General features: G+C 37.8%; 11 protein-coding genes, 1 non-coding gene and 1 pseudogene across 17 annotated transcripts; 7 read left to right on the top strand and 6 right to left on the bottom strand.

Annotated features, from left to right (window-relative positions):
- Nucleotides 1-4,918: 4,918 nt before the first annotated feature.
- Nucleotides 4,919-12,620, top strand: LOC121744406 (probable WRKY transcription factor 21). Its single transcript, XM_042137928.1, has 3 exons — nt 4,919-6,075; nt 6,147-6,272; nt 12,246-12,620. The coding sequence occupies exons 1-3, from the start codon at nt 5,366-5,368 to the stop codon at nt 12,388-12,390; spliced, it is 981 nt and encodes a 326-aa protein (XP_041993862.1). The 5' UTR covers nt 4,919-5,365; the 3' UTR covers nt 12,391-12,620.
- Nucleotides 12,621-20,700: 8,080 nt separating this feature from the next.
- LOC121744278 (myosin-11-like) lies at nt 20,701-28,044 on the top strand. 6 transcript variants are annotated; one of them, XM_042137761.1, is made up of 21 exons: nt 20,701-20,965; nt 21,334-21,462; nt 21,810-21,953; nt 22,061-22,206; nt 22,297-22,468; nt 23,146-23,204; nt 23,302-23,461; nt 23,539-23,688; nt 23,848-23,984; nt 24,072-24,218; nt 24,320-24,421; nt 24,497-24,554; nt 24,638-24,739; nt 24,903-25,118; nt 25,303-25,513; nt 25,591-25,710; nt 26,115-26,213; nt 26,361-26,609; nt 26,725-26,865; nt 27,311-27,411; nt 27,836-28,044. In XM_042137761.1, the coding sequence occupies exons 1-14, from the start codon at nt 20,963-20,965 to the stop codon at nt 24,987-24,989; spliced, it is 1,596 nt and encodes a 531-aa protein (XP_041993695.1). In that variant the 5' UTR covers nt 20,701-20,962; the 3' UTR covers nt 24,990-25,118; nt 25,303-25,513; nt 25,591-25,710; nt 26,115-26,213; nt 26,361-26,609; nt 26,725-26,865; nt 27,311-27,411; nt 27,836-28,044. The 6 variants fall into 6 exon arrangements, with proteins under 6 accessions (XP_041993695.1, XP_041993693.1, XP_041993694.1 ...); XM_042137759.1 differs by having other exon boundaries at nt 27,311-27,561; XM_042137760.1 differs by having other exon boundaries at nt 27,301-27,411.
- Nucleotides 28,045-37,585: 9,541 nt separating this feature from the next.
- On the top strand, nt 37,586-39,651 carry LOC121744280 (probable inorganic phosphate transporter 1-7). The gene is made up of 2 exons (XM_042137764.1): nt 37,586-37,621; nt 37,894-39,651. Exon 2 carries the CDS (start codon nt 37,898-37,900, stop codon nt 39,458-39,460), a length of 1,563 nt encoding a protein of 520 aa, XP_041993698.1. The 5' UTR covers nt 37,586-37,621; nt 37,894-37,897; the 3' UTR covers nt 39,461-39,651.
- A 138-nt stretch (nt 39,652-39,789) lies between these two features.
- On the bottom strand, nt 39,790-40,128 carry LOC121745961 (actin-depolymerizing factor-like). The gene has a single exon (XM_042139909.1). It carries the CDS (start codon nt 40,126-40,128, stop codon nt 39,790-39,792), a length of 339 nt encoding a protein of 112 aa, XP_041995843.1.
- Nucleotides 40,129-40,481: 353 nt separating this feature from the next.
- Nucleotides 40,482-43,344, top strand: LOC121744387 (pre-mRNA-splicing factor SLU7-like). Its single transcript, XM_042137907.1, has 3 exons — nt 40,482-40,852; nt 42,829-43,131; nt 43,252-43,344. Exons 2-3 carry the CDS (start codon nt 42,832-42,834, stop codon nt 43,282-43,284), a joined length of 333 nt encoding a protein of 110 aa, XP_041993841.1. The 5' UTR covers nt 40,482-40,852; nt 42,829-42,831; the 3' UTR covers nt 43,285-43,344.
- A 2,789-nt stretch (nt 43,345-46,133) lies between these two features.
- Nucleotides 46,134-50,026, top strand: LOC121745519. The gene is made up of 5 exons (XM_042139465.1): nt 46,134-46,291; nt 47,807-47,970; nt 48,519-48,702; nt 49,491-49,597; nt 49,682-50,026. Exons 1-5 carry the CDS (start codon nt 46,220-46,222, stop codon nt 49,761-49,763), a joined length of 609 nt encoding a protein of 202 aa, XP_041995399.1. The 5' UTR covers nt 46,134-46,219; the 3' UTR covers nt 49,764-50,026.
- A 2,522-nt stretch (nt 50,027-52,548) lies between these two features.
- Nucleotides 52,549-56,017, bottom strand: LOC121743695 (protein CUP-SHAPED COTYLEDON 3-like). Its single transcript, XM_042137025.1, has 3 exons — nt 55,696-56,017; nt 53,855-54,120; nt 52,549-53,119 (listed from the first exon to the last, which is right to left on the bottom strand). The coding sequence occupies exons 1-3, from the start codon at nt 55,937-55,939 to the stop codon at nt 52,703-52,705; spliced, it is 927 nt and encodes a 308-aa protein (XP_041992959.1). The 5' UTR covers nt 55,940-56,017; the 3' UTR covers nt 52,549-52,702.
- Nucleotides 56,018-79,142: 23,125 nt separating this feature from the next.
- Nucleotides 79,143-80,890, bottom strand: LOC121743309 (60S ribosomal protein L14-2-like). The gene is made up of 4 exons (XM_042136577.1): nt 80,747-80,890; nt 80,578-80,679; nt 79,595-79,837; nt 79,143-79,463 (listed from the first exon to the last, which is right to left on the bottom strand). The coding sequence occupies exons 1-4, from the start codon at nt 80,834-80,836 to the stop codon at nt 79,407-79,409; spliced, it is 492 nt and encodes a 163-aa protein (XP_041992511.1). The 5' UTR covers nt 80,837-80,890; the 3' UTR covers nt 79,143-79,406.
- Nucleotides 80,891-91,448: 10,558 nt separating this feature from the next.
- On the top strand, nt 91,449-92,672 carry LOC121745960 (CRIB domain-containing protein RIC5-like). The gene is made up of 3 exons (XM_042139908.1): nt 91,449-91,603; nt 91,682-91,819; nt 92,458-92,672. Exons 1-3 carry the CDS (start codon nt 91,546-91,548, stop codon nt 92,670-92,672), a joined length of 411 nt encoding a protein of 136 aa, XP_041995842.1. The 5' UTR covers nt 91,449-91,545.
- Nucleotides 92,673-99,993: 7,321 nt separating this feature from the next.
- Nucleotides 99,994-103,335, bottom strand: LOC121743498 (protein NRT1/ PTR FAMILY 5.2-like). The gene is made up of 4 exons (XM_042136806.1): nt 103,178-103,335; nt 102,229-102,446; nt 101,584-102,155; nt 99,994-100,961 (listed from the first exon to the last, which is right to left on the bottom strand). Exons 1-4 carry the CDS (start codon nt 103,296-103,298, stop codon nt 100,121-100,123), a joined length of 1,752 nt encoding a protein of 583 aa, XP_041992740.1. The 5' UTR covers nt 103,299-103,335; the 3' UTR covers nt 99,994-100,120.
- Nucleotides 103,336-107,309: 3,974 nt separating this feature from the next.
- On the bottom strand, nt 107,310-110,859 carry LOC121745620 (annotated as a pseudogene).
- A 51-nt stretch (nt 110,860-110,910) lies between these two features.
- On the bottom strand, nt 110,911-115,602 carry LOC121745621 (heterogeneous nuclear ribonucleoprotein 1-like). The gene is made up of 2 exons (XM_042139601.1): nt 115,315-115,602; nt 110,911-112,055 (listed from the first exon to the last, which is right to left on the bottom strand). The coding sequence occupies exons 1-2, from the start codon at nt 115,540-115,542 to the stop codon at nt 111,090-111,092; spliced, it is 1,194 nt and encodes a 397-aa protein (XP_041995535.1). The 5' UTR covers nt 115,543-115,602; the 3' UTR covers nt 110,911-111,089.
- A 7,239-nt stretch (nt 115,603-122,841) lies between these two features.
- On the top strand, nt 122,842-122,980 carry LOC121746249. Its single transcript, XR_006038953.1, has one exon. It is a non-coding gene; the product is annotated as a small nucleolar RNA Z247 (small nucleolar RNA).
- Nucleotides 122,981-136,739: the final 13,759 nt, after the last annotated feature.

The raw sequence follows: 136,739 nt of genomic DNA, 5'->3' as shown, positions 1-136,739 counted from the left end.
ACGGCTACATCGCACTCTCAGCCGGCGACGTCTCAAACGCAGTCTCAATCGGCGGCGGCGTGTACCACTCCAGCTACTCAACCAAGAAGTTCTTATTTTTTTTTGTTTTTCGGGCTTCATTTGAAACCGTGCACTCTTATAGATCGACCAAATCCATCCCCTACACGACTACAACAGAAGCATCGTTTGGATTTCTTCCAAACCCTAGATAAAATAAGAGGAAATTACCTCCCTTACCACAATCAGCCGAAAAAGGTAACGACTTCTTGCCCTTCCGTTCCTTAATCTGCATAAATCGCCTAATTCTGGATCGATTAAAAAAAATTATTCAAGAAGTTTTTTATACTCGTATTGACAATGCTTTTCCCCTAATTTCAGAAGCAATATAGAGTCTCTAAGTAGAGAAGGACACAAACCCTAGTTCGAAACCATAACAAAAATGTAAAAAAAGAAAACGGATTCAGGCCGACCCATTTAGGATATCATTTAAAAAATTATAGGGTTTCAGACACTCTACTCTTAAAAAAGAAGTATGCAAAAAAAGAAGTAACTGCAACTTGTGGCTATAAATTCGAAAACTGTAGGATTTCAAATAAAATTTATAGGCTTCATCTATTCTCTGTAAACATACAAATCATATATGTGAAAAATACTACTAATAGTATAGTATTAGATACTTTGCATATTGCTCGCTAGAGATATAAACCAAAAACTCGCTAGAGGTATAAACCAAAAACTTCAAGAAATAATGAGATAAGTGAAATAGATAGTGAATACAATTCATATAGTAATTTGTATATATAATTATATAAATTATAACAGTGTTTTTATGGATGGCATGAAATAAAGTGGAAAGCAGGATTCATTTGATCAAGGCTTACCGGCTGCGAATGTACTTTTGCAATGATGATTTTTTTCGTAGTCCATTTGTTTGTCTTCTTATAGTTGGAAACATGGTCTATTGATCATTCCATTTCCAATGTTAAACTTCCTTGGAACCCTTGTTATGCAGGTTTGTCCTATACTTAAGATTATTCTGTTGGTTATGAAGCCCACAATCTCTAAAGTTGTAGCCTACAATGTTAAAACTCCTGGCTTGAGTTTTTGCAGTGATGGCCTTTAATATTTCCTGATGGAATGCAGATTGGTGAAAAAATACCTCTAATATGGTGTTATTTGTTTTCATTTGAGCAGTTAGTGTGCAAATAGTGTCTGGTTGGAAGTGGTATTTATAGAGAACCGAAACTTTCTTTGTAAGTCAATTTGGAAATTGGTTTTCTAAAATTTTAAAATAAATCTGAACTATTTCAGATATTGGCCTTTACGTCTAGTAAGTGGTCTTTGGTTTTTTTGTCATGATTTTGTTTTGTTGCACTTTTTATTCTTTATTCATTATCCTTCTTTTTCTTATTATTTTTTTTATTCTTTATCCATCTCCAATTCTTTATTCACTTTGTAGATTTATAGAATTTTCTTAAATACAATGTCATGTATGCCATCTCTTTTTTGATATGACAATATTTTAAAATTTTAAAATATTTCATGTTTGCAAGCACTGCAAAAGAAAATATATATTTTTTGGAAATATTTCAATCTCAGTCTTACCAAGATTCAATAATATACTGCACTTGTCTCAAGATTTATTTTTTCTTCTTTTTCTTAATTTTTTTTATTCTTTATTCATCTCTTTAACCATCTCTTCAAAAATCTAAGTGCTTTATAAGTTGTTGGGAGGAGGATCAAATAAAAAATATTAGGATATAATGGATAAGTGAAATAGGTAGAGAGTAAAATCTGTAAAAACCATTTAGTATTGTATATATTCCTATATTAGTTAGTATTATAACATAACTACCAACTGATAAAAAAAAAGTGGCAGTGGCATTCAGTGTTGAAGCAGAATGTAAACCACAGATTATTTCACACTTTCAGATTATTTAAAGATCTAATACAGGATTTAGCAATGAGCTTATGCTCATATTTCGTGTGATTGCTGTGCTTAAATTCATACTTATACTTGCTCCCCACATAGGTCTTACATTTGCTAAAGAAATTAAACTTAGATAAAATCAGTTAGAACATTATGGGAGATATAGTATTTAAGGTGCAATTACTTAGTCTAGAACTTGTACTGTAAAGATGACTTAGAGCAGGTGAGGAAATTGGTATGCATAACATAAGCCTTGAGGTATACCTCAAGTAATATCTGAAAATGGTAAAAAGATTAGCATTTTAATAAAACTCCACACCGTGCTGGTCTAAAACTGATTAATAGTCTCTAATGTATTAACCTGTAATATGATTTTTTAATGCTTTATATCATTACATAAATCTATAGGAGTATCCTTTGACCTTATCTAAGCAAATGATTATGTCATATTATGCAAAGTCATAACCTTTCAAAATAGGAAGAAAGATGCGAGCGCAGGAAGAGTAAACTGATCTTGATAAGCATGATCAGAGCTCGTTTGCAGCTATGACATTGAGAAGGTTAGAACATGTGTATGTATTAATTAAAAGAGTATGTTGTTCAGTAGGTAAAAGAGTATTATGCTGCCCTATACATAAAAAAAGAAAAGATATTCCTATGTTTGAAACATACTGTTGTCTCCTTACAATTTCGACAGCATACTTTGCTTTCTCAAACTAAACGTACCTTACTATCATGAAATACAACTTCTAAACTGTAATCATTCTTGTCACCAGAATATCCATAAAAAATCCGGACACATCTGACCTTGGTGATAGAGTTAGAGAAACTGGGATGAAGATTGTCGAGGAAGGTTATGAAAGGTGTCATTCTTGATTTACTACTTCCTGTTTTAAACAAACAAATATAGGAGGATCGGTAACTCATGAAAAGAGCTGGCAAACTACTAAAATAACTTCTATTTAGGAAAATGCAGATCAAGAATGGAGGCACAACAACTGGCAACACGATTAAGGAATCAAAGAATGCAAACAAAATGTTAGATGAGGTAAAAATAATTGTTCTTTAATCAGCTAAGAAGTGCTTGCATAATAAATGACTATTCACAACAACAAAAAATGTAAAAATAACTTGAACATAGCCAAGAACAGAAACAAAGAACTAAAAAGAGGTGATTTTGTAAGAGAAACTGGTGCTAACTGAATTTTCACTGTTGATATTACTGATTTGTGGAATACGAATGAGTGTTGAGTGAGATTTGTGGAGTTGCTAAGATATTTATAGGAAAAAATACTAAGCATGTTGTTTAATAAACCAATGCAGTTTCCCAATAAGACACAATGATGAGTGAGTATTTCCACATATCAAAACAAAAAAAAAATCTTAAATATTATTTTCTGTAATTAATAATATTGGACTGCATGCTTTTAAAAAACGTTTTAAAATATTTCTCACTCATTTTATACATAATATATGTACATGATCGAAATTAGAATATGACTTTAGTAAGGTTAGGCTCATTTAATTTCATAAGGTTATAAACATACAACTCATGACAATTTTATTATTTGTATTTCTAACCTATTCTTCTAATATATATACATGTGGCATGTCAGTGAAATAAATGCCAGCCTAAAACCCTTTAGAACACAACAGCCGCCACTCTCTGCAGCAAAAAGGAGAGAGAAAACAGTCAGATAAAAAAGCCAAGATACACAATTATTACAATCTTCCACATGTGACATGGTATGCGTGGAAGCTGAAGCAACTATATTTCATCCATGCCTGCATTCCAGGTTTAAAACTTAAAGTTCTTTCATTAATATTACAAACCAAATAACTTCTGATTCTATCATCCATGCCTGCATTCCAGGTTTAAAACTTAAAGTTCTTATAATTAATCATACTTTAGTAATAGTCTTAGAGGCAGATTTAAAATAGATTTCATGGCCTTTCAATTGATTAGGGTTTAGGGTTATTAAGCAATAAACATAAGACTTAGATGCATTATTAGTCTTTCATTTCACTATGCTGAAAAATAGGTTATAAAGTCCAATATTTAGATGCATCAAAACATTAGTATTTGGTTTCCAAAAACAAAAATGAACTTGTGACTTTAATCATTCATATTGTATCCAATAATTGCAATTTTAGAAATTAATTAGAAGTTTTAAAAAATATTAAAGAAAGTAAATTCATGCCTATTGTTTGTTCTGCTTTTAATTTATAGAACAATTTAAGCATATTTTAATACCGATTTATATAAAAATAGTTCACTAATTATATTGCTAACTTGTTTAAATATATTTTTCTATTTATGTATCAGGTTGCATAGGAAAGGGAAGATTAAGCACCAATTTTAAGAGAGCCATTTATTGCAGAACAATTTTTGAAGTAGGTATGCAGACAAAATAAATATCATACAACAAATGAGCTCTGCCACATAGGATAATCAAAGTTTACAAGCACTATCTAGTTAAATAAAAGTTGTGAGTAAATTCTGAATTTAATATAAATTGTGCAAAGACAAAATGAATTTTCATTTCAGGTTGGGTTGTTTGGAAGAGAAAAAGACCAGAGGAGAAAAAAGCACAAATCTCGATTTGTAATTGTTGGTTTATATAAATATTGTATTATTAGTGTCATTGTGATGTATAATATGCCATAGTTTAGAAAATAGGTAAAAAAATAGGCCAAGAAAGTGAAAATAGGTCTACAACACAAAAAATGATTTTTTTTACTTTCCAACTGACCCCACATGTTCACGCGCCCCTACTAAAAATGTAACTACAAAATCTGCAACAACGGGTCTAGAACATAAATTTTAAAAAAATTAACTAAAAAGATTTTACTATAAAGTCTGCAAAAAGTATTAAAAAAAAGAAAATGAATGTCAGTTATCCGAAAAAAAAAAGGCTAGATGATAGTCCAAAAACTGGCACTATATATTGATAGATTTCAAAGATTGCGCCTTTTTGAAAATTTGTTTTCTGGGTCGCGTCAGTTCTCTGCCAACGCGAAGCAAAAAAAGTCTTCTCTTTAACATCTTTCAATCCCATAAACGTAACACAGCGGAAAATTCAAAGAATCTAGTTTAATCCACACCATTTTTATTAACTCAAGGTCCGTTTCTTCCAGATTTTTTCTTTTTCTTGCTTTTTAATCTTAGCCGTTGTTTGCAGCTTGATTATCTGCTGACGTTTGATTGATTTCATCTGGGCTTTTTGGTTGATTTTCACTCTGCGAAATGAACCCCTTTTTCCCATCTCGGATTAAATCCTTTGGTTACCGCATTTGGGTTTTCAGTTTCTATCTCTGTTGAAATTGAATAATCGTGTTTGGAATTATTGTAATTATCATCTCATGTCTTGGTGGAAGCTGCCCCTTCTAATTTTGGGGATTAGGGTTTTGGATAATTTCTCTTAATTTGTGGTGATGGAGGAGGAGGTTGAAAGGGAAAATATTGTAGCTGTAGATAGCTGCCATATAGTGATTAGCATCTTAAACCAAGCTCAAGATCAAATTTTTAGTGTAAATTTAGTGCAACAAACAGGGGAGGCTGTCCAGTGTTTCAAGAAAGTAGTTTCTCTCCTCAACTCAAGCTGTGGGCATGCTAGAGTGAGAAAGAGCAAGAAATCCCAACCTCCAAACATATTTCTTGAAACCCCTATTTTCCAAAACAATGGTTATCAGCAGCAACCAAAGCCCCTTCATCTGCTCCAGCAAGAATCTGTATCCAATGCCAATAATTCTATCACATTGGGAAGCCCTTGTTTGGAATTGAGCTCCCATGGAAAGAATCTCAGCCTCTCGCAGCAAGAACTTTCGCCCAATTACCAATTCTTGCAGCAGCAGAAGTTGAAGCAGCAAGCTGAGCTTATGTATAGGTGTAGCAATAGTGGCGTCAGCCTTAACTTCGATAGCTCCTCGTGCACCCCTACAATGTCCTCGACTAGGTCATTCATCTCCTCGTTGAGTAATGATGGGAGCGTTGCTAATGTGGATGGGAGCGCCTTCCGTTTGATTGGTGCAGCGCGGTCTGCTGATCAGGCATCGTTTCATCACAAGAGAAGGTGTTCCGGGAGGGGAGAGGATGGAAGTGTCAAATGTGGAGGAAGTGGTAGATGCCATTGCTCTAAGAAGAGGTGCTTGATTTAGGTTTTGGGTGAGTTGAATTTGCTATCTAGCCTAATTTGTGTGATGGTTTTTTACGCAGGAAGCATAGAGTGAAAAGGTCTATCAAAGTGCCTGCTATCAGTAACAAGATAACCGATATTCCGCCTGATGAGCACTCATGGAAGAAGTATGGCCAGAAACCGATCAAAGGCTCCCCTCACCCTCAGTATGGCAGGCTGATAGAAATCCGTGGGTTCCATCCTAAAACCAATTGGTGATAGGAGGAGGGGCCCATGAGACTTATATACTAGTTTCAGTTTTATCTTGACACCGATGTGGGACAGTTATATGTTATATTTTTAGTTTCAATTGCCAACACCCTCCCTCAAACCCTTCAAGATGAACCTTGGAGGGGTTGGACTTTTTTCTTATCGATTGGACAATCGGTCCAATTTTTTTCGATCGGTTGGGACCACTTGGCCCAAATTTTCAGCCCAGTTATACTGCTGGGTCAGTCATTTTTTTCGGTTTCAGCCCAGATATATTGCTGGGTCAGTTAAATATGACCCACAGTCGGCGACCCGCTCTGATACCATGATAAACTTTGGTATTGAGGGAATAATTCTCATTATTGATTGATTATTGACAAGGATTTACACGCCTCAAATAGGCTGCCAATATCTCCACAAAAGGTAAGTAATTAACTCTATACCTAATTTCTATACAAGGTATTAGAAAGATATCAATCACCACTAATTCTTCCAATCACTTGATTGTGTAGTATTTCCCCTTGATTAAGTTGTATCTTTCCTTCCAACACTCCCCCTCAAGTTAAGTGACGGGATTACCGATGCTTAACTTGTCCAATACTCCGTGGAAAGATTGAGAGTTCACTGCCTTGGTCAAGATATCAGCCAGCTGATCTTCTGATCTGACGAATGGTAGTTCCACGATCTTTGCATCAATTGTATCCTTTATGAAGTGTCTATCCACCTCCACATGCTTGGTTCGATCGTGTTGGACCGGATTCTCGGAGATGCTGATGGCTGCCTAGTTATCACACAATAATCGGCAGGGTTGGGCCGATTTGAGTTCCAACTCGGTCATGAGTCTCCTAAGCCATAGTACTTCGGTTAGTCCACTCTTTATTCCTCGGAACTCTGCTTCCGCACTTGACAGAGCCACCACCTTCTGCTTCTTGCTTCTCCATGTCACTAGATTGCCTCCTACAAAGGTGAAATACCCGGCTGTTGACTTTCGATCATTTGGATTTCCTGCCCAATCTGCATCTGTATATCCATGTATCTCCAAGTGGTTGTGTTTTTTGAACAACAATTCGTGTCCTGGTGTGCCCTTTAAGTACCGTACTATTCGTAGAACGGCCTCCCAATGTTCCTCCTGAGGTGTATGCATGAACTGGCTTACTACTCCAACGGCATAAGCCAAGTCCGGCCTAGTATGAGATAGGTAAATAAGCTTCCCCACTAGTCTTTGGTATTTCCCACGATCCGCCTGTTTTGCCCCTTCTCGAATCTGTAATCCATGATTCTGAACCATTGGAGTGTCTGCTGGCTTGCAGTCTATCATTCCTGTTTCTGCAAGGATGTCGAGTACATACTTTCTTTGATTGATGAAGATGCCCTGCTTTGACCGTTTCACCTCGATGCCCAAGAAGTATTTCAAGGCACCTAAATCTTTCATCTCGAATTCTTTGAACAAATTCTTCTTCAACTGACTTATCTCCTCTTCATCATCCCCTGTAATGATCATGTCATCCACATAAATAATAAGACAAGTAATCTTCCCTTTTTTCTTCTTGAGGAACAATGTATGGTCCGAGTTGCTTTGCTGATATTCATACTTCTTCATTACTTCAGTAAATCTGCCGAACCAAGCTCTCGGGGATTGCTTCAAGCCATATAAAGTCTTCTTTAGTTTGCAAACATTCCCATCTAAAAAATCTCCTTCGAAGCCTGGAGGAGGTTCCATGTAGACTGGTTTTGTCAACTCGCCGTGTAGAAAGGCATTCGTCACATCAAATTGATGAAGGGGCCAGTCTCTGTTAGCTGCGATCGAAAACAGGACCCTCACTGTATTGATTTTGGCCACTGGTGAGAAGGTTTCAGCATAATCCACACCGTAAGTCTGGGTGTATCCCTTTGCTACAAGTCTTGCTTTGTATCGATCAATTGACCCGTCTGGTCGTCTTTTGATAGTGAACACCCATCTACATCCCACAGTTGCTGCCCCTTTGGGTAGTTTGCTCACTTCCCAAGTTTTATTTTTCTGCAGTGCATCCATTTCTACTAGCATCGCATCCCTCCATTGTTTTTTCTGCCACGCCTCTTCTGCTGTATAAGGGATTTCTTCTTCCTCATAAGGGCAGCTTCGAAGGCTCTCGCCATCTTTGTCATGTTTGCCTGTGCGAAATTTGCGACAGCATACTGACTTCGTCTTCCTATCTTCTCCGGAGAATATCTTTTTGGTGGAATTCCCTGAGTGCTCCGAGGAGGAAGTATGTACCTTCCAGTGCTCTCGTCTAGAGCAGTCTCTGTATCAATATGGTTAGGGAGAATGGACTCTTGAGGGGAATCGGAGGTTACCTCGGATACCGGTTGAGGAGGATCATCGGGTGGTGGTTGAGAGGACTCTGTGGTCGAGACATGCTCGGTGGCCGTGCTAACCTTTTCTGTTGAGTCCTCGTTGGAAAGATTTGACCGAGGCACAAACCAACTTAGGTAGTCAAAAGTGTTTTCCGACTCACTCTCCCCCTGACTACTAAAGTTGGTATGGTAAAAGAATTTTGTTTCCAAGAAATTGCAGTTCATTGTGGTTATGACTTTTCGTGTGTTTGGGTCATAGCATCGATACCCTCGTTGATTAATCCCATAACCCACAAAGACACATTTGGTGGCACAAGGTGATAATTTTGTTCTCTCGTGTTTGGGAACATGGACATACACTGTACATCCGAAGACTCTAGGCTGAAGGTTCAAGTGTTCAGGAATTTTGGTGAGTTTAGTCAAGGTGTCAAGGGGTGTTTTCTTGTTCAAGATTTTCGTGGGGAGTCGGTTAATAAGGAAGATCGAGGTGGCCACGGCTTCTGGCCAAAAAGACTTGGGAACTTTGGACTCAATCATCAAGGCTCGGGTGATTTCGAGGATGGTTCGGTTTTTTCTTTCGGCTACTCCATTCTGTTCGGGGGTATAAGGGCAGGAGGTTTGGTGAATGAGGCCTTTTTCGGTAAAGAAGTCAGTCATTTTTTGATTAACGAATTCTCTGCCGTTGTCGGATCGAAGGGTTTTTATAGTGGTCTGGAACTGGGTTTGAACTAGTGTAAAGAAAAGGGCGAATTTTTCAGGTACTTCAGATTTGTGTTTTAAGAAATATATCCATGTCATCCTAGTGCAATCATCTACAAATATGACAAAGTATCGAAAACCATTCCCCCCAACAACAGGTGCAGGACCCCAAACATCAGCATGAACAAGGGAAAAAATAGAATTCATACGAGTATTTGTAGGTTTAAACGATTGTCTGTGGCTTTTGGCCAAAACAAAAGTCTCACAAGCAAAATCTTTCGGAATAGAAAATTTAGGAAAAAGTAAACTAAAATAACCAGGGGAGGGGTGTCCCAGCCATTGGTGCCAGAGCCAAATCTCTCTTTTCGTGGACCCGTGAGCCAGCATCACACTTCCTTGTTGAGCTATCTCGTCCACGTAGTAGAGTCCTTGGCTCTCAGTGCCACGCCCAAGTATCCTCCTCGTCCGAATATCATGCAAGATACAAAAGTCAGGATGCATCAGCAGGGTACAGTTTAATTCCTTCGTCACATGACTTATAGACATCAATCTTTGGGACAAGGTAGGAACATAAAGGCAATTAGAAAGTTTCAATGTCGGGGATATCTCAATAGTGCCCGCCCCAGCTACAGTGATCAATTCCCCACTAGCAGTCTGTATATATGTCTTAGTAACATTACTAAAACTAATAAAATCATCCTTATTTGGGGTCATGGTATCAATGGCCCCACAATAAAAAAATCCACCCCTTTTTCTCTCCCTTAAATCCATTTTTCACAATATATGCAGCGGAAATTCGGTTTAGGGGGTCAAATCGATTTTTAAGGTCAATGGGGCAGATCTGGGTATTCTTATAGATATTGGGGGGCTTTTCACAATAATCCATAAATCGTGGGTCATCATTCAAGTTATCATAACTAGAGGGGTTTTTATGCAAAACATGGGGTCTTTTATATAATTTTCGGAACTTAAGGGGGGGTATTTGTGAAGTGCCAAAACAGATAGGGTTAGGGTTGTGAACCCCCAACCCTTTACCTCCATTACTAGCGCCGCCCCTCCCGTCGTTCCAATCCCTCCTCCCGGCGAAATTGTCGGCGCCGACGCCGCCGCCGCCTCCGCCTCCGCCTCCGCTGGAGGCTTCCGGTCCTCCCTCTTTCTGCTTCCCTTTCCCGTTCGGTGCTTCCCATTTGTCGGGATTCGGTTTTCCCGTCTCAGCTCCGACGGTTAAGCCGACCGCCATCTTGGCCCTCGCCGTCTGCCTCTCCTCCCACCAATCGGGGTATCCCATCAGTTGGAAGCACGTTTCTCGCGTGTGCTTCTGCATTCCGCAATGGGAGCACCATAACTTCGATTTGTCCGCCGATTTGCTTCCCGGGCGGTGTGCGGTGGCCGTCGGTCGTGAGTTCCCACCCCGGTGGGGTTGTTTCTGTCCTTGCGCCGCGAGTCCGTGACCGATTCCTCCAGATGTGAGGTTGCCTCCTCCGTGGTTGTTTTCGTCTGTGGTGTTGAGGAAACTTGGTGGCCCGATTTTGCGTCGGGCTGCCTCCTTCACCCAGCTGTATGCAGTTTCAATTGGGGGTGGTGTCGCTTCTTTGAGGATATCGCGACGGACTCCTTCATATTCGTCATTCAATCCGGCAAGAAAACGAAGTACTCGTTTGGTGTTTGAGAATTCTCGGAATTGGCTCACTCCTTTGTCACAGCAGCTAATCGGCTGTTTCTGGCAACGATCAATATTGATCCACATACCGTTGATCTTCCGGTAATATGTTTCCAGATCCATGTCTCCTTGTCTGATCGTGTTTGCCTTGTCTTCTAGGTCGTACACGAGGTAGAGATCCGCCTCGCTTTCGTAAGTGACGGCTAGGCTCTCCCAGAGTGCCTGGGCTGTTTGGTGATGAGCAAAATCTGCGATGATGTTGGTTTCGATGTTGTCCACGATCCAGGAGAAGACAATAAGATCGGTCTCCTCCCAATCTTCGTACTCCTTGCTATCTGGCGTCGGCGGGGCTGGTTTTCCTGTTATGTGGGAGTAGCCTCCCCTACTCCCGATTGCGACTTTCATCAGTCGCGACCACAACGGGTAATTCCCTCCGTTGAGTTTGAATGCAACAGTTACATTCTTGCTTGAACGTATCTTGCTGCTTGATGATTCTGTGGTGGGTTTATTTTCGTCGGCCATTTTGGGATTGATTGGGATTTGGTTTTCTCACTTGTTTCTCTGTTTTTTTTTTGTCGAGATTGGTATGGGGCGATGATGAATTTGTTCTGAGCCCTAATTCAGAACCTGCTCTGAAGCCATGATAGAAATCCATGGGTTCCATCCTAAAACCAATTGGTGATAGGAGGAGGGGCCCATGAGACTTATATACTAGTTTCAGTTTTATCTTGACACCGATGTGGGACAGTTATATGTTATATTTTTAGTTTCAATTGCCAACTTCATAGACTCTTCATGTCATTGGTTTGATTGTTTGGCCTATTTTATAGAACGTGGCATAGTATTCTACTATTCTTCGATAGCAATTCAAACTGCTCGTATTGAGATGCTGTTACTTAGTTTGTAGTCATAATGTGGTTTAGAAATTGCGGATAGAGTTTATGTTTTGATTTCTTGATGTTTTCGTATACTAGTTGATCCAAATGATTTACCACTTGTTGTTTCCCTCTATCAACACTTCCATAATTTCACAATTTAGGCGTTATGAGTGGTTTTGTTTTTGTGGCCTCGTTGATGTAATGTGGCATTGGCATCTTCGTCTATATTCAAATGGAAACTGAATCCATCTCTTGTTTGTTATCTGCAAAGAGTTGCTATTGCATTTTTCTTTGATTCAACTTAGTTTGAGCAATCTTGAGTGAAATTTTTGGGTTACGATGAATGGTTGGATCTGCAGGGGATACTACAAATGCAGTACCGTGAGAGGGTACCCGGCTAGGAAACATGTGGAGCGATGCTTACAAGATCCTGCGATGCTTATAGTCACTTATGAAGGCGAACACAACCACCCGAGACTGCCTTCACAGTCGGCCAACGCATGATTTGCTTGGATATTATTGGTCAAAATTCATCTTCTTAATTAGGCTAGATTGGTTCTGTACATAAGCTGGTTGAGCTGAGGCGGGCCGAGGTGGGAGTCGTCGTTTTGAATGTCTGTTTTCTTCATGGTGTCTATCTAGGCTAGGTCTAGACATTGGTAAGACATGAACTCAATCAAGATTTGGTTGTGAGAAAAACTAATTCCAATCAATCTGAACCGACTATTTTCTTTTTTAATAAGTTTGTCTATTTCTTTGGTAGTAATTTTTTAAAGCTTTATGCTTTTCCTGTTTTCCTTAGAAATTTAGCCCATGTTTCCCTAGATGAGTTATCTACCCTATGGATTTAGTATTGATTGAATCATATTGGGGAGAGTTTGATTTTTTGAAGTAGTTTATAAAATTAGTTAAGTGATCGACAACTTGAGGTGGGGGGGAGGCATTACTACATGCGCTGGTTGGGCTGTGATGAGCACTTGCCACCCCGTGAGTAGGCGTCCGTTCAGACGCTGACAAATGTTTTTTTAAAAGAAATAGAAAAAAAAATCAAAATTGAATAGTTTTTTTCTATTTCTCCAAATATTCTCGTTTTAACACTACTATTTTTTCCTCATTTTATTTTTATTTTTTTTATCATCCAATTGATTCCAAAATCATCTATAAATGCTTCATTTATCACATATTTCCCCTGTCAGCCATTTATAGTCTCATTTTGATTCAGCGTGAATTTTAAGAAATTGTTGAACTTTGTAAATAAAAATAGAAAAATTTAATGATTTAGTTCAATGGTAGGGTTCACTTACTTGAAAGTGGAAAAGGTAAATGAGACTTTAATAGCGAGCATTCCGAAATGTCAAAATGAGACATTCTTTCGCAGACGGAGAGAGTAATTTTTTCACACAAAAAAACTCTCTCACTCATTTTCCTCTCTACAAATTTTTTATCCTTATTCTCAAAGTATGGCTGACTCAAGGAGGAAATGACTCGATTGCTTACACAAGCACTGTAAGAAAGAGAGCGGGAAAAGGCCGTAAATACACCTCCCGCATAAAGAACCTACCGCTACACCCATCGTGAGCGGAGAAAACCTGCTAAAGGCTCATTCGATATTATTTTTTTCTGAGCAACCACGGTGAGGAGATGAATATTTCCCACATTGTTTCCGCATGTGCCGGCATTACAAATACATTAACGGTTCTTAACAAGTACTTCCAAGAACGAGTTGACTGCACCGGTTGGCAAAGTCTTACGACACAACAAAAGTGTCCGCATCCGACAACTTGCCATTGCTATTGAGAAATCAAAGTATCATTCAACACTTGGAGATTGGAGCAAGAGAACAAATAGGAGACTAGAGCCATCAAGATTCAAGATTGTGTTAGAGTTTGTATACTAGAAATCACCTTTCGAGTGATTAAATACTGTAAAACTCTATATGATATTTTCCAAAGGAATGGAACAGATTATTTTTATCATAATATTGTTATGTTTTACATTTAATGGATGTTTATTGCATATTTAAATGTATAAGCAACATAACAAAGTCTAAGTCTTTGTTTTAGTAGACCGGTTATGGGCGTCGTCCACTTTAAGGTAACACGGTCAGTTCCGAACAAAGAAAAATAAGAATTTTACAACCTAGATAGGCCTAGACTACCTATCATGAAAGGTTGCAATGTTAGTCCGCATATTTCTAAGCCTTACTGAAATCTTGGTGTGGTATAGCACTGAATTGGATCTAACAGCAAGACGAGTCTTTATGCTATCTACTGAAAGACGAGGTCTTGATAATTAATTTCTTAATCAATGTACGTTAGCATTGAGCATACGGTATTGATTATGCACTAATTAATTTTTTGGGTTTTTCGCAACCCAAAAATCCTGGTATATTGGGTAGTGGTGATTAATATCTAGCGGTGCCATGATTGCTATTATATTGAATCGTGCGCGAGGTGAGTCTCATTTGATAACATCCACAAGAGGAGCTTGAAACAAGGTTTCATTATTTGGAACCTAGCTAGTTGGAGTTTGATTACTCTATGAATAATGAATAAACGTTTCTTGCTAAGTCCACTCTTGGAGTTAATAATATGTTAATTAATTAAGTCCATAGCAGACAATAATTAATTAATGGATGTTTCTATCTTAAGCACGAGAAATAGATGACAAACAAATGGAAACTCGGAATACTTGTAATTTTGGATTTGAATGGGCAGTGCAGTATCACTTCTGTAGTGGCTGCTCGTAATATTCCAATATAAGCTTATATTAAATTGTGGGTTCAATTTAATTAGTAAGAAGCTAATTGAGGGAGACCATATCCAAATTCTTCCATAGATTCCTGACTGGGCCCAATATGTGCCTTATTATAAATAGGAGAATAAAGGAGACATAAAATACACATTATTTTCTCCAAAATTTTCGTCCAGCTCCTATCCATCATAGGGGACGATTTTTGCTCTCTCCGTGAGCATTTTCTGTCTTCTTTATTTGAGTCCTAAGTATTCTGGTGAGATCAGCCCACACTGATATCAGATTACAGTCCGGGAACCAGTAAGAAGATCTGTGGTTTAGTATTCAAGATCTTCACGTGGAGAAGACGCTAGCCATCTTCGATTCTTCAGTGAATCAACGAGGTAAATTGACTAATTCCGCAGCAAGCATGTTTTAGGGATTATTTGTGCTTAAGCATGTTTAAATTCAAGTTATGAGCATGATACATATGAAAATTACGCGAATAGATTTTGTCTAAATAATCTGCTAAGTAGATCAGAATTATGTGATTCGTAAGAACGCACGCTTCCGCTGCCAACCCCAACAGATTTTACCTTTGGATTTTATTATATAAAGTTTTTATGCTTTCTTTCTTTATTATGGATTTGACTACTTCATTCATAAGTAACTAATTTGTTGAATTATGGGGATTGGAAAGTAACTCTTCATATTTATTTGATTCCTATTTTTGATATCCAAGACTTATATTTACTTCGTTCAATTATATCCTATAATGCGCCTTCAAGTGGTGTGAGACATCTTGTCGATTTATTGGCATCTGGGGGAATCAAAACAAGATCCACATGTCTAATTGTGCTTTTAGGAGTTACTCCATTCGTCCCACAAGAATATGCACTCTTTCATTTTTAGTCCGTCTCACAAGAATATACACTTTCCAATTTTGAAAACTCTTTTATCTCTAATGAGGTGGGATCCATTCCCCACTAACAATATTTTAATTACTTTTTCTCTCTACCTCTCTCTTACTTTACCAATTTTGCATTAAAACTCGTGCCGAACCCAAAGTGTATATTCTTTGGGGACGGATGAAGTATTAGCTAAGATTGACAACCTTAATGCTAGTAATCCACGTTGTTCAATCAACTGAAGTAATTAGGTGACTCGCCCTAGTAACCTTGAAGTCGTTGTTTGGATATGTGTTTTGAATAAATTGAAGTAGTAAAATTTTATCCCTGAAATTCCTTTGTTTCATCTATTTCTCAAATCAAATTATTCTATTTTGCACATTTTTCACAAAACACGTAAAAATATCAAAATATCAAAAATATCAAAAATATTAAAGTTTGGGAATTAATCAGAAGATCCGTGATTGAGCTCTTAACATTATCACGTGGAGAAGGCGCAAGCAATCTTCAAGTCAGTGAAGAATCAATTTTGTAATTCTAAACCTTAGAATTTATGATTTACAATTTATTCTTTATACATGAATTATTTGCCCACTAGCATGCAATTAATTGTTTAACATATGATTTGAATAATCCCATAATCGGTCAATTAGATCATATATCTATTTTTATTTGTTTATACAAGTCTTCCGTTGTGCATGATTCACCATAACCCCAACAAACAATCTATTGTTAACAACTGATAGTGTTAACAACTGATAGTGTGAATCCAAAGTTATTCTTACATTGGATAGTTGTTACATTGAAGTGTGGTAGAATACAAAATCATGTTGAGATAAAAACTTCATACTTGAGAAAACCAAGTACATGATTTCAATGACTGTTTAATTCTTAATCTATATAAATAACAATGAGCATAAGGTGTTGGTCATACACTCCTTTTGTCTTGTAAAATATGTGCGGGTTTTTCATAACTCAATAATCGTGTCATTTTGGGTAGAAATGATCAACATACGAGAAGAGCTGGCATTGTTATTTGATAGAATCATGTTTCCGTACTCCAGATATTATTTCCAAGAAATATTCTGAGCAAGTTTTTAATTTACAGAGTTAAAATTTATTCTACTTACTACTCCCTCTGTCCCAAAGAAGATGGTACACTTGGAAGATGACACGAGATTTTAGGAGACATTGTTATGTGTGTTAAGTGGTGAGAGAAAATATAATTTTATAATTGATGTGAGAGGAAAATTTTCCAAAAGAGGAAATGTGACATCTTTTGTGGGACAAACTAAAAAAGAAAAGTGTTACATCTATTATGGGACAAATGGAGTATAATAAATAAGGCTTCACTCCTTACAAAAGAGAGTACTTAATTATGTTACTCAACAAGTCAATGAACATATAACATCTTAAGGGCCTGTTCACTCTCATGGTTTTTTTAATGGCCGTGAGATAAATATGTGGCTGAATTAGGTGGTGGGCCCCACCTGCACAGAATTTAGTTTGCATGTTCAGTGAACATGAAATGGTGACTAGTTTAAAAACAGTTGCCTCTTCAAACATGTAATCTGACCAAATAGCCCCCACCATCTCTTCAAAATTCCCTGCTCAACACTTCCGAAAAACTTAGCAGCGGGAAACGAAATCTCAAATTTGAGTCCACTCCCACCCAATTATTTTGGGCAAAAAGGCTGGATGTAATAAAAAATGAACCACAGTCTTTACTTCTACAAAACCTCATTGAGCGGCGAAAGGTACGACCGAATCTCCCTGAGGTGCGAGCAAAAGGTGCGAGCGGGAACCTCCCCGTGCGGAGAGGCGTTCTTGAATCTGAGTTTGTATTACGGTATGCTATGTTTTGCTGCTTCCTTAGTGTGGGTTTAATCTTTCCTCGGACAGCGATTACCTACATGGGCATGTTGTATGGGTTTCAGATTACATAATTTGTAAGGCCCGGGTCTTTTCACTACCCCTTTCTGTGCGGTTCAGGCATATGTGAACTACTGTAATGTTCTGAAAAGATGTGTATGATTTGGTTAAGCAATGGAGTGATGTATGTAACAGAGGTAATTTTCGCGCCCGGTCATGGCGGCCACTCCTCCGACGTCGATCGCAGAGAGGCGTGCGAGAGAGAGAGTGAGTTAGGGATGGATTGAGGGGGTGACGATGATAATTTGGGGGAATTCAAATTTGGGGGAAATCAAGTTTGGTGGGGTAAAGTAGTCAAATGCTGAAATAATCTGAAGGAGTCAGAAATTAATAACACCTTCTGTGGAAGATTTACATCCAGTCAAATGCTGGTGAACAGTGACGGGCCATGTTGTTAATAGAGGGCTGACATGTTTAAAAACATGTCCACTGAACAGTACGAAATATTTGGATTTAGGCCGTTAACACACTATATCTGCCAGACTGAACGGGTCCTAAAAATGGGATATTCAGGCCTTAGCTTTGCCTCTAAAGTGGGCTGCCAATATGCGATTTAATGGTCGGGCATTAGAAGTTTTTTCCCTACTTTCTTAGTCGATATCAACTGCAATATTTGTTGGAATTATCGCGATTCACATTGCGAATGAAATCCTAGCACTCAAGTTAATTGGTCCATCACAAATGAAATCCTAGCACTGTAAGCAAACAAACATATTATTTTAGACTAAAATTAAAATTATCATATGTTTAGAATCAAAATTGTCACACTTAGTTTTTTTTTTTTTTTTTTTTTTTTTTTTTTAAATTAACTTCATATATTTATATCATATATATGAAGGAGGAAATTACAAATCAACTCCTATAACAAGGAGGAAAGACAAATTACGCCACCCAGGGTTCGAACTCGAGACCTCCAGGATGGACGCAGTATCCAGCACCCTTTACCGCTAGGCCAAGGGGCTTGGATAAAATTGTCACACTTAGTTTAATGTGGGATGATTAATTTTATTAATTTATATATATATTTATTGGATATCATATCAAAATCAATGTTTAGAGGTTATGAGTTATATTTTTAAAATTTTAATTTTTTTATATTTTCATCATTTTATTACTTTTTTTTTCTCTTATTAACGAAATTGGAGATCATAAGACCATCCACAACGCGTCTCGCGCCGGGCTCGCGTCTCGTCTCGGAGAGACGAGACCCCCGCGAGACGCATTGCAGCGCCCGTCTCGTCTCTAGCTCGCGACCGGCTCGTCGCGTAGCTCGTCTCGGAGAGACACGAGACGAGCTGTCTCGCCACGCGCCCGAGACACGTGGCACGTCCCCATGCGTGCGTGACGCCCACTCGCTGGCCCGCGAGTGGGCGTCGTCACTGATGACGCAATAATTCATTTTTTTTAAAAAAAAATCGATTTTTAATAAAAAATTTTTTTTTTTTTTCAAACGGTAATATTACCGTTAAATATTTATTTTCATTTTTTAAATTTTTAATTTTTTTACTCTATAAATAATTCTATTCCATACTCATTTCAAACACAAACACACATCTATTCCTCTCAAATCCTCTCTATCACTCCAATTTCCATCTTCAATCAACTCAAACAAATGGATCCTTTTGAGCAAATGCGTCAATTAATGGAACAATCACTCGAAGAAGATCGACGACGAGAGGCGGAGGAAGCCGCACCACCCCCACGACGCTCCCGGAAGTACATCAATCGGAACCGGGAGGAAGCCGCCGCACGGTTAGTACGCGACTACTTCTGCGATAACCCGATTTGGGGAGATACCTATTTCCGTCGCCGTTTCCGCATGCGGAAACCGCTATTTCTCCACATAGCGAATACTTTGGCGGCCAGGGAGGAGTTCTTCCGAGAAGGGTTCGACGCGGTCGGTCGTCCCAGCCACACGACGCTGCAGAAATGTACTGCAGCCATCCGGCAGCTTGCGACTGGACAAACGGCCGACATATTCGACGAATACCTGCACATCGGAGACAGTACTGGGCGCTTGTGCTTGCTCAACTTCTGCAGAGGCGTCCGGGCAGCCTTCAGTGACGAATTTCTCCGGAGGCCAACCACGGAGGATTGTCAGTTCCTCCTCAACCTGCACGAACAAGTGCACGGATTCCCCGGGATGCTTGGCAGTGTCGATTGCATGCACTGGCAATGGAAGAATTGCCCGGTGGCTTGGAGGGGTTCCTACACGAGCGGCCACAAAGGCACCCACCCAACCGTTGTACTCGAGGCCGTTGCCGACTACCGACTTTGGATCTGGCACGCGTACTTCGGGGTCCCTGGCTCGAACAACGACGTAAACGTGCTCCAACAGTCCGACCTCTTTACCGAAGTTTTGGATGGTAAAGCGCCGGCCATCAACTTCGTCGCCAACAACCGACGGTATAAAATGGGGTACTATCTCGCCGACGGCATCTACCCGAAGTGGCCGACCTTCGTGAAGACGTGCGGCAGGCCAGCGAACCCAAAGCAGGCTCTTTTTGCGCAGAAGCAGGAGGCTGCGCGCAAGGATGTGGAGAGGGCGTTCGGGGTTCTCCAAGCGCGCTTCAACATCATCAAAGCCCCGGCTCGTTCGTGGTTCATGGAGAGCATGGTCGACATCATGTATACGTGCATAATCTTGCACAACATGATTGTCCGAGACGAAGGACCCGATGCCGGAAATTGGTTCGACCCCGAATCCCCCGGAAGCTCAACTGCAAGTAGTCCGCCGCGAAGTGGAGCGCATCCATCTATACAAGAACGGTTGGCTATTTGGGCAAGGACACGCGACTCTAGCGCCCACACCCAACTCCAAGAGGATCTAATTGAGCACATTTGGGAAAACTTTGGCGGAGAATATTAAATTATGTCATTTTTATTTTTTTAGAATTTTAATTATGTCTTCGCTTTTTTAATGTTAAGTTGTAATATTGTTTTAATTTTAATAAAGTGTGTTTGTTTAAATTGAATTGGGTTTTAAAAAAAATTATAAATTAAATTGAATGAATAGTAATTAAGAGACGGTATAGAGACGGTTAAGAGACGGAGCGTTGCAGCCTCCGTCTCTTAGTTAAGAGATGGAGGAAAAAAGGACAGTGGGGCCCTCAAATAGTGCTCAAATAGTAGTTAAGAGACGGTTTAAGAGACGGTATAGAGACAGCGTTGTGGATGGCCTAAATAGTTGAAATGAATAAATGAGACACTCCGCCAAAAAACCTCCCCATCCACAGAAGGATTCAACGGCTCCGAAATCATAGGGTTTTCAGTGTCGCTCTTCTCCATCAACCCTTTCTCACTAGTCACTCCCACACTCACCCTATCACCGATCAAAACCAAAAACAAAGAAAAACATTAAAAATTGATTTTAAAAATCTGACATCGCCGCGGATTTTGCATATCTGTTCTGGCCGCGGATTTGTGGAAATCGTTTTCAAACTGTGATCACGAATTTGCGTCATTGAATGAAATGATAATCAGGGTTTGGTGCCTAAAATAAGATGGTATGATGGTGGTTTAAATTTGTGGAAGCATTTTGCATATGCTTTAAGCAAATAATTGCGAAGATTATGATTATCTTTTGCAACTCTAGCTGAATGACGTTGTTGTTATCTTGAATCTTCTTTATGTATCCGGTAATATCCATACTTAGAAAGTGATGTGTTTGATTTCATCTAAGGATATTTGGAATATTAATAAATATTTGGAAGCATGACGCTGATGTTAATACTTGTTTAATCACTTTAACTTAATTTTTGTGTAAAATTTTAGGAATCACTATTAACTGAAACTTCGTGGTTGAACTTCATAGACGACTTCTTGTAACCAACTTATGCTCTTACATCCAGCTGAAAATCAATAATTGTTGTAGGGCACCCCACCCAAAGTGTATGAAGGTTCTCACATTTGGGTTGAGGATCCGGAGGTTGTTTGGATTGATGGGAAAGTGCTAAAGATTCTCGGGGACGAAGTTGAAGTCGAAACATCTGATGGAAGGACGGTAAACTAGCATTTTTTTTGTATGGAGTTTGTGTTGTTCTAGTATGTTTTCAAGAACTATAGTATAGATCCACGTCACTTGAACAGCTCATTGCTCGTCTTCTTTGGATCAGAAAGTACAATTTGCCAACAAAGAATTGTTTGCTCTGAAACAGAGAAGATGAGTTTCCATAATTTAGTGTAATAGACATACTTTTCTTCTGATACACACTGCCAAGGTTAATCAGACTGCAGTCTAGTATGATTTCCTTCTTCTTCTTGTTGTTATTTTTGAAAATTGATCTTCAACTGTCAAAATGTTGCCTGTTTTAGACAGTTGAGATCTGTTTAACTCTTTCCACTGTTAAGGTTACAGCTAGTATATCCAAAACATACCCGAAAGATGAAGAGGACCATGCTGAGGGATTCAACGACATGACCAAACTGTCTTATATGCACGAAGCTGGAGTTCTGCATAACTTGGAAATAAGATACCAAATCAATAAGATTTATGTATGATGATATCTCCTTTCACTTCTAACCTTTATGTTCAATCTATGTCCATTCTGATAAGAGTAACATTGAGCCATGAGCATCTCCTTTTCACAATGTTTTTACAGACTTATAGTGGGGGGATTCTTATTGCTGTTAACCCGTTTCAAAGACTTCCCGACTTATACGACATAAAGATGATGGAACGATACAAAGGAGCACCATTTGGTGAATTGAGTCCACATGTATTTGCAATTGGAGAGGCTGCCTTCAGGTAATATATAGTTGCCACACTCTTGTTCGTGGTGGTTTTTTCAATGAAAAATAAATTACAGTTATGACTGAGTCTTGTAAGATAAATTAGAGATATGATGAATGAGGGGACAAGTAATTCAATACTGGTAAGCGGAGAAAGTGGTGCTGGTAAGACTGAAACTAGTAAGACTAAAACTACTAAGATGCTTATGCAATATCTTGCTTATTTGGGTGGCCATAAAGAAGGTGAAGGAAGATCAGTTGAACAGCAAGTTCTTGAGGTAGGTTTTGTCATCTAATTTTCTATTTAATCACTGATAATCTTATCTTTCATAGTTTATTTTCTTTCAAAATATTTTCTTGTAGAATATGTTATAACGAATAATGCTTTCGAAATAGTGAGTAGCAAAGTTTGACTAGTTGAACTGGTAACATTTGTACAGTCAAAGGTGTTTCTGGAAATGAAGTGTATACTGTTTGACAGGTAAGGTTTACAACTTGAAAATGTGGTTAGGAAATACTTTCTCCTTTGCCTAATAAGTGTCCTATTTTGAAAAAGTATTGTCCCCGAATAAGCCTCTTATTTGAAAACTATATGCAGAAATGATGGCACCAAATTTACCTTTGTTCAGTTTTTTAATACTATGACTTTGCAGAACTCTTCATATTCCCCATAATAATTAGAGGACAAATAGTAAAATTACCCTCTTTCTTGGAATATGAATTTTGATGGTCGGGAATACTAATTCGGGAATGTAGGGAGTAGTGAGTTCTCTTTTGTAATATTTCTGGGAAGTACTCCTGAGAGTTATAAATCAAATACACTTTTGTCTTGTATTGTGATACGGTAGAGGAAATGTTGGACTAGAGTCTAATAATATCATATTGACACACATTGAAATAGAATATCTACTTCTGCATTTACATATATGTGAAGCTTATTAATGGTTCTTTTCAGTCAAATCCAGTCCTTGAAGCATTTGGAAACGCCAAGACTGTCAGAAATAACAATTCTAGGTGAGACCATGCTCGGATCCTGCATCAAAAGTTTTGAATTTGAATCTGAATAATAGCAGTCTGCATTCAAAATTCTGATTAGGGTCTGATGATGCAGCCGATTTGGTAAATTTGTTGAACTTCAGTTTGACCATCATGCAAGAATATCAGGGGCAGCCATCAGAACATATCTGCTTGAGAGATCTCGTGTATGTCAAATATCACATCCTGAGCGCAATTACCACTGTTTTTACCTTTTGTGTGCAGCGCCAGAGGAGGTAAGCCGTTTCTACACCATCTTCCTGTTTATGCTTCTTCAAAATCCAGTAATCGTATATCTTATTATTTTTGTCAGGACATTAAGAAGTATAAGCTGGGACATCCGCAGACATTTCACTACCTAAACCAATCTACTTGCTTTGCGCTAGATGATGTGGATGATGCTCATGACTATTTGGCAACAAGGAAAGCCATGAATGTTGTTGGAATTGGTCAAGAAGAGCAGGTACGATCTTCAAATGATACAAGTCTTGGATAAGAATCTACAACGCACTAGAACGCCCTTGTTGACGATCCTTTACTCCGACAGCATCTAGCATATTAGGATCTCCTTTGTCCCGTATGCTCTTTTTCTGTCAGTAATTTATATTTTCTTATTCTACAGGATTCAATCTTCAGAATTGTCGCATCAATTCTCCATCTTGGTAATGTTAGATTTGCCAAGGGGGAAGAGATTGATTCATCGGTTCTCAAGGATGAGAAATCAAAGTTCCATCTTCAGACTGCAGCAGAGCTTTTAATGTATGAATAGGGCATTTATACGTGCAAGACTCCCTTTTTTCGCATTAGTGTAATAATTTCAGCGAGTGTAATATTTTTCAATATTAGGTGCGATTCTAAAGCTCTGGAAGAAGCGTTACTGAAGCGTGTGATGGTCACTCCAGAAGAAGTTATTAATAGATGTCTTGATCCTGATGGTGTAATAGTTAGTAGGGATGGATTAGCTAAGACTAAATATTCTCGCTTGTTTAACTGGTATGATATTTGTGCGCCATGTGCTACATTTTTTATTTTCTAAAAATTAATCAACTATTTGTTTTCTGGTTTACCTAATTTGACGTGGTCTGCATATTTAGGTTGGTGGAAAAAATAAATTTATCCATAGGGCAAGATTCGTCTTCGAGAAGTCTAATTGGAATCCTTGACATATATGGTTTTGAAAGTTTTAAAACTAATAGGTAAGCTTTGATTGAATGGAGAAACTCTATATATGGGCATAGGCACCCGAACTAACTAAAAGTTCATGGATGCAGTTTTGAACAGTTTTGCATTAATTTTACCAATGAAAAGTTGCAGCAGCATTTTAATCAGGTATTCAGTTTGACTTGCTTTTTATACAGCTTATAAATGTGCTCAGCACAATAACTTTTTTATTTTCTTTATTCTTTCTTCAGCATGTTTTTGAGATGGAGCAGGAGGAATATATCAAAGAAGAGATTGCCTGGAGCTACATAGACTTTGTCGATAACCAAGACGTTCTAGATCTTATCGAGAAGGTTTCTATAATACTAAACCATCTGTCTCTAGGTCACATTGTTTTGTTATCCCATTGTATGTGCAACTGCCCATGTAATCTTTTCTTGTCCTATTCCTAATATCTCATATCTAGAATCTGTAGCAAAAGCAAATTTTCTTATAACTGCTTTTGATTCGATGCAGAAACCTGGAGGAATTGCTCTTCTTGATGAGGCCTGGTATGGTAACACATGTCAGTCTTCCTCAGAGCTGGTCAGTTGGCTACTTTAGATGCTCACCGAGCATTAAAACTAGGTGATGCTGCAAAGGTGATACAAAGAAAGACTAAAACTCATAGGGCCCGAAAAAATTATTCATCCACGGTCAAGGCAGCGGTTATATTGCAATCTATATGTAGAGGTCTGTTTTAACTTGTCTGATCATCTAATGTATTCATAGAGGAACCTGTTTTTTATATTCAGACTCTGTGGCTAACTATCTTGCCTCGTGTATACTCATTGCAGTCCTAGTTTTTCAGCAAGTTGATGTTAAGCTTATAACCATTATGCAAGCTCACTTGTCACTTCTTTCTTCACTGTATCAGGAATGCTTGCTTACAACTTTTACCAAGTTATAAGAAAGGATGCGGCTGCTCTTAAAATCCAAACGGATTGGAGATGGCATAAATTCAATCAGAACTACAACAGACTCAAGAGAGCAACTACTTCACTGCAAGCAATAATAAGAGCAATGGCTGCACGGAAACAGTATGATTTCACAAAACAAAACAAAATAAAACAGCAATAGTTATACAGGTGATTTAAGTTGCATGTTTTCTCTGCAAAAGTCTGACTATTTATGTTCTTCCTTGAATAATAGACCCTTTTTTCAGTCTCGGTGGTGCGGCCATAGAGCTATTTCATATGCTAGGCGAGCCATAAGGGCAATGGTTTTTCTCCAGAGTGGATGGAGGAGAGTGGCAGCTACGCGAGAGCTTCGACAACTGAAAGTGGTAGGCATAAGAATCCTTATGTAGCTAGAGCTATATTTGCTATGATCATTTTAATTGTAAGCCTTGCAATCTCAATGCTCATGCGAGTTGTACTGAACAATAGAAATCTCATCGAATTATTTTAGTTTGGGATTCTGTCATTGTGATCTCATTTAGAAACTCTCAAACTTACTCCCATGGAATGCATGTGTCGTGCATTTATGTTATGTCTCGTGTTAATTGATTCTATTTCTTGTATGTATCTGTCAATTGACTGTTTATAGTTATAGTGCAATGAAAATAAATTTTATCTTCTACTATCTTTTTCGCACAAGAAAGAGACATGATTATAATACAAAATAATTATTCTTATCTGATGTTGCAGCTTTCTTCTCACTTGTGATGGTTCTGTCTACTATTTGTAGGCTTCAAGAGAAACAAGCACACTTCAGGAAGCAAAGAGTAAGCTAGAAAAGCTAGTGAACGAACTGAGATCAGAACTAGAGATGGAAAGACATCTACGAGTAAATAACTTTCTTCTTTCTGTTAAATGAAAAGTTTAGTCTGTATCTGTATGTGAGTGTGCAAACGGAGGCACAGTTGTACCCTGATAAATATTTCACTTCTCAGCTTTATACATCTTTGACTAAGATTGAGGATTCTTGTGCCAGGTTTCCTTGGAGAAAAAGCTGGAACAGTTATTGGATGTTATGCAAAGCCAGGGTGATAAAACAAATAGTCTACTTGAAAATGAAGCTGCAAGAGCTTGCAAGCTTGAGGATGAAGCTGCTCATATCGCAAGTGATGCTGCTCGCATCGCAATCGATGAATCCTTCTCGACCATGAAGGAGAGAGGGGTTACAGTGGAAGAAGATTTAGGAATGACCGAAGACTCAAATTCTGATGTCAAAAGATTAAAGGTAACAGTAATGAGTAATTAGATTTTGTTATGGTCCAATTGGTTGGAACTCAAATTCCAATCGATAATGCTTTCTTTCCTTGTTGATTCAGCACTCTTTATCGTGTAATATACAGGAATTGTTACAATCTGAAAAAAAAACGAGCTGATGTCATGGAGAGACAGTATGCTGAAGCTTTGGAATCAATTGAAGGAAAGCAGCTGAAGTTAGAAGAAACTGAAAGAAGAATTCACCAAATTCAGGAATCACTGAATAGGTACATAGCTCTTAAAATCCCTTGTCATTTATCAATTTTCTCCCAGAAGACCATATGCCTCTTGATTCTCTCCTGATTAATGGTAATTATGCCAATTATGCCAGATATACTCTGAAAACAGGATATTATTTCTCTTGAATTTTATGTTGATTTAAGACTAGATGACCTGTATTTTCTAGTTTATATGATTGGAAAGATATTCCTGCCACCACCATATAATGCTACTGAAATTCCATTTTAGAGAATGCCTACTTGACATAAGGATGTCAAAATTGTTATTTCACTATGCAGTGGATCAAATATAGTTTTACTTTTTATTATAATTCAATATTCTTTAGAATTCATATCAAAATATGGTTGATGGATTTAAATTATGCTCTATTCTGATTTAAAAGTTAACTCAGCATCATTTAACTAATATTGGATATGATTTAGTGTGCCTCAGGATGATGTACAGCATCTCTGGCCAGTTCTCAGAGCTACAAATGTTATTGTGTGCATCTACATCAAGTTCAGCTTTGGCTATTGTTTCTAAGAATGAAAAAGGTGATAGTTCTTCCACCTCTTCAGAATCGACATCTTCTGAATCTGATTTCACATTCCCAGCCCCTGCTTCAACCCCAGTAGACTTTTATTCTGCCAGTTCTAGTGCTCTTAAGCTCATTGTTGAGGATCTTTCAGAAGCTGAGGTTTCAGGTCAGTCTAGTCCCTGAGAGGCCACAAACACTGGAGTTAGGACTTGACCTGGCAAATTTTATCTCTTGCCATACGACCGTATAGAAATTAAAATGTGTTTCACAATGCTTGATATCAATATTGGAGTCATTTTTTCTTTTATTCTTGTTCTATTCTCATTAGCCTTCTATGTAACACATTTGATCCAAATCTTTATTCCCTTCTTTGTTTGAATAAAATTGCAGTAAGAAATTACATTATACTTTTCTTCTCTCTTGATGGTTGGATTTTGCAGGATCTGCCAGGAGGAGGCATTCGATGACTTTTTCTGATGGAAGTTGTTCTGTCAGTGTGTTGTGTCTATCTCTTCCCTAGTTAATAATTAGTTGGGCTAGATTTTAACAATTTGATATGTCACAGCAGATACCGCAATTAACATGGAACACCACCCACTTGTTGTACTGACACATCCCACATGTATATAAAGAAAATGTTTAACATCAACGTTTATTAGTTTCTTCTACGTAACCAATTGACACAGGACATGATAATGCAGGTTATAATAATATACTGGCATACAGTATTCAAATCTAATTCAGCTTTATCAGCCATTTCATTTAGCATGATTATAACCTAACGGGATATAAATTTATTGAGTCAGTAAGAATTGCGGCAACACTAAGAAGCTTGACCTATCTAGTTTTGTCTTCTGCAGTGGGGTGAGAATAGTCTTCCTAGCCAGTGTTTCGTAGTATTATATCTTAATGTTTATTTTAACAGAGGAAAGGCTGGTTCTTGACAGATTCGGTTACTGGTAAGATCCCTTGAAAAGACCACAATCTAAAGCTATTACGATCCTTCTGCATTGTCATTCATTTATTCATGTCATAAAGTAGAGAGTAGTCAATACCTTTATACACATGGAAAAAGTTATCTTGTATTTTGTCAGCTAATCAAATCTATCTCTTCAATTTCTTAATGTCTGCTAGGCCAACTTTTTATATGTTTTAGTGGTTTGCTTCTATACTTAAGGTTACTGATCTTTTCTTTCCTCCACTTTCAAGGCGACTCCACCTCTGTCATCAGTACCAGTAGATGGACTGCACTAGAAGCAGCTTCTGAGTGTACCAAGTCAAATTCCCATCATACATGTTTTAAACCTCTGTAAGATTCAAATTTCCAATCTGGTAGTTTTGCCATATCTCTCTTGTCTCTGCTTAGGTTCCTTTCCTTTGAAGTTCCAGTCTGTTTTACATTTAATTTTGAAGACACGATAATCTTAGTGATCAATTTTAGAGTAGCGGTAGATCTTGGCATACAATAGTGTTTACTACTATCCATCAGCTCCATATGGATTTATTATGTCCAGACTGGTAATCTGCTTGAAGAACCAATGCAAGGTCCCCGATAAGTATTTTAGCAGAAAAAAGGAAACCGTTCAAGGGTCATGTTAGGTTGACAACCGTATTAAATTGATAACTGACAACTATGTCAACAACCTACGTTATAGATGTCAACACGAAGAGATTTGTACGTTATAGTTGACAACGTATGTTTTTGTACATGCCAACAAAAGACATAACTACATTTAGTTGACATACAAATGTCTTCGAGTTGACATCCATAACGTAGGTTGTTAACAGCTGTCTTCAATTTAAGATAGTTATCAACTGATCATATAGTAGAATAATATATGGCACTTGTTGGACTTTTAATGACATTATGAATCTGCATCTTTTCTTTTCTCCCTTAGAACATTGCTGCAGGTACCACGTTGTAATACATGTAAAGGTCGTTATGCCCAATCCCTGCTTCTTCTTGTACGGTTTCCACAACGTAAAATTCCCCATCTATTTAGTTATATCTTAGAAATGCTAAAAGTTAAATATCTTGTGATCTAATCCATGCTTTAGTTGGCACTGACTTATTTCTTTTCCTGCAAAGTTGTGGTTGAATTCCTTATTGTTAGAAGTAAGCTTATTCTTCACTCATGCATTTGAACTACCCTTCATTTGCATTAGACAATGTAACTGCAGAATTTTTTTTTCTATTTTTCCTAATTGCATAATTTGTTTCAAGTTCAAGACTTATAATGGATTCTTATGTTAAACAATAAATATCTTGAATACATTTAAGTCGAAAAAAGGCATTATCATTGGTTAGTACTCTTCTGATGTTGGATTGTTTTGGCTTTATTTGACTTTGCATCAGTGTTCATTTCTTTTACTCAAGGAGTTATGACTGAATTTCATGAACTTTAGTTGAACAAACTTTCCTTTTCTCACCCAACTTGTTCCATTGATGTAATGTGTGTCCATTAGAGTGGTGCAATTCATCTTCGACACGAAAGGACAAATGCAACAAAGTTGAATACTTGGTAGCAGATGGCAGATGTAGCATCTGTGTAATTTCTTCATGAGGTCTACTTTACTAAGGAAGTAGTATTATGGGCTCAGGTTTGCTGTCATGACTCTGCAATTTTTTTAACTTCCGGAGTAGCTGCTTACAGCAGAGCCCTGCAGGTGGTTTACACAGGACTTGATCTGCAAGAATGGACTCGAAAAATCTTGCCCGTCTACTTGAAAACGACAGGTGGACCAAAAATGCCTGATTCTGGGTCCGCTGGGTTTTAACCTCAAGTTGGCTCGCCTAGGCAATTCGGTAGCTCTATTCAATATACACTAAGATTGGCGCCTAATATCACGAAACTTTTTAAATTTTGTTTTTTCCCACTAACTTTGAACATGACCTACAATATCATCAACTTGTATAGTTGTTGAATTTTTCCCGTCAGCGACAAAATTTGGCTACATTTCATTCTTTGTTACATTACATAAGATATGGTTACGACTGAAAAATGATAGTGGTGTGATTACACAGTCTCTCTGGAAGCCAAATATGGTTATCCATCTCATATTCTCATTTTAATGTAGTCAGAATTTGATGTTCGTGGGAAAAATACAACAACTATTTAAGTTCGTGATATTATAACAAGTTTAAAGTTCCTGGGAAAAAACAAAATTTGAAAAGTTTTGTGGTATTACGCTTCAATATCCCTATTTTTATTAGCCGAATTTTGAGCAAAGATCATTTATAGCTGAAAATTATTTTAAATAATTTATTTTATGCACAATCATCAACAAATATTTTAAATGGTTCGAATTTTGCTCTCTAGTCTGATATACGGTTCAATGTTATTTTCAAGCGTTGAATATGTGATTACGATAAACTTATTGTCGAGGAAGATTTTCAACACCATGATCTATAATGACGTTATTTCAATACTAAATAATGTGGGGTGTCTTGCTATAAAGAGAACAATTTCGTACAAAATCAAAAGTTAGTTAATTAGTTACAAACGACGTAGTATTGGGTCAGGGTCAATAAGTTGGCTGACCCTAGTGACATATACTCTTCCGTTCCACAAAGTTTGTCCCATTTTGACCCAGCGCGGGTTTTAAGAAATTGTTTGACTTTGTATTAAATGAAAGTATGTAGTGGAATAAGGGTCTCACATTGAGGAGATTGTAAGGTGTATTTAGAGCATCCACAATGGCGGCGAGCGGACCGGCTAGTCGATCTCCGGCGCTCGCCGAACCATTGTAACCGGCGAGCGCCATTTCGGCGAAAAAATTGGCGAGCTCTGGCCGATGCGCTCGCCGGTCCGCTCGCCGCCATTGCAGGCTCCGGACCGGCGAGCGAATTTTTTTTTAATTTTTTAATTTTCTAAACACTATATATACGCGCTTTGCACGTCATTTTCATTCGCACCACTTATTTTAACGAGTACTCTCTCTATCTTAATTTCTGTACAAGATCAACAACAGGAAATGAGCAACGTTGGTGGTAGTAGTGGTGGTAGTGGTGAGGATGCTGAGGAGTACGAACGTCGAATGAACGAAGCGTTAGAGGCCTGTACGAACCGTGAGATTGATCGGCTGATGCAGAGGGCCTTGCAGCCGGCGGTACCTCGACCACGACTAGTTGTCCACTGCCGAACAGTGATTGATCGTGATCACGTAGCTGCACATCAGCGCCTATACGAAGACTACTTCGCACAGGAGCCGCGGTTCAACGCCAACCTTTTCAGGCGCCGTTTTAGGATGAGCAGAGCCCTGTTTATGCTTATTGTTAACGCCTTGGAGCATCGATATCTGTATTTCCGCTTCAGCCACGATGCGGCAGACATGTGGGACGAGTACCTCCACATCGGTGAGACGACTGCCCTTGAATGTATGAAGTATTTCTGTCAGGGCGTGATTGAAATTTTCCGTGATCAGTACCTTCGAAGCCCCACCCCCAAAGACTGCTAGGATCTGATGCAGATGCACGGGGAGAAGCATGGGTTCTCGGGTATGTTAGGCAGCATAGATTGTAAGCAATGGGAGTGTAAGAACTGTCCCGCTGCCTGAAAGGGGTTCTACACGACCGGCTACAAGGGAAAGAATCCCACGATGATCCTCGAGGCCGTATCTGACTACCGGCTGTGGATTTGGCATGCGTATTTTGGGATAGCCGGGTCGAACAACGACCTCAACGTCCTCAACTCATCGCCCCTTTTCAACGAGCAGTGCCAGGGCGTCGGTCCGGAAATTAGTTTTGTCGCCAACCAGCATGATATGGGCTACTACTTGGCGGATGGGATATACCCTAGGTGGCCCGTCTTTGTGAATACGATCAGATGCGCATCAGATGAGAGAAATGCCTACTTTGCGGAACGGCAGAAGTCGGCGCGCAAGGACGTGGAGCGCGCATTTGGTGTGCTCCAGTCTCGATGGGTGGCAATTAGGGGTCCAACGCGTTTGTGGCATATCGACTGCATTGCTGATATAATGTACGTCTGTATTATCATGCACAACATGATTGTCGAAGATGAAGGTGTACAACTGACTAGTTGGGCCAACGACGATAATGAAACCGGTCCAAGCCACGGCATGACCGCCCCCAACGTACGAAGGGAGGTCCCGCACTATGAAGCCGACCTCCTCCAAGCACATGCCGACATGCGCCAAACGGATGCTCATATTCGACTTCAAAAGGATTTAATTGAAGAGTTGTGGGTGCGGAAGAATGCACGGCGTTAGTTTTTTTTTAATTATGTAATTTTTTTAAATGTACTTTTTTTTTAATTTAAATAAAATTATTGGATTTTCCTGTATCTGTGTCGTAAATTTAATTCCGTATTTTGTGTGATTGTCAATTATTTGTTTTATATAATTTTGAGTGATGTGGCTAGGCTATTGCTATGCTATTTGCTTGTCCTGATGATGTGGAAGGAGGATTTTTAGTGCTGATGATGTGGCAGGAGAAGTTTGTGGCTGGACAAAAACCATTGTGGATGCTCTTAATGTCTATTTCTGTTAAGATTCCAAGTGGGATAAACTTTGTGGGACGAATGAAAATAGTAAAATGGACAAACTTTGTGGGACGAATGAGCACACCACTAGAAATTTTCTAACTAGTAGGTATCATAAAATGAACTTTAAGGTAAAGTTCAACCTATTTAAAATATTATCTATAGTTAAAGCTATAAAATAAATTGAACGGAGCTATATAAATATTATCGATAATTAGTACTCCCTCCGTCCTGAATAATTTGTCATCATTTGACATGGCATGAGTTTTAAGAAATGTAATAAAAAGTGGGTTGAAAAAGTTAGTGTAATTTAAGTCCTACTTTTATATATTAATTTTATAATAAAATCCGAGTTAGTGGATTGTAGGGTCTACTACAAAAAATAGTAAGAATGAAAGTTGATAAATTTTTGAGGACGAACATGAAAATAAGTGATATATTTTCATGGAACGGAGGGGTATTATAAAATGAACTTTGATGTGAAAGGTTTGTGCCTCATTGTCGTTTAAATCCATTCAAACATGTTTCATTATAGTTAAGAGTGATGCCATTATGTGATACGAAACTTGTATCCATAGATTTGATATTTTCAAGACGTGCCTTTGAAAAAGAAAATAAACAAAAAATATGGATAAAAGAAGGATAGTGTTTGAGTTAGGAATCCCACTTGGGACTTTTTAACGTCCTTTAACAAAAATGATGGAAACCTAATGACAATTTTCACCAGAGCATCTATCTAAATTGGCTATATTTATCTAGCAACATTCAATAAAGCTATCAAATATCACGAAACATTCCAAAATTTTTTTTCTCACGAAATTTAAACTTTAAACCTGACATATAATATTAGACTAAAGTCTCAATTTAGTCCTTAACATATTGCGTTTTTTTTATTTTGGTCCAAAACATTATCTTTTGAATTATTCGGTCCCTCACATTTGAAATCGGATCACATTTGGTCCATTTTGGACGGTTCCGTCAAATTTTTGACGGTTTTAATTACTGGGTCACAAATCCGTCACTAATACGCGCGAACAACCTCATCGAACAACCTTCTCCCATCTCACCACATTCAAGCAAGAACATCCCTTCATTTCATCTCATCGAACAACCTTCTCCCATCTCCCATCTCATCACATCTCGCACACGCATCCATCACAGAACTCGATAGAACAGCATTTGTCAAGAATCCAAGTACAAAAACTTGGCAATGCAGCTGCTTTAACAACCACAAAGCCTTCAACTTCACACAAACTGTCAACACCCCAGCAAAGCTATACTCATTATACCCACAATCCGACCTTCTCAGCTCCAAATAACACCTGACAGCCTCATCTAACCTCTCGCTCTGCACATACGCCATTATCATTGTGTTCCAACTGACGAAATCTCTCTCCGAAATTTTATCAAACACCTTCCGGGCAGCCTTCGCCATCCCCAGCTTCGCGTAACCAGAGAGCATATTATTCCAAGAATACAAATTCCTCACGCGCATTTTGTCGAACACCTCCCGCGCCCTAGAATGATCGCCGCATTTCACATACATTTCTATCAAATGATTGGCAAGGAAAGTGTCGGGATGCTTCGATCTTGTCAGCTTGCAATGGAGGTGCACCAATTTCCCCGCCTTGAGCGACTTCTCATCGGCGATTCGGCGGAGGAGAGAGGCGATGGTTTTGTAGTTGAGCAAAACGCCTCCTTTAGATAAATAGGGCAAGGCGTCAACTGCTTCACAGAGCTGGCCGCGCGATGCGAGATTGAGTAAATTATGTACAACACAGGGATAGTTTCGCAATTTAGTGACGGATTTGTGATGGACCAGTTTCTCCCAGTTAGTGACGGATTAGTGATCCGGTAATTAAAACCGTCAAAAATTTGACGAAACCGTCCAAAATGGACCAAATGTGCTCCGATTTCAAATGTAAGGGACCGAATAATTCAAAAGATAATGTTTTGGACAAAAAAAAGCAATATGTTAAGGACTAAATTGAGACTTTAGTCATAATATTACAATGTAATGAATAACCATATCTTCCTTTTAAGGACTTTGTAATCACATAACTATCATTTTTCAAGCGGTAACCATATCTAATGCGATGTGATGGTAAGTAAGTTGCAGCCAGATTTTGTCTGTCGGTGCAAAAAATTCAATAACTACTTAAGTCCATGATATTATAAGTCAAGTTTAAAGTTTGTGAGAAAAATAAATATTTGAAAAGGTTCGTGATATTATGCAACAATATCCCTAAAATAATTTATCACAATATCTACTAAGACCATCCACAAGGCGTCTCACCGGGCTCGCGTCTCGTCTCGGAGAGACGAGACCCCCGCGAGACGCATTGCAGCGCCCATCTCGTCTCTATCTCGCGCCCGTCTCGTCACGTAGCTCGTCTCGGCGAGACACGAGACGAGATGGCTCGTCACGCGCCAGGGACACGTGGCACGTCCCCATGCGTGCGTGACGCCCACTCGCTGGCCCGCGAGTGGGCGTCGTCACTGATGACGCAATAATTCGTTTTTTAAAAAAAATCGATTTTTAATTAAATTTTTTTTTCAAACGGTAATATTACCGTTAAATTTTTATTTTCATTTTTTAAATTTTTTAATTTTTTTACTCTATAAATAATTCTATTTCATACTCATTTCAAACACAAACACACATCTATTCCTCTCAAATCCTCTCTTTCACTCCAATTTCCATCTTCAATCAACTCAAACAAATGGATCCTTTTGAGCAAATGAGTCAATTAATGGAACAATCACTCGAAGAAGATCGACGACGAGAGGCGGAGGAAGCCGCACCACCCCCACGACGCTCCCGGAAGTACATCAATCGGAACCGTGAGGAAGCCGCCGCACGGTTAGTACGCGACTACTTCTGCGATAACCCGATTTGGGGGGATACCTATTTCCGTCGCCGTTTCCGCATGCGGAAACCGCTATTTCTCCACATAGCGAATACTTTGGCGGCTAGGGAGGAGTTCTTCCGAGAAGGGTTCGACGCGGTCGGTCGTCCCAGCCACACGACGCTGCAGAAATGTACTGCAGCCATCCGACAGCTTGCGACTGGACAAACGGCTGACATATTCGACGAATACCTGCACATCGGAGACAGCACTGGGCGCTTGTGCTTGCTCAACTTCTGCAGAGGCGTCCGGGCAGCCTTCAGTGACGAATTTCTCCGGAGGCCAACCACGGAGGATTGTCAGTTCCTCCTCAACCTGCACGAACAAGTGCACGGATTCCTCGGGATGCTTGGCAGTGTCGATTGCATGCACTGGCAATGGAAGAATTGCCCGGTGGCTTGGAGGGGTTCCTACACGAGCGGCCACAAAGGCACCCACCCAACCGTTGTACTCGAGGTCGTTGCCGACTACCGACTTTGGATCTGGCACGCGTACTTCGGGGTCCCTGGCTCGAACAACGACGTAAACGTGCTCCAACAGTCCGACCTCTTTACCGAAGTTTTGGATGGTAAAGCGCCGGCCATCAACTTCGTCGCCAACAACCGGCGGTATAAAATGGGGTACTATCTCGCCGACGGCATCTACCCGAAGTGGCCGACCTTCGTGAAGACGTGCGGCAGGCCAGCGAACCCAAAGCAGGCTCTTTTTGCGCAGAAGCAGGAGGCTGCGCGCAAGGATGTGGAGAGGGCGTTCGGGGTTCTCCAAGCGCGCTTCAACATCATCAAAGCCCCGGCTTGTTCGTGGTTCATGGAGAGCATGGTCGACATCATGTATACGTGCATAATCTTGCACAACATGATTGTCCGAGACGAAGGACCCGATGCCGGAAATTGGTTCGACCCCGAATCCCCCGGAAGCTCAACCGCAAGTAGTCCGCCGCGAAGTGGAGCGCATCCATCTATACAAGAACGGTTGGCTATTCGGGCAAGGACACGCGACTCTAGCGCCCACACCCAACTCCAAGAGGATCTAATTGAGCACATTTGGGAAAATTTTTTCGGAGAAGATTAAATTATGTCATTTTTATTTTTTTAGAATTTTAATTATGTCTTTGTTTTTTTAATGTTAAGTTGTAATGTTGTTTTAATTTTAATAAAGTGTGTTTGTTTAAATTGAATTGGGTTTTAAAAAAAATTTATAAATTAAATTGAATGAATAGTAATTAAGAGACGGTATAGAGACGGTTAAGAGACGGAGCGTTGCAGGTTCCGTCTCTTAGTTAAGAGATGGAGGAAAAAAGGACAGTGGGGCCCTCAAATAGTGCTCAAATAGTAGTTAAGAGACGGTTTAAGAGACGGTATAGAGACAGCGTTGTGGATGACCTAAGTTGTAAGGAGTATATAGAAAACATGAGCCATAATAATTTCAAAATTATAAATAAGGAGTATGTGATTTTAGTATCGATGAATCAGTCAATACGTTATGCGCCTCTTGGATTTAATTCGTCAAGTATTATAGTATAAAAATTGAAATAAGAGTGGTATATAATACTAGTATCATAGTATAAAAAAAACATAAAATTTGCAACCGAAATGTGGGTGACATCCAACAAATGCTGAAAATAAGGGATTAAACATTAAACTTTATGGCTGGTTTAAACAGAGAAGCCGAAAAAAGAGAGACGAATATACCAAGTAGATTCCATCTGGCATCCTCATATATATAAATACATATTTGCATACTTGATTTGTTCTACACATAACTCGTTCCTTCTCTAACTGTACCAACTATCTCTCTCTCTCTCTCTCTTAAACAGGTGACTGATTATTTATTTATTTATTTATTTATTTCATGATTTATGCATGTGATCAATCTAATTATTTCCATACATGAATCGTTTCGATTTGTTTTTCTCTCTTATTATACATCTCTGATTTCATGGTGAATGTTTCACATTAGATCTGATTTCAAATTGGTATTGATCTGATTTACATGCATTGAGCCGATTTGATTGATAATTTCATCACAATTTAGTGAGAATTTTGAGCATGAATTTTTGAGTATGAATTTTGTGTGTTGAAATCATAGGAAAATGGCGGGAGACAGCAATCTGAAGGTGTTGAACGCGCTAGATGTGGCGAAGACGCAGTGGTATCATTTCACGGCGATCATAATTGCGGGGATGGGTTTCTTCACTGATGCCTACGATCTCTTTTGCATCTCACTCGTCACCAAAATGCTCGGCCGCATCTACTACCACGTGGACGGCTCGCCGAAGCCCGGGTCGCTCCCTCCCAACGTGTCCGCCGCTGTCAACGGCGTGGCCCTCTGCGGCACCTTATTGGGCCAGCTCTTCTTCGGCTGGCTCGGGGACAAGATGGGCCGGAAGAAGGTCTACGGCCTCACCCTCATGATCATGTGCATATGCTCCATCGCCTCCGGCCTCTCCTTCGGCCGCGACGCCAAGGCCGTCATGGCCACCCTCTGCTTCTTCCGGTTTTGGCTCGGCTTCGGCATTGGCGGGGACTACCCCCTCTCGGCCACCATCATGTCCGAGTACTCCAACAAGAAGACCCGCGGCGCGTTCATCGCCGCGGTCTTCGCTATGCAGGGCTTCGGCATCCTGGCCGGGGGCATCTTCGCCATGACCCTCTCGGGGCTCTTCAACGCCTACTACAAGTCCCCGTCCTACGAGGCCGACCCGTTCGCGTCCACCATCCCCCAGGCCGACTACCTCTGGCGCATCGTCCTGATGTTCGGCGCCCTACCGGCCCTCCTCACCTTCTACTGGCGCCTCAAGATGCCCGAGACCGCCCGCTACACGGCCCTTGTGGCCAAGGACGCCAAGCGTGCCGCGGCCGACATGGCCAAGGTCCTCCACGAGGACATCGAGGCGGAGCAGCAGAAGACCGAGGCCATGGTCTCCCGCCAAGGGGGCTACGACCTCTTCTCCAAGGAGTTCCTCCGCCGCCACGGCCTCCATCTCCTCGGCACAACTAGCACGTGGTTCCTCCTCGACATCGCCTTCTACAGCCAGAACCTCTTCCAGAAGGACGTCTTCAGTGCCATCGGCTGGATACCGCCCGCCAAGACCATGAACGCCCTCCAAGAGGTCTTCACCATCGCCCGGGCTCAAACGCTCATCGCCCTCTGCTCCACCGTCCCGGGATACTGGTTCACTGTGGCCCTCATCGACGTCATTGGCCGCTTCACAATCCAGCTCTCCGGTTTCTTCTTCATGACCGTGTTCATGTTCGCCCTAGCCATCCCGTACCAGCATTGGACTCAGCCAGAGCACAGAATCGGGTTCGTGGTGATGTACTCGCTCACATTTTTCTTCGCCAACTTTGGGCCTAATGCCACCACATTCGTTGTCCCGGCCGAGATCTTCCCGGCCAGGTTCAGGTCCACCTGCCACGGGGTCTCGGCCGCGGCCGGGAAGTTTGGCGCCATTATAGGGGCGTTCGGGTTTCAGTTGCTAGCGCAGAGCCAAGACCCGGCAAAGGTCGATGCTGGTTACCATCCAGGGATCGGGGTGAAAAATTGTTTGATTGTTTTGGGAGTTGTGAATCTTTTAGGATTGTTGTTCACTTTCTTGGTGCCTGAGACCAAGGGCAAATCTTTGGAGGATGTGAGTGGCGAAAATGAAGATTGAGTATGTGGTACTTTAAATTCATTTGAGACCATTTTTGTTTAACTAAGTTTTTCATTTCATTTTTTTTTGATTTGGTGTTCATTTGAGTGATGATGTCTCTCCTAGTAATAACGGACGGAGATGAAAGACTAGACTTGTAGTAGATGTATACTCGTGACTATGCCGGTTCAGTATTATTACTTATATATCCTTCTGCATTTCTGATTCTGATTTGAATACTACAATGGTCTTTATAGAAATTGAAGTTTACATCACAAGAGTAACATCTTGGAACGAATTCTAGACACTGCAGGAGACCTGAACACATTTCATATGTGGCCTTATTATCATCATGTTTGATACTGATACTGATTCTGAATAAGATATAGTACAACTATATCTCTCACAATGAACAATATTTTGCTCTTTCGACACTTGTCTGTAGTGACAAAATCGAAATCATACACCGCATATCGACAGTCCTTCTGAGGCAAGGACTCTGCAAAATCTTGGTAGTCTTGAGCAGGGCCGCCGGTCTTGTCAACGACAACCTCCTTTTTCTTCTCCTCGATCTTGAAAATCACGTAACGATAGCCCTTCTTCCTCTTGAGCTCCATGAATGTGTTCTTGCTCTCATCAGCAACTCCCACACCACAAGATGCATTTTGCTGACCAAGTATATCATTCATTCTATCATTATAGTATTGCTTAAATTCCCTGAAAATTTATCACTTATTTCCATTTTTTTGAGCAAACAAATGGACTTTGCGAAGGTTGAGAAGCGCGTGCGTACTAGTGGTGGTGAGGTATGTATGTGTATTCTTTCTGCACACCACCAGTTTTACGCATTAACTCTACTGAAACATTTTTGCTCTCACATTATTTGATCAACTGATTTCAAGCACTTAGAATGTGAAATTTAAAATTATACCTAATTATTGTCCTCTTGTTATCAGGAATTTACGTATTAGAGAGGATACTGCAAAATATCTTCTCAATCTTGATGTTAACTCTGCCCACTATGACCCCAAGACCCGTTCTATGCTGTGAGTGTACTTACTGTGCTAATTGTCGTGGTTGCTATTTCTCTTGCATGATCTTGCTTATACGATTGGCAACCTATGAAAATTATAGGGAGACAATCAAAATAGAGTGAGTGGTCAAGCTTTGGAGTTCAAACAGCTGAATGTTCATGCTTGGGAAGCATTTGACATGACGTTCATATGCAAGCTGAGTTGCTTTATAAAAATTTCAAGATCAACAAGGAGAAGCTGAAGTCTGATACTAAAGACAAAATCATGGAGGAGTATGGTAATGCTGCTGATGATGAAGTAATTCCATGAGAACTCTTACTTGGGCAGAGTGAACGAGAGGTTGAATATGATCGTGCTGGTAGGATCATAAAAAGGCCAGGTACGGACCAACTCTGCCCTGTCTCCTTGACAAGATGTCGTTTCCATCTTAATTTCTACCTGAGATGCTTCCGAGTCATTGCTGTAGTTTTCTCTAACATTCAGAAATTGAAATCTCTCATTTCATATGTTACTTTAACTTGGAATGCTTTTTTTACCCAAATGTTGTGTTAGTCTTATGGTGGTGCATAAGTGAAATGCATCTTAAAAAGGCTGCAGTGTCATGATATTCTAGGTAGGGATGTCAATCGGGCCAACCCGTTCGGGTTCGGGCCAACCCGTTCGGGTTGTCGGGCCATTCGGGTACGGGCTATTCGGGTTATGATTTTTTCGGGTTATAAAAGTTCGACCCTAACCCTAACCCTTCGGGTTTCGGGCTAACCCACCGGGTTATTCGGGCCAATGCGTATTTTTAATTCTTTTAATATTTTCAAAAAATAATACGTATTTTAAATTTTCTTTAATTATATACATATTTTTAATTAATCATTCAATAATGAAATACATATTTTTAATTTTCTTTAATATTTTTAAAAAAGATTAAGTTATTTAAATTTAAATAACTTATTCATTACATAATTATTTACAAAATATCTATCAATAGTATGTTTATGTTTATGTATTTAAAACATAAATCAATACTTTGTTTCAAAATTCAAACATAAATCAATTCGTAGAAAATTAAATAAAATTTTCATAACGTGAGAGGTGCATCGTAGATGTAACAAAAATATTTTGAATTGTTAAAGAGTGAATTATCAAGATGCTACCTAATTGGAGTAACTCTAAGAATCATCAAAGTACGCATAATTCAATGACGAAGCGACGTCAAAACACTTTGCACTATTATATTGGAAATATACTAAAAGAAAGCTTTTATATACGCGTATTTATGAATCCATGAACCACATGGTGATTTTTTTTGTGATCTTATATAGTCGGTTGACGTATTTGGATTTTGCATAGTTTTAGAGGGTTGTCTTGGATGATTTTGATTATATTTCTATATTTTGGTATGTTTACATGTTTGTTGAGAAATGATAGAAAATTGATTAGAAAATGTACACAAAATATGTGGATGTGCAGCAGCCTTGTTTGAGTCAATGTTTCTCGCGATTTTGAAGTCTGATAAACCTCTAATACATATCATTCTCTTCGTCTTCGAAAGAGCTTCGCGTGGATATATTGTACGCCTCAATCGGAGCTTTGTAGAGAAAGTTATGACCGTTACAAAAACTGCTCGATGTGCAGAAACCTTCAACCCGACGGGCCGACCCGTAACCCGAACGGGTCAGCCCGCCTAACCCGACAACCCGAACGGGTCAGCCCGAATGGCCCGATTTTAAATTCGGGCTGCGAAATTACAACCCTAACCCTGTATTTTTATCGGGTTATTCGGGCCGGCCCACGGGTTCGGGTTACATTGACATCCCTAATTCTAGGAATTGTTGGTGCGTTTTATTTTTGGAGGAGTGACAATCTAATGTTTATTTTTTCCATCATATTTTCTGCATTCTGCATTTTTGTCATCATGTTATGTTGGCTAAGTTGATATGATGCTTTAATGCGGGATGCTTTTCCCCCCTAAATATCTGTTAGACTAACGGTGGCGCTTAACAGCACAAGTGAAATGCATCTATCACACCTGACATGCCCAAAATGCTGCAGCTCATGATATTCTTGGAATTGTTTGTGCATTCTAGTTTTGGAGTAATAACAATCAAATGCAAGCTCTGTCTGGTCATCATGTTATGTTGGGCGAGTTCCACTTGGATTTTTGTTTTTTAAGGACTTCCAACTTATTGTGAATGTTTTTTGAGATTTCTAGTAACCACCAAGCAGTTGGTAATGAGGGAGAAGTTCAAAGGGTAAATTGAGAGAGAAATGTGAATTGTGTAGTATGAAACTTCAGTGTCCAACCCCCCTATGCCTTAGAAAATTTTGTTTGCACTCCTGTTGATTCAATGATGTATGCAGGAGATGGCTAAGTACGAAGAAGATGTATACATAAACAACGACACTAGTGTTTGGGGTTCATGGTGGAAAGATCATGAATGGGGTTACAAATGTTGCGACCAGACTGTAAGGAACAGCTATTGTACTGGTGCTGCTGAAGCTTCAGCAGAGCTTATGAAAGCTAATATAGCCCGGAAGGAGGCTAACTCTGACATCAATTACTGCATAAGGTTATTTGAAACTTGTCATGATCTCGTATGGGGATCGGAAGTACCTGACGATCTGGTTGTGGACCAAAAACGACTTACCGAAGCACTTCAAAAGGTGAAATTCTTCAATTCAATATAATGTATTTTAACCTTTTAGTTCTTGAATCATTTTGAGTTATACTTCTTTCAACTACAATAATATTTCTTTTGGTTCTGACCATTCTTCGGCTTTCAGGATGAAGAGTTGTCTGAATTAATTGAAGTTTAAAGAAACACGAATCCAAACTTGGCTGAAAGAATAGTTTAAGAGGTGCTAAAGGTGTGTTTAGTTGTTCGTTGTTGTATGTGAATCGTGTTTCATGTAAATCAAATACGTAATATAGTCTAGTGCTGCTGTTGTTAATCTGGAATAACTTGACGCAATTATGACGAACTCCCTGTTGCAAGATTGGATGCGAATGTTAGAATTGCTCTATCTATACATATCTGATATATCAGTTCCTGATCCACTCCTGCAACCAAGATTTATTTGCATTTGGTGGATGGTTTCTTCGATCTCTGTTTCTGCTTATTCTTTACCTTTGCTCTAATGAGTTTTAAGGGGCAGTTTGCTTATTAGGCACATTTGTGGGGCAGCAGCCTCTTCAAATTTAGACACGACGGAAAAGAAGAAACGATTTAATAGTGCTAGCTATGAGCACAAGAGAATTTTTTTTTCTAAAAATAATGTGCAAGTATATCCTACCCTAATTAATTTGATGCCTTTTGAGGGCGACACAATAATAAATCTGTACGAGTTTGGGGACAACAATATCAAATTAATATGCAGTTGACAAACCTAAAAAGTTTTAACAAATGTTTCAATTTGGTGGGAACATAATAAGAGATTGTTAAAACTTTTAAATCTTATCCCACATCGACTTGGTGATGATCCTAACTGATCAATATAAGTATGGGTAACCCTCCCCTAATCCCATTTAAAGGAATTTTCAGGGGTGAGTGACCTATTTCTAATATGGTATCAGAGCAGCCCAAGTCGATGATTGGTTTTATCTCTTCATCTCTTCTTTTGCCTACCCATGTGATGGAAGTCCGATGTCTCATTCCGGCCCATACGTGAGGGGACGTGTTAAAACTCTTAAATCTACCGACATGATTTACTGAATACCATGGTAATAGGCATGGTAATCTGTCTGCGGAGGATTTTACTAATGAATTTGATCATCTACAGATGCGTTGTGATGTCGAGAAAGAAGAGGAACAAACGATCGCTCGTTATTTTGGAGCGCTTCTTTCTGAAATCTATGACATTGTGCGATTACAACGGTATTTCAGTTATGGAGATGCATGCAGCCTTGCTCTTAAAGTTGAGAAAAGAAGGGAAAGAAAGTTGTGAGTTGTTGGTCCAACAGTGAATCGTCAAATTTCATGGAAGTAGTAGTGGCACAGGATAATTCAAACCAACAACACCAGTCGTAGCAAAACCTAGCCAGCCTGTTAGGTCAGGTATGAGAGGGCGAGGACCGGTGATGTGTTTTAATTTCAGGCATTCGATCATATATATGCTGATTGTCCGTAATAAGCAGATGGTGACATTCGTTGGGGATGAGGATGCACTTGTATTTGATGAATATGAGGATGATGGCTGTGGGTGAGTTGAGAGCGCTGAGTTGGTTTATGTAGATAGCGGGACTGTATACTGTATTGATTATATCAGCTGCAGAGGATGAATAATGGTTGCCGATCGACACATGATATTCCATAAAAGTACACTACAAAAGGGAAGGTTTGCGATTTGATGATTGATGAGGGTAGTTGGTGAGAAATTGTACAAGCATGGTGGATAAATTGGGTTTTAAAACAGTGAATCATCCCCAACTTTACAAGCTTTCATGGCTTATTAAGGGACGTGAGTTTAATGCCTCGTTCAATTTTATCTAAGGAAAGTGGCATTAAGATGAAGTACGATGTGATGTCATTCCTAGTTCAGTCATTCTTATAGTATGTCTTTTTGCGTCACCTCGACGAGAACACACATGGTTGTCGTGTAATGCCGACTCAGTCAAGTGCTTCTCCTATCCAACCGCCACGCCTATTCGGTAGGGTCCTTAAGTCCCTTCCTCAGAGTTGGTGTCTCTTGACGCGGAACAACCAGATTCACATCATACACTTTTTTTTTCCATTTTGCAGACCAATAAATTCAAAACTAAATGCATGTGTTTGTATAGTTTGTAAGGTAATAGGGTTATACTACTTCCGTCCAAAAAAAAATAGACATAGTTATGTATGACACAAGTTTAATGTGCAATTAGTGAAGTAAGAGATGAAAGAAAAAAGTAAGAGAAAATAGTGTTAGTTGATTATAGGGTCCATATTATTAGTAGGACATACATGTTTATAACTTTCCATATGTAGAAATTGATCCAATTTTGATGGACAACCCAAAATAGTAAAACAAGCGAATTAAAAAAATATATCCGTCTGAAAAAAAAGAAAATAAAAACCTTAGTATAAATATATTAAAATAATATATGATCCTATGGGTAGTTTTTTTTAATAAAATAGCTATATAAACGTGAAAAAAAAATCACACATTTTGGTCTTGTATGTTTTCACTTTATTTATTAAATACACTAAAGTACTGAGCTGAGTGGCAAAAATACACTAAATTAATTGATTCGTAGTATTTATTTTAAAATCATCGAGCTAAATGTGTTTTTTTCCTTATAATAAAAAATCAATTATTTAAATTTTTTATAGTACTTTGTTTTGTGTTCATTTATCTATTTTATTTGCTTTTATAATTTATTTTATCTACTTATTATACTTTATCTATCTGTTTCCTAAAGATAAAATTTTTTATTATATTAAAAATAGATTTCACAATCCACTAACACTAATTCTATTACTTTTTCTCTCCATCTCTCTACCTTTACTAATTTTACATTAGAATTAAAATTTCTATTTTTAGAAAAGAGTATTAGTACCGTTTTAAAAAAATTGTGTAAAAAAAATTATACCTTAGATTAATTTGGAAATGAGGAAATAGTATTGTTTGAACTTGAAGCATCTAAATTCCACGTAAATACGAATTAAACCACAAATTGCAAAAAATAGAAAAAAAAAATGGAAATTTATTTGGGAGGGTTTAAGGGCTGAAATCTGAGTTCTCTGCACAGAATTGCAATTGGGAATTTGTTGCAATGGCGTCCCTCTCGAATTGGTTTCGCTACGCCTCTAGCAAAGTCGGCTACTCTATCTCTCTCTACCAGAAGGTAACACATTCTCTCTTGATTCATGTGTTTGCGATCACACCTTCATCTTTTCTGTTTCACTTATAAGCTATAAACTCAATCAAAGAAACGAACTTGCCTCTCGCTTTAACACCTAATACACGGAATCGATCAATTTTCCAGCCGCACTGCCAAAAAATGAATTATGGATTTGTTACATGTGTGTTTTGCTTTTTTTTTGTTTATTTTTATTATTATAGGATGTTGGAGTAGTTCTGATTAAAACAAGGAAGATAGACAAACACTAGTAAAATGAATTTCATAAAGGCTTGAAATAACAGGGAATTCTTGCCCAGATTCGCTCCTTATTTTACTCGAATTCTTAGATCATCTCCAATGGTACACTAAAACCTAAAATGGAGTAGACAATTAGCTCCAATGGTAGTCCGAAACCAATTCCATTTTTGGTTTTTGAGTAAAAATACCTATTTTTAGGTTTGCACTAAAACAAAAACCGAAACTTTTTTCGAATTTTATGAGTAAAAAATACATAATATAGAGAATATTATTTTAAGTTTGAATTCAGAGTAAATGGTTGGAGGAAAATCATTATTTGATGTAACCTTTACACTAAAATGAGTTTTAGTTTAGTGTAAATGGTTGTAGATGCTCTTAGCAAGAGTGAAATTTAGGAACCCTTTTCTTGTATTTGGTTTTTTGCTCTTCATTTTCAGTGTGCCCCAAGCTGTGCTCATAATGTTATTCTCGTAATATGGGTTTGTTACTATTTGAATTTGGAGTTTGGTAGGTAGATAGTTTGATGAAGAGAATGTTGAATGCCATAAATGTTACTCCCCCCTGTCCCTGAAATTTTGTCACATTTTCCCATTTTCGTCCGTCCCACAAAATTTGTCACATTTCACTTTTTACCATTTTTGGCAATGTACCCCACATTCCACTAACTTATTACTACTCAAATTTTATTATAAAACTAATACTTTAAAAGTAGGACCCAGTCCTACCAACTTTTTCAACTCACTTTCCATTACATTTCTTAAAACCCGTGCCCGGTCAAACTGTGTCAAAATTTGGGGGACGGATGGAGTATATAAATATCTTATGTTTATTTTTATGCGTTCTGAAGAAAGAGATGTGTATATTGTATGTATATTACCTCTTTCGGTGGACATCCGTCAAATAAATCAAAATCTAAACAGTCAAGAGGTTCCTGTTATCCACCCATTATAGGTTAAGAATAATGAAGACATTGTTGAATAACTTGTAGTAATCCATCTCTATCCACCGGCGTATGTAAGGCCTTAGTTTTTTATGGTCATGCCTGTTATGCGTATATTGTTGAATCAGTGAGTTTGTTAGTTTGTACTCTCAATTGTTTTATCCGGAGATATATAACTAAGTTATAGCAAGACTATTCGACTTGTTCAATTTTTGGATGATAATTAAGATTTAAGCTTATGCTATGATGGTTTTTCTGTTACTTTCTATTGTGCGGCTGGAAGGAACTATGCTTCACCTTGGGAATCTTGTGCAATGCAGACCCATGGACGTGTGGATGCTAAAAGCTTTGATACCATAATGAAAACTATTCTTGTAGGGAAGCTGACTTTTTTGCATCAGAATAAATCAGAAGATGTGTCTCCAACAATCGGGACTGAAGCTGGAACTTTTCTTGTTCGGAGAATTCCGCATGCAGATCTAACGTATGCCTTTGGTTTCCAATAGTTATTTGGTTGCCTCTATTTCTTTCTATTCCTCTAACTGGGTTTTTGGGAACATCTTTGTTCATCTCTTTCAAGTAGTTCAAACAAAGTGGTATTTACTAAGTTTAGCTCTGTGTTGATTACTTCTTTATTAACCCCTTTTTGGTAGGCTAGTAGGAAATTTCTGCCGCTGAATAAAGGGTGCTAGCTATTAAATATAATCCCTCCGTCCCGGCTAAGATGACACATTTTAATCGGCACGGGATTTTAGGATTTGTTGGTTCATGTGTTTAGTTGGAGAGGGAAAAGGTGGGTGTAGATATTAAATGGAGAGAGAAAGAGAGATGAATATTTTAATTGGAGAGTGAAGAAGTGGTTGGGTGTATTAATTGGAGAGAGTTTCCGAAAATAGAAATATGTCATCTTATTTGGGACAAACTAAAAATGAAAGTGTGTCATCTTAGCTGGGTACGGAGGGAGTACATAATATCTGTTTTTTATCATATCTCTGTATATTTGAGGATAAATGTTTGTATCTTTTGTGGTAGAAATGTTTTTGTTGGAGACTTGGTAGTGTTGAAGGACCCCATGAACTTAGACAAGTATCTGGTTCGAAGGTTAGCTGCCGTTGAGGGATACGAAATGGCTTCAACTGATGAAAAAGATGAACCTTTCGTTCTTGAGGATAACGAGTGCTGGGTTCTAGCTGACAATGAAGACCTAAAACCCAAGGTATATGCTGCATATGTTCGCATATTTATCTTAAGTCTAAACATTTATAGCTTCCGGAAGAGATACCACACCTTCCAATCGCAACTTTGAAGTCCTTGTTCCGTTCCTCTGTTGCGATACCTGCTTTTGTTTCCTTAATAGTCGTTATGCTGGTGGGACGTAAAGCCAAAATAATTTTGATTTTGAACTACTCTGAGTAATGACTGTTTTTGCCTTCATTAGGAAAAAACATGCGACATCGCAGTGTAAAGTTGTCCAAACACTTAATTTAAATGTAGATTTTAATTTATACACTGGGAATTTCTGGAGTGAGTCAATTGAGCATGATAAAAATGTTGCATCCTTCAAAATGGATTGAACTTCATTGTACATTCACTTCATAGCTTTCTTCATCTTTATGCTTTAATATTCACATCTTTTGATCAGTCAAGTTTCACACGATTTCTTAAATTGTTGTAAATATGTGAATGTTTGGAGGACCAAATTATTCTAGAGATGTATACTACTCCCTCCGTCCAGGACACTTTCATTTTCTGCACTCGTTTTGAAAAAATGATAATAAATAGTTAAAGTGTAGAGAAAGAAAAGTAAGAGAGAGAATAATGTAGAAAAGTCTCTTGTCTACATTATTCTCTCTCGTACTTTACTTTCTCTCCACTTTAACTATTTATTATTATTTTTTCAAAACGAGTGTAGAAAATGAAAGTGCCCTATTTTTCATGTACGGAGGGAGTAATAGGCAGAGATTGGTGCTTACATTCATTTCTTTCCATTTGTGTGTGTGGCAGGACTCCTACGATAGTCGATCATTTGGTCCGGTTACTCTGAGTGACATTATCGGTAGAGCTATATATTGCCTAAAGAATGATGTAGATCACGGGCCTGTGAATAATAGGTTAGCCTTTTTTTCCGTATCACAATTTATATCTACAGTGATGTTTGGTTAGAAATTGTGGTTAACGGTAATGCTTCTTTTCAGTGATCTCAGTGCAAGTGAGGATTCTCCTGTACTGGCGGTGGAACTTGACGTTGACGAGCTGAAGAAGAACAACAGACGGTAGATTTGCGGAAGTATCATCCACCAAGTTTTCTCAAATTTCCGGCGTGAAATAAGTGTGATAAATTAACTCAAACATTAATCTTATCTTTTATGGATGCTAATCCGCCGAGGTCTTCCCTGGGAAAGGTATCTTCATCTTTTCAGCTTCGCTTCTGTCTTAAAATTGCAACGAGCATAGTATTCAGCATTGAGTTCACATGCGATGGTGGGTTAATATATATGCTCCCTCCGTTCCAATAAATATGAAATATTTGATTTTTGGCATGGGATTTTATGTGGTAATGTTTTGTGAGTTAATAAAGATAGAATAAAGTAAGAAAGGTGAATAAGTAGAGATGATATTGTTACCGTTTTAAGAAACGTAGTATTTGTAATGGGATATTCCAAAATTGTTAACGCTGTCATTTTTAATGGGACAATGGGAGTACGAAGTATTAACAAATAAAACTGTTCTACTTGCCAATTTGGTGAATAAGTACAGTTTTCATTCCTATTTTTTGCATTTTTTAGCAACTAGTAACCCATATCTATCAAAAGTTTTGTTCATAACCGATTTCTTATGATTTAACTAGGCTCGCCAAGTAATATTTTGCAAGTGTACAAAGCTATCTTAGTAAAAGCAAGATAGAGTATCGTATCCACGTGGACAAAAAAACACTTTTACTTCGAATTGTTATCGTTTATTGTCTAGACTACGAAATTGAGTTTATTTTATGAGTCCTAATATAACTAACTAAACAATAAGGTTAACAAAACAAAAGATAAATTGTGTTTTGATAAAATATGGAGAGTAGCAGATCTCAGATCCAACTACAAAGTCTCAATTTTAATTCAATTAACTAAACCTTTTAGCTATGTCGTGTCTCCTTGATTATTAGAAAAGTTGCAATCCTAGGATAAGCCATCTCTCAACTCTCAAGTGCACTTGGTTTAAAGGAAACCGGTGGAAAAGGGTCACTTTCAAGTCTTACCATAATGTTTAGTATGAAAGTTTTTGCTGCCGGACCCGGTATAGATGAATGACCCAACCCATTCTCGTGGTTTTTGTAGCGAGTGGAAAATTAAAATTATCAATCCCCGATGACTAAATAACGGTTTGAATAGCACAATGTGATTTTGAATACTATCTAGATGATGAAATGATGTTTTTGGTTTTACCTAGTCCAGTAATGAAAGAAAATATAATCAAAATAACAAACAACAATTGTTCCACAAGGTAGAAAATCATAGGATTTCAGATTCGATTACAATAGGAGATATGAACTCATATGCATAAGTTTAACTAAATTCACCTCTAATCTTATTAGGAAATCACTTGATTAGACTAGGCCCTCTTTTGAGTGCACTCAAATATGTGGATTAGCTTCAATTACTAGATTCTCCTCCTAGTACATCTAATCTAACTCCCGAGCCCCTCAGAATCATCCCTTCTCTCGAATGTGAATTGTCACGGGTTGTTGTTAAATTATTCTCACTTAGATATATATCTCTCGGTTACAACGAATAATCAAAGAAACCTAATGTTAGCTAGGCAATTGGATTCAAATAGCACAATTGAACCAACAAAATAAGATATAAAGGTAGGCAAACATCAAAACATTAAATTAATTTATCAACCCGTTGTAGTCATAACCAAAATCCTACAAGATGTTTAGCTACACATCATCCCATCAACAAACAAGGACAAATCCATGGAAATTGAGGAAAACATGGTCAAAACTAAACAAAAGTACTCCGAAGGATGAATTGGATGGTGGGGAGTCTTCCTCTTCAAGAATGTAGACGATTGGGACTCCTTAGAGCATCTCCAAGTGAAAGGGTAAATGAAGAAGTAAAGAGAAATACTTATCATATTTACGTCTTCTTCGTAACACTTTATGCTCCAATTGAAAAAATATTTGTAGAGGTATTATACCTTCTTTCATTTTGAGAAGGTATCTTTAAATCTTCTTGGTACAAAAGATCAAAAGTTAGTAATTTTTGTTTGCCTTTTTGATTTACCTTCTTTCTTTGGAGTCCATTATTTTTTAAGAATGTATAATTACATTTTTTGAGAAGGTAAATGAGAATTCTCAACTTGGTATTGATACTTGGAGTGAAAAAATCAGCAAATTAGACATCACGAGCAATCGCCCAGTCGGACGATCTGAGATAGGAGAATTGCCCGACTCGGGCGTTCTCTTTGACTCGCAAACACCTCTCGAATGCACGGTCGGGTGTTCTTCAATGCGTGAAATGCCAGGCTCGGGCATTCTCTCTGTTTTTGAACTGCAGAACGCCCGACTCGGGCGTGTTTTCCATGGTCTAGCCCGCGAGTCGGGCGTTCTCTTTGTCTCGCCTCTTTAAGCCCCGTTTAAGCCCACTCCCACGTGTTTTAACTCCAAAACTTCGACAAACTCGTTAAATCACCTAAATAGTGCATAAGTGGATGAAAACCTATAAATTAAGCCATAAATCACTCAATAACCCATGTTAAACAACTACTAAAACATCCTAAACCATGAGACCTTCTCACTTTTTTTTCCTTTTCCTACATCGGTTTCTACTCTACCGCAGCAGGAGGCGGAGCGTCACTCTTCTCCAGGACAACGTTTAGAGATTATGTTTTTGTGTTAACAACGTTTAGTGCCCATTTATGATTATTTACTAAAATAATTTTGTTTGATAAATCATAATGCATGTGATTGCATAGTTTTATTAATAGAAAAAAAAATAATTTCCATTCTACAGAACTAATATTGCTTTGTTTATAACAAATTACAAATTTTGAACTATGCAACTTAATCAAATCGAATCCTTTTTTTTTTCTTCTAAAAATACACATATATATCCAAACATTACTACTCACAAATTCACACATGGCCTTGTACATCTACTTCAATTAACTACATGAATCAAGTATATATCCAAATAAATGCTACACACATACATACACATGATTCAAATAAAAACCGAGCTGCTAACGTTATCAAATCTAACCTCCTCAACATAAGAGGATACACCATCCCGTCCATCCGAGTAGTCGATGCTCATATCGAACAAGAATCCAAAGTCGTCCTCACACTTGGTCTCGATCAATTTGCAATTAGGATTGGAGGCCGATGGATTAGACACAACTTCCTTGTCAAGCTCCTCGGGGTATAGATGCAAATATCCCGAGCGGACGGGATACGTGTTCGGGTTCAGGTTCGGGTTTTGGCCTTGATAGATGGAGTTAATCATGTTTTGATGACTATTATTGAGCAAGGCATGATCACTTGTTGGTGATGCAGCCAAATTAGGAGAAGTGTCACCATCACCCAAATTTTGTGGGCTGCTACTCGATTTATAAATTATTCTGCATAAGACCCAGTCTTCCTGTGATTTATGGTCACAAAATATTAATTAGTTATCAAACTCGATATAATATTATGTGCTAAATTAAGTTAACCGCATTTTTCTTAAACCATAAAACTAGACATTATAAACTATATTGAAGTACAATTCCATGCTAGTAGTTTATAAAAGGTCACATTCACGATCTAGTAGAAATAAAATATTTTATCATACTCCCTCCGTCCCAAAAAAGTGTAAACATTTGGTTCGGCATGAGCTTTAATGCATAATTAGTAAAGTAAAGATAAAAAGAAAAAAAGTAAATAAAGCATTGTTAGTGAATAATACTTCCACCTCATCATTAGAAGAAATGAGTTTCCAAAATTAGAATGTTTGTACTTTTTGAGGACGGACTAAAAAGGAAATTGTTCATACTTTTCAGAAACGGAGAGAATAATAAGTAGTTATTAGTAGTACTAAAGACCAAACCATATCATACTCTAATTATAAAGTAATCAAAAGAAATAAAATTCTAAAAGTAATTATAAACCCTCATTTATATTTGTAAAATCAAACAAAAAGAACTTGATCAGATTATATATATAAATAATCAGAAAAACAACAAATAATTCACGAGTGGGATTCATGATTCTAGTTAGTATAAAAGTAAAGGGTTCGCTATCATAGTTTTCAAAATAAAAATAAAATTAAGAGAAATGAAAATTGAACTAAATATATATATATTTAAAAAAAATTGAACTAAATAGTTGTACCAACCTTAGGAGGCATATGAGGGTTCTCAAGGCGAAATTCATGCATGATCCATCCAGTTTTGACCCCATTGGGAGCCCTATGCTTGTAAAAAACCAGTGTTTTTCTCATCCCCACGATGGCCCGGGTGGTCGGGTCGAGCACAGCACGATCCTTGCCGGTGGCCTTCCAATAGCCAGAGATGGTGGCCCGGTTGGTCCTGTAACCGGTGGCGTATTTACGATCGCGGAAGCTAAAGAAGTACCACTCCTCTGAGTTCAGCTTAGCCATATCTGAAAATTATCGAATTGTTAATTGAGCTCAACATATACTTGCACTAACAATTAAAATTATTGTTGCGTCCAAAACGACGACCTAGAGTATTAGTCCAAATTAACCTAAGAACATATGAACATTATTTGGCCTCATGTATCATAATATTATTTCTTTATGTGATTAAAGTTGGCCAAGATTCATCATAAAAGATTCTCAACGGCCAAAGTATTTAATTTCCGCACTTAATCAAATACTCCTAAATATGGAATTTAAGTTGATAAATTTAACACAATACCAAAGAGTCATAATTGGTTATTAATCCATTGCTTTATTATATAATACATCATCCCGTCCCTGAAATTTTGTCATATTTTTCCATTTCCGCCAATCCCATAAAATTTATCACATTTCACTTTTTTACCATTTTTTGTGATGGACCCCACATCACTAATTTATTCTCACTCACATTTTAATAGTATAAAATTAATACTTTAAAAGTAGGACCTATATTTTATTAACTTTTTTAACCTTTGCATTAATTTTTTAAAAGCTGTGCCTGGTCAAACTGTGACAAAAGTCGGGGGACGGATGGAGCACGTTTGTGTCAAACGAAGTTCGAATCCTTACGCTTGATGCCTTATCCTACAAGTCATAATTTATATGTACGCTTACATACACAACTATAAACGACATTAATTTGATTTTGCATAGTTTAAAATATAATGCACTAGTTTTTTTTCCTTTGATGGCGACCGCCGACAGGGAATATTTAATTTCTTCTAAGAAATGATGAAATTAACTTGCGATAATTACTACGATTCATGGAACAAAGCACATCCTCGCTTAAATTTTTTCCTTTAAAAAGAGAATCCTTTTACAATTGATTAATTTAAGGAAAATAGTTTTGGAAAAAAAGAAATTAAGTGACTTTGAAAATGCTGGTAAATGAAAAAAATATAACTATTGCAATTCTATTTATGTAAAGAGTTCTAAATCCATTAAAGTCTTATGGATCACTTTTTTTCTTTTATACTCCCTCCATCACTCAAATTTTGTCACAGTTTGATTGGGCACGAGTTTTAAGAAATATAATAGAAAGTGAGTTGAAAAAGTTAGTTGGATGTGGGTCCTACTTTTAAAGTATTAATTTTATAATAAAATGTGAGTGATAATAAGATAGTAGAATGTGAGGTCTACTACAAAAAATAGTAAAAAGTGAAATGCGACAAATTTTATGAGATAGAATGGAAAAATGTGACAAAATTTCAGAGATGGAGGGAGTAATTAATTAGTTTTAAGATAGAATTTTATGCGTTTCTATTATAATATCAGACTGAATTATTGAGTGTAGGTCAAATTTAATAGATCCAAACAAAATATATAAACTTTAAATTGGAATTAATTCGATATAAAAAAAAGGTTCAATCCCTCTAATATCCATCTTAATCATTTGAGAAAGGATGGATTTATTTGTTTAAAACAGAAAAGAAATATGACTAAGAAAACATCAATTTCTCCCTAAAATTGACACACAAAAAAGAGAACAAATCCACAATAGAAAAAGAAAAGAAAGGAAAGATGGGGTGAATTACCAGGTAGCTGCCATGGCTCACAAGTATGAAGATCAATTTCAACTAAAGTGCCTCTACCAAGTTTTTCATTAGCAATCTTCTTAAGAAGATAATGGCAAACCAGCTCTTCATCACTCGGATTAAACCTAAATCCCGGAGGTAATGACTGCCCAATGTCTCTAAGACCCATTAATTCTAGAGAGAGAGAGAGAGAAATTATATATGTATGCGTTTTTGTTTGTGTGTTGTACAAATATTTATGCATAAAATAAATGCAAATATAGGTTGATTCTTTGTTAAGGGAAAAGGAGGTTTTTGTGGGAGCGGTGAGACAAGGAGGCTGGCAAACTCATTCATTTATTTATGTTTGTATATTTGGTGAAAATGAGAATTTAAACATGTGATAAGTTTGAAATCATATTCAATTATTAGAGGTGTTGATGCTTGTTGGAGTATTAGCTAGTGTTACCTGTATTTCGTGGGCACCTCCAACAAAACCCAAACTCACAAGAAAGTAATGAATATACTGCCAAGTGGCATATCCAGAACTCGAAAATGACGGGAGCATAATTTAATATTTAAATATTAAATATTTAATTTAATAATATTTTTAATAATAAAATAAATAATACTATTATGTTAATATTTAAATAACACTAGATTCGTTAATAAAATATAAACATGCATTAGCTTGCAAATATGTACTATCCCCTCCGTCCCCAAAGAATATGCACTTTGAGATCGGCACGAGTTTTAATGTAAAATTGGTGAAGTAAGAGAGAGGTAGAGAGAAAAAGTAAATAAAGTAGTGTTAGTGGAGAATGAGTCCCACCTCATTAGAGAGAAAAAACTTTTCAAAATTAGAAAATACATATTCTTGTGGGACGGACTAAAAATGAAATAGTGAATATTCTTGAGGGATGGAGGGAGTATTATTCATTTTAAAATATAAAATCATTGTAAATATTATATATATTCAAGATTTTCATAAATATTAGATTAAAGTCCAAATTTATCCTTTACATTTGCTCTAAAAACTTTTTGTCCCTTTCATTAAGTTTGTTACCTTTTTGTCCCAAATAATATATTTTGGTCCATATTTAACATTTTCCGTTAAATTTAACACTCAAATGTGATTTGATCAAATTAGTGATTAAATTATAAATATAATAAACCGATTAATCTCACTAATTCAATATTAAAATTTATAAAATATTTTAATACATAAAATAAAAAATATTAAAATTTAAAAAATATTTTTTACCTATAAATAAAAATAAATTTGAATTAAAATTTATAAAATATTAAAAATCTTAATAATATTAAAATTTATAAAATATTTTTTACCTATAATAAACATTAAATTAAATTAAAATTTATATAATATTAAAAAATTTAATAATATTAAACTTTATAAAATATTTTTTACCTATAATAAAAATTAAATTAAATTAAAATTTATAAAATATTCAAAAATACAGTATAATTTTTGTTATAGGTAAAATATTTTATAAATTTAATTTAATTTAATTTTGATGAAATATTTTATAAATTGTAAGTTAATTGTTATTATGGGTAAATTTTTTTTATAAATTTTGATAATAAATTAATCAGGTTAATTGACTAATTAGATTTATAATTAAGTTACTAACTTGGTCAAACTATGTTTGACCGTTAAATTTAACAGAAAATGTTAAATTTGGACCAAAACATATTGTTTGGGACCAAAAAGTAACAAACTTAATGTAAATGATCAAAAAGTTTTTTAGAGCAAATGTAAAGGACTAAATTTGGACTTTAGTCTAAATATTATACTACAAAAGTGATATAAGTAAAGCACTAAATATATAGATTTAAAAATTATTTAAAATGTTTATTTTGTTACATAAAGAATAATTAAGATGCATGGATAACAAACTTAATGTAAAGGATCAAAAAGTTTTTTAGAGCAAATGTATATGACTAAATTTGGACTTTAGTTTAAATATTATATATACAAAGTGATATAAGTAAAGCACTAAATATATAGATTTAAAAAATATTTAAAATGCTTATTTTGTTACATAAAGAATAATTAAGATGCATGGATCACAAATTTAGAATGCTTAACATAGGACATAATATAAAGGTGCTCACGGTTCGGAAGCGCCGGTTATGGTTTTGAAAATTGCAGAACTGGAACCGAACCACTAGGGTGTTTCGCGGTTCCGGTTCAAAAACCGCCGACTTCGGTTTCAAACTGGCGGTTTTTTTACGGTTCTGAACCGCCGGTTTTTGACGGTTTTTTGCGGTTCTGGCTCGGTTTCACGATTTTCCGGCGGTTATTCATAATTTCGGTTCAGAAATTTTTGAACCTGAACCAAACCACGGTTCTAAAATTGACGGTTTCGATTTGGAACCGTAAACCTTGGGTATCTCTAATAATAATCTGAATATTGATTTTACGCGACCACCGAATATAATTGAAATCTATTATTATTAGTATTGATACTGTAAATCTAATATGGACTTTTGTGTTGTATTGAAACAGCGGCTGCGGGCGGAGTTGGCGCAATAAACCGAGCTTCGAAATTCGCAATTTTCAAGCAATTCGAGATGTGTATATCTCCACATTATATATTGTAAAATACTAGGAGTAATAAAAAGGTATTTTTTTCTTCGTAAAAAAGGGATCAAAGGAAAAACTTTGATATAGCAATTGCTTTGTAAATCTAATTGGATGAACGACGGTTTAGTTTAGTTATTGATATTGCGAGAGCAATTTTTCCATTCTAAGAAAATAAGATTTCGTAATAGAATATTACTCTTTCTTCCCCATCTCTTCCTAATAAAAATATGTACACTTTCTATTTTCGTTGGTCCCACAAAAACAAAAATATATGCATTCCATTTTTTAGAAAGTTATATCAATTTAATAATATAGTTCCCATTATGCACTAATACTATTTTAACTACCATTCTACTCTCTCTCTTAGTTTACCATACCGTTCTCATTCTCTCTCTTACTTACCAATTTTGTCTTAATTCCTGTGTCATACATATTGTTCATATTTTTTAATGGGATAGAGGGAGTATTATTAGAATAGTATTTCATTAGGGTTATAATTAATTGCTAACTAATTAGTAATTCTAAACTAAGATCAATTCCTAGTCATTAGATTAGGAAATCTAATAGTTGAAATAATGTCAATTAATTATATTTTAAATTTAAAAATTTATTAAAGAAACTAAAATCTTATTATTACTACATCTGTCCGGCAATAAAAGTCTCATTTCTAATGTGCACGAGTTTTAAGAAATTGTTTGTGTATAATAAATGGTGTGTGATATTGAAATTTGGGATACACCTTAATCATGTTCAATTTTTTTACTTCATTATTGTAAAAGAGGCCGCGAACATTTTTTTTATGTTGATTAACACGATTTTAATGCCATTAATAACAATGACGTTGGTGTTCAATTGTGTTCAATTTTAATGCCATTAATGCTTGAAATTAAAGAGATTGCTCAAAATATAAAAAATGCCTTCCATTACTACTAATTTAGTAGCATTAGTTCAAAATACATGGGGAAATCAAAATTTGAAATTTCTCTCTACAAATTTTTTAAAGGAAATTAGAACTTAAAAAAATTAGAGTTCCAACTCCCTATAAATACATCATCTAATTGCATTTAGTAGACCTTCTACAAACCCCGAAACTCAAAATCTCCAAAAAAAAAAACTCCCATATTAGTTTTAGTTTTAAATCCCTCAAAAAAATTTAATCATAGGGATGGAAAATGGGCAGAGGAAAACCCTATACTTGAGCAGCAACCTTAAGAACAATGTGGTGCAGTTCCCACTCAAACACAACAATGATGGAGTGCTTGCAAGAGGGGTTGTAATGTGGACAACAGATACATTTAGCATAAGTAGGAAGATAGTGTACATACATGCTACGAAAGACATCCAAAGAACATATGTAGAGGGGAGAACATGCTATCATGAAAGGAAAGATCAGAGGCTGTCATCATGTTGGCAAATTAACACTAGATGAAGAAAATGTCAGAAACTTATATACTCTTGAAAGATCTTCAATTAGAAAAATGACAGCAAAATTGAATGTGGGCAAGAGTACATTTGGCGAGTGGGTGAAGCAAAAACAACTACAGCCGCATACAAATGCAATCAAACCTGCACTTACTGTAGTGAATAAGCTAGCAAGGGTAAGATGGAGTCTTAGTCAATTTCAGCCACAAATAACCCAAGGTAAAGTTCAATATCAAAGCATGCATAATATAACGTATAAAGATGAGAAGTGGTTCTATATGACCAAGGCATCAAACAGATACTACCTCTTGCCGGATGAGGATGAGCCATATAGATCATGCTAATCCAAGAGATATATCACCAAAAGTAGGCCACAATTTGGTATTGAGGGGCAGACAACTTTATGACGGTAAGGTGGAAATATTTCCCTTCGTTGAAGTATTGCCAGAACAATGATAGTCAAAGAGCAAACCTAGAGGAACCATGGAAACCAAGACAATCAATTTAGTCTACAAGCCAGTGATGAGGACCGCCTTATCCACAAGGTATGCAACTTTTTTTTTACTATCAAACTTAAAAAACTCGATGAAGATAATCATTTAGCTATGCGTTCTTATTTATGCCAGATTATACTTGCGATTAAGGCCAAATGGCCTGTTTGGGCAAGTAAAGAGATTAACATTCAGCAAAACAATACCACACCACATATAACTGCCATGGATCTAGAATTTCAGGCTATTGCCAATTCATATGCATTTAAAATCCATCTGATTTGTCAACCACCTAATTCCTCTGATACAAACATATTAGACCTAGGTTTTTTAGAGCAATTCAGTCAATGCAGCCAATTTTATGGATGGCGTATGGTGGCTTACGACGGTAAGCCGAAAAATCGCCAGAGGGATATGACGTATCGGTATGGCAGAAGATAAATTAATTAATAAAATATTAATAATATATGTACACATAAATTCAAAAATTTAGAAAACAATAAACAATTGTAAATATCAACTATTAAAATAATAAATAAAGGATAAAGTCATAAGCAATTATATATTATATATGATGACTATAATAATAAGTCTTAGTTCAACATTTAAAATATAAAGTCATCATCATAATACTTATAAAATCTAAATTAAAATCATTCTCAATTATCATCATCCACAACAAAATCATCCTCCCCAACATAGTCATCCTCATCCTTATCAATATCATCTTTCTCCGGACCAACGAAATAGATCCTTCTTCTACATCCACGACTTCTTTATCTTCTGATTCTTCATTCACAAGCTCTCTTTCTTCAACCATTGTCACCAATGATAAGGATCTTGATTGTCTAGATCCATTAAAATACCCAAGATTATGCCACAAGTCTAGATCTACCAACAAAACACAAATTGAAACAAAGATAGGGTTGATCTAGCCACAAAAACTAGATCCAAAATAGAGAATCATGGAAGATAAGAAATGAAAGCATGTGTATAAGATGAGGGAAAAGAGGTACAACCAAAGGACCTTGACCAAAAGGATGGAGACAACCCTAGGCAACTTTCATCAACTCTAATCACCACTTGACTCTACTACTCAATGGGTAGACTTCCATTGATGCATAGCTATACTTGAATCTATCTAGGAAAGAAACAAGCAACCTTCAATGAAGGAATTGGATACAATCCTCAAAGAGGAAAAACTCACAAAGGAGATATCATAATTCATTAATCAACCAACTAGAAAAAAGAGAAAATGTCCTATTTATAGTTTATGCCAAAATTTAGGGGTGAACATTTGGGTTTCGGTTTGGTTTTTTTGCCAAAACTGAACCAAAATCGAAAAATAGAATTTAGATTAAAATCCAAACCGAACCGAACCCGAAAAACTGAAACCGAAAAAACTGAAAACCGAACTTAAAAATCCGAACAAAACCAAATAAATCGAAAAACCCGAAAAAATAGAAAAAAACATATAATATTAATATATATATTTTTATTTTATTTTATATATACTAATGTAATATATATATATATAATATATAAAATTAATAATATATATAATATATACTACTCCCTCCGTCCACGAAAAATAGGACACTTTCATTTTCTGCACTCGTTTTGAAAAAATGATAATAAATAGTTAAAGTGGAGAGAAAGTAAAGTACAAGAGAGAATAATGTAGATAATTCTCTTGTCTATATTATTCTCTCTCTAACTTCTCTTTCTCTCCACTTTAACTATTTATTATCATTTTCAAAACGAGTGCAGAAAATGGAAGTGCCCTATTTTTCTTGGACGGATGGAGTATTATATAGTAGAATACATTAAAAGAATATATATATAATATATTATATTAAATTAAAAGAATATATATATATATATATAATTCGGTTATTCATTTTTTCAGCTTTTTTCTTCGCCTGAACCGAAAAACTGATTTTTTTTTTATTTTCAAAACTGAACCGAACCGAAAAACCAAAAAAACTGAACTGAATTTCAAATTTCGGTTTGGTTCGGTTCGGATATCCGGTTTTTAGTTTTTTCGCTCACCCTTACCAAAATTCCAAGAAAAGGTCCACAAAATCTAACCTCTGCGTGAGCCACTCGCCCTGGTGGACGTCGCTGCCTCTACAGTGCCTTCGGGTCACCACCCGCCAGGGTGGACTCCGCTGACTCAATTGTGCCTTCGGGAGGCCACCCGGCTGGGTGGCTTTTTTCCGCCGAAAGCCACCCGCTCGGGTGGTACTTTTCTGCAACGCGTGGCTTCTGTAAAATGGTCATATCTACCTCATCCAGACTCTGATTGGGGTGTGCAAGATACCCATGTGCATTTATTTCAAAGACGAAGACAATGGTGGAAGTTTCAGAGCTTTCGGATATAATCTCAATAGGACGATTATCGGTTGAATCTAGCTGTAGTTGAAATCCTTGACGCGTCCTCAAATCCGAGCCTTATCTATTCCTCATATCCTCTGGAGGTCCTCTAGCTTTACTGGATCCTTGGAAAGTCTTCTCTCTCATCCTTGGAACCCAATAAATCCATGAAGACTCTTGATGTCTAGCACCCATGTCACCAATCTGCCTTTCCCTTTTCAAGATATGTATGTGGTTCTTGAGGCTTTTCTAGAACTTGATGATGTAGAAGTTTATTTTCTTTTCTTAGACGTAGTATATGTGATATTCTCTCCATCAAAAACCATATCATTACCTTCACCTTTAGCACCGTCGAACTCTCCAACCAACCACTCATTACAGTATTCAAGGTAATATAGTGAAAGAGGATCGAGTTCATTTCTTTGTTCGTACCTTTCATACAATTTTTGGTTATATTTCACATAAACCAAATCACGTAACTTTTCATGCTCGAGCTTGTTTTTTAATGAATTTTCCATATAAAAATAATAATAGATTTATAATTATAATATTATATTATAAGTTTAAAATTGAAAACCAAAATATAATAAAAGATTTGTCAATTACCTGCTAAAAAACACTCCAATTATGCTCACACCCTGAAGTACTACAAGTCAAGCTTAAAATTTCATTGCAAATTTTTGCAACAGCGGAGCTGAGGCAATGGGAAAACTCCACTAGTTAGCTACAAAGCCAAATAAAGTACCTAGGAGGCAATTCATAAATTTGTTCTTTTGCAATTTCGTCATCAAATAAGCCTGATGCAACTTTGTAAATTTGCAACTGCTTCATTGTCTCTTTTTGATCTTCTTTCTTTGGCACCACTCTTTAGATGCAGTCAAACAACCCTGAAGTTAACTCAACATCAAATCTCATTTCCGGATAATCATAAAAGATAGCTGCATGCAATGGCCTATGGAGTTGGCAATTCCACCTTCTATCAATAATCTCGAAAACTTTGGGGTATCATTGCTCAAGCCAATCAAAAGACTTCGCGATTGTTTCTTTTGCCTTCTCCATTGCCTCATAAGTATGACCCATTACCGGTTTCCTTTCACCATCCACCAATCTAAGAACCCTACTAGGGGAGCCTTAACTTTGAGAATGTGAACCACATTCTTCCAGGAAGGAGAATATTGTGATGTCTGATAAGTCGTATTCTAGGCCTTGGTTACTAGTCAGTATGATGGTACAAGTCTTAACATGCATATTCTGCAAGAAAAGTTGCGTAAATGTGCAGGAAATGGTACAAGTCAGCAAGGAATGAATCGGAGATTTCAAGTGATAAAGGACGCCAGAAGGGTGCGATACTGACCAGGATGCATGCCCAAAGGCTCGAGATGGAAATGAGAGGACTGCTAGTAGACGACCAACTATTTGACGGGGGCAAAAGCGATAAATTACAGAGAAGAACAACTTCAATCCTAGGGCAAGCCTCTCTATAAATAGAAGGTCATATGAAGAATGAAAAAAGAGACTACTCATATTTAGAAGGCACACTTAGAAACCGCTCTCGGAAGTCTTAGTTCCGGAGCGGAGGCTAGCTCCACACCTTTCGTTCCTCGCCGACCAGTCAGAATCACTTGGAGATCTCGGAGTTCCACCGTGATCGTTCACCGTCAGCTCCACCAGCCGTAGTAGTCGCCAGAATGTTGTTTCATCGCCTGGAGTGGCAAAACAATCTTTACATGCTTTCTTAGTTTAACTTCGTATTTTGTTTTATCTCGTTGGATCCACCGTTGGAACTTAAATCTCTTGATGTTTTTGAAGTATTTTATTGAGATCCAAACGTTATCATATGGAAGTTGGTTTTTTTTTCATCTTTTCGTTGCCATCGTGTTTTATTCTTCCTGGATTAGTTAGATCCAGTGTTTGCATGAGTTTTCGAAGTGTTGAAGTATGAATTCGTTGAGTAGGGTAGATCTGAGTTTGCTAGTTAGGATTCTAAGTGTTTAATCGTTCGATCTGAACTTTAATGCATGAATTCCGAGTTTATGTGACTGTCGCTACCTTGCATGCTAGTCAGTATGCGTAATCTGGGATTATTGGTTGTTAATCTTCGAGTTTTAGCTTTTTAATTGTGGATCTTGGTTTGTGAAGTTGTTAATCTGAGTTGTTATCAATGGAATCTGTGTTTATCTGATTTTTGTGCATACTTGTTGGAGAAGACAACATCCGCATCCAATTTGTGGACCACTTTTACTTTTCAGCTGCTTTTACCTTTTGGCCTTCACCTTTTGTCAGACTTTTGGCGAATCCGGCGGTTCATCAGCCAGTTCGGTCGGAGATCTGTTTTTGTCTCTGTCTACCTATTTTTAGTAAACTTCTACTTTTCACATGCACCGGAGTCGTACCAACCTACCTTTCACGTGCCCAACCTGATCCCGATATGAGAACTTCTTACCAGTCAGTAGAGTACAGGTCCAACCTTTAGCTTATGTCTAGATAGAACCTCAACCCATGCATGGTATCTAACCAAACCCTTTCCAGATTATCACCACAATCACAAGAAGCAAACATCCATCTCTGTGGGATTCGACCCCTCCTCTCACTATACTAACCAGTACATGTGGGTTGAGGAAATTGTTGATACCAGGTTTTTAGGTCATCGTGCCAACGACACAACTAGATTGGGAATCACCCTCCTGACTAGTAGAGTACACGAGCCTGCACAAACCTGCTCTTTCATTGTCCTAGTTGCTTCCTTCCCCTTAGGTTCTTTTGAAAGCTTGTTTTGGATCCACTCATTAGAAATAAACATTTTCTAGTGTTATATTTATCATTGTGCAACCTTTATAATGATAAAAAGGATGTAAGAAACTGAATGATGGCCGGCCTCACCAAGTCCTTTGTGAAAGTTCTCAATAAGTGTAAGGTAAAACTGTGGCTATAAATATAGCCAACAAGACTAATAGCCCTAAAATAGTTCTTTGAATGACCCGAGTCTTACCAATGTCCTCAAGCATGAATTTTACGCAGTAAGCTGCACATGGAGTCCAATAAATATGTTTTCTCTTTTCCATCAACATCTTTCCAGCGACTACATAGTTACTCCCATTGTCTGTTACTACTTGGAGAACATGTTCTTTGCCGACCTCCCCCGCAACAGAATCAAGAAACTGAAACAATTTTCTCCTGTTATGACAAAGCTAGATCCATCAATAGATTTAATAAAGACCGATCCACTAGGAGAATTAGCCAATAAGTTAAAATAGTCTTTTGTCTCCTATCAGTCCATCTATCTGACATGATTGTGAAACCATAAAGCTTCTATTCGTTCTTCTTTTTCTTCACCAATGAATTTGTATATATGATCTCTTTTCTAAGAGAGGCACTCGAATGTCATGGTAGCTAGAAGCAGGCAAATACTTGCCAAAGTCACCAACTGCATGGAGCATATCTTGAAAGCTTGGCAATTGAATCAAGTTGAATGACAAGCCCGCTTAGTACCAAAAACGAGCAATGTATTGATAAACTCGGGATACAACTTCTTTGTCAGCAGCTTCCTTCACATTCAGCTGCCTCGACCTCTCTTTGCTTCACTTTTTGCATCGTTGTATCGGTATATATAGTATATAAATCCATAGGCCCTTTCAGAGGACGATCTACTTTCTTTTGTGTTTGACCTACATTAGGTCCCATATCATCTTCACCATCATCATCATTGAACCCTAAGCCACCAATATCAACATGTTTAGCAGAATGACTTGACATAGGAATTTGAGAGGATCCCGCAGCTCTTTTGTTGGTAAAATATTTCCAAATTTCTTCACGAACACTTTTCGGACACTTAGGGCATGCAACAACCTTTCCCTTCTTTCGCATCAAGTGTTCTTTGCCCCTAGTGATGCGAAAAATGCATTGTACTTTATTAGTGGATCATTTGTTCACTTGACTTGAATGCAATACTTCCACCCTAGATCAGTTCTAGTAGCAGTAGCATTACTACAATCTGCACCACTAGCCGCCATTGATGTGGTTTCTTCTCCATAAGACATTGGGCAAACTGTATTAACTGTACTTCAAAAGAGAGAAGCATGCTTTTTAAAGTGCATCATAATATTCTGCAATTTGTTTGAATTTTGAAATAATTATGCTTGAAATCGGAAATTAGCTTAATAACATTGACTACAACATGAGAAACTCTCAATAGAGTATTCCTCAGCTTACAGGCTTGCTTCACAGAAATCCTACAATGCAGAGGTGGAAATGGGTATAAAGTTCCACACATCAACAATGATAGGCCGGAAAGAACTATGGGACTCCCCAATGTGCTGGAAGTGGAGGGGAATGTTGTGAGAGAAGTGCTGAAATACTTACAATTGCCAAAGAACAATGATGGCTCAATGTACGATATTGGCCCTCTGTCAAATGTATTTAGCTTCTAGGTTTGGCTCTGATGTTTTTGGAGTTTTGGCCAGGCCCTAGTGTTTAAAGAATAGGGTGGTCTAATCATTTTGGTTTTTGTTCAGACCCTAGTGTTTATGGAATGGGGTGGTTTGATGTTTTTGGTTTTTGGTGTATAGAAATAGTGCAGGGATGATGTAATGAACATATTCAAATTAATAATATAAGGCCCTCAGAAAAATTTCATTATTGGGCAAGGACACAAGCCTCCAAACCTAAAAGGGGTGGCTAATACACACATGACAAGCACCACACACAATTTCCAACACCACATCAGCCGGCCAATAACACAAACCATGACCAGATTTCACAACACATCATCATGAAGGCCCTTAGAAAAATTTCAGCATTGGGCAGTGACACAAGCCTCCAAATCTGAAGGCCCTTAGAAAAATTTCAGCATAGGAAAAGCACAACAAACAAAGCCGATCAGCACATCAGCCAACCAACAACACAAACCAGCAACAAAATCAACAATACAATATCATGAAGGTCCTCAGACAAAAATTTCAGCATAGGACAAGACAAATTCCATAATCACATTCCATTTAATCGGCCAAAGAACTAAATTTTCATCATAGGGCAGTATATAAAGCCTCCTAATCCAAATTGGGGGTGGCTAAATCACAACACATGCACCACAACACATTAGCAGGACCAAATAAGCCAACCAACAACAAATTCCACCAATATAATTGGCCAAAGAACGCCAATTTCATCAAGGGCAGTAGACTAAACCTTCTAACCCTAATTGGCGGTGGCTAAATCACAGGACATCCTTTTTTTTATTAGAGGCCACGGCCACATCTTTTCGTTCCAACCCCTTGGAAACCTCTAAATACCCAAAGCCCAAGAACCTCCAAACCCTAGATAGAGGGTGGCTCTTAGAAAACTCACAGGATTAAAAAAGATCTGCCATGCCAAGCAAGAGCATCACTGGAAGGACTTGGAAAGAGGTCGAAAACACGAATAGAATGCGGATCAAGTTATATGGAATGATAACCGTACCGATTGGATCAATTAGCAAATGTCGTTTCCACTTAATCAATGCAATCTAGCTCTCGCCCTTTCCGCCTTGCCAAAGTAATTTATAACTCCCAATTTTGCACAACTTTAACAGTAAAGCGGCAAGTTCGGGGTCGATCCTACAGAGAAGTTGGTGTGTCGAGTGTGTGAGTAGTGAACAGGGGGGGTTGGCTGCTGCCACGCTTTAACTTGGGAGTTTTTAACTACTGGTTTTAATCTAGACAGAATTAAACTAGCTAGCTTGATCAATGGAAATTTAACTACTGGATCAAGTGAATTACAGGTAATAACAAAAAAGTAAATGCGCGGATTAAATGCGAAAATAACTTTGATTAAACTAAAAGCTGAGTACAACGTGAAATTTAAACTAAGCTAACACTTTGGAATCTAAGAAAGCGGTAAAAACTGAGAAAAATCTCAGCGGGAAACTTAAGATAACGCTAACAGAAATGAGTATTCTGCAGCGCTCCCTTTCGGTCGCCCTTTAAACTAAGCTAGAGAACTGAACTAAACTAAGCTAGAGAGCTGAACTAAACTAAGCTAGAGAGCTGAACTACGCTAAATAACTAAGCTAAGCTAAACTAGACCGAAAGTAAAGTCTCGGATGCCTTCTTGTGGTGGCACACCCTCTATTTATAAGCTCGATTAGACCGCCAACTGGATAACGATCTTGACAAGGAATATTCGCTTATTCTGAGAGTGAGCGACTCATTGATTGCTACGTGCTGTTCTTCTAGAATGACGACGCTTTTTGGTAACAGATTCGTGACTCAGCTCCGTCCTTGCGTCTCATATTCCAGCACGTGTCCCCTTCTAGAACGTCGTCCTTGATAATAGAATGGTGCGCTATATCCAGCTCATTTCCTCACGTGTTCTTCTTCTAGAAGCCAGCGGTCCCCACCTAACTGATTGATCGCTCCCCCTTGATCAACTCCCCCGATTCTTGGCCTTTTATCGCCTTTTGTACTTGCTTGATCAGTTCGGCCTTGCTGCCTTGGTTAAGTGGTATTTCTGCACATTTAACACTTATTTTGCGCGATAAACTGATCAAGTAGCATGTATTTCACCCTTAAACCGATGCATGAAATGAGCCTTATCAATCACGTTGATTTTCTTGAACTCCTTCTCCTCCTTGACAGGACGCTTCCAACGTTTGACCATCAAAGTTTCAGGGAACACAGTAGACGAAGGACCTTCATAACCCGGCATGCCAGGGACAATGAGCTCAGAATCGAGCTGGGAATTTGGCGTGTCAGTGACAATAAGCTCATAATCGAACTAAGAATGTGGCGTGTCAGGAACAATGGTGATTTCTAGGGTTTCAGGGAACATAGAGGGCTAGGAATTCGTCCACGATGGGCCTTCAACCATCGAAGTTTCAGGAACCACGGTGGACATCGAATCACATGTCTCCCATAAGTATGTGGGGATTGGAGATAGAAGGGTCGCAATAGGAGTCAGGATTGACCCATCCGAGGTGTCGAATGTCCACTCTGGCATCGGATTCGAATGAGGAACAAGTGGTAGTCGATTAGGGTTTCTGCTAGATTCTCGACCATATGTTTCTGAGGAGCTGTGATCCGTGTAAGAAAGAGTGAGGAGGAGGAGGAGGCGGTTTAGACGTCTTTTCCCGAGAGGTAGAGAGAGAGTGAGAGAGTGGGAATGAAAAAAATAAAAAATGAAGCGTTGCATTGTGTGAGAAGAAATGTGGGTAGAGGATTTTTTTTATGGCAGAAGTGAAAATAAGTGAGACGGGGGGGGGGGGGTAATTCGATTGTCCAAATATAGTAAGTAGACCGGGACACCTATTCCCAGACGAATGAAAACAGAAAAACGGGACTCCCATTGCTGAACGGAGGGAATATCAATTCTTATATATGGTAGTTAAAACCAACACTTTCTCTCTCCTCATATTCATCTTAAAACTTTAAATTTATGTAACTCTCTCAATTAATTTTTTTTAAAATATATTAAATTAAAGGTAATTTTATAATGATTCTAACGAGATCTCAATTGCATATGTTTCGACGATGATCGAATAATGAAATTTTATAATTTTTATTTTAATATTCGTACAAACAGATTATGTATCAATAAATGCATAAAAAAGTTTCAATATAATGCATGGACAATATCAATAAAACTGTGTTGAAATTTTCTTATACATGTGTTCAAATATCTATATCATTGCGTTGATATGTTTTATATACTATGTTGATATCAGGAAAAACCATAAAAGTTTTCATATTACGACATATTGACGATTTTACTTTTTATTGATGTTTTATATACCCTCTCTGTCCCATTGAAAATGAAAATTTTTAATTTTTGAATTGTCTCATTAAAAATGAAATGTTCCTAAAATGGAAATAACTCTATATCTATTTTTTCATCTCTGTTACTTTACTCTTCGTTAACTCAAAAAATAACACTACATAAAAACCCGTGCCAATTCCCAAATGTTTCACTTTAAGTGGGATGGAGGGAGTAATATTTATTAAAGTTCATAAGATTTGATATCATTTACTCATTTTAACATTTAATGGTCTAAAATTAATTTACGTTTTAAATTAAAATACTATAAGCATTGTATTATAAGGGCACGGCACGTTTAAATACGACTTCCCTCTTAGAGAGTACCAACAACTATTAGATCAATATACTGATTCTCCCTATGTCCAATTAAAAATGAAACATTTCCTAAAATAGAAATAATTCTATTTCTACTTTTTCATTTATCTTAATTTACTCTCTCTTCATTAACTAACATAACAATACTACATAAAATCTCGTGCTGATTTCCAAATATTTCATTTTAAGTGGGACGGAGGGGGTATTTCATACAAAGAGGTATTTTCGGAATCAAAATTTCATACAAAGAGGTATTTTCGGAATCAAAATTTTATTCTCTCCTAAATCAAGTATGTGGACAATAGATCAGAATACTGATTCATACTGAACTCTATATATTGATACACACCAAATCTCGTAAATAAACATAGCATGTAAACATGAGGATCAGTCCTTACTGATTTGCATACTGAATTTCGTAAAATCAACACAACAATTAAATCAGCATACATTCAAAACTGAATTGGCACATATTCAAATCTCAGTATGTTAGGTTGAAAAATGAATCATGTACTGAATTTAGGATATACCACAACCATCTTACATTAACATACTATAACACCATTTGCTATAATAAAGTAATTATAATTTTTTTCACATAAAATGCATTGACACCATTAGATAAATTAAACAAATATATAGTATTATTCTTAGTTGGGAAAATGGTTATTACTAGTTGAATACTCCCCCATCTTTAGTAACTTTAGTCATATTTTATTTTAAGTTATCCCAAATTATTTAATTTTTTTTATCTTTATAGCTAAAAACAAAACATCGGATATCACTTACTTTATTCTCTTCCTTATTTTACCTTCTCTTCTCCCTTCTACTTTGGTCTTAAATTATAACTCCATTTAACTAACTAAACACAAAGAAAAACTATTATTACAACTCAGGTACAATTATTCTACAATATATACTTAAACCAAAATTATGAAGTACAATGTCAAAATTTGTGTATTGACGTGGTCGACAAAGTTCATGCATAAATTGAATGAAACTTGTTATACAACAACCAACCAAATGTCAGGATTGTCGGCGTCGGCAACATTAGTTTGATATTGTCCGCTTTGGGTCTAGCTCGCACAGATTTATTTTTTGGATCACTCCCAAAAGGCTTAAACTAATTGGGTTGGACATGAATTATATACACCTTCCAACTTCCCTCAAACTCCCGATGTGGGATTGGTTTGTCCTCAACAAACCTCCCCCTCAAACCGAGACCACATCGAGACACATTACGGGTCCGACTCAGACTTGTCAGGATCGTCGACCCCACTCGAACATGTGTCTCTCAGACCAGACCAGAGACAGAGTTTCTTTCCCAGTCATAAAAGACTCAACGAAATTCTCGTACGACTCAGACAAAGAAACTAGCAGAATTAAAGCATCATCCTCATCTTCTACTTTAACATCAACATTACGCAAATCCAGCAAAATTTTGTTCAAATTTTCCAGATGATCCCGAAGGGGCATACCTTCCTGCATGCGTAATCGGAACAGACGTTGCTTCAGAAGCAACTTATTGGTTAGAGAGTTCGTCATGTATAAACTTTCCAACTTCGTCCAGAGGGCAGCCGCAGTTTCCTGATTAACGACTTCGATGATAACATCCCAGACAGGCACAACATGATTGTCGAGTGAGCCTTTTCATCTAGGGTGACCCACTCGTCATCCTTCTCGTCTGCCTTTTTTGCTTTTCCCTTTTCTGTTAGTGGCGCCCACAATCCCTGCCGCTTCAGCAGAGATCGCATCCAATCTGAAATTTGTAGCCATAATCTGAAAACACTATGAATACAATCTGTTCTCCGTTCCTGCCTGTGGATGTAGCCAATTGGCGAACCACGTAAATCTGTGTCTTCTTTACGTTTCTGTTTATTTTGATTACACAATTCCTTTATTCTGTCACAACACCAAAAGTAGTGAACTTGGCATTATTGCTATGCTAGTGGCTACAGTTAAAATTTCTCTCAAAATTTAAATTATAAAATAAATTAAATAAGAATCCATGTAATAGTTACATTTTTTTAATCAAAACTTAACTTAATTAAATAAATTACATTAAATTATAGACTATAATTAAAAGGAATAACACTCATTTCATACAACATACTAATTCTCCGTTGATGTTAGATTAAAAATATCCATCAACGGACTCAATGACTATTTCAAGTATTGATTTGCAAGCATCTCAAATAAAATTTGTGATCATTTGATTAAATATGGACGAGTCTCATGTTACTCGACCATATCCATTGTGTTTTTCTTTATTATTCTTGAATAAACTCACCATATTTTACGCCGATGAATCACACAAATATTGAAAATTGGAAGATTTTTTAAGAATAAAAGAGCAAAAGGAATTTGTTGCATGAATATTCTTATCCACAAGATTATGAGCTACGAATTTTATATTATCCACAAGTATTTTATAGATGAATTATGAGATAAATCATTGGTACGTAGTATTCCTTGTACTGATTAATTGATGATGAGATGTACAACGCCAATAATGGATCCATTTAAGCTAACCCCAATCCACATTATCTGATTGTGGGCCTCCGAATATTTCTTATATGGAGTTTTCCAACTTCTAATGAATATATCAAGATCAAACTGACAAATTATCATTATATATATCTGAACCATACCCATAATTAATTGGATATAATATTCTTCAGTGAACATCAATGTTAACATTTAATTATTTTCATCCCCCTAATCAAGCAACTTCATTATTTTGCCTAATTGATTATGGTTGAATATAGTGATTTTACACTAGACATATCCAAGAAACGTCAAGACAACTGAATTTTTTGCTATCCATGTAAGAATGATTAATCATAATACCCATTTCTTCGGGATATCATTTCTCTGGAGAAATAATGAGTCATCTATATCCGTTTTATCTGCTACTATAGTTTTTTGATATAATACTAGTATCAAAATTGGATTATTACTGAATAGTCAAGAATAAATTTCGTCTATAAGATCACAATCGAGAATATTTAGATTTATATTTAAAATGTATATAGTTGAACATCAAGGTTATTGTTATGTTGACAACTATTTTAAATTGTTAACGGGCAACTATGTCAACAATTTATGTTATAGATGTCAACACGAAGACATTTGAATCTCAACTAAATGTATTTGACATACATATGTCTATTGTAGACACCTATTTATATGTCAACTACATTTAGTTGACATACAAATATCTTCGTGTTGACATCTATAATGTATGTTGTTGACATAGTTGTCAGTTATCATTTTAAAAAAGTTATCAACTGATCATATCCCATGGTATATATATAATATTTATAGACATATCTGAAATGGGTTGCGTTAGTGTGCTAACTATCTTAATATGTTACATGCTAATCAACATATTATATTAAAAATGTCAACAGTATATCAACACAAATTTATCTTGACTTTTACAAAATTTTAACACAAAATTGTGTTGACATATTCATGTAACTGTATTGACATTTTAAATATATAACTGTATTGACATTTTAAATATAGTTTATTAATTTAATTAACAAGTACATATTAAAATAGTTAGTATTTAATCACCCCTATCTAAAATGTGTGGGGGTTCTAAAGACCCGCCATGTACCAGGTAGGTCCGCCGCTATTGCCAGTTATTAATTTAAAATAATAATCAACTTATCATATCCACGAACATCATTATATTAGTAAGTTATAAAAAATTATATTACCCTACGATAATTAAGAGGGGTTGATAATTTTCATTTACACCATGAAAAATTTAGAAATGTATTTTTATATGCAAATTACGAGATCATGTTTATCCATGACAACGGTCATTATAATGCAAGTTGGCCAAGATACTTATTTTCGAATAAGAGTCTTATTTTTCTATTTTGATTCATTTACGAATAAAAGTCTAGATTTATAATTATTATACATAATAAATAGGCTTCACCTTCCACTAACTCAATTCATACACATTTTATTTAAAACTAAGAGCATCCACAATGGCGCCCGTCCCGACGGACGTCCGGCCGGCGTGCCGGAGTTCCGCGTGGGACGTCCGCCATTGTGCAGCGGTGACGCGGATACGGAGGTCCGCTGCGGATACCGGAGTTCCGCGGCGTTCCGGGGACGTCCGTCGCGACGTCCTTGCGGACGTCCGCCATTGCGTTGACTCCACGAACGTCCGCGCGAACGTCCTGAGTTTTTTTTAGAAAATTCTATAAATACGGCTCGTTGAACTCGTTTCATTCGCACCACTTGTATTAACGAGTATCTCTCTCTCTAAATAACGACTACCGGCGGGGACGGCGAGGGTACTGGCGACGGGGAATCCGAGGAGTGAGAAGACGGTTTTTTTTAACTGTGTAATTTTTTTTAATAATTATGTATGTTTTTTTGTACTATATATGTTTTTTTTAAATAAAGTGGTTGCAATTTCTCCGTATTTGTGTCGAAATTTTAATTCCGTAAATTCTTTAATTTGGTGAATTTGTGAATTTTTATTATTGTGGGAAGTCCGTCGGGATGTCCACCACTGTGCAGTGGGATGTCCTTATGACGTAGCAGTGCAGTGGGAAGTCCTTATGACGTGACAGGAGGTGTTTTTGGGATGTCCGCGGGGATGTCCGCCGGGACATCCGCACCATTGTGGATGCTCTAATACTCTCTCTATTCGTCATTAGGAGTCTCATTTCTTGGCGGCACGAGTTTTAAGAAATATTAAGTAAAGTGGATGGAAAAAAGTTAGTGGAATATGAGTCTCGTTTGTATACTTTATTATTAAATGAAATATCAGTGGAATAAGTTAGTGGAATATGGACCCTATTCCCATTTATGATCAAAGTGAACCAGGACTCCTATTCGCGGATGGACTAAAATGGAAAAACGGGACTCCTATTCGTGGACCGAAGGAGTATATATAAATGATACTCATATACCACTAACTTTCTTCCACCCACTTTTCTTAAAACCCGTGCCGGAAAGAAATAGGACTTCTATTCACGGACGGGAGGAGTACATATTACTCCCCATTTCCCATATAAATAGAGACATTTGGGACGACGTGAATTTTTATGCATAATTGTTAAAGTATGAGAAATATCTAAAGAAAAGGTTATTGGAGTATGGTAGTGGAAAATTATAGGGAAAGAAGTTATCAAAATTAGATGTTGACTATTTTTATGGGACTAACCAAAATGGAAAAAAAAAATGAAAAAAAATATCTATTTTTGTCGGACTTAAGGAATACTCCCTCCGTCCCGGAATATGAGTCCTATTTAGTTATGACATGGGTTTTAAGGAATGTAAAGAAAAGTTGGTAGAATAAGGGTCCCACTTATATTTAGTAGTTTTATAATAAAATGCGAGTTGAATAAATTGGTGGAATGTGAGACCTACTTACCAGGTAAAAGTGAACTATGACTCTTATTATTAGACAGACCGAAATGACAAAATAGGACTCTTATTGTGAGACGGATGGAGTATAAGTTTTCATGTATTTTTTTTATCTGTGTATGCGATCATGTTTTGATAAAATGCTTATAAAATTATCTTTAATTAAATATACTTCCTCCGTTCTACGGTAGTAGAGACGTTTCTTTTAGGCACGTAATTTAAGAAAAATTGCGGTAAATGAGTTAAATAAAGGAAGAATAAGATAAGAAATTGATGATGGGATTGGCAGCGGAAGTTGATGATGGGATTGGCACGTAACAACAAAACACTTTATTGATCACATAATATCTTGATCTATTTAGCAGATTATTTATACAAAATCTATTCACATAATTTTCACATGTATCATACTCATAACTTGAATTTAATCATTTTTAGCGTAATTGAAACCTAAAACATGCTTACTACGGAGTTAGCCAATTTACCTCGTTGATTCTCCAAAGAATCGAAGATAGCTAGCGCCTTCTCCACGTGAAGATCTTAAGTACTAAACCACAGATCTTCTGACTGGTTCCCGGACTGTACGCTGATATCAGTGTGGGTTGATCTCACCAGAGTATTAGGACTTAAATAAAGAAGACGGAAACTGCTCACGGAGGGAGCTGAAAATCGTCCCTCTTGAAGAAAGAGAGGGGGATGAAAATTATGATGGTAATTAATGTATATTTTCTGTCTCATTTATTCTCCTATTTATATTAAGTCACATATTGAGCCAAGACATGGATCTATGGAAGAATTTGGATATGGTCTCCTCCAATTAGCTTCTTACTAATTAAATTGAACCCACAATTTAATATAAGCTTATATTGGAATATTACGAGCAGCCACTACAGAAGTAATATTGCACTGCCCATCCAAATCCGAAATTACAAGTATTCCGGGTTTCCATTTGTTTGTCGTTCATTTCTCGTGCTTAAGACAGAAAAATCCATTAATTAATTGATGTCTACTATGAACTTAATTAATTAACATATTATTAACTCCAAGAGTGGACTTAGCAAGAAACGCTTATTTATTATTCATTGAGTAATCAAACTCCAACTAGCTAGGTTCCGAATAATAAAACTTTTTTCGAGCTCCTCTTGTGGATGTTATCAAACGAGACTCACCTCGCGCACGATTCAATATAATAGCAATCCTAGCACTGCTAGATATTAATCACCACTACCAAATATACCAGGATTCTTAGGTTGCGAAAAACCCGCACCATTTGGTAAGTCAAAGTAGTGCATAATCAATACCGTATGCTCAATGCTAACGTACATTGATTAAGAAATTAATTATCAAGGCCTCGTCTTTCAGTAGATAGCATAAAGACTCGTCTTGCTGTTAGATCCAATTAAGTGCTATACCACACCAGTGTAATCTTATTTCAGTAAGGCTTAGAAATATGCGGACTGACATTGTAACCTTTCACGATAGGTAGTCTAGGCCTATCTAGGTTGTGATATTCTTATTTTTCTTTGTTTAGAACTAACCGTGTTACCTTAAAGTGGACGACGCCCACAACCGATCTACTAAAACAAAGACTTAGACTTTGTTACGTTGCTTATACATTTAAATATGCAATAAACATTCATTAAATGCAAAACATAACAACATTATGACAAAAATAATCTGTTGCATCCTTAGGAAAATAAAATATAAGGTTTTACAGTATTCAATCACTCGAAAGGTGATTTCTAGTATACAACCTCTAACAATTGAAAATGTAGAGAAATGAATAGAGAATAAAGTAAGAGAAAGTAAAGTAAGTGAGAAGAAAATGTGCTGACTTTTGCTAAAAAAAATTACTCCACTATTGTGAACGTACCAAAATGACAAAATGACTCTACTATTATAAAACGGAAGGAGTATAATTTATCAAGAAATGCGTCACTACAACGTCCCATTATATGCAAATCCACCCTTATTGCAGAACTAGACCAAATTAGGGTCTTTAGATCTAGTTTTTTATGGATGAGATGCGCAAATGTACTCCCTCCGTCCCATAGTAGATGTCACACTTTCCTTTTTTGTTTGTCCCACAAAAGATGTCAGATTTCCTCTTTTGGAAAAAGTTTCCTCACATCAATTATAAAATTATATTTTCTCTCACCACTTAACACACAAAACAACAACTCCTAAAATCTCGTGTCATCTCCCAAGTGTGCCATCTTCTTTGGAACGGAGGAAGTATATATTATTTCTACTTTCATCACAAGCCTATTTTACTTTAGCCCATGGCAAATAAGTTATAACATATTAGAATGATTTAACTTCATTCCAGAATATATTACTTCATTCTAGTAGGTTTTTACTTCATTCTAGTACGTACAGACAGTTTTACTGTCGCGTACTGTTCTTTCTCTCTGCAATGTTTATCACCGCCACCGTAGCGCTCTCTGGCCTCTGCTGTGAATCGACTCCACGTACCCAGCATCGTGATCGGTCTCGTCTTCATTCGTTCTCTCGGCAGGAGTCGGCGGACGGAGACGTCAAGGCCATCCCGTCGACACTATGACACTCCCGAAATTCCAGCTATGACAACAAAATGAAGTGATATCCTAATTGAATGGTCTAATAAACTATTTGAATGAAGTATATGTAGACATGAACTAAAAAACATTTCCCAATGAAGTAATAACGTAGTTGAATAAAGTAATAAATCTACCGAAATGAATTGTATATTTAAAAGTGAATAAAGTAAATACCTAGTTCAATGAATGCAAATGAAGTATGCATTGAATCATTTCAAAACCTACGGAAAATAAGTAAAAACATACTATAATTTCAAAGTGTTACGTACCAGAAAGAATTAATACCCCTATAAGAATGAAGTAAAATGGACTTATAATAAAGACCAACATATCATTGGTTCGACATTAATCACAACTCGTTCATTACATATTAAAACATCTACAGCATTATAAGATTAAATGTACAATATTATAGTACTTTGTACCATTATCAAGCAAAAGAATATTTAAATTATCTTCATTTCCCAGAAAAATTTGACATTGCAAGAATATTATAATACTCCACTTTGTACCATTTTCAAGCAGCTGCACGCTCGGTTTCAGTAAATATAATTGTGCCAAATCTAAACAAAGATCACAACGAAATTTAAGAATTTTGTTAAAACAGCCAAAAAAATGGACAAGGTCCAAGTAAAAAAAATATGTCGGCCAAAGAAAATATGAAATACAAATCTAACTCTCTGGATTTCAATAACAAGGGCTGCATAAGAAACAAATACAGGTCTCAAAATCCTAAACCAAAATCTATAACACTCATGCAGGAATCTCTTTCTTAAGCTTGGCAAGCTCTTGTCGGACAACACCCGCTTTCTGTAAAGCAAAGAAGAAAGAAGTTCAGCCTATGAACGAGCATCAACGTATAAGTAGACAGGGCAATAATGTACTCGAGAGTAAGATACTAGCGGAGTAACAAGCATAAATTGCAGTAAGGGTACAGATACCTTGATCTTGGCCAACATAAGCTTAAATCTGTCAAAATCATTGAGTGCAGCCCTCCTGTTCTGAACAATCAACTTTTTTCCCCACGAGCTGCTTTCCCATTTCCCCTTAACATCAGCAGCCTCCATAGCAGCAACAAGAGTCTTCTTCTTTGGCACCCTCTTGATGTCAATCTTGATGTCTGTAAGAGAGAGCCTCTTGAAGTTCATCTGGCTTCTGACCATATCAGGGGAGTCAACAAGAGCCTGTACCATCAGAAAAAGGATTGTAAGATGAAATATGCATTCACTGAAATTTAATAAGATTCAATAAAACAAATCACTCATTAGAGGTAAAACAACAAGAATGACAAGATAATGACTACATTGTGTTGCTCGATTACTAAATCAACAAATGAAACCTAAATATTATTCCCTCCATCCCCAATTAATTGTTCACCTTTGCCATTTTTGTCCGTCCCCCGTTAATTATCTACTTTCACTTTTTACCATAAATGGTAAATAGACCGCACATTCCACTCACATTTTTTACTCCATAAGGTGAGTCGTATTCCTTTTTGGACATCTCAACTAAGTTGAGTCATATACTTTTTTAAAAAAAAACAAAACATCAAATCATTCTTACTATATTCCATTATTTGCTTTACTCTCTTTATCTATCCTATTTTATTCCTCTCTACTATTTTTCAACACAACTTGATCTCCATTGTTGATTGATCAAACTGGTGATAAGTGACAAACCTAAAACTCAACAACAAATTATGTAAACTGGTATTGCATAATCAGTAGAGTGAGACGTAGATAAATTAAATTAAAATACGGATACAAATGCAAACCAAAGGGAAAGAAAAATCTAATAATTAGAGAAGCCCCAAATCTAATAGTCTAAATTCAATACATATTCTTCTAAAGGAATATGAAGTATTCCAGAAACAAGGAATTAATTAACAAAATCGAAATGCAACACGTGAAATAGGGAAACGCACCCTGTTTTGGTCGATGACGTCGACGATGACGACGAGCTTGCCATAGTCCTTTCCGTAATTGACGAGGGCGACGCGGCCGATCTCGACGTACCTCTTGAAGGCCTGAGAGGATAGAAAGGAATAAGATTGTGATGAGAGAGGAAACGAGATAGAGGGAGAAGAAGCTTACCATTTCCTTATGCTGCTGCAAACAAGCGAAGAATGTGTGATTTGGGAGAAGAGGCGGATGAGAGGAAAAGCGAAGACTAGGGTTTTTCATTTTCACAGTATTGGGCTTTCGCCCAATATCAATTCTGCCTTTCTTTTTGGGCCTTTATTCTCAGTTCTGACCTTTATTCTCACCCTCGACCATTTTGGAGTCCACGTTTATGTTTGATAGCTATGTTACACTTAGATAATAAAACTTATCCGGGTTTAGTTATCTGTTTGGTAGTTATGTTATACATCTATATAAACCGTGTTTTATATCCGACTAGGACGAATTCCACTTAAAAGCCTATGTTTCAAGAAATAATGTAACTACTCATTTGCCTAAGTTACATATCTAGTCTACCTAGTTAGCTTTAGGAAAATACAATTTTACCCATCATTTTTATATATAGCTATATATATATATATACACACTATATTTTATACACATACATACATTAATTATATTTCAATATAACAAATAATAATTAATGTAATTAATGATGTGCAACAATATAATAAAACAAGAATTAAATTATATAATTGTTCGTATAATTAATGTACGATGAGAAATGCTAAGTTATGGTATGCTTGGGTATTTTTAATATAATAAAATCTACTATAAAAAAAAGTAACTAATGCGAACCATAGCACGAATCATGTCGTGCAAGAGTTACACCGACCCATGACGAGAGTGACGACCTGAAGACGGCAAGAGGGATAAGTACATTCCTAAGGAAGTTGTTCTTAGAGGAGGAAAATCGAGGCTTAGGCGACGAGAAGTTGAAGAATGTGATCGGAGTCGAGGCGCAGCCGCAAAGATGCAGCTAGAGAAGAGCCGAACAGAGCTAGCGGATGGCCAACTTCGATCCCTGACGAACATGGCACTCGCTAGGCGTGCTGAGGAATTCGACTGATCCGGCGGATCGCCAGCTCGGTGCCTTGACGAAGACGGCGACCCGCCAAAAGGCTAGGCATTTCTGGCGACATCTCCAGCCACTCGCCAACTTTGCACTTTGGCAAATATGGCAACTCGCCAGATCCCCACGGAAATTTGTAATACAAAGCTAGCGGCTCGCCGACTGTTCACACCTGGGAATATGGCGACTCGCCATCCGTGACTGGCTTTTTGAAAAGACTTGTATTTTACCGATTTTGAACCCTCTTTTTTACCCTAGTATAAATACTCAATCAGGGTTCTTGTGTTGGGCAGCTTTTGAACATTATTGAAGAACAAAGACTCAAATTCGAGCTCAATCTTTATCATTGAAGATTTATCCAAAATTCCTTGTGGTTGCACTTAATCTATTGTCGGGCTTGGATTATTTGTTAAGGTATGCTTACTAGTTCTTGTGTTGCTAGTTGCTGGAGCCATTAGGTTGTTGTTTGTGGAAGTAGTCATTGGGGTTCCTTTGTTGACCTAAATCATACTCCCTTCGTCCTATAAGAGTCTTATTTTGTCATTTCGGTCTGTCCCACAATAAGAGTCAGATTTCACTTTTACCAACTTATTCCACTCACATTTTGTTATAAAACTAATATATATATGTGAGACTCATATTCCACTAACTTATTCAACTCACTTTTCTTTACATTTCTTAAAACTCTTGTCATAACTAAATAGGCACTCTATTCCGAAACGGAGGGAGTAACACTTCTTACCTTCTTCTCTACCATCCTTTTTTATCGTTTCGATTCTTGTTTGGTTGTGTTGGGTTGTTGGTTACCTTTGCAAGAATAAATTCGGGCAAGCATATGTGTGTTGAATCATTAACCTAAATTAATGAGATAGTTTTGACAATAGTAATTTTTATCTTTATTCGTAGCTTGTTGTACCAAACATCTAAATAGGATAGCTCACAATTATCCTTAGCTACCAAACACTCAATCAAGATAAATTAACTAATCGAAACTATGATAATTACCACTGTCTATTTGTATCATGTCTAGTTGAAACATAACATAGCTACCAAACGATGTCTTATTGTCAAGTCTATGATATCCTCCGTCCACGATTTAAAGTCATATTGTAACCTGACATGGATGTTAAAAATATAAAAATATTAGTGAAACGTAGATTTCACTTTTATATGTAAGTTTTACGCTCCATTCATTCTATCTCTCTTAACAATGAAACAGACTCAAACCATTCTCTAACATAGAAACCGAAAAGCATGCCTCTCTCCAAATTTCTCTCTATTTCACAAACCTTAACTCTGCAACTCACTCTCGTCGTCAAATCGCCACATCGTCTAACCATGACACTGTTGCTGGCTCTCTTAGTTGCTCTTTATACATGTATGTAGACTTGATATGCAGATGGATCTATCTGTCTTTATACATGTATGTAGATATTAACTCCAATATATTATGTTGTATGATACGATTACTCGTCACTCACAGTCTGAACAGTAGGACAAGGACGACGAGCTCGCTGGCTCGCCTCAAGAAGAACTAAAAAATTAGACCAACGAAGATGGGGAGGAAGATGCGCCTGACCAGAGGTCAACAAGGGTCGTCCGCAACGACAAAGGAGACCCCCCCAAAAGATTTGGGGATTATGTCCCGTGTTAATGATGCATTTTATTACCACTAAAATACTTCCACGTATACAAGGTAGATTTAGTATAGCTAAAAGTCTGTACCGCGACATCGAACACAGGGAATAAGATTGCAACTAATAATCATATACCAAGCGTCATTTACTATCTAGTGACACGGGGTTTTTGGTTTTAGATTTCTAAACCAGACATAAATAAATAAATTAATAAATAAAAGAAAGTGTAAAAACAAAATAATATACAAAGCAGGCTAAAGAATGTAGAGTTTTATATCCGACTACAACGACCTATTGATGATTAATCTCACAGAACCTTTACATTTACGTGTCTCTAGGATTATTAGGAAAGTCGCGATTTTAGGATAAGTCCTCTCTCGAGTGCACATATCCAATAGATTAGACTCTAACTATCAAGTCTCATTCCAATAGATTAGATTCTAACTCCTTAAGTTCCTAAGACTCATGCCCTCACAAAGGATCCCCTCTCTCGAGTGCAGATAAACATATGTGTTGTACTCGTTTCTTTTACCATGTAAAACTAGTTATCTCTCGATTAATCTAGGTAAACGGACATAGTTCTAAAGTTGGCCAGAAAAAGAACAATAAAAGCACAAGAACAAGCAAAACAATCCAAGATCTAGGAAAAGGTTCAATTCAATAAATCAAAACATGTTCATAATAATTTTCAAAAAAAATCTACAAATGATGTTTAACTACTCATAGACAAGTAGTAAAAACAATAATGAAAGTACTAGACATGAAAGAAATAGATAAAACCCAGGTTGAATCTTCAATCTCCAGTGTTCTCTTGCCTGGATCCGCAGAGCTCCGTTCCAATGGAAGAATGTGTAGAGAGGGAGAAGGATTGTGTTACGGGTCCTCCGTCGGCAAGGCTGAAGTAACGCGATGCACAACAGGAAGATGAGATTGACGCCGACACCAGCGTGCCAGAGGAAGAGCAGCGGGCGGAGCCGGTGCGGCGGGATAGGTCGGAGCGTCGTCAGTCGAAGCGACCGTCGCGCTATGGAGATTTTGTGTCTCGTTAAGTTGGAAGATATTATTTATTTTGAGTCATTTAATTATTGTAATTGCTTAGGATATTATATTTTTATTGAAATATTCGTTGAGCGCTCGTTAAGCTCCTTTTTGGATTTTCTTCGTTAATTCTTTCCCGGATCATAAGTCGAATCAACCCTAGGGTCCTTAGATATAAATACGTGTGTATTTTATTTCCCATCTCAAGAAATAAAAAATTTTCACACAGCTTTTCTCTTTCTTGTGCACAACGCACAAATCCTACTTTTCGACACCGAATTGATAGACGGGCAAGAGATCCCACGATGTTCGACGCAAATTCTATCGTTGAGGAACTTCTTCCTTAACAGATTGGAGGCTCTGAGATGACGACTATGAATTAGGTTAAGAGGTATTTATAGGTTGGGAAAAAGTTTATTTTTGATAATTTTCGTGGCCTTCAAGAAATGGGAGAGATTTGGGCAACAATTTATGTTCTTCCTTGAATTTCCGCCTAAATTTCTGTCAGCTTTAACTACACTGCGCAATGTTCGTAGAATTGTCATAACTTTCTCCACAGAACTCCGATTGAGACGTTCAAGGTATCCACGTGAAGCTATTTCAAAGAGGAAAATAATGATATGCATTAATCACTGATTGGACTCCAAAACTTCCGTGGAACTCGGATTGAACTGAGGCTGCTGCACCTTGGCCTTTTTGCACATTTTTCTGTCTTTTTCCATCATTTATCAACAAACATGCCAAAAATATCAAATGTATAACATATGCAAAACAAGAACATAATTTTCATGATTGACATTTAAAACGAGTCAAATCTAGTACTTAAAAATATGCAAACTCCGTATTTGTCAGTTAAGGGTATTTGTTTAATTAGGTTTCGTTTTATTTAATTAATGTTATTTAATTTAGAGTAGAGAGTTGAGTGTTTCATGAGCACCGTTAGGTTTTCTTTATGCGTTCTTTCCTGAATGTTAGGAAGCTCGAACTGCCCTATGATTAGGTTTTTTCTTTTATTATAAATAGGAGCATGGTCAACTAAACAACCATTCAACAAACATAATAAACAATGGATAACTTGTAGGTGGGACAAGAAATAATCGAGAAGAAATTTGCACAATTCGCCCGTTGTTGCAAGCAGGATCGACTTACGTCCCAGACGACTTCGACCTGGGAGCCCACCAACAGATATTAGAGTTCATAAATGAATATGCAAAGCACAACGCAACAAAAAAATTTATCTCATTGATTGATAAAAATAAATGAAAAGTTACAAGCAGTCTCGGAACATGATGTACAATATTGATGCATTTTTTATTAGCACTATAAATACTTGGAAGTATACATAGTAGAAATAGTATAGCTAAAGGTTAGTACCGGATATCGATCATGGAGAAAGCAAACACAAATTGTCTATCATCTACTAAAACTCAATTACTATTTGGAAAACCGGAAAATTGGATGATTTTTTAGAACGAATAACTTTGAAAAAAAAGAAACAACTAATTGCAAATAAATCATAGGGATAAAAGTATAGTGATAAAGGGAATTCCAGGGATGTGCTTTCACAATTATGGTTATACAAATTCCAACTACAACACCCTAGCACAGTTCTTACTTTGATAGAACGAGTCACCTAGCTTATGCTCATGCGATGCAAACGTTGATTACGAACATTAGGGTTGTCAATCCTAAATATGTAACTCCTAGAAGCTCCTAAGACCCTTATAAAGTCCTCACTCTCAATTAACAGTGTCGTTTTAAGGGAAGCTAATTGTAATGTCTATTAAGTGGATCTAACTCGCCAACCTTCTCTCACGGTTATGTAGCAAGTTATATTAAATCATCACCGAATGTGTCTGATAGGGCTCGTTACAAGCATGGTTTTATAGGGGTTTATTACACTAACCTGGGTGATAATGTGCGAAAAAGTGGTGAATTTAAGTGTGCAGGTGCTAAAAAGTGTTGAAGCGCTAGAATGCAGGAAAAAGTTGATCAACTCGGAAAAGAAGTAAAAAATGACCAAATCTGAAGACAAATTGATCAGTTGGAGACAAGCAATGAAGCCTGCCCAACCAGCAAGTTGATCAAGTGGAGTTCACCACATGAATGAGTTGATCAAGTGGAGTTCACCACATGAGATGACTAAGTTGATCAAGCAGAGTTCACCACATGAGATGACTGAGTTGATCAAGTGGAGTTCACCACATGAATGAGTTGATCAAGTGGAGTTCACCACATGAGATGACTAAGTTGATCAAGCAGAGTTCACCACATGAGATGACTGAGTTGATCAAGTGGAGTTCACCAAATGAGATGACTGAGTTGATCAAGTGGAGTTCACCACATAAGATTACTGGGTTGCAAGAGGAGCTCACCACATGAAGACGTATCTGCTGAATTATCCTCAATTACTGCAAAGGTAAAATGGTCAAATCGGACGAGAAGTTGCCTTAGGGTTAAAGTCGAAGCCGCCCTTTAAATAAAAGCTTTCCACGATGAAGTGACAGTGCTTGACGCTATCGTAGTTTAGGTAGGAAACTCTCATAGGCGCTTAACGCCACCGCTTTCTTAGCTTAGTTCTATGGTTTCGACAGAGGAATTGACAACTCCGGCGTCGGGATTACGTTTTATTTCATGTTTTCAAGACTTTAGTGTAGATTTACAGTGTGTTGGTCGTTTCAACGGTGGAATTGACGCCTCCATCTTAGAAGCTCCTTCACACCTTGCTTTCTAGTTAGATTAAACGGTTTCAACAGAAGAATTGACAACTCCGCCGTTGGATCTCGGTTTATTTCCAATTTTATGAAGCCTTGGTTTATTTTCATGTTGATGATGTTTCTGAAATGATTTCAAGCATTTCTTTGTTTCAAGTTGCCATTAGTTTATGATTTTTTTTCTTGCCCCGTCTCTGATATCAATTCCATGTTTTCCCCAAAGGTTTCAAAACACTCATGCTCATTTTATTTGGATTTAATTTAAGCTCTCAAACTCAAATTTTCATGTTTAAAGTTCAAGTTTCCCACTCTAGTGTTTAGGTCCATGTTCAAGTGCTTAAGGCGTGGTGGCTAACACCAACCCCGTGTCATAGAATCAATCTCGAGTAGGTCCCTAGACTCTGTGGTTTGACCCCTCTCTTGCCGCTTATACTTAGTAATATTTGTTGCAAAAGTGGAAAACTATAAATCTTGTTGAAGTAGGGACACGTGCCTACGACACACGTGCAAAACCCCTCTCTTCAGTGGCACTCAAACGTGAAGTATTACAGAATAACTTAAGGAAAAAACAAAGTAAGAACAAACGGATATTAAATAGAAATAGGAATTGTATAAAACAATAAAAGTTACTAACACATCCCTAGAATCCTATGAGTTTAGTTACACATGATTGAATAAGCTAAAAACATAGATTGAAGGGAAGACAATGAAAACATAAGAACTCAAGCAATAAAACCCAAAGGTTGAATCCTTGTAGCCTTGATGATCTTGAATTCTTCTTCAACTCATTGCACAATGAAGTACTCTAACTTATGAACTCTGGAAGTATTTTGCAAAGAGAGGAACTTCTTTTTTGTGAAGCTTTGGGGCTATTTATAGGGGAGAAATCGCCCCTTCTCAAATAATGAAAAGGATTGCAAAATATGGTAAATCTTGGAGAGAAAGTAGGGCAAATTCGTTCGCCGTTTTTTCCTGGCGGGCCGCTGCACCTTGGCCAGCAGTCGCCATGAGGTTATACGAGGCTTCTGACCTTTGGCTGGCGGTGGCTTCACTTGTTTCAGCGGTCGCCATCCATCATCTGGTAACTCTCTGGACTATCGGTAGTGGTCGCCACGCATCCTCCAGCGGTCGTTGGGCGTGTCTTGACTTCATGCACAACTTTACCGGAGCGGGCAGCTACTGGCTTAGCGGCCGTTGGGTGCCAGCGGTCGCCGACAATGTTGCGGCGGACCGCTGGACATGTAGAACAGCTCCAGATTTCTAACTTCGCGTTTTGGCTTCTTTTTTAGGCTCAAATATGCATATTTCTCACAAAACATGTCAAAAATACCAAAATATACAAAATATGCAAATAATGGACATATAATGCAACTTTGACATTAAAAACGGACCAAAAGATGTCCTTAGAACCGTACAAAATCCGAGTGTATCAAGAATACTAACTCTAACAATAAATTCGGTACTCATAATTGATGTAGGTGATTATGTGGAATAATTTTGGCTTTTTCGTCTTAGATTGCATGAAAAAATGCATTTAATTTTCGTAAAGGAAATAAATCCAGTAAATACAACAGATACAGATCTTACCATCTTTAAAGAATCATAGATAATTCGCTACGTGTTCACATGTCGTATCCGTAATTTCAAACTCCAATTCTTATATTTGCGTGGATAAAGCTTATCATAGATTATAGGACTTGATATATAAAGAGACAAAATTATGCCTTATATTATTTAGAGAATAAATTTCAATAGACATGGTTTTTGAATAATAAAATCTTTTCTTGAACTCCTCTTGAGGTTATTTTCAACTCGGGACTGTTGGACACGATTCAATGCAATAACAATATGAGCACTTCTATATATTAATTACCATTATTCTCGAGATCAGGTTTACTGGATTACAGAAAACCCACAACTATGGATATATCAAAGTAGTGTATAATTAATAACATTTGCTCAATGTTGTCTATAGAGATTAAAAAATAAAAATCACTTAAAACTTGTCTTTATACATATAGCCATAAAGAGTCGTTTAAATTTTAAATTCATTCATTGATATACCACACCAGTATTGTTAGTTTCCCTAGTCAAGAAGATTTTTGGACTAACATTGCAACCCTTCATGATAGGTGACCAGAGCTTATCTAGGTAGTGAGACTGTTTTTATTGTGCAAGGAACCGACTAAGTCACCTACTTTGATGACATTGTCCACAGTCTACAATGCAAAATACTTAGAATTATTTGCTTATATATGTAATTGTTTATAAAACATAACATATATCGTGTCAAAATAATTTTTCTCATTGATGGATAAAAATGGATGTAGAGTTATACAAAGAAACTCAAAACATATTTTATACTCCTTCTGTTCCGCAATAAGTGAGTCACGTTCTTTTTTGGGATGTCCCGTTATAAGTAAGCAATTTCCATTTTAAGCAAAAAAATCATCTCTCCTACTTTATTTCCACCTACTTTATTCTTTTTCCTCCTCTATTTTTTCCTCTCTCATACTTTATTCTCTCTAATTTAACTTTTTTAATATCAATTTCTTAATTCTTGTGCCAAAAGAAGTGGCTCGCTTATGGCGGAACGGAGGTAGTAGTATATAAACTCTAAGGCACACTATGCATCAAAAAAGTCTTCATTCTAGGTGTACTGACTAGAATTAAAGGACGTAAAGTGGCGGATCCAGGATTCGAAAATGGAGGGGGCCGAATATATGTTACTAGCTTGGTTTATGAAGTACATGACTATTTCTTTCGGTCTTCAGAACGACGTTGGAGGTAAACAGAGGGGGCGTACATGTCAATTTTACATCCTGATAAGGCCCCTCCCACCCCCAGATCCGCTAGTGGACGAAAATGGAACCACCTAGAAAAGCAAATGTTAGTAATTGACAAATGTGTCTTTAATTTAAGGGTACTTTTCTTTGAGCCCTAAATTTTGTCCATTTTCTTAATATTAAAGGAAGTAATTGTATCTCTAATTTTGTATCCTTATGATATGACTTTATTGTAACGTTAGTTAAGTTTTATATAGTACTGCCTCTGTCCATAAAGATAGACTAATTGGGGTTATTACAAGTTTTAATGCGTAATTGGTAAAGTAAAAGAGAAGAAAATAGTTGAAATAATGCAGTGGATGGTGAAAGTCATAAATGATAAAGTAAATGTAAAGGAGAAAATATTTTCTATAAATGAATATGGACTATTCCTATTAGACAAACGAAAAAGAAAATTGGCCCTAATTATATGAGAGATGGGGTCCAGGCCTGCTTAATCGGTTCTTCGATTCTCGGGTACCTGGAATCGGAACCGGAACTGACCGGGAACCGGTTTTCCGGTTCCGGTACCGGTTCTAATGTTCTCAAAAATTCCAGTTCCGGTTCTACCCGGAGCTGACCGGTTCTTACCCGGAACCGAATAATAAATCTATTTTAGATTTTATAAGATATTAATTAGTATCCAATTATCTTATAGGGGTTGTGTGTGTGTATATATCGTGTGTGTGTGTGTCTGTGTTGAGGGCTTGAGGTTGTGTGTCAGTGCATGGGGCTGTGTGTGTGTTTAAGATGTTGTGTTTGTGTGGTGATGCATGTGTTTAGGTGCATACTTGTTATATGTGTGTTGTGTGTTGATTTTGATTTTTAGGTGTTATACTTTTTAAGTATTTATTGAATTATTGTTTTTAGGTATTGGAATATTGGATGATGAATATTGTTATCTTGTTGATTTTTATTTTTATGTGTTTCTTTGAATTTTTCAGTATATATTGCTATATTTCTAGATGTTGAAATATTTAAAAAAATTAAAATTAAAACTACAAATCGGATCCGGTTCGTAACCGGAATCGGCCGGGTAAGAACCGGTTGGATCCGGTTCCGGTTCCGATTCTGGAATTCATGAAAATTGGTAACCGGGTACCCGGTAAAACCTGACAGGATAGAACCAGAACCGGCCGGTTAAGCAGGCCTAGATGGGGAGTTGTATTCATTAATAAGTCAATACATATCATGCAAGAGCTTAGAGTGAACATATTTGAGTGATTCAAAGGGCAATCATGCCTATACGGTAGAAAATAAAAGCGAAAAATATTGAATGCATGTAACAATATATTTATAAAAAGAAACTAAAAATGTAGCTTCAATATTGAAATAATGGTGTGAGAGGTTGAGAAGAAGAATAGGTTCAGCGGCATCCTAGTCAAAACCAACACATGTTCCAACCCAAAAATTCCTTGGTTTTCAAACGTGCATTAAAAACCAAGAATAGCATTCCATGCTTAAAACTCCAAAACATAATTGTAAATTCTTGAATATTTGCTTCTCGATCATAACATGAAAAAAAGTTAAAGACAAATTGGTTTTTAGTGCTGAAATTAAAAATTTGTTTATATATTTATATCGGTAGAGAAAAAAAAAAGAAAGATGTCATGATTGGCGTTTCTACGACACAAAATAAAGTAAGATGTCAACAAAGATGAAGGGCCTCTTCAAAGGGCTTAGATACATTTCTCAAATATTTGGTAAGAATTGCGATTAAATAAGAATGTGTTTTATGTATATAATTGGAAAAAATAATGCAATTTAATTTGTATGGGCAGATGATGAGCACCAAAAGGAACAACAAGACATTCAGATTGGGCTTCCCACAGATGTAAAGCATGTTTCTCATGTAGGGTATGATGAATCTAATTCTGAAAATTCCAAACCCACTAAAGACAATGCTGATGTCTCAGAAGGTTAGATTCTATCTAATCTAGCTCTTTTCCTTGTATTAAGGAATGTAATTTGTTGTGTGTGTGCGCACCAAACGGTAGAGATGTTAATGCCCGATACCAAAGGTTTCAAGTTCGAGGTCCTTCATGGCACGGCCTTTAAATTCAAATTTATTTACCCATAAAAAAGGAACGTAATTTGTTTTATTTCTATTTTATAATATGCATAAGTCAACAGAAGATATGAGAGATTATCCAAACAAGAATGCATCTAATACAGCCCAAATCTTGACCCTGAGCTTAGGTGATCTAATGGTCAATAATTGACCAAACACACATAAGTTTATTATTAATAAGTTTTAGATCATTTTACAAAATCTGGGTTTGATGTCATTTTTAGTTCATTTTAGGTTCATTATTAAAATGGCCTAAAAAGTACACTAACTTAAACATGCCCTTCTTATGATTTTTTTCTGCGTCTTTTATATTAAGGTCTAGTTTTGCATAGATCAAAACCCCAAAAGACATACGTATGTTGACATATTAATGACTTCGTTTGTTGACATAGTTTTCAGTTATCAATATAAGACAGTCGTAACATGACCCATGAGAACATAATTAATAAAAAGAAAGGAAAATGATATGGTTTTTGGTTTTGACAGATTCAAAGAGATCACATAAGGGAAAGAAATCCCAAGGAAAGGAGCATGGTACAAAACCGTCGCGGCACCGATCAACAGAAAACAATCCACTCGACGCTACCAAGAAAACGCGTCGGAAGAAGTCCGAAGCTAACGAACACAAGCGCTCCAAAAACAAATCCGTTGGCGGAGATGCGGATGGAGATGGAGATGGAGATGGAGATGCAGTTGAGTGAAGACTAAAATAGAGTGGGTTGTGATAATCTTGTTGTTTTCTTTTTCTTTTAAACTTGGGAGGATTTTCTATATTTTGGCTTAGATGAATCTCTTCAATAACTGATCATGTTGTACGAATCACATATGCGTTAACTGTTCTTGTCACAAATGCGTTCAAAATTAGAGATTATTTATTGACACATGACCATAAGAAAATTCCACAATATATAAAATATTCAGTCATTCTATTAACAATTGGTTTGAGGACTTGGTTGGTCTCCTTTTTACTTTTACACTATTACTGTGTCATCTGTTTTACATGTAATAATCATTACACAATTTTTGGTGATAAGTACTCTCCTTGTTTAACTTTATTATTTTTTTTCTTCTTCATATTATTCTAATCTATTGTATGAGCTCTGAGGTAAAAATTACCTGAAGCACCAAAAACTAGTATTTTGGGGCAACTGTTGTAGTGCATTTGGTTTGCATGTTATAGGTTCCGGCAAGAATTTTGTGTAAAGTGTGTGTATATTTTGTGTATAAAGTGTGTATAGTGTGTGCACAAATTCTTCAAATTCAATTTCATATCAATTACTTCAGTTTACCAAACATAAAATTTGGAATTGAATTAAAGTTCAGTCAATTCCATATAATTCTAATTCCAATTCCAATTCCAATTCCATGTACCAAACGAAGCCTTATATTTCTTGTTCCAGAAATACAATTCCTTGTTAAGAATCGATCACTTGGAGCTCTACTCAGCACACGCGCATTGAAATATGATAAAGTAATATGATGTGATATATAGTACATAAATAAAAATATTCCTCCGTCGACGATTTAAAGTCCCACTTTGACTCGGTGCGGGTTTAAAAAATATGAAGAGAAGTGAGTTGAAAAAGTTAATTAGATAGGTGTCTCACTTTATAAATTAGTTTTATACTAGAATGTGAGCGTAATAAGTTAGTGAAAAGTGAGTGTTATTTACCAAAAATAGAAAAGGTAAATGTGGATATTATTTTGTGGACCGACTAAAATGATAAATATGGATATTATTTCATGGACGGTGGGAGTATAATTCACACATCTATGTAATTTTCACTCTATGTAAGTTTCATTTCCTTTCACACCTCTATGTAATTTTCATTTCCTTGAAAGCCTTCTTGATTGCATAATATTGAAGCAGTAAGAGTCGATTAGATTCCTTAAAACGAAATCAAAATTATAAAAATCTATTCAAGCAAAATATTACTATATGAGACCTAATAAAAATAGTTAAAAATAACATTGCGTGGCCTATCCATATTGCGCGTTTAATATTCTGTCAATTCGTATAATCACTCCAAATATAGTAAAAAAATATCGACTTTCTAATATCGATGGCGGTCAACGAAGTCTGCTTTTGAAAATGACTTCTACATAGAAATAAAGATAAAAGCGACACCTACATTAATTGAACGTAAGATTTCCATTGAACTAGATAATTTCTCTTCTGTCAATCATTAGAGCATCAACAATAGCGCCTAGCGCACCGCCTAGCCGAGCGCCGGCGCTAGGCGGTGCGCTAGGCGAACTATTGCAGCCGCCTAGCCGATTTCGCGGAAAAAAACCGCCTAGCGCTCGGCGGTTCCGCGGCGCTAGGCGGTGCGCTAGGCGATCCGCTAGGCGCTATTGCAGAGTCCAGATCGCCTAGCGCACAGCCTAGCGCGAATTTTTAATTTTTTTTTGTTTCCGAAACACTATATATACGCGACTTGCCCGTCATTTTCATTCGCACCACTTGTATTAACGAGTACCCTCTCTATCTTAATTTTTGTACAAGATCAACACCTAGAAATGAGTAACGCCGGTGGTAGTGGTGGGGATGCTGAGGAGTACGAGCGTATAATGAACGAAGCGCTAGAGGCCTATACGAACCGTGAGATTGATCAATGGATACAGAGGGCCTTGCAGCCGGCGGTACCTCGACCTCGACCAGTGGTACACCGCCGAGCGGTGATTGATCGTGATCACGTAGCTGCACATCAGCGCCTATACGAAGACTACTTCGCACAGGAGCCGCGGTTCAACGCCAACCTTTTCAGGCGCCGTTTTAGGATGCGCAGGTCCCTGTTTATGCGTATTGTTAACGGATTGGAGCAACGATATCTGTATTTCCGCTTTAGGCACGATGCGGCTGGCAGACCCGGCCACACTCCTATTCAAAAGTGCACTGCGGCAATCCGGCAGTTGGCCTACTGAGGCGCTGCAGACATGTGGGACGAGTACCTCCACATCGGTGAGACGACTGCCCTGGAGTGTATGAAGTATTTCTGTCAGGGCGTGATTGAAATATTCGGTGATCAGTACCTTCGAAGCCCTACCACCGATGACTGCCGGGATTTGCTGCGGATGCACGGGGAACAGCATGGGTTCCCAGGGATGTTAGGCAGCATAGATTGTATGCATTGGGAGTGGAAGAACTGCCCCGCCGCCTGGAATGGGATGTACACTACCGGCTACTAGGGAAAGAATCCCACGATGATCCTCGAGGCCGTAGCTGATTACCGGCTGTGGATTTGGCATGCGTATTTTGGGATAGCTGGTTCGAACAACGACCTCAACGTCCTCAACTCGTCGCCACTTTTCAACGAGCAGTGTCAGGGTGTCGGTCCGGCCATCAGTTTTGTCGCCAACGACAACCGACATGATATGGGCTACTACTTGGCGGATGGGATATACCCTAGGTGGATCGTCTTTGTGAAGACGATCCGATGCCCAGGAGATGAGAAGAAGGCCTACTTTGCGGCAAGGCAGGAGTCGGCGCGCAAGGACGTGGAACGCGCATTTGGTGTGCTCCAGGCTCGATGGGCGGCAGTTAAGGGGCCAACGCGTTTGTGGCACGTCGACTGCATTGCTGATATAATGTACGCCTGTATAATCATGCACAACATGATTGTCGAAGATGAAGGTGGACAACTAACTGATTGAGCCAACGACGATAATGAAGCTGGTCCAAGCCATGACGTAGCCGCCCCTAACGTACGGAGTGGGGTACCCCACGATGAAGACGGCCGCCTCCAAGCACATGCCGACATGCGCCAAACGGAGGCTCATATTCGACTCCAAAAGGATTTAATTGAAGAGTTATGGGCGCGGAGGACTGCACGACGTTAGTTTTTTTTTAATTATGTAATTTTTTTTATTAATGTACTTTTTAAATTTTATTAATATTAGTGAATTTTCTCGTTTTTGTGGCGTAAATTTAATTCCGTATATTGTGTGATTGTTAATTATGTCATTTTATATAATTGTTATTAGTGATGTGGCTGGGCTATTTATGATGTGGCTAGGCTATGGCTGGGCTATTTATGATGTGGCAGGAGGATTTTTAGTGCTGATGATGTGGCAGTGGCTAGGCTATGGCTGGGCTATTGCTGGGCTATTCCTATTGTGGATGGCCTTATTCACACAGGCAATGCCGGTGATTTGACTTAGATATATGGAGGAAAAATGGATAAAGTATCAAGGAGAGGGGAGAAAAAGTAGATAAAATATGAGAGAGTTCTAATTTTAGAAAATGAATAATTTTAGTGGATATCTAAAAATGATAAAATAAGATTATTTTTCATGAATCGAGTGAATATATTCATTTCCTTGTGATTTACTTATTATCTTATTTGAAACTCATCCTAAAGTTGAGCAAAGATATCTCATAAACTCTAGCAATAAAGTACTTTATCGAACACCTTGGAATTAACTGGTTTCCCAGCCAACTAATATTCAGAAAGAACAAATGGTAGTTCGATAATTCATTATTGAATCCTCTTAGAGCATGCACAATAACCGGCGTCACCACCGCTACGCCGATTTTTCGCCCACGCCGGTTTGACGCCGAACCATTGGAACCGGCGTGGGCGAAATCGGCGTCAAAATCGGCGTCGCCATGCCGATTCCCGCGCTGACGCCGGTTCCGACGCCGATCCTCACGGGCGCCATTGTGCGTCCCGGATCGGCGCCAAACCGGCGTCGGATTTAAATTTTTTTTTTTTGTTTTTCGAACACACTATATATACGCGCGTTGAACCTCATTTTCATTCGCACCACTTGTTTTAACGAGTACTCTCTCTCTACCTTACTTTCTGTACAAGATCAATAACGAGCAATGGAGAACAACTACGAAGGTACTCCAGTTAATCCCGGGGGATGGTCTCAGACTCCCCCGCCTCCCGGTGTAGGGTCTCAGACGCCCCCGACTCCCGAGGCAGGGTCCCATACTTCCCCGGCTCCTGGGGGAGGTGGTTGGCCTCCGATGAGCGGGTACTACAACATGTACCCGTGGCAACATATGATTCCGGGGTGGGCACCCGGCATGCAGCACCCTATGCAGATGATGCCGGGGTGGGCACCCGGCATGCAGCCACCGGCGCAGCAGATGATGCCACCGGCGCAACAGATTATTCCCCCGGCGCAGGGGACGCACGGGGAGGGACAACGCCTATCGGCCGACTTTTGATTTTTCCACCGGTTCTTCGCACACATCGACCCCAACGGATGCACAGTATACGGAGACCTTCTCCTTAGCGGACTTGGGTTTTGATATTAACGAGGTTTCGGAAACTCTCATTCAAAGCCAGGGAGTAGGGCGGGGTAAGAAGAAGGGCAAGGCGAAGAAGGTCGGCGAGTCGTCGCAGCCCCAAGCCGAAATCCGGGGCCGGAGGAAGTGGACAGACGCGGAGAACGTTGCGGTTGCCAAGGCGTGGGTGAGTGTCTGCGACGATCCTCTGGTTTCGAACAACCAGAGGATCGTCAACTTGTGGGCAAAGATAGCCGCAGCCTACAGGGCATTTTGCCCTGAAGGGCGACCGTGCACCGGGGAGGAGGTCCGGAAGTGCTGGGACCGAATCAGGGCTGGCGTCTCTCGATTTTCGGGTTTGTACGCCAACGCCCTCCGCATGCAGACCAGTGGCCAAACAGAGGAAGACTGCAGGAGGATTGCGGAGAGAGCCTACCCCGATCCGGATAAGAAGTACTATGAGTTCACCTACTGGAACTGCTACGTTGTGCTCAACGAGTCGGAGAAATTCCGGGCAGGCGTCGACGCTGGCTGGCCGAAGAGGCAGAGACTGAACTATACCGGAGATTATAGCGGCAGCAGCGGTGGTTCGTCAGACCTCCCTGAGACGGCCCAGGAGGTCCCGACTCCTCGGTCGTTCGGTCGCCGACCTCGCCCGGTTGGGCAAAGGCGGGCGCAGCAGGTTGCGAGGGGGGGCACCCCGAGTTCCCAGGACGTCCATTCGGCATCCCCCCTCGGCAGGTCTACCGAGGAGCTCAAATTCTTCGCGCGTCAACAAACGCGCGCTCAAATGGTGAAGACCTTAGCCGACTTCCAAGCGGCGGTGGACCCCGAGGTGAAGGATTTTCTTCGTGTATTGCTCCAGAGCCAGCGTGAAGAATTGGAGGCGATGAGGAGGGACACCGGCGGGAATAGCCGCGGCGTAGGTGGTGACGGCGGCGGCGGCGACGACGGTGAAGAAGCGCTGGGCGACGACGGAGACGAGGACGGCGGCGATGAGTGATTTTGTTTTATTTTTTTAAATTAATGTACTTTTTAATTTTTGTACTTTTTTTATATTATTGTACTTTTTTTTTATAATTAATGTACTTTTTAAATTTTAATATTATTATTCTTATTTTCCGTATTTGTCTCGTAAATTAAATTCCGTATGTTGATACAAGTGTAAATTAAATTATATAATTGTTATTAGTGATGTGGAAAGGTAGTGTGAAGGCTATGTGAGGGCTATTTGATGTCCAGTTGATGTGGCAAGCTGATGTGGCAGGAGAATTGTAGTGCTGATGATGTGGCAGTGTGAAGGCTATTTGATGGCTATTTGACGTCCAGTGCTACTGGAGATGCTCTTATTGATAAAGTGAAAATAGATATGCACATGTTTAACATGTCATGTATTGGATTTTTTGAAATATTTATTGTTGCTTTGTTGACACAAAAAAATTTGTGTTGGAGGAAAACAAATCTCCGTCATTAATTTCGTAGCCATAAAATGTTTGTTACACTACTATTAAATTCTACCTCGCTACTTATAACACCCTGACTTTATCCATGTTTTTAATATTTTTCAAAAGGACGTCAAATTTTGAAGTCGAAGTATTTTTTTTTTGTTTAATCTTTATTTCTTTTCGAGACATAAAAGAGTTTTGGACAGAAGAATTTTGATTCTTTGTTTTAGCCAATTTACTTGAGAATCTTTACTCAAATTAATTATTTTCGAGTCCAAGGGGCTAATTCTTATTTAGCCCAAAAGCTAATTCTTTTTTAACTGAAGTGCCTAATTCTTTTTAATTAATACAAACACCCACTCTCTCTTGCCAATCAACCACATTAACTAATACTCTTTCTATCCCATTAAAAATAAAACATTTTTCTTTTTAGATTGTCCCATTAAAAATAAAACGTTTCCTAAAATAGAAACAACTCTATCTCTACTTTCTCATCTCTTTTACTTTACCCTCTCTTCATTAACTCACAAAACAACACTACATAAAATTTCATGCTGATTCTCAAATGTTTCATATTTAATGGGACGGATGGAGTAATTTTTATAATCTCATACTCCCTCCGTCCCAAGGAAGATGGCCCCTTCCTTGGGTGGCACGGGATTTTATGCACCTTAATTTTGTGTGTTAGTGGAGAGAGTAAAGTAAGAGAGAGAGAATAAAGTAGAGATAAAAATATTTTCATTTTTAGTAATGGGTCATCTTGATTGGGACAAACCAAAAAGGAAAGTTGGTTATCTTTAGTGGGACAAAGGGAGTATCAGTTATGAAATATATTATCTTAGCTGGGATGGAGGGAAATTTTCTAATTTATACCATTAATTTGGTTTTGGGGAAAATCGTGTATAATTTGGAAGCCAAAACATATTAGTCTAATCTTGTTTTTCTATGTCATACTCAATTGCTCTCAAATCTCTATTAACTTGACAATTGAGAAAATTATTAAATTTACTATAATGTAATTGACTATATTTGAAAACTACGAGGTTGATCAAAATTTAACCAAAGATAGTGGTTGTTTAACAATTTGCCTTCATCAATCATATGTAACTACAAATACTTACCCTCACTCTATCTCTCTCTCATTATATATTCTCATTTTTCATTTGGAATATCCAAATAAAACTTATATTCCACTAACATTTTCAACTCACTTTCTTGATATTTTTTAAAATTTGAGCCGATCAAGTAGTGATGACTAATGGCGGACGAAGGAAGTAATTATCTATATTTGACAAACGTAAGATTAATAAGAATTTGTCCAAATTCGATGTACTTTTTTAACAATTTGCTCTTACTTATAAGAAGTGAAATAAGCCTCCATATATAAACATGGAAGCACACAACAACGATTATATATCCGCCAAACCATCAATAGAAGTTTGATAACAGAAAGCCATAATCGAGATCAATCCGCGCCATGACCTTCTCCCGGTTCCCGGTCAGCCATGTCCGTGTTATAAACAAACAATCTCGCAACAACCAAGAAGAAAACAAAGTTAACAACACTGATCACAGCATAAAACGCATAGTAATAATCCAAATGCGACACATTGAGATTGTTCATGATCCATCCCTTCCCATTCCTCTTCGTCACATCAGCCACCGTCGAGAGAAGAAAGCTACTGAGGAAATATCCAATCCCCAAGCTGGTGGTGAAGTAGGCCGCGCCGAGGCTCTTCATCCCGTGGGGCGCCTGGTCGTAGAAGAACTCGATCTTCGCAACCTCCACGAAGTTATCTGCCACCCCCATCAGGGCGAACTGGGGTAGAAGGATGAAGATGGATAGAGGCACTATCTCGTCCTTCCCGGTGATTCCATTCCTGTGAGCAACGCTGAGGCGGTGCCTCTCGGCTAAGGAGGCCGTGGCCATGATGATTATGTGGAGGACGAGGCCGATCCCCATGCGCTGGAGGAGGGTTAGGCCCCTGGGGTTGTTGGTGTATTTTCGGATCAAGGGGACGAGGAGGCGGTCGTAGAGGACGATGGTGACCAGCATGAAGAGGGTGACGAAGGCGTTGAGGGAGGCCGGGGGGATCTTGAAGGAGCCGGGGCCGATGCCCCTCTCAAGTGTGGCGCCCTGCTTGATGAAGAGGGTTTGGGTTTGGGGGAGGAGTGTGCTGGGGATGAATGTTGCTACTAGGATTGGGATCATCTTCATCATTTGCTTTGTTTCTTCCACTTGAGTTACCGGGCACAACATCCACTTCGACTTGGGACCGCTCTGTACTGCAGCTTTGTCCAGAAACCTGCGTACCAGCTCGGATTAAAAGACTGGTTTTGACTCGCCACATATTTTAAGAAATTGTTTGACCTTAGAAAGAAAATGAGTGAAAAAATTACTCCCTAGCGTCCCTTAAATTTTGTCACGTTTTGACCGGACATGGGTTTTTTTAAGAAATGTAATGGAAAGTGGATTAAAAACATGAAATGTGGGCCCTACTTCTAAATACTCGGGTTTTAAATAGTAAACTTTGTAAATAACATGGGTTTTAATGTATAATTGGTAAAGTAATAAAGAAATGAGAAAAAGTAAGAGAAAGAGAGAAGGAAAAAAGATAGTGCAAGGAGTGTTAGTGGATTGTGGGGTCCAGGATGGTAAAACTAGTCTATTTTTTAGGGACGAATGGAGTATTAATTTTATACTAATAAATTGTGAGTGAGTATGCATTAGTGGAATATGAGGTTCACTATAAAAAAATGGTAAAGAAGTGAAATGTAACAAATTTTATGGGACAGATGGAATGAATATATGTGACAAATTTTCAGGGACGGATGGAGTTGTAAAATATGAGTATTACAAGTTACTGGAGTATGTGGTCCACTTACTAAAAATATATTCACGGACAGAGGGAGTATTGATTATCTGACCTTAGTGTAGATGTATGGTCCAATCTGAACTTGCCAGAACCCGAGTAGTGCTCCCTGGGGAGCTCATGGAGTTCTTTAGGTTCGTCGGGTACAACCACCCTCCACTTCCTCACGGTAGCCACAAGCACCTGGGCCATCCTGGTCAAGGGGCTACCGGAGGGGGGCTTATGTCTATAGAAGCGCGTCCCAACAATAAAGACCATGATCGATACTGCAAGCCCCACTGTTGGGAGGGCATAGCCAACGGTCCAACCCACGTTATCTTGGATGTAGACGAGGAATGTGTTGGAGAAGAGGGTGCCTAAGAAGATGCTAAACATCCACCAATTGAAGAAGGAGAGCTTTTGGAACCTCTCCTTAGGCTCATAGTCATCAAATTGATCAGCCCCCATGGTTGAGATATTAGGCTTGGTTCCACCAGTTCCTATTGCAATTATGTACAAGGCTAGGTAGAAGATCCCTATTTGGAGTGCTGAGGCCTTGTTGTCACAATCTTGCTCCTTCACCCCATCCCCACACGACGGGGGGTGTAAGGCCGATAACGAAACAGCCAGCGTTAACAATATCATACCCTGGTCATATTATGTAGAAACATCATCAACATCACAAAAATTTAAACAAATAAAATGAAAGGTTGTAGTCTACCATAAGGTAAATTGAGGAAGCTATCATGAAAGTCCAGTATCGACCAAGATAAGTGTCTGCGATGTATGCACCAATAAGGGGTGTCATCCAAACAGTGCCTATCCAGTTAGTCACATTGTTTGATGATTCTACAGTGCCTTCATGGAGCTTGTTTGTGAGATATATCACTAGATTTGATGCAATCCCATAGTAAGCCATCCTCTCAATAGCTTCATACCCTGCAACGTACAATTTAAGTCTATATATCAATATAGGGATATGATCAATTATTAACTAGTATTTGCCAATTGCTAACTACTACCAATTCCTAGTCATTAGATCTAAATGATCCAGTGGTATACGGTTGTGTCACATGGAAATTCATTTTATATTAATTAATTCGAAAAGGATTTTTAGTCATTTCTTATACATGGAAATTTTCATGATGTCAACACGGTATGGTAAAAATGTTAACTAAATTTGATTGACATATAACATGCATATATGATTGATATTATATGTACATGTGTTGACATGAGGATAACTGTCAAAAATACTCAAAATTCAAATAGAATTATCAAATTTATCATCAAAACATATGCAATTATGATCTTAATTACATTTAATTTGATACATGTTTTGTGAAAAAATATGTAAATCGAGATAGTTATATGTGTTCAAAGTTTTAAGATATTTATAAAAAGCTAGTTATAACTAACAAAATTCAATTTTCATTAATAATCTTGATTGACATTGGTAAATAGCTAGTTAGCATATCATATACTCTAATCGACAATGTTATAACTGCTAGTTGACATCGCGTGAAAATTGATCTTGACGTTTTATTTTCAAATCAGATGGACTAGATTTGGTAGTAGTTATCAATTTAAGATATAGTTAACAACCAAACATGACCCTATCAAAATATATATAGCCATAAAAATGTTATGGTGCAAAAATAAATTCTTACCAACAATGAAGTAGCAAGCCTTCCATTTTCCAGTCTTTGATCTAAGAACTGGTCTACCTTTGAGGTCGAAGGTACCATCTTGTGTATAATCCCCTTGTGCTTCCTCTTCCACCCTTGACATGAGAGAGAGAGAGAGAGAGAGAGAGAGAGAGAGAGAGGTGTTTCCTTTACAAATAATTAGGTTCTTATGAGAAAGAATGTCTATAATAATTATACATAGAAGTTTGTACGTCATGTTCAATGACTTTCCACTATTAAACAAAAACAACTTTATCACATTCTTGCAAATCACTGTTGAAACATTGCTAAGTCATTCAATCTTGGAGGATACAAACAAGAGGGATCTTAATTAATTAGAGAAACGATAATTGTCACATTCAATACTCTTACTAAAGTAGGTCCTTGGACTGATCTATCTTGTAGCCCTCATCACTATTAAATATTGTCCTGCTTCTAGTAATATTTTCCAGCCATACCTAAATCATTAAAATACTCGGATTCTTATGTCTATGATCATACTATATAAAATTAATTGGAATAGTGTTTATTGCTACAATCATTTATATAATACAACCCGGTTTGAAATTGTTTATTAAAGGATCTTAGTTGCCGACTAATGCCTTTCGATAAGTCCAAAATTGAAATTAGGAAATTGCATTGATGTAGGCGATACATTATATTATGGTTGGTAATTTTGATGTTAACAAAGTAAATAGATAGTGATAGGGCAAACATATCTGGTATGACATCCATTTCATGATTAGGGACATACACTCAACGTAATCGAGATCAATGAAATATTAATCCAACAAAAAATGGAGGATTATGGCCAAAAATTCTACTAGTTTGGAAATAGTGTTTATCGAGTTTGAAAAATAGTTGGTATAGGCTTAAGTGCTCGTAAATATTAAATACCCAGCATTTTCCAAGCACTGAATAGTGGAATTTTACAACCACGGTGTGCGCTTGGAATAATGGTTTTATGTCGTAATTCCGATTTTTAATAGTTATAATGCTTTTCATATTCTTATTGTGTAATTTCTTTTATAACTTATTATTTAAATTTATTTCATTTTCTAAATTATTATCAAAAAATACAAACGAGATTAATGTAAATGAAATTATTTTATTTGTCATTAAGTCTAGAAAGTTTAAAATCTTAGTATTTCTTCTCATTTGTTAGAAATGTTCACTAATTAGGCTTGAATCGGCTCCATCAACCTTGTTGTTTGTCTAGTGCTATAGTGCTATGTCAGTTGAAAGATGGACGTGCTCGGATTATGACATGATACGTTCTGAGCACATAGATGCTAGGAATAATTCATAACTTCCTAGAACAATCATGATGTTCGGATAAAAGCATAGATCTAACCACTTTGATGCTCAGAGTAACTAATAATATCCGAGAAAAATGATCGTGCTCGGGTTCAAACATACTTCCAAGCACATATAGTTCCAAGAACTTTGACTTTTGATTTTTTAAAAAATCGGGTTTTTCATCTATTTAAAGGATGGACTTTGTGTGTTTTGATTGGTTCTGAAGCTATTTAAGTTTATTCTCATAATTATCTATCGATTGGTTGTTTTAATGAGTTTGTTGGGTTTTGAAAGAAACAACGGGTAGGGTAAATCATGAATTCCATTCACACATTTATGGTCATCTCTCTTCATCTTAGGACGAGCTTCTTCGAGTGAATATCTTGCACACTTCGATCGGAGAATTATAGAAAAAGTTTGTGTTCATTTTACCCAAACCACCACAAGCAAAATATATATCATGATTGATGCACTATTTATTTGCACTAAAACTAACTGCAAATGTACAATGTAGAAATAATATAGCTAATGGTCATTATCGAATATCGACTAACGGGGAAGAAAATTGCAACTCCTATCATAAGTAAGCATCATATACTATTTGGAAACACAAGGTTTTTGGTTTGATTTTATTAAAACTAATAACAGTAATAAAAATGGTAACTTTATGTTTTAAGTTAAATTTTACTTACAAAAATGATTGGTATTTATTTATATTACATGATGCATGTTTCTATATTGTAAGAGATATACTCCCTCTGTCCCTGAAAATTTGTCAAATTTCATTTTCTGCACTTGTTTAAAAAAATGATATAAATAAATAGCTAAAATGGGGAGAGAGAGAGAGATAGAGTAAATTAATAGAGAGAATAATGTAGATGGGAGTCTTCTCTTCTGTACATTATTCTCTCCCTTACTCGACCATATCTCCACTTTAACTGAAGTAGCATTTGGTATTACTGTTGCAACCGGTGGAATTTATCCTTTTGCTTACCCAAAGAACCAGTAGCATGCTTCCTCTCTTGGTTGGGCACTCCTTTCCGCAAGTTTGACAGAAAGTTGTGGATCTCTTTGTTTTACGTGATATCATAGTTGATTTGGTTTATTCGGAATAAAATGATATTTCAAGGTTTTGAACCAAATTGGGACTTCGAGAAGAAAATGTTAATCTTGCGCCTTCACTTGTGGATTAGGAGTTGGTGACCAAGGTTTGCACTCTCACTCACCTCATCAACAGTGGCAGACACAGTAAGGAGCAGTGAGGGGCTTAAGCCCTTCCCAAAAGTTTTTTTTAAATGTTTTTCTTCTTCTAAATTTCTTAAAATTTTCAAAATTTATCCATAGCCCTTCCTAAAATTTTGCCGTAGGAGAGCATATTGGCGAGTGTTGATAAGTGGAAGGGGCTGAAAAATCTAAAAATTGGAGAGTTGCAGAAAAAAAAATGGATGCCGCAACTTGCAACTTGAAGAAGACGACTAATTGTAATGTAAAGTATTATTATAATAAAATACCGCACGCTCTCCTAAATGGGGATGATCTCTGAATATAATAATGCTATAAAATGTGACGTGTCTTGACTGTAAACGTGTAGAAGAGTAATTATACTCCATAGTACTTCTTAGTTTGTGGTATAAATGCTTAAAAATCCATCCCTTATTGCTTCAATAAGCCTAGATTAAAACAATCCAGATTCATTATTTTTTATCACAACAATTTTTGGCGGTTGGCTTTAGTAATTTTAAAATTTCTCTTATAATTTTCTTGTGAATTCTATTATACAAAAATTGATTTTTAATAATTCTTTATATTTATTTAATTATACAAACTTGACAATAAAAAGTAGAGTTTGTAGTTTGGTCCGGTAGGTTCAAAGCAACTATTATGTATCCTATTTTAATTTTTATTATATAAAATACTTCTTTCGTTCGTGAAATAATATCAGATTTCATCATTTTGATACGCCTGCAATTTAAAATCGGATTCATTTTTTTGGATAAGTGAACTCGACACTCTACTAAATCATTATATTTATATTTCATTATAAAACCAATATGTAAAAGTGAGACATTTATTCCGTTGACTCCCCCCCCCCCCCCAGCGGGACTTTAAATTTGGACGGATAAAGTAAGTGTATAGCCCCTGCCAAAATAAATTTCTGCGTCCGCCACTGCTCATCAACAAAAGGTTTGATAAATATCAGAGGTTGAAACGGTGATTAAAAGTAGCAGGTTTGTTGCTTGGTGAAGGTCGGGGTTTGACTTTTCTATCTCTTTTTCTCTCTTTGGCTGCGTCTTTGGGGTGTTGTTACTTGGTTGCTTTGGTTCTTGTTTGTGGTTTGCAGGCCTTCTTGTGTTAGTTGTTACTATGTTGTTTTTGCTTGCTTTTGAATCTCCTGTGTACATTGGACCTCTGCTCGCCTTTTACGATTTTGAGTCTTTCTTGATGCATAAATAAACAAATTATTTATGAATCATTCTTTATTCCTATTAGTCCTACTCAAATATATGTGAGCAAGTTATTCCACCAAATATATATCTCAAATTTTTAAGATGCGATGAAAGCTTTGATCTATAAAGAAATTAAATGTTTAGACTTTGACTTTTTCTTGCCTTGTGCAAATATGTTAAAATTTATGTATTAGATGTAAATAATTTCTCACATTGAAAAGGAAAGAAATATTTTTGGTGATTCTGGACTGAATGGTGCTGGGAAAGGAATTACACAAAGTAAGACGACGAGATTAATATTAAAAAACTAATTGAACAAATCTACTCCATTTCTAAATCAATGCATACTCTATTTTTCTTAAGCAACACTAGGATGTTATCTCCATTATCGTAGGCAGACATGACGTGGAACCGCGAATGGCCCTGGGCCGTGGACGGGACAATGGCTCGAGAGGAAAGACAGAGATAAATTGTTGACAAGGAAATTTTGAGAGATTTTGAATGGATTCCGAGCTTGCATTGATGATAGAGCATGAGCATTGGCATTGGCATTGGATGTCTCTTGCTGGGGCACGGAGGCTGGCCGGGCGACTGGCTTAGCCGGGGTCTGTTGCAAGTTTCTAGCATCTTCCATGGGCCTTGCAGCAACCTAATTCCATGCAATAATTTATATTGTCATTGAATTAGTAAGGTAAAGTATTCTGAATCAGATTCATGGAAAAGCTAGAACATTAGACAATTATGGTTATCAACTAAATAAAAAACAAGTACTCCTTTCGTCCCATAATAGATGACACACTTAGATAATGACACGGGATTTTATTAGGAAAGAGAAATTAGTATGTTTATATTAATGTGAGAGAAGTTAATTTTTCCAAATAAGAAAAGTGGGACATCTATTATGGGACGGGAGGAGTATATATAGTGATTTGGTGGTCTACCGATTGAGAATTGAGTTTTCTGAAGTAGTTCCGAGCATGAGAAGCGACTTGAATGGGCGTGCGAGTCTTGACAAAATGCTCACATATTCCTTTCCAGTCTCCTTCCCAACCCTTCTGCAATCCAATAAGGAATTGCTTGTGCTCTTCTTTTGTCCATGGACTTCCTAACAATTTAAAATAAAACAATTCCACCACTTTAATTGTGAGACATATATAATCAATCCACAACGTAACTAAAAGAAAACCTATCTTCTTATTGAAATCAAATAAGGGAATTGATGACTAAAAAAACAAACAAGAATTCAGTAAAAATATAGGTGGATTAGCAAGTCAAAAAAGCTGAATAAAACATAAACCAATACAAACTCTAATTTGGGTGTCTAATTATACCGCCAACAACGCTTCATAAAGTGTCTTTGTGTCGGTGTCCTAACTAAAATTAGGGGACACAAATAGAAATATCCTTAAAAAGTAAAAGATTATGATAACTTATCCTCTCTTTTTTCATCCTTAATTATGGTTGTTTAAAAAAAAAATTCATAGCGTCTCAATTTTTGTGTCTTTACTAGTGAACTGAAATTCCAAACAGAATTGATCAGAGATCTAATCTCGCTTACGTTGGGCGTGGCCGCTCTTCCCGACTTTCATTCTCACTCCAAAAAGCATGATTTAAAACTAATACACATTTTAAAAAAAGTGAGTAAAAAGAAAAATCTCATGCAACCAACTTGTTTTCTGCTGTTTGGCTGCTCACCTCTGTATTATACACACAAAACTTAGCAACAATCAGAAAGAAAACAAGATTGAAAAAGCTCAACACTGCACAAAATGCATAGTAATAATCCAAATGAAACACATTGAGATTGTTCATGATCCATCCCCTCCCATTTCTCTTGCTCACATCAGCCACAGTCGACACCACCAAACTGCTCAAGAAGTATCCAATCCCCAAACTCAGCATCGAATACGCCGTCCCGATGCTCTTCATCCCCTCGGGCGCCTGATCGTAGAAGAACTCCAGCTTCCTCACAGTAGCGACGAGAACCCTTGCCATCCGAGTTAGCGGGCTGCCCGGTGGGGGCTTATGCCTATAGTAGCGTGTCCCGAAAATGAAGACCACGATGGACACTGCAAGTCCTGCGGTAGGGAGAGCGTAGCCAACGGCCCAACCGACGTTGTCTTGGATGTAGATAAGGAAAGTGTTGGAGAAAAGGGTTCCCACTAAGATGCTAAACACCCACCAGTTGAAGAAGGAGAGCTTTAGGAGCCTCTCTTTAGGCTCATAGTCATCAAATTGGTCAACCCCCATTGTTGAGATATTAGGCTTGGTTCCACCAGTTCCTATTGCAATTATGTACAAGGCTAGGTAGAATATACCTATTTGAAGAGTTGAGGCCTTCTTGTCACAATCTTGCTCTTTCACTCCATCCCCACACGACGGGGGGTGTAAGGCCGACAAGGAAACAACGAACGTTAACAATACCATCCCCTGTCATGTTATATATGTAGAAACAACATCAGCGTAGTGTCATCAAGTCTGCGTTTACAAGATTAATTACCGTAAGGTAAATGGATGAAGCTATCATGAAGGTCCAATATCGACCAAGATAAGAGTCTGCGATGTATGCGCCAATAAGGGGTGTCATCCAAACAGTGCCAATCCAGTTAGTTTGCTGATTCTACAGTGCCTTCATGGAGCTTGTTTGTCAGATATATGACGAGATTTGATGCAATTCCGTAGTACGCCATCCTCTCGAATATTTCATATCCTGAAACAGGTGGCAACATGAGCCGAATAGGAAATGAAGAATTGGAAGAAATATCAGTCTGCAAGTGTACTTCCTTCTTACCAACAATGAAGTAGCAAGCTTTCCATTTGCCAGTGGATGATCTGAGGACTGGCATACCTTTAAGGTCTACCGTACCATCTTTCGTGTAGTCCCCCGTTCCTCCACCCGCACGGCCTCTATCTTCCATCTGCATCCCGGACATCAAAGAGACACAGAATGATTGTAAATTATTCTTACAAACTATCATTTTTATAAAACGAGTGCAGAAAAGTCAACGGGACTCCTAATGTGGGATGGAGGGAGTATTATACTGATTATTAGAATTTCTCCAATACTATCTTCCAACGAGACATTAATCAAACAATGTTAGTTTTCACAGGTCTTTTATATTCTAGAGTTGCAATCCATGTTTAGTAAAATAATGGATACTATCTAAGTTTATCCTTGTTATTAATTCCCAATAGATTTTGTTATAATAATCTTATCACTCCCTAGATTATTTCTTGGCCAGCTTTCCTCATAAAATGTCGTCATTATATGGTATATTTTGTCCTGGAATTGTAGTATTGCAAAACATGTTACTTAAAAAAGTCTTCAAATCCAAACTCAATGGTTAAGGATATAGACATTGCCGGATGCAAAATAAGTCATTCATATAATACAAACAGATCATGTCTTAAATCGCTTGTTAATATTGAATATTGCCGCCCTTGTAAAGGATTTGTCTTTTTCTGGATCTATATTATGACTAGTTTTTTTTTTTTTTTTTTACGACCACATCTATATATTATGACTAGTTCTGCTGTCAAGATATATGAGAATATCAAATCTAGTTGAGAATTTAAGAGAATAACAAGTAACAATAAATGAAGATAAACAGACGCCAATTAAGAAAAAAAATGGCTATTACTATAACTTAATCCAAAGCTTACCAAAACAAGAAACCAGTACAACAATCGATTACCTTATTCAGGGCTCGTCGAAAACAATGGATCCTTTTCACCCCCGAACACAGAGAACATGCATTGTTCACATCTGAATGTGAGACGGAAAGCCACCTACTTCTCTTTCGAGTAAAAACGCTAAACTCATTGAGTCCTCCCTCGCGAATGGGTTTTATCTTACAAGTATATATAGAACCCCTGGTAAAAGCCCGAGGAGGTACAAGAAACATACCCAGTTCATGTATTGAGCTGATGAGCAAAATAAACTGAATAATTACACAAGCAGAAAAGAAAGGTCTGGAAAATCGTTCTCATTTCTGTCTAGATTCATGATTTAGAAACAATGTAACAGAAGATAAATACGGCTAGATTTAAGCACACTGCAAATACATGATCGATACATATTCGAAACAAAGCTCAGTCACCAAGCTTAGATAGTGGATTGAACCCTAAAACCATCTTGACTAGGTGTTTCAACTTTCCGGTTTCCAACTACCATCGGGATGCATTGCATTCCCACCAGCATAGGCGTGAGATGCATCGTCCCCATAACCATTATAGTTGTACCCTTTATTAACAAACTGAGAAGCACCGCTCGGAGGTCTTCCTGCTTGTGCATAACCACTGGCACTACTCCTCGATGCATTGCTCCAAGAAACAGAAGCCCCATAGTTAGCAGTTTGACCATATCCAGAGGCACCATAACCAGCTTGTTGGCTACTCCATTGATTTTTCAAGAAATCGGTATTTGGTGAACCTAGGTTCCCATAAACTCCTGCTGGACCAGAATAACCAGCATTGGCACTTCCATGACCACCGACCTCATAGCCACCATAAGCACCGTAGCCAGGATTGCTATTCCCTGCATAACCATAGTTAGCACCTCCATAAACTGAATAAGGAGGATAACCACCACTTGCTGGTTGTGTCTGTTGGTAACCACCACTTGTAGGTTGATTTGGGTGATAACCACCATTTGATGGTTGTGTTTGCTGTAACATTCTACTGTTTCCAATAGGACTAGTGTATGATTCATTACTAGAAAAATTCGAGCCGTAGCCTCTGGAGCTTCCACGAGAACCAACACCTGTGACTGCATCTTTGGGGAGTGCTCGTTTTACCTCGACAAGCTTACCTTTCAGCTCATGAAAGGTCTTTTGAAGAACTCTATCAACAGAATCTTCTGTGGTAAAGCTGATGAAACCAAAACCACGTGGCCGGCCAGTATTTGTATCATACATGATCACTACATCAGTTACACTACCAAAATCTTGAAAATATCCCCTAAATTCATCTTCTTTTAAGGTAGAAGGCAACCCCCCGACAAATATCTTCTTACTTTTGAGATTCTCAGACCCTACAAAATTTCCTCCAGTACTATTGCTTCCGGTTTTCAGAGTCTGCTGCTGTTCTCTTGACATCGCTCTCTTAGCTTCAACCTGATTAAAAAAAGGTTGTACCTCAGATGGCCATAGAGAGAAATACACACAATTCAATAACTACATTAAAAAACAGAAAAAAAGCAGCTGATCGGAGATAGCTCAGATGAACAAACAATGGTCCCATATCCAAAAAAACCCAATCAGTTTAAGCTAGAGATGACATAGTCATACTGACAAGAACACTTCATTAGAGCATCTCCAAGGGAGAGGGTAAATGGAGAGGTAAAGAGAAATAACTACCATATTTACCTCTTCTTCATAAAATTTCATACTCCAAAGGAAAGGGCATTTGAGGAGGTATTATACCTTCTTTCATTTTGAGAAGGTATCTTTACCTCTTCTTGATAGAAAAGGTAAAAAGTTGTTATTTTGTTTGCCTTTTTAATTTACCTTCTATTCTTGGAGTCCACTTTTTAAGAAAGTATAATAACCTTTTTGAGAAGGTAAATGAGAAATATACCTTCTCGGTATACCTTTCTCCCTTGGAGATGCTCTTACTATGTAGACAACTTACTAGCTTTTGAAAGGTAAAGAGATGCTACATAGCCACAATCAAATCAAATACATAAGCAGAAAATGCTAAATACTGCAGATATAAGCTATTTAAATTACTCAAAACAACATTACCGCACCCTAGAGAGGATGACATTTTTTTCGTAATAGTGAAAGTGAATAAGTTTTCTTTAATAATGAATATACGCTACAAACAGTGGACAAGATATCTACCCCCTCCCCCAAAAAAAGGAAAAGTAGAACCCAGAAAGTCAGTGACCCAATCTAACAATATATGATACAAACAATTGTATAGATAATTATGCTTTAGGACCCAAAGCTACCCTTTTTTATTTTAATTCTATTCCAAGTTCCAGACATCAAATGACATGATCCTCAATATCATTTTGAATTCTTCTATTCCTCTTCGATCAATGAAAATACAATGGGAACAATAACTCACCAAAGGATTTTTCTCACGCCCAAAAACACCTTAAATTAGCCACAAAAGAATCCAAAGATGATTTAAAAACATCCAAACCACCCCATGCTCTGCGAAAATATAGTATCACTGGATCTTTGTCAATGGACAATGAGTAAGATATGCTCATGACTCCAGAGTCTTTTATCTGCTTCTATGAGGTACACATCAGCTTGAAGAGAACATTTAGGCGTTTCTCACTCAGTGTTGTTAGGGTCGCGGGGCGCCCCGGGGCGATGAGGGGGGACCCCGGGTCGCGGGGCGATGGGGCGACGGGGCGAGAGACCCACGAATCGGGGCGCCAGAATAGACAAATGATGATTATATTTGTGTCACTTTTATAAGTTTGTTGCTTGAATATTTGTCACATCAAATAAATCTACATACATCATTACCCCATATTAAAATAATTAACTAAATTAATATCTATTAGAGACTTTAGATAATAATAACAATAATAATAGTAATAATAATAATAAATAATGAAAATCAATAAATCTCCACTCATATTCAAAAAATCATAAATTACAAATTAAAACCTAAATTTATAACTATTTAGATGTAAAATTAATAAATTTAATTATAATTCTCAAATTAATATAGTAATTTATAAAATGTAATTTTAAATTAAACAAATAAATAAAGCGCAGTTGCAATTCTCTAAGAAATTAGTTATATAGTTAAATAAAAATCAACATATATTTAATTTGATTAGAACAATCACAATATATTAATTAGATTTGAATGTAATTTTAATTGGTAATTAAAGGTATTTTTTATTTAAATAAGAACTAATCATATTTAAGGAATAGAGAATCTCACAATCAATATTAATACTAATATTAAAAAAGTGAAGGGGGAAGAAAATGATTATTAACTTTTATAGGTCCTGCCCTAAGCCCTAGCTATAGCTTCTACCTACTTTACTTTTAAAATTTCTTGTCTCGTAAACCCCCCTTCTTCTCTCTTCATTCTCGTCTCTCTTCCTTCTCACAGACCCATTTATGAGCTTCCATGGCCGACGATCTTCTTCATCCAGCCGCTCGACCCAGTCGCCTCAGCCGCCCCAACGGCGACCCCTGAATCTCGACCCACCCACCCACAATGGGGCGACGTCGGTCTCGACCCTTGCGACCCACGACCCAAGCGCGCTCGGGGCGCGATTTTAACAACACTGTTCTCACTTACATATATAATCACATCAAATGTATGCAACTTACTAAAAAGTCAAAACCATCAACCAAGAAAGCAATTACTACCAGCAGCTTCCCATGATTTCACAAAAAGGAAATTGAGAAAGCAAGGAGTGTGGGGTGTGGGAAGAAAGACTAAGTGTAGTACTTAAATGAATAAATATCAAATAATCTTTGAAGACCTCCTCGTATACTACCATCCTCTACCTACATGATAAATTTACGAAAGCATATTCTGTCATCTTAGAAACCCAGACAGCGGCGAATATGATACAAATGTGATGAAGAAAACTGGACAAGAGATGCAACCAGTAGAAATCAGATTCAAAGCTGAAATAAATCAGCAAAGCATGAACCTCAGCCCTCAGGTCTACTGGACCTCCTAATACCATAACCTATAAAATCCTCTCAAACTGAAACAAACTTATCAATGGATAGGTGGATATGCAATAAAAAGGGTTTAAGAAAAGGATAACAAATACAAGAAGTATTCTGTAGAATCCTCAAAGACTATATTTCACCTCAGGTAAATAAGACTTCGCTAATATTTAATAACCAGGACGACCAACAGGGAAGCTTGTAGCCTATATCTATCTATGGTAAGTTTCTCTGTCTAATTTGGTTTGCCACATTTTCCACTAACAATACTTCAATCACCTTTAATCTCTACCTCTCTTACTTTACCAATTTCGTATTAAAACATGTGTTGTCCTCTACCAGGACTATCGTAGTAGATTTCAACAGAATTAATCTAGAACCGCCCAAACTCCTAATGAACTCACAAGTTAATCTAGCAAAAAAAAAACAACAAGCAACCATGCTTGAGATCTGAAACCAAGCGCTTGAACAAAGAATTGAATAACTCAGCAGCTACGAATGAGCTAATGCTGTTACATACATCAATCCGTTTTCAACTAAACATGTGTTTAACAGTTACGTTTATCAAATACCAGAAGCTATATACTTTTCAAAAAGAGAAAAAACACAAAATCAACCATAAATAGATTCAGTGAAGTAGAACACTTGGCGAGAAAAAACAAGGATCACATAAATAGATTCGATTAAGCAGACATGTGAGAGAGAGAATTACGGTGCGGCCTTCGATGCTATGCGATTGCTGGAGGACGGAGGGGATGACGGAGGGATCGGAGAAGACGACGAAGCCGAAGCCGCGGGGCTGAGAGGTGACTCTGTCGCGCATGACGACGGCGTGAGCGACCTCGCCGTAGCGGCCGAAATGGTCTCTGAGGTGCTCCTCCGTCGTCTCCCAGCCTATGCCGCCGATGAAGAGCTTCGCCTCATCGGTGAAAGAGTCCATCAGTGTGTGAGTGTTGTGAGTGAGAAATCAATCTCGGCTTCAGATTCGCAGCTTGCCCTTATTAGGGTACCAATCCCGTGATGTGCTCACAACGGCGCCGTTTTGACGATGTGCACGTACAAACGACATCGTTTGCTCACCCTTTTCTGGCTTTGTTCTCATTTGTTCTTGCAAATACTTCTACCGTTTCATTATCTAGTGTGGTACACATTTACAATAATAATTTAAGACAAATAAAATTATTACAATAGGAACACCTATCAATTTAGTTGTAAATCCTAAAATGATTAAAATAGGAACACGTATCAATTGCAAAATTCACATGTGTCTAATTGGCTCAAAATTTTCTATATTTAAACTTGATCTAATTCTATGAGACGGTTCAAAATGATGAAATTACTCTTTTTTTAGGACGCAGAGAATACTTCCGTACATCCACCAAATATAATCTGATTAATGGACGTCTTCAATTTTATGCAAAATGGATCAAATATAAGAAAGAAAGAGATAATATGAGTATAATAAGATAAAGAAAGAAAAAAATATGAATGAGGTACGAGACAAATGAGTAGAATAAATTAATAAATTTTCATTATTTAGTATAGAATTATTTTTTCTGGATGAATACAAAATGGAAATATGAGATTATATTCTAAGAATCTCTCGTGCATTATACTCTTGAGAAATTACAGACCACGTACAAACACTAAAAGATTCCTTCATGTTGACTTGCGTACATAGATACTCCTTCCGTCAACTTTAAGTGAATCATTTTTCTTTTTTTGATGTCTCACTTTAAATAACATATTTCTAAAAGTAGAAATATCACTATCTCTACTTGGTTCTTCTTTCTTACTTTATTCTTTTCACTTAACTCACAAAACAACATTACATAAAATCTCGTGCCAGAATAAAAATGCTCCACTTAAGATGGAACAGATTGCCGGAGTATTTCGAGCATGAGTGGTCTTGCCTTCCCACCCATTCCAATAATTGGGATAATTTGGCAAATGGTTTTCCTCCGGTGATCTTGTTCGCCATTTGATCCAAGACTTCATCAAAACCAATCATTGTAACCTTATGAGCAGATGAAGCAGATCTAGACGAGTCTGCAACAACAACAGATAGACTTTACGATTTGGATTGATCTTGGACTACCACCATCTTGTCTTTATATCAATCTCGATCGAATACATGTTTTCTATCACCTGCTGCACACCTATTGAAAGCAAATGATCACCACGACTCGAACACGAGAAATATGTGTAGAAGATTTGGAGAAATTTTCACCTCTTTCTCTTTCACTCTACTTTTTTCTTTCGCTTTGCCAATTATACAATAGAAACCGTGAAATTTTCAAATTAGATTATTTTTTTATGAAAGAAAAGTATATACAAGGATGGTCTATATTGTATTAATTTTTTGTTTTCATGGACAGAAATTTTACTTTATAAAAACTCACGTGGATCCTAAATGGAGGCGAACGGGAAAGAGTAATAAATCATTTATTAGGTACGGCTTGATTAAATTCAATTTTTCATCATTTATATTTGATTCGACATACTAACAAATCTTATCATGGAAAATATAAGCATTAGAGTTATTTTGTGGACTCATGGAAACTGCTCATATTTACTAAGATAAATGAACAATTGAGAACATACTACGTCCTTTTAAAATATGTTGGCCCAATAAAGGCCCAAATTGTTGTTACTTACCCATCGTACTGGACTTGTTGCTGATATATGATAGGCCCAGTGCCCAGTGCTGGTCAATTCAAATGAAAAATGAAAGAAAATTGATTATAAAATGATAAGAACACATAAATATCTACAAAGGTAGGCATGTTAATGGGCTCATAGTAGCATAAATATCCACAAAAAATACAAGATATATTCCCCTTTAGAAATTTTAGAAATAAAATACTACTCCCTCGGTCACAGCTACGATGACACATTTCTTGGCCGGCATAAGATTTTAGGAGTTATTGGTTAATGTGTTTAATTGGAGAGAGAAGAGATGCGTGTAAGTATTAAAATAGAGAAAAAGAGAAATGAATATTTTAATAGGAGTGATAAAATGTGGTTGAGTGTATTAATTGGAGAGAGAAAGTTTTCAAAAAAGGAAATGTGTCATCTTAGTTGGGACAAACTAAAAAGAAAAATGTGTCATCTTAAGTGGGACGGATGGATTACTCACTTACAAAATGCATAAGAAGCTTTGTGATCTCATTTTATTAGTCAAATAATTTTAGTCAAATAATTTCAACTGGCATTTCATCAAACAGATCATCTTTTTCAAATAAAAATGCTGGGCCTTTGAGATTTATCAGTGTAAGTTCCTTGCTTTAATCGAAGAGAGAAACACAAACTATGTACATATTTGATGCTAACTATAGCTACACAATTGGATGTTTTGTAGTTTCATAGAACACAACTTGTGAGGCTGAAGGTTGTGGCTGCAACCTTCAGATCACGGTGATGTTGAACGTACGAGAAAAACTCACCGTCTTCCTTGATCGCGGCGGCTTTTTCCTATGCTGAGATGGTAATGTCTCTGCAGTTACGCATCGATAATTTGAATCAGATAATGCCAGTGAAATCTGCATGCGTGTGATTTTATCATTATTTTCGAAAAGGGCAAACTCACAAAATCCTGTAACTTAATTTTCTCAAGAGTAAAGGCCCTTTTTGGTCCTAAACATACGGAGATTTTATGATTTTGGTCCAAAATATTATTTTTTGAATTATTCGGTCCCTCACAAATAAAAATGGGTCACATTTAGTCCGAATTGGACGAAAATGGTTAAATTTAACTGTCAACGAATATTAATTGAATTCGGACCGGATTAAGTTAATAATCAAGTTAATATTAAGTTAAAAATTACACTACCAGAGCTGGTCCCCTCTCCTCCGCTGCCGGAGCTGGTCCTCTCCCCTCCACCTCAGGAGCCGGTCACCTATCCTCCGCCACCATCTCTGCCGCCGCCATACGATGTCGGATAGTAAGAGCCGGTCCCCTCTCCGCCGCCATCTTCTCAACGAGCTCAACCACCACCTCGCCGCTGCTGCCGCTGGAATCCCCATCCCTGATCTCAATAGGCCCACCACCTTCGCCGCCGCCAACGCTAGCTCCTCAAAGGCAAACAAGAAATCCAGCAACTGAGAAGGTGGCCACACCAGCATGTTTTGCTCATCATCAACATTTAGTTTTCGTTTGTCTCAATTAGGTTTATGTCGAAAGTAGATGTAAGGGTCTCAATTTTGCTGATTGATGCTGCAGATTGCTTGAACAAAAATCCCTTTAATATTTAATTTATTCTTTTTACAAATTATTCACGCAAACTGATATAGGATTATTGAATAAATTTGTCTGATATACCATCTCCGCCGTACGCTATCCACCGCGTACACGCCGCCGCCGGAAGGTGGCGGATAGTAAGAGGTTTGCGCTGGTGGAGGTGGCGGATAGTAGTAGATGCCTCCGCAGCCTCCGCCGCAGGGCGGCGAAGGCGAAGGGGGACAATTGACACCGTATGGCGGCGGCGGAGATGGTGGCGGAGGAGAGGGGACCGGCTTCGGAGGTGGAGGGGAGAGGAACCGGCTCCTGCAGTTTAATTTTTAACTTAATTCTTAACTTAATTATTAATTTAATCCGGTCAAAATTTAATTAATATTCGTTGACTGTTAAATTTAACCATTTTCGTCCAATTCGGACTAAATGTGACCCGTTTTTATTTGTGAGGGACCGAATAATTCAAAAGATAATGTTTTGGACCAAAATCATAAAATCTCAATATGTTTAGGATAAAAAATGGGTCTTTAATCTATTCTCAATCTTGAAATGAATACAAGAGAATACTTGGATGGGAAAATAGATAAGAGTAACATTCAAGGGTGCTTTAACTTATATCGTTACGTTCCTCAAGATGTCCATCTTTACTTTTTAGTTTGTCTCACTCAAGATATTCATTTTTAATATTTGGAAATAAATCTCTCTCCTATCTCATTAAAATATTCAACTACATTTTTTTCTGCTTATTTCACCTAACAACTCCTAAAATCTTATGTCAATCAAGAATATGGACATCTTAAGTGGGACGAATGGAGTATTTTTTTGAGGTAATGAATAAGTGAATCCACTCTTAGAGGAGGCACTGTTTACAAAACAAATTAGTCCAAGTCTACGTACAATTTTATTACGCCATCCGTCCGCAAAATGTAGTCCATGTTTGACCCGGCACGGGTTTTACGAAATGTGAAGAAAAGTGAGTAGAAAAAGTAAGTGGATTGTAGGTCCCAATGTTATGTATTGGTTTTATAATAGAACGTGAGTGTAATGAGTTAATAGAAAGTGAGGGACCATTTACCAAAAATGAAAAAAAAGAGAGAGTAAAGTGGACAACATTTTTGTGGAGGACTAAAATGAAAAAACTGGACAATATTTCAATGATAGATAGTGGTGGAGATAGTAGAATTTTTTAAGTGAGGAATATTGTTAAGGTTAAAACAAAATATATTAAAATAATCATTAAGGAAATGAAGGTGGTGTTACCTCACAATGATTTGAAGGTCTTGATTGTCGAGTTCCTGTTGCTCCTCCTTAATTTTTAGGGGTGAGTCACTACAACGTTTCAACTCAATTGAGTGAAGGGTTGGTATGTCTCCCATGCATGAAGGAATCTCCCCCAACCAGAATAAAGAGCGAAGTTACAGGTGCTCAAGGCGTGGAAAGTGGGTGCTCTCTGTGATCCACCACTCTACATCACAATCCTCAATCAACAAGAACTTGAGGTCTTCGAATGTTTCCCATTCGGATCCAATAAAGGATTTCTTCTTCAGTTTTGACAACTTGAAGAAGGCCTATTTTTGTCTCCATGCATTCCCCATGGGAGCTTCGTATTTATTAATGTCAGTCAACTTCTTGAGGGAATACAGAAAGCTCACTTCTTGCAAAATATGACTCCGACCAACAAAGCCTAAGAACTTGGAAGTGTTGTTGAGACAGTTATAATCACTTCAATGTTTTGATATTGGGGATCATCCTTTTTAGCACTCCCTCACCAAACTTGATATTCTTCACATAATGTAGGTATTCTTCATCAAGTATTCCAATATAGAGAAAACATGGTTTTAAATTTGCAAGCAACTCTCGTTATCATCCAAATTCACAATTGAACTTAAATTCTTTTCAATATGTCCCCACATTTCGTTTGTCAGTTCAGATTTTGATAAGAGTCCTCCTATCACTTACAACCTTTTACAATCTTTTTCTCAACGTCCTCCAACTCAAGAGGGCAAGCTTCTTCCCCAAACACAGTTTTGCAGAATAGGTCCCAACTAGCATATTCATCCAAAAATTTCATATCAAAACTATTGGAGTAGTTAAATTGAGATTCCAAGTTTGATAGCCTCGTAGTCACTGTTGGCAATTGAAACATAAAAATGAATATAATAATATCCCGCATCGGTGCACACAAAGAGCTTAATCCACTATATAAGTCTCATGGGCCTCTCCTCTTATTACCAATTGGTTTTAGGATGGAACCCATGGATTTCTATTATGGTATCAAAGCGGGTCGCCGACTGTGGGTCATATTTAACTGACCCAGCAGTATATCTGGGCTGAAACCGAAAAAAAGACTGACCCAGCAGTATAACTGGGCTAAAAATTTGGGCCAAGTGGTCCCAACCGATCCAAAAAAAATTGGACCGATTATCCAATCGATTAGAAAAAAGTCCAACCCCTCCAAGGTTAGAAAAAAGTCCAACCCCTCCAAGGTTCACCTTGAAGGGTTTGAGGGAGGGTGTTGGCAATTGAAACTAAAAATATAACATATAACTGTCCCACATCGGTGTCAAGAGAAAACTGAAACTAGTATATAAGTCTCATGGGCCCCTCCTCCTATCACCAATTGGTTTTAAAATGGAACCCATGGATTTCTATCAGTCACTACCATTCTACTCCCGTTTTTACTATCCGGGAAGAATCTCCTAACTCGATCCCATGCCTCTATGTCCCACATATCATCCATCACAATAAAATACTTCCTTCCTATCAAATATTTGTAAAAATGATCTCCTAACTCATCTTCACTTAAATCACCCCCCTTCCCCTTATCTACTTGATCAAGAATTTTTCTAAGAATTTCCCGTGCATTATACTCTTGAGAAATTACAGACCACGCACAAACACTAAAAGATTCCTTGACAAGTGGACTTACATAGATATTTCGAGCAAGAGTGTGTTAACATGGCTATCTTGGAGCCATGTAGTGTTCAAGCTGGAGCAAGAAATGTTAAGTTGAAAAATCATGTACACGAGGATGTCAAGGCTGCAAAAGTAGCTAAAGTTGATGACTTGGAAAAGCCACCTCAGCCCGCTCCATCATGGAAGGATATATTGATGTCTGGCAGTTGTTCATTGGTCAAGAGCTCAAGGATTCACAACACGTGAGAAAACAAGATATCCTCTCAGAATCAGTTATTTGAATTTGTTGTTTAGCTAATGTGACAGCTGGTCATTTAGGGTTCCATGTTATGTTCTAGGTCCTTCTATGTCTAATATATATAGTGATCTTCCTTGTAAATTGTCGGCAGTTGAACAGATCACATCAATGAAAAACATTGTCTTCTTGCTATGAACAACAATGATTATTTACAGCCTTACTGTATATTTCATTTCTTGGTGCCATTCTTTCATGGTATCAGAGCCTAGGCTCTGATCCTATGCATCTTTCTTCTTGTTTCTTTCTTTTCATCCTTTCCTTTTTGTTATCATGTCTGACGATTCAAATGATGGCTCAAGTGAGCATGGAGATCAAAATTCTCAGTTCAGTTTGAAATTTTCAAACAGCTTTACTCAAAATACCCCAGTGTCCGTCAACTTTCTAAGGACAATTTTCTTATTTGGAAGCAACACGTGTTGTCGGCTGTGAGAGGATATGGTCTTGAGGGTTACCTCACTGGAGAGCAAGCAGCTCCACCCCAAACCATTACCTCCAAAGACATCACTCAACAGAGGCCAAATCCAGATTTCTTAAACTGGAATATGCAGGATCAGCGGCTGGCCCATTGGATCCAGTCATCTCTCTCAGAAACTATCATGATTTTGGTAGTTGGTTTGAGCACTAGCCATGAAATATGGCAGGCTCTTGAAAAAAGTTTTGCACACCAATCAAAAGCCAAGGTGATGCAGTACAAGATGCGGTTGCAAACTCTGAAGAAAGAGTCTCTCTCCATGCGTGCTTTCTTGAACCAAGTCAAGAGCTGTTGTGATCTTTTGGCAGCAGCAGGATGCAAAATTAGTGAGGAGGATCAAATCTTGCATATTTTATCTGGTTTGGGAACTGATTACAACCCAGTAATGGTGACTATTACCTCGAAGACAGAAGGATGGACAGTCCAAGATGTTTCTGCAATACTCATGAGTTATGAGTCAAGGCTGGAAGAAATAAAGTCCAGCTCCATTAGTGCTGATGCATCTTTGCCTTCTACACACCTAGTTCAATCAAATCAAAGAAGCAATTTCAGCACCAACAACAACTATAGGAATGATGGAGGCAGAGGTTTTAATTTCAGAGGAAGAGGTGGCAGATATGGAGGCAGAGGTGGTAGATCTGGTGGAAAAATCATTTGCCAACTGTGTCAAAAACCAGGCCATGGAGCTGATAAATGCTGGTACAGATATGAACAAAACTTTGTGCCAAATACTCCTCATATAAGAAATCAAAATCCAGCTAGCCATGGAAGCTATCAGATGAATCCTGCTGCAAATGTTGCTCAAATCAGAAGGCAAAGCTACTTTCAAAATACTTCACAAGCTCCTGTCCAACAAACTCCTTCTGAATATAACATTGATGCTTCTTCTTCAACATCCTGGTATCCAGATTCAGGAGCAACAAATCATATATCACATGATTTTGGGAATCTCAATTCTGCCAGTGAGTATCGTGGAGGTAAACTCTTGCACCTTGGTGATGGTAATGGCATTAGCATAAAGCATGTTGGTAATTCTGTTTTCAAATCATCTCCACACCACTCATCTAGATCTTTATTTCTTCATAACTTACTTCATGTGCCTCAAATATCTAAAAATCTTCTTAGTGTTTCCCAATTTGCTAGAGATAATGATGTGTTTTTTGAGTTTCACCCAACCTTCTGTTTTGTGATAGACCAGATATCCAAGGAAATCATCCTCAAGGGAACTCTTGATCATGGACTTTATCACTTTTTCTTGCACAAGTCCAATTCCAGCTCCAAGTGTTCAAGTTCAGTCGTTTCAGCCTCTTTCAATAAGGACAAGAGCAGTGTTCCTGTCTCAAGTTCTAAGTCTTTAGCTTCCGTTTCTCCTTTAGCTTTAGCTTCTTCTAGTACAGCTGTTGTTAGCCTAGAGTTATGGCACAAGAGACTTAGCCATTGTGCTTTTGATACAGTCAAACAGGCTCTCACTAACTGTAATGTTCCTTTCCATTCAATAAAATCCAATGAGTTATGTAAATCTTGTTGCGTTGCTAAAGCTTATAGATTACCATATGAAAGTTCTACCACTGTTTACTCAAAGCCTCTTGAACTTGTGCATAGTGATCTTTGGGGTCCATCTCCTGTCATTTCAAGGAATGGATTCAAATACTATGTTACTTTCATAGACCACTATAGTTGTTTCACTTGGCTTTTTCTTCTTAAGTCTAAAAGTGATGTAGAATCCGCATTCAAGCTTTTCAAAAATCTTGCTGAAAACCAATTAAATGCCAAAATTAAAACTTTACAAAGTGATTGGGGAGGAGAATTCCAAGGTCTTTCTGGTTTTTTGGCATGTTCTGGAATTACTCATAGAGTTTCTTGTCCATATACTCCCCAACAAAATGGTTTGGCTGAAAGAAAGCATAGACATATTATTGAGATGGCTTTGTCTATGCTCTCTCAGGCTGGATTAGCTACTAGGTTTTGGGATGATGCTGTTGTAACAGCTACATATCTCATTAACAGACTGCCCACAGCTCTTCTCAACTTCATTTCTCCTTTTGAAAAATTGCATTAAATTAAGCCAAACTACTCTGTGCTTAGATCATTTGGGTGTCTTTGTTACCCCTTCACTAGATCATATAACAAGCACAAGCTTGAGTTTAGATCCACTCCCTCCATTTTCCTTGGTTACAGCACCTCCCACAAAGGCTATAAAGCCTTATTACCATCTGGAAAGCTTATTGTAACTAGAGACATCATTTTTGATGAATCTGTTATTCCCAATTTATCATCTCCCTCACCATCAAATATCACTGCATCTTCTCCCAATTTATCAGCTTTTACACCATCACATGATGCATCTCCTCTTCCTTCCATCATACCCTCTACATTCTCACCACCTCACTGTCATGATTCTGGTGGTTTTTCTTCTCCAGCTGCATCACATTCTACTCCCTCCCCAATTCTTCCTCTCTTCAATGATGATCATGTTTCTCCTTCATTAGGAAGCTGTCCTCTGAGTTCTCCACAATCAGCTCCACAAAACCTCCAGTCCGCTCAGTCCATTCCTAATATCACTTCACCTTCTAATAATGAATCTGATATTCCAGTTTTGCCAACTAATGATGCTAATGTCAAATCTACTCATCAAATGGTCACTAGAGGGAAAGCAGGGATTTTTAAACCTAAGGTATATCTTGTATCTGTTGCCTGCATTCCTAGAACAGCTCTTGAAGCTTTGCTAATTCCCATTTGGAAAGCTGCTATGCTAGAAGAATTTCTAGCCTTGCTGAGAAACAAAACCTGGATCCTAACACTTTTACCTCCAGGAAAGAACTTGATAGGAAATACTTGGGTTTTCAGATTAAAGAGACATGCTGATGGTAGCATTGCTAGACACAAGGCTAGGTTAGTAGCACAAGGCTTCTCTCAAAGCCTGGATTTGATTTTACAGAAACCTTTAGCCCGGTTGTCAAGCCAACCACCATCAGACTCATCATCTCTATTGCTATATCTTCTGGTTGGATTATATCTCATCTTGATGTTAATAATGCATTTCTTCACGGTGATCTTGAGGAAGAGATATATATGAGGCAGCCTGTTGGTTTTGAACAAGGTAATCCTAATCTAGTATGCAAGCTCAACAAGGCCTTGTATGGTCTCAAACAAGCTTCTAGGTGCTGGCTCTCTACTATCCAATCAGTTGTACTTTCTATTGGTTTCAAGCAATCAAAGGCAGATACTTCTCTATTCTTTAGGATTCGTAGACAAGAAACTATCTATCTTCTTATATATGTGGATGATATGCTAATTACTGGTTCTTCTTCAAATGCAATCAAGGAGGTTATTTCTCAGCTTAACACTCATTTCTCATTAAAGGATCTAGGGGAAGTGAAGCATTTTCTTGGGGTTGAGATTTCTCACACAGCAAAAGGCATTCATCTTTGTCAAGCAGCCTACATCAAAGAGCTTCTAAATAGAGTCCAGATGCTGGATTGTAAGCCATATACAACTCCTATGATTACGAAACTCAAGTTGTCCAAAAATGATAGAGATCCTTTCATGAATGGTAAGCTCTACAGAAGTACTGTTGGAGCACTTCAATATGCTGCAATAACAAGACCAGAAATTAGTTTCTCTGTCAACAATGTTAGCCAATTCATGGCTTCACCACTTGATGTGCATTGGAAGACAGTAAAACGAATATTAAGATACTTAGCAGGGACTATGGACTATGGTCTTCATTTTCAACATTAACAGCCTTTTCTGATTCAGATTGGGCTGCAGACCTTGATGACAAAAAATCAGTGACATGGTATTGTGTATATGATAAGTCGTATTCTAGGCCTTGGTTACTGGTCAGTATGATGTGCATAATTGAACTTTATCTGCAAAACAAGTTGCTTAAGCGTGCAGGTTGAGTGTTCTAGCCAGTAGGCAAAGCTTCAGATACTTCAGGTGAAAAGGGCGTCAGGACGATTACGTACTGACCAGTATACATGCAAAAATGGCTCGAGATGGAGAAGAAGGATAGCTGGGACTGATCAATCACAATTAAGGGCAAAGAAGTCATCTCACCGCAAGGTTTTACCCTAAAATCAAGGGTAAGCCTCCCTATAAAAGGAAGCCACTTTGAGAGAGAAAGGCATCATCCATTCATTCATCATCATCACTCTTAGGTAGAATTCTCTCGGTAGTTCAGTCCTTCAGCCCAGTCCAGAGCCTCATTCCTCGCCACTGCCATGGTCACTTGAAGATTAAGAAGTTCCCAGAGTTCCAGACGTTCTCATCCAGTCAGCAAGATCGTAGTTAGAAGTTCCATCGCCCGGCGTGGCAAAACACTTTTATTTCGCTTTCGTAGTTAAATTGCTTGTTTTCCTTACGCTGGATCTTTGTTTGCTTTTGAATTTCACCGCCTAGAAGTACTTTGTTTGAAGATCCAAACATGTTTTATGCTATGAAGTTGTTTTCTGTTCAGTTTACTTCGCCGATCTCTTTTCCTTTTGCCTAGTTAGCTTAGATCTAGAGTTTCTTGTCGTTTTGAGTATCGAATCGTGTGTTTCCAGTTAGTAGTTTATTTCTTCGAGTTAGCATAATCTGTTTCCTTTTATTTCATAGAGGTTTGTTTCATGCAAGGTGCAGTTATGTGTTTCCTGTTTTCTTCCATGCTGATCAGTAGGCAGGATTTCAGTTTCGATGTTTGATTTTCGATTTGGAATGTTTGATTGTAGATCTGTGTTCGTGAGTTATTAATCTGTGTTTTTATGGTGCTGAATCTGGTTTGTTTTCTGATTTTAGTTTGTGTTTGTTGAAGAAGATGATGTCCATATCCAAGTTTGGGACCACTTTGCTTTTCAGGCGCTTTTTGCTTTTTGTCCTTCACCTTTAGTACACCCTGCAGATCTGTCAGCTAGTCACCACAACTACCACTTATTCTCTGCTTTTCTGTTTAGCCTTTTATAGAAACCTAGTACTTTCCGCATATTTTCTGTTACACCGCATCCACCATAATTCCACGTACACCACTACATGTCGACCACCATTCACCCTTCCTAGTCAGTAGGACACCATCTTAATTTCCCGTCTAGGTAGAGACTCAACCCAAGCGTGGTAGCTAACCAAACCTTCCAAAATATCACCGCGGTAGTTTAAACTCACCATCTCTGTGGGATTCGACTCTTATCACCACTATACTGATCAGTAGGAGTGGGTTGAGGAATCTTTGAAACCAGGGTCTAGGCTTAGTTAGGATCTCTATCATGACCAGTAGGATATATCCTTGCTTGAACGACACCTACGCACCCCTGGTCCTTTCAGTATACTATGGAAAGAACTTGGTTTCATGGTCTTCAAAGAAGCAAGCAATTGTTTCTAGAACGAGCACAAAAGCTGAATACAGAAGTTTTGCTCAAACGACCTGTGAAGTAACATGGATAGCTGGTCTACTTGATGAACTGGGAGTTTTTTATGCAAAAACTCCAATCATTTGGGTGGATAATATGAGCACTATAGCTTTGGCAAGTAATCTGGAATTACATGCTAGAACAAAGCACATTGAGATTGATGTTCACTTTGTAAGAGATAAGGTGAAGGAAAAGAAAGTGGAGCTTCGATATGTTCCAACTATAGATCAAACAACAGACATTTTAACCAAGCCTTTGGGGTGTCAATTCTTCTCCCGACTGCGCAACAAGCTGAGCATTTGTTCCTTATCTGGGATTGAATTGAGGGCAAGTGTTAACATGGCTATCTTGGAGCCATGTAGTGTTCAAGCTGAAGCAAGAAATGTTAAGTTGAAAAATCATGTACACGAGGATGTCAAGGCTGCAAAAGTAGCTAAAGTTGATGACTTGGAAAAGCCACCTCAGCCCGCTCCATCATGGAAGGATATATTGATGTCTGGCAGTCGTTCATTGGTCAAGAGCTCAAGGATTCACAACACGTGAGAAAACAAGATATCCTCTCAGAATCAGTTATTTGAATTTGTTGTTTAGCTAATGTGACAGCTGGTCATTTAGGGTTCCATGTTATGTTCTAGGTTCTTCTATGTCTAGTATATATAGTGATCTTCCTTGTAAATTGTCGGCAGTTGAACATATCACATCAATGAAAAACATTGTCTTCTTGCTATGAACAACAATGATTATTTACAGCCTTACTGTATATTTCATTTCTTGGTGCCATTCTTTCAGAGTGGTCTTGCCTATCCCACCCATTCCAACAATCAGGATAATTTGGCGAGTGAGTCGTCCTCCAGTGATCTTATCCAGCATTTGATCAAAGACTTCATCAAAACCAACCATTGTAACCTTCTGAGTACCAGAAGCAGATCTAGACGAGCCTGCACCAGTAGCCGTACTCTCATACTTTACGATGTGGAGTTGATCTTGGACTACCACCATCTTCTCTTTAATATCAATATCCATCGAATTCATGTTCTCTATCACCTTCTGCACATCTGTTGAATGCAAATGATCACCACGGCTAGAATAGAAATTCGGAGAAACATATATAGAAGTTGAAGGACTACAAAAAACCGATAACATGATTGAACAAGACCTTGGCAGAATTTAGTGGAGCTCATGTCTTGTACATCATTTCTTGCTTCAACATTTCTTGCTTCAACATCTTGCTCCAGAAATGCGTGTCTCCCACTCATTTATCACCTTCTGCACACCTATAGAAAACAAATGATAACCGAAAACATGATTTAAAAAATAAGATTTCAGGCTAACTTATGTTATGTGTGTATATTAAACAAGACCTTGAAAGATTTGAATGGAGCTGGTGTTTTCTACTTCATTTCTCACTTGAATATTAATTTGATCGACGATATAGGACTCGATCACATCTTCAGCATCGTAAGCTGCTTCCGCAATGCGACTCTTCCGCACATCTTCTTCCTCAGTGTAGCCAACATGGGAAGAATAACCTTCAAGAAATATTTGGAGGGAAGCAATGAGTTTTGTGAGAGATTCAACCTGTTTTTGGTCAATGGAAATAGGAGGGCGTGGATGATTTTGAATTTGATCTATAATTTGCATAACAGAAACTAGAGCTCCATATATAGCCATTTCACTCAATCCCAATTCACAGAAGAAAGGCTATGTTAATTTTGCAATGGAAATGTAAGGATTGAGAGCAATTTGTATGAAGTTGAAGAAGGTTGAGAGAGATGTGCGAAGAAAAATATTGTATATCGCTGGAGAGAAAAAACGAGCTACAATCAAGAAAGGAAAAACTTGGGGAAGAACAGAACTAACCACTATTTAACCTAACAAATCTAACGGCTAGTTAGATCCAACGGCTACGACCTAATCTTCAAACTAACACTCCATCGGACGGCTGCTGAGTGTTGCTGAGTTTGTGATGCTCGATTGAGCTTCTCTTTTTCTTCCTTGATCTGTGCTGATGCAATTGAGCCATCAACCTACAAACCTCCACCTTGATTGCTCAGAATGCCATCAGTCCATCTTGCATACATTCACAAGCTTCATGCATAGCTCAAGCTTGTTTTTGGGCAACTGCTTTGTTAACATATCCGCTGGATTCTCAGCCGTGTCCACTTTGAATATCTTCACCTCACCCTCCTCTATCTTCTCTCGGATGAAGTGCAAACGCACATCTATGTGTTTGCTCCTTTCATGATACACCGGATGCTTAGCTAAACATATTGTACTTGTGTTATCACAACCAATAGCCACCGAGCTCTGAGTTATTCCAAAGTCATTTAGTATCCCTTTAAGCCAATAGCTCTCCTTGACAGCTGCTGCAAGAGCCATGAACAGCTTGAAGGCTACTCTTCCAACTTATAGCAGATCCAAAGAGTGTAAAAATGTAGCCTGATTGGGACCTTCGAGTGTCCATGTTCCCTGCATAATCAGAATCTGACCAGCCAACTAAAGGCTCATCTGCTAACTCCCTTGCACCATTAAACAGAATTCCCAAGTTGCTGGCCCCCTTCATATACTTCATCAACCATCTCAAGGCTGACCAATGTTCCCTCCCATGATTTGACATGTATCTAGAAGTTGCAGATACAACCTGTGCAATGTCAGGCCTCGTGCTAATCATTGCATACATAGTACTCCCTATTATACTAGCATAGGGGATCTTCTGCATTTCTGCTGCATCTTCATCAGTTTTAGGCGCTTGATCCATTGATAGTTTATAATGCTGGCTCATTGGAACCGAAACTTCCTTTGCATTGTCGGGGCCAAACTTTCTCAACATCCTTAATACATAATCAGATTGAGTCAGCCAAATCTTCCTTTCTTCTCTATTTCTTATCAGTGTCATGCCCAAAATCCTTTTGGCTGGGCCAAGGTCCTTCATTTCAAATGCAGAGTTCAAATCATCTTTGACCTTTTGAACCTCCTTCATGCATGCTCCGGCTAGTAGCATGTCATCAACATAGAGCAATAAGAAAGCCACAGCAACTCCACCAACCTTCTTGATGTAAACGCATTCATCATATCTGGAACTCACAAAACCAGTAGCAACCATGTGATCATCAAATTTCCTATGCCACTGCCTCGAAGCTTGCTTTAATCCATATATGCTCTTCTTAAGGAGACAAACCTTTCCCTTATTTTCTGGTTTGATAAAGCCCTCAGGCTGTTGCATGTAGATTGTCTCCCTAAGATCACCATGCAAGAAGGCGGTTTTTACATCAAGCTGCTCTAATTCCCAGCCTCTATTTGCCACAATAGCCAGCAATATTCTAATTGATGAGTGCTTTACCACCGGGCTGAAAACCTCATCAAAATCAATCCCTTGCTCTTGTGTAAAGCCCCTAGCCACCAATCTAGCTTTAAACCTTATCCCTTCATTTTCTGAAGCTTCAATCTTTTTCTTGAAGATCCATTTACAGCTCACAACTCTCCTTCCATCCGGTTTCTCCACCAACACCCAAGTGCCATTTTTTAACAGAGATTCTATCTCTTCTATCATAGCTTGCATCCACCTTTCCCATTCCTTACTCTCCATGGCTTCATTGTAGGAGCAAGGCTCTGAATACTCAACTTCCTCCGCAACCAACAGAGCATAGAAAAGGAACTCAGCATCTGAATACTTAGCTGGCAGCCTGATAGTTCTCCTGGTTCTGTCCCTCGCAAGTCTCCAATTTCCCAGACTTGCTGGTGCTGGCTCTAGTTGTTGTGCATTTTCTCCATCTATCACTGGATCATTAGATGCTTCAGGAGTATCATTTAATGGTTCAAGCTCCACCTTAGTTGAAGGCTCCACCTCAATAGCTGAAGTGGAACTAGTTGCTGCACTGTCACTGTTGTAGGTCTTCTCTTTGAATGGTAGATCATGCTCCCAAAAAATCACATCCCTGCTAATTACAATCTTACCATTCCCAGGCTCTATACACCAAAGCCTATATCCTTTAACACCTGGCTGATACCCGAGCATGACACACTTCAATGCCCGGGCTTCCAACTTGCCTTGCTTCACATGAGCAAAGGCTTTGCACCCAAAAGTTCTAAGTTCAGAGTAACCACCATAGCTCCCATACCATCTGAAATCAGGGGTCTCCCCATTCAGGCTAGAAGAAGGGCATTTATTCATAAGCTTGGCCGTGGTAGAAGCTGCCTCTGCCCAGAATCTTTTTCCCAATCCAGAAGCAAGAAGCATGCATCTAACTCTTTCCAACACTGTTCTATTGAACCTCTCGGCCACCCCATTTTGTTGGGGGTTCAATGGCACCGTTCTATGCCTCTTGATGCCTTTAGACTTGCAATACTCATCAAACTCCTTAGATAGGTACTCAAGTCCATTGTCGGTTCTGAAACACTTCAAACATGTCCATTTCTCTGCCTCTACTTCTGCACTCCACTCCTTAAATCGGCTGAAGGCTTCAGATTTCTCCTTCAATATGTACAGCCATAACTTTCTTGAGTAGTCATCGATTATACTCATGTAGTACCTGCCTCCTCCAATCGATCTCTCTTGAGCGGGTCCCCAAAGATCACTATGTGCATAATCTAGAGGTTGAGAGGATGAGTGAGTGCCTCTAGGATAGGGCAATTTCTTGGCCTTTCCCAGAACACACTCCTCACAAGATATGGTCTCATCACTGTCCGAACATCTCAGAACTCCCTTCTTCACCAATTCTTTCACACTCCCGGCTGATGGATGGCCCAATCTGGTATGCCACTGACTCAGTGTGCAAGATGTTACCATATGTGCTTCCCCAGATCTCTTGTTACAGATCAATGCAGTCATATAGTAAAGACTTCCTCTCCTTTCTGCTCTCATGAGTATTTTTCCATCTTTACACACCTCCATCCTTCCATTGGCAGACCTGAATAAACACCCTTTTCTTTCCAGGAATCCTAGTGATATTAGGTTCCGTTTTACATCAGGAATATACCTTACGCCGCTTAGAACAATTGAAGCCTTTGTATCATCAGATTTCAACCTTACTGAGCCAATCCCCTGGATCGAACATACCTGATTATTTCCCAAAATGACTGAACCAGTGGCTTCTTCTATCTCCTCAAACCACTCAATGTTTGGACACATGTGGAAGCTGCAACCGGAGTCCATGATCCAAGACCCCAGAACTCGATCATCAACAACGTTTAGAACCTCATTGATCTCCTCATCTTCTACCCCCTCAGCCGAGTTGACCGCTTTTCCTTCACTCTCTTGCTTCCTCTTCCATGCGAAGCAATCTTTCTTCAAGTGGCCCGGCTTCTTACACCAATGGCAGGAGCGGGTTTCCTTCTGCCTTGGAGAAGCGTTCTTGAAGAATTCTTGAGGCTTCTTGAATGGTTTCTTCAGCTTGAACTTTCTTACAGTGAGGCTCTCTGCATTTGATGCCGCGGCCTTCAACTCACCCTTTTGAAGCTCCTTTGCTCTTAAAGCCATCTGAACTTCAAGCAATGTAATAGTTCTGTCCCGTCCATACAAGAAAGCATCACGAAACTGATCATAGGAATGCGGCAGGGCATTGAGCAACAAGATCGCCTTGTCTTCATCACCTATCGATACATCGATATTTTCCAAATCATCAACCGCTTTATCGAACTCTTCTAATTGCTCCAAAACCCCAGTTCCCTCCAAGAACTTATATGAGTAGAGGCGCTGTTTCATAAACAGCCGGTTCCCGAGAGACTTCGTGAGATAAAGATCTTCCAACCGAGTCATCATATTCACCGCGGTCTTCTCCTTTGCCACTTCACGCAGCACTTTATCACCGAGACAAAGCACAATCGCACTGTGCGCTTTTGCCTCGATCTCAGCCTTCTTGGCCATGGCCTTTTCATCTAAGACCTCCTTCCCTTTCTCATCCTTATCGTCGACCGCAAGCGCCGATGTCAGGCCTTGCTGGATCAACATGGCTCGCATCTTCATTCTCCAGAGGGCAAAATCATTCTTGCCCGTGAACTTTTCCGCCTCAAACCTAGAGGACATCAATCTTCGCGGATTCGCTTCCAAAGAGACGTAAAATCAGCTCAAACTCAAGAACTTCACTTCGACTTCCCACAGACGGCGCCAATTTGTAAGGATTGAGAGCAATTTGTATGAAGTTGCAGAAGGTTGAGAGAGATGTGCGAAGAAAAATATTGTATATCGCTGGAGAGAAAAAACGAGCTACAATCAAGAAAGGAAAAACTTGGGGAAGAACAGAACTAACCACTATTTAACCTAACAAATCTAACGGCTAGTCCAACGGCTACGACCTAATCTTCAAACTAACACTCCATCGGACGGCTGCTGAGTGTTGCTGAGTTTGTGATGCTCGATTGAGCTTCTCTTTTTCTTCCTTGATCTGTACTGATGCAATTGAGCCATCAACCTACAGGAAAGAAACAATCAAACTAGTTTTTGATGAATAGTATAGTCTTACTTCAATTAAGTTGTACTTTTTTTTGTCTAACAACCAATTGACACATTAAATAATCCAAAATTGGGTTGTCCTGGATGTCCAACAACTGAGCCAAGTTGAGTAAGTATAAAATATTCTTTTACAATAAGAATGAAAATCAGAAAAGATGATGTAAATTAATTAGGCGGCTTTATCGAACTATTATGACAAGCTTTCGGATGTTATGACATATTTGAATAGTATGCAAATTAATTAGATGGCCTTAAAGAATTTTGTTTATCGTGCCATGTTTCTAATCCGAAAACATCAGAAATTTTGCAAAGACTTGTTAACATCAAAATACTAAACTTACTGAAAATTGTAGTGTTGTGCTTTGAAAGGGTTAGGGGCCATGTGAAAGAAAAACAACTCCTTAAGATCCACATGAGTTTAAATTATTTATTACATAAAATTAATCAAGGTTGTAAAGTTTAAACATGGCATAAGAAAGGTTTATATACTAATAATGAACTAACATGTTACTTTGTTCAAATTTTGCATTTTTTTTCCCTAACAACTAATTGACAAATTAGAAAATTCCCAAATTGGGGTGTCATGAATTTCCAATAATTGAGGCAAGTTGAGTATATTAAAGTATCGTTTAGACTAAGAATAAATTAGTTAGCCCCTTCAACAAACTCTTATTCCTAACGGTTAACAATATTAGTATCCCACCTCGATCGTGACATAGCTTTGCTTAGTCTCTTGCACTATATTCTTTCTGTCCCATTAAAAATGAAACATTTTTCTTTTTAGATTATCCCACTAAAAATGAAACGTTTCTTAACATGCAAACAACTCTAGCTCTACTTTTTCATCTCTCTTACTTTAATCTTTATTTATTAACTCACAAAACAACACTACATAAAATACCGTATCGATTCCCAAATATTTTATATTTAATGGGATGGAGAGAGTATTTATGTGGCCTATGTTGATTAATAAAAGATACTACTACTTTCTCTACTATGTCTCTATATTTTACTGTACTTCATGGTATCAGTGTGTATTCGAATCCCTCTAGAAAATTAGGGTTTCCATTAAAAAATGAAATTATGGTTTATGCGCTTCCCGCTATACTGTCCCTGATAAACTCATAGTATAGGATGTTTAGGTGGGTTATTAACACAAGTTGTTGAGTAATTTGAGGTATAAAGTTTAGGTTTCATCCACTTATTTTCTATTTTTAGAGCTAACGAGTGTGTCGAAGCTTTGATGTAAAAACATGTCTAAAACAAGCTTAAACGGAGTTGAAAGGGCCAATACAGAGATTTTGCCCGCTTGTGCGTTTTCTAGGCGAAGAAATACCCGCCCGGGCGTTCTGGCTGGAATTGCACATCAAGATACAGATAGTTCGCTCGGGGCATTTCCCCTCCGAAGAAACGCCCGCCCGGGCTTTTTGAAGTGAATTGCAAGTTCCAGAGAGAAAGTTCGGTCGAGCGTTTGGTATTTGCAAATCGCTCGGCCGGGCGTTTTTGACAGATTCCTTATTTTGCCCATTTTTCACTCCAAGTATAAAAGGGACTTCACACATTTCGATCCATAACTTCCACACTACCAAATTAAGCAAGAAATCAAGAGATTGAAGAGGATTTGAAGGTAAGGAGTTCCCCCTTTTAAGAGATTGAAGGAGAAGACTCTCACCCATCAACTCCACCTATAGGGAGTTCTTAGTTCCATTTCCATCCATGTTTTGCTTTGATTTCTTTGTATTTCATTTTTTTTACTTTGATCATGAGTCGCTTGATTTCTTCTAGGGATTTGGTGAAGTTTGTATGAGATCTATGGGTTGATCATTGATTTGATGCTTATCTATCTCTGTGTGTTGGTTTTGTTGGTTATTGAGCTTTTATTATCTATTCCCTCCGTCCCTCAATGTTTTTCTCATTTTACCATTTCCGTCCGTCCCACAAAGTTTGTCCCATTTGACATCTTACCAAAAATATACATTAAATACACCCTCAATCTCATCAATTCGGGACCCTTATTCCACTACACACCTTCATTTAATACAAGGTCAAACAATTTCTTAAAACCCGCGCCGGATCAAATTGGGATGAACTTTAGGGGACGGAGGGAGTAATTGCTTAGTAACCAATTTGATACATCTTGTTTTAATTATTTCCATTGAGAAATGTTTGATTAGACTAGTTAGATAATCAACTACTACGTGCCTTACATGTGATCGAGAGATGCATGAGCTAGAGAGAGGACTTGGGTCCGTTGTTTTTGGGAGTCAATCTCGAATTGTATGGAGGAGACTCCTACACTAGAGATTAACTCACGTGTTAGATGCACCCGAGAGGGGATCTAACCAATCATCCCGACCTTCCTAACCACACATGAGACCCAAT

The sequence above is a fragment of the Salvia splendens genome, chromosome 8, assembly GCF_004379255.2.
Source record: "Salvia splendens isolate huo1 chromosome 8, SspV2, whole genome shotgun sequence".
Classification (NCBI taxonomy): Eukaryota; Viridiplantae; Streptophyta; class Magnoliopsida; order Lamiales; family Lamiaceae; genus Salvia; species Salvia splendens.
Note: the sequence above shows the minus strand (reverse complement) of the source record. Positions and strands in the feature narration are given on the sequence as shown.

Bases quoted from the DNA above. Each gene is read 5' to 3' on its own strand.
- LOC121744406 (XM_042137928.1), top strand. From the start codon at position 5,366: ATGGAGGAGGAGGTTGAAAGGGAAAATATTGTAGCTGTAGATAGCTGC. The intron at 6,076-6,146 runs GTGCTTGATTTA...TTTTTTACGCAG, and splicing joins TGCCATTGCTCTAAGAAGAG to GAAGCATAGAGTGAAAAGGT. The intron at 6,273-12,245 runs GTATGGCAGGCT...TTGGATCTGCAG, and splicing joins AAAGGCTCCCCTCACCCTCA to GGGATACTACAAATGCAGTA.
- LOC121744278 (XM_042137761.1), top strand. The intron at 22,207-22,296 runs GTAATATATAGT...AAGATAAATTAG, and splicing joins ATTGGAGAGGCTGCCTTCAG to AGATATGATGAATGAGGGGA. The intron at 23,205-23,301 runs GTGAGACCATGC...CTGATGATGCAG, and splicing joins GTCAGAAATAACAATTCTAG to CCGATTTGGTAAATTTGTTG.
- LOC121744280 (XM_042137764.1), top strand. From the start codon at position 37,898: ATGGCGGGAGACAGCAATCTGAAGGTGTTGAACGCGCTAGATGTGGCG.
- LOC121745961 (XM_042139909.1), bottom strand. From the start codon at position 40,128: ATGAATGATATACTTGGTCAGCAAAATGCATCTTGTGGTGTGGGAGTT.
- LOC121744387 (XM_042137907.1), top strand. From the start codon at position 42,832: ATGGCTAAGTACGAAGAAGATGTATACATAAACAACGACACTAGTGTT. The intron at 43,132-43,251 runs GTGAAATTCTTC...TTCGGCTTTCAG, and splicing joins TTACCGAAGCACTTCAAAAG to GATGAAGAGTTGTCTGAATT.
- LOC121745519 (XM_042139465.1), top strand. From the start codon at position 46,220: ATGGCGTCCCTCTCGAATTGGTTTCGCTACGCCTCTAGCAAAGTCGGC. The intron at 46,292-47,806 runs GTAACACATTCT...TGTGCAATGCAG, and splicing joins CTATCTCTCTCTACCAGAAG to ACCCATGGACGTGTGGATGC. The intron at 47,971-48,518 runs GTATGCCTTTGG...CTTTTGTGGTAG, and splicing joins ATTCCGCATGCAGATCTAAC to AAATGTTTTTGTTGGAGACT.
- LOC121743695 (XM_042137025.1), bottom strand. From the start codon at position 55,939: ATGCATAAATATTTGTACAACACACAAACAAAAACGCATACATATATA. The intron at 54,121-55,695 runs GTAATTCACCCC...GATAATTTTCAG, and splicing joins TGAGCCATGGCAGCTACCTG to ATATGGCTAAGCTGAACTCA. The intron at 53,120-53,854 runs GTTGGTACAACT...CATAAATCACAG, and splicing joins ACCCTCATATGCCTCCTAAG to GAAGACTGGGTCTTATGCAG.
- LOC121743309 (XM_042136577.1), bottom strand. From the start codon at position 80,836: ATGAAAAACCCTAGTCTTCGCTTTTCCTCTCATCCGCCTCTTCTCCCA. The intron at 80,680-80,746 runs GTAAGCTTCTTC...CTATCCTCTCAG, and splicing joins TGCAGCAGCATAAGGAAATG to GCCTTCAAGAGGTACGTCGA. The intron at 79,838-80,577 runs GTGCGTTTCCCT...CTGATGGTACAG, and splicing joins ACGTCATCGACCAAAACAGG to GCTCTTGTTGACTCCCCTGA.
- LOC121745960 (XM_042139908.1), top strand. From the start codon at position 91,546: ATGTCAACAAAGATGAAGGGCCTCTTCAAAGGGCTTAGATACATTTCT. The intron at 91,604-91,681 runs GTAAGAATTGCG...TTGTATGGGCAG, and splicing joins ATACATTTCTCAAATATTTG to ATGATGAGCACCAAAAGGAA. The intron at 91,820-92,457 runs GTTAGATTCTAT...TGGTTTTGACAG, and splicing joins CAATGCTGATGTCTCAGAAG to ATTCAAAGAGATCACATAAG.
- LOC121743498 (XM_042136806.1), bottom strand. From the start codon at position 103,298: ATGTCAAGGGTGGAAGAGGAAGCACAAGGGGATTATACACAAGATGGT. The intron at 102,156-102,228 runs GTAGACTACAAC...TAATATGACCAG, and splicing joins CTTCCTCAATTTACCTTATG to GGTATGATATTGTTAACGCT. The intron at 100,962-101,583 runs GTCAGATAATCA...GCTGGTACGCAG, and splicing joins GACCATACATCTACACTAAG to GTTTCTGGACAAAGCTGCAG.
- LOC121745621 (XM_042139601.1), bottom strand. From the start codon at position 115,542: ATGGACTCTTTCACCGATGAGGCGAAGCTCTTCATCGGCGGCATAGGC. The intron at 112,056-115,314 runs GTAATTCTCTCT...TTTTTTAATCAG, and splicing joins ATAGCATCGAAGGCCGCACC to GTTGAAGCTAAGAGAGCGAT.